Below are 144179 nucleotides of genomic sequence, written 5' to 3'. Positions count from 1 at the left end.
AATCTGGAAACCAGTTCTCTCGGATTCTTGCCTGTTACCACCATGTACAGTGTCTCACATTCCTCAAATTCTTTCGGGAACGATGGCCAATGATCCTCTGATTGCTGCTCTTATTCTATAATATTGAAGAGTTTTAATGGAACCTGTACCCAGTCTTTCAGAGAAGTCTGCATTTGTTACGAAGGAGCCCTCCGGGAAAAGGTCATGTAATGTCAGAGTGTCACTGGGATCCCACCCCCTCTGAATAGCCTTATCATATGTCAGAGGGAGTCCTGGGCAATTCCAGAGCGCGATTGCCCCAGCATAGCGCTTAGTGATGCCCAGCCTTTTAAGGATCCTGGCCCAGGCATTCAAAGTCGTGTGGATGGGATCGAACGTGCAGGCGTCCGTATGGTGATTGGCTAGAACTATTGTGCGTAGGCTAGCCGGGGATGCGCTAAACTCTTCCAAGCCCGTGTGTAGTGGTTGCTTGTGTGGGGAATACCAGTACCCAGCAAATTGTGCCTGCACAACTTCGTAGTACAACTCAAAGTCCGGGGTTTGGAGCCCCCCCTGTTCATATGGTCTGGTCATGGCTTCCCACCTCAACCGTGGTGTTCCAGTTCCCACGTAAACCCCACTGCCAGTGGCCACTGCCTATCGAAGAAGGGGCACCCCGGTCAAGCAGGTATATTTGTCAAGTAGTATAATAATTTGAGGACCACAATAATTTTTTAAGAGTGACAACCTACTGTAAAGCGAGATAGGAAGCCTAGCCCACAAATCCAATTAATCACCCAGTATTTGCATATATTTTCCATGGTTTTCATTTAATAATGAGTGGTGTTAGCATGTTACCATTTATTTTGTCTTGCACCCATCTAAGTCCAGCTAAATCCGGAGGGGGAGTGGTGGCTTCATTTAAAGGGAACAGCTCAGATTTGGCTTCATTGATATGGTATCCTGAATAGATAGCAAATTTGCAGACCTCGTCCAAGATCGAGGCACGGTTCGTAGCTGGGTTTCTTATATATAATAACGAATCATCAGCATACAATTATATAATGTGAGTTGGTACCGTCATGCGATGTATGTTTGAGGCGCATTATGATTGCCAGAGGCTCTATGGTTAGAGCGAACAGTAGCAGGGATAGCGGACAACCTTGTCCCGTGCCTCGTTCACGCAGAAACATAGGGGATAGCGTGTTCCCAGTGCGGACCTTAGCAGCTAGGGAGGACTATAACAAGTGAATACATTAAACAGATAATTCTCCCAGCCCCATACGCCTTAATACCGAGAACAGGCACTGCCATGAGACCGAATAGAAAGCTTTCTTGACGTCCAGTGAGGCCGTCACCGCTTTTGCATTTGGGTTGAGTTGTGAAATTATGCCAAACAGCCTACGTAAATTAAATGCAGTCGACCGCCGGGAATAAACCCTGACTGATCAGAATTCGCTAGCTTCGTCATGTGTGGTAGGAGTCTAGTGGGCAATAGTTTGGCAAATATCTTTGTGTCTGAGTTAATCAGCGACAATCCCCTTTATGAGCCCATATTAGAAGCAGTACTATTAGGTTTCAGTAGAACTGTAATCACTGCCTCCGAGAGGGATGGGGGAAGTCTGCCAGTTTGAAGTGACTCTTCCTATATTCGCAGTAGATTGGAGCTAGCGTGGAGCTCAGTTCTTTGTACAGTTCCATGCCTAGATCGTCGGGGCCAGGAGCCTTGCCAGATGGAAGTGATTTAATGGCTTCAATTATCTCGTCTGTGGTCAGTGGTTGTTAGTGGCCAGTCGGGCCTCAGCTGAGAGTGTTGAGAGTGGTATCCTGAATTCCAGTAATGTGTTGCCCCCGGTCTCACTTTTGAACGCGTTTGCCAATTGGCGTCCTGGTCTATCTGCCTCACTGTAACTTCTCGCCCATACAAGATAATAGAGCAGTTCAACCTCCCTGTCAGCAAGTTCCCCAAACTTCAAGAGGTTCGCTTTAATGCAACTGAGAAGGGCTCGATCTTGTGTGTTACCATATTCCACTTCCAGTTTTTTAAGGTCAGTTTCCACCCTTCCCATTTTACGTCTAGTTTCCTTTAATGCTCCAGTAGCAATGGAGATGACCTCCCCCCTAACCCACACTTTGAAAGCTCCCCAGAGCGTGCTGTTTTGCTGCACAATCCTGTCATTCCTTTGGAGAAATTCAACCGCCACAGTGTGCAACTTCTCAAGGAAAATTGGGTGTGCCAGGCATGTAGACGGCATACGCCAAAGTGGATGTGGGGTGGCATTCCCGCTCCATTTCAGTGTCAATATGATGGGGGAGTGATCTGAAATAGTGCAGGGAAGTATCTTACACCCTTCCACTTGTGACATGGTTGAGGTGGGAATAAGCCAGTAATCTATTCTCGAGTGTGCGTCATGAACTGTCGAGTAGTATGTGTATTCATGTGTGTTTGGGTTCAGCACTCTCCATGCATCTGCCAAGCCAAGGTGCCCGGTCACATTTAAAGGAATGGTGCGCTCAAAAATGTCATTGTCCTGAACGTTCGGGCATGTGGTTTTAAGCAAACTGTGATCGATTGTAAAAAGATTTCCTGTGCACCTTACCTTAGTTTTCCTCATTTTTACACATGCAAAATCAACGAGGGGGGCGTGGCCATCTTGTGCCAATCTTATCCGTGGATCGATCGCCCTAAGTTCAAGTGCTCCTGCGGCACTAAATCATATCACCCGCCTCTGAAGCTGACATCACTAGACGCGTACGGCCCATTTCACAGCGTAAATGCAAGTCTTGTGTCAACGTTCTCTGTGCGCCAGCTAATGACGTGTCTCCATGGAAATGGCAGGACGCCTCTTTCATCAATAAGTATAAACAGACCTCTTCTCATCAGACAACATCAGAGTTGCTTTTTCAATGATTTCACTGTCTTTTTTTATATAGCCTGTGACTCGTTTCTGCTCTGTTCAGCTAGCTTCGTTGCACGGAGCCCCTGCGAACAGATACTTATACTAGCATTACTATTGATTTCAATCATTACCTGCGTTTGATTTAAACATTTTGTCATATAAAGGCAACACTACAGCCCTACCAGTACGAGCTGGAGTATCGGAAAAAGACACACCTTTGCTATGCGTTACCGAGCCGCATGACTTCAAGGCAGCCTCCCTCACAAGGTCTGTGTTGAGGATTATGATGGTGCTTATGCACGAACGTCGTGCAACAGTTCGCCCAGGTGTGGTTATTGGCTTTGGTGTGCAAGCATTTATTGTTAGTTGTAGCACTACTGCACCAATTGTACAGATGAAACATCAAGTGGCTACTATTTTCAAGGGAGTGCGCCGTCCTGAAGAAGATGGGCATCAACTGTGATAAAGCTAGATGCTCTATACCATCGAAACTACTATTTACAATCAGTGTCAGGCCAATTGTGTGTATTCTGTTGTCTTGACACCTCAGTAGTTGTCGTACGGCACCCCATTGTTAGTTTTTGTATGTTTTTATCATTGTGTGATTGCACAACTTTGATTTTGCAGTCCACATTCCGCAGGCGACTGCCGGCTCCCCCTTTGAGTGATCTCCTTCACTCATTTGGGGTCCCAGGTATCTCAGCTGCGAATTAGCGGCACAGACCGGTTAGACAGTCTTTCTTTTGCCTCTTTTAAACAAGCATTTTATTATGATGCACTTTATCTTTGTAATATTAAGCTTATATTAAATACGAGCTCATGATGATTTAATATGTGTTTTAACATTGATATGATAATAAAATGAATATAGTTTTTCAAGAATGAATTTTGGTTCCTTTTTGGGTTGATTTGTGGTGTGGGTACTGGGTTTTCTTTTTCATTTTTTTGTCGGTTTTGCCTTGTTGATTAAGTGTTGTGCATTCCGTTGACATGACCACTGTTTGAATATTGCCAAACGTTATGGATTGCATGTGTGTTCACTTTTGTAATGTCTGTACACTTCAAAGCACAAGTTCATTGATCGATGAAGTAACTTTTGTGCGGGCAACTATGCCGTAGGATACAGGGTGCATTTTCAAGTAAGGTTTGTACACTTATCAGGTCCATTTATATATTTCTGTTCCACAGGTAGTACACGCTGGTGGCCTACCCTTCATTTACATTGTGACTTTATGGGGGGCTTGGATTCCGCGTTCGATCAGTAATACCCGCCTGTGACGTTGGAGCCATTCGTGTCAAATTCCCCAGTGACAGCGGACAATAGAGGAGACTTTCACACACTGTGCTGCAACCCGAAGTATACAATTTGTAGTATATTTGTGCCATCAACATCAGCAACAAAATAAAATACAAATGAGCTTTTATGAATAGTTGTTACATTTTTCAGTGTATCAAGGACACGCTCACTTGTCTATGATATGATATGATATGGCTTTTATAACGCGCCTATACACAAGAGTTTCAAGGTGAGACGAGGCAAGGGAGGGGGAACAGAAGGAAGACAGAGACAACATTGTTACTAGGCCCGTTTTGAGATTGTGCAAGTGCAGAGGGGGGAGGAGGGAAAAGTGCGGACTGAAAGGGGTAGGGGGCAGTACAGTACATAGGATAACAATAAAATAAATAAGACAATACATAAAATAAACAATAAATAAAGGAGAGACAATAAATAAAAGTGCGGCCAGGTGGTGGCAAGTCTATGAGGGACATGAAAGAATGGTTGGAGCCCTTTTACAGTCACCTACTCTGAAACAACCCATCCCCCCTCCATTATAACCCACTACAGTATTGGGTGGTTGGGAACGACCAAGGTGCCAAACACCATGTACACTTCAAAGGTAGCTTCTGCACAGGGGCCATTGTTCACATGGCCTCCCTAGACCCATTGTCTCCAGGCTCCCCTCTCGCAGACCCAACCCCTGCAATCCACATAAGTGTGTCTCCCATCAGCAGTATTCTGGGCTTCGTCTGCATGCCTCATGCCCATCCATCCCACCGCCAGTATCAATGGCAGTTTGCACCTGTGGCCCTGCACTCCCAAGGGGGCCAGCAGAGTTGGAACGGCCAAGGTGCCAAACACCATGTACACTTCAAAGGCATCTTCCGCACAGGGGCCATTGTTCACATGGCCCACCAGACCCAGTTTCTCCAGGCTCCCCTCTCACAGACCATGCCAGAAACATGTCACACATTCACATAGTCACCCACTTTTCTAATCCTTTATAAACCCCTTGATATTTTGCCAGAGAACATCTCAGAGCACTGGAAGGCAACTCTTTATCGTGCTATCTGTTCTCGTGCTACTGGCTCCTCTGGTTGCTGAATCTAATTGTTTGTTAGTCAAGATAAGGGCAGGTCACCCATTAACTTCTCTATATTCATCTATTTCTGATCTCAAAGTTTCTATCTTTATTGATCGGATGTACCCAGTAGTGTAATGTTCATTCATCTCAATGACTTTACCATTGTCTAATGTTTGAAGTGTTTTGATCTCGATATATAGCACGTTTAATCAATGTCCATTATAATAAAATGTCATCTTTCTTGCTTTCTTGCATCAATTTCATGCATACAGAACAATTTTTTGGAAATAATTTTTATATACAGATCTTTTAGATTTTTCAAGGATACCTGCTTGTATTGTGTTTGGTTGCCCTTCTAGGAGCCATGTCAAAGGTCAGGGCACAGTTCTGCATACATTCCCGAGGAATATTGATTTAATATGAAAATGGGTTTGATATTGTGGTCTTGAAGTTGACGAGATTGAAAGTAGAGCACAGGATGTCTTAAAGGACGTGAGGGGCAATCGATTCCGCATCTGCAGCCTGCACTTTACAGATGATATGGGGTACTGAAAAGGTAACTTCATGAACGGATTGGTGCTTTCGGTGTAAATGTGTCTTCCTAAAGTTTGCATATTTACCAGATTGTATTACATTTTCACCATACCACATTTTACTATACATCTGTCCCTGGTTTCTGGAGCCTCAAATGAAGTAATTATGACCATAGAAAACAATGCTATAGTGCCCTTCAAAAGAAGCATAATGTTTTCGTAATCGGTTGCTTGACATGTCCATTTCTTTAGTGGAGCATACTGACGGAAGCACAGACCCTCGCAAGTGACGAAACCACCGACACGTCCAGTATACCAATGGTGACCCTTACAGGCATGAAGAAGTTTATATTCACGCAGTTGGATCTTCCCACATATCTAATGCAAATCTAATTTTCCCTTTTACCACTTTATGACAATCAACTGAAAATGAAGGAGCAAGATTCTGCATCCATTTCTATTCCTGAGTCAACAACAACTTCAAACAGGTAATTTTATTTTACTTTTCATTTACGAGAATGTATTATGCTTGGAATTTCAAATAATATGAAAATGTTAATGTATTCTGTCGGTTGTTTACAATAGGTGGCATCTATGGGGTTTTCTTTATATCTACCATTGTCTGCATCCCATTATCTCTGTTCCATTTCGCTGTTTTCATCCGTAGTAAAACAAGTACTGTGTTACAGGGGGATGCTGGTACTTTGACTACAATTACATCGTCCTTTGCAGCTGGTCCAGAGTATGAGGTATGCGTACTTACAGTTCCCTTGAATGAAAGAAAGTAGATCCTACAGAGGATACTATTAGGCAGTGACATGAATATAAACGTGCAGTGTTTCAAACTTTTATGATTTCAGTTCTAACGTTACACGTCCTCCCTAATGCAGAATACATTGCACAATGTGTGATGGCAACCTTGCAATCAGTATGTTTTGCACAGTGACCTCTGATGAAGTATACTTGCCATCTTGGATGGCTATCAGGTGAAACTGGAAATGTATATTTTTACTAAATGACGTACACTGTTTGCGAGGCACTAACCTGAAAATCCAAGCCAGTTGTGTCCAGCTCCATAAGACATTTTCATGGTTCGCTCAACTCATACTGGGCAAAGTGCCATCTGGAAATCTACTATGTTCAGCAGCTTTACTTTTCAGTGGCTCGGCTTTCAGTAAAATGTCCAGTTTCTGTCAATTTGTGGGACTTCAGTTCCTTGCTAAAACCCAGTACTACAAATATCAAAGGGAATTCTTATTCCCCAGTCTTAGTCAAGCCTGGAAAATTGAACAGATGTCAATCGAAAGCACATTCTCTGGCCAACGGTTCAGGCTAGCTGGCGACGGACAGTGTGACAGCGCTGGATTTTCAGCAAAGTACTGTACATACCACTTTCAAGGCATGAAAAGTAAAAACAAATGTGATTTCGTAGATTGTGCAGGTGTCCAAATGTACATCTTCTGTGGCCATGGGGAAACATGGGTTCTTCAATCGAGGGGGAATGCAAATAGACCTCATAGCCACTGACAGACATGTTTCAATAGCCAAGGCCATGCAAGAGCAGTTTCTAAACATTCGTCATCAATTTGATGTATGGCACGTTGTCAAATCAGTCAATAAAAAATGTACAGCTGCTAGAAAAAAAAGAGTTCCGAAAATATTTTATCTGGAGCAGCAAATTGAAGACCTCTTACATTAGAATAAGCAAGAGGCCAGCTATAAAAGGAGATCACAGTGTGTGGCCAGGTAGTATAAGGAATAAAGTACCTCCTACAGTACGGCAAATGGATATTTGCACATCACCGTAGAGTTCCATGACCTTATAACTGGCTTTTGGCCTTGTTCCTCTATTTGGTCACGGAGCACCTAGATGACGTACAATATCCCTATCATGTATGGCAGGGGGTACTTTATTGCCTATATTATACCTGGGAATGCTTCCTCCAATTCCCAGAATACATCGTTTTCATTTATAGTTCATTTCTCTTTTCTACCATTGTACAGCTTTTTGGATGTTCACAATTTCCAGAATGCAACACTTTCACACCGGGCTCATTTCTCTTTTTCGTAACATGCTTTGGGATTTCAAACTACAGATCCTGACTTTTGTCTCCCACCCTATCCCTTGAGTGATCTACCATCTGTGCTCTGGTCCCGCCCTGTCCTCCGTGCTATAGCACCGCTTCATCAACCCCCCTGTACCACCCCTCTCTCCGCCTTAACCAACCGCGATTAGCCCGGTGGGCACTCATCTTCTGTCACTCTCACACCCGGAACGGCCCGGCTCTGTTGTATCAGTCTTGAACCAGACCTTATTGTGCCACCTCCTCCCTACATACAACTGCAATACCGGAGACCCGGTACTTTGTCTGACCCGTGTAATCTACAATTCTTATAGATATCTAAGCACCCCATGCGGAAGGTCATCTACGTCCATCTCCAGCACCTCCCACCTGGCTACAGTATCTACAACTTATGTACTGATACTTGACCTTAAACTCTACTATTGTATTATACTCTCTATACTTTTACTGTACACTTTCTTTATTTTACTCTTTAAACTGCTACACATGCCTTAACGCTACTATTGCTCAATAGCCGTACTTGACTATTCACGGCACGGGGCCCAATTTGAAGCCATTGCCTTACGACCTACTATGGTTAATTATGTTGACTAATGTCTAGGCACTCAATGAATTGTCCGGCCTAACTAGCTGCGCATGTCGAAATGTTAGTAGCATTGCATCTTAGCTAACCACGGTAGTTCAGGCCCCTGCCCTCATTACTTTTCATGCCTATCTAATTTTGCCAAACTGCTTACCTCCGTGCACAATATCCACTGAGGCTCATGCCATTACCTAGTATTGTGGCGCTCATGCCTCTATCCACCTCATTTCATCTCTGCCCAGCTGATCCTAGCTCAAATTGCACAGCCTCAACGGCCCACCCCAGGAGCTGAATGCTGAATGTTGAATGTTGATTGCTGCATCTTACCTCTGTCATTGCCACTGTTTCTGTTCATGTTATGCTTGATCGGGGTCAGCAAGCCTCTGTATTGCCTAGTATCACTCCCCAGTGATACCAAAAATAGTACCACTGAGCCTATTGTTATTGTATCACATGTACTGCCCTGCTAGTAACAGTAGCACCATGCACTCAGTGTATAACAGCCCTCCAGGTCTGCGGACCAGCATCACTCCCCCTACATCTGCACCGTTACCTATATACTCTATGACACTGTGTTCAGCATTATCCCGAATGGCCTATCTCTTCATTGTAACTCTCATGATGGCCACTCTTCTACCAGCATTCCTCGCCATCACTCCCACCAATTCTCTACCCTCCTCCCACCAGCCTGCATTACCTTGCCTGCCACCTTTCCACTTACCCCAGAGGAATGGATCCGTTGTTTCGCCTTGCCACCTACACCACTGGTCCCCTGCTCACTCACCCAGAGGAACGCAAAGACTAGGGGCCCGCTTCCATCAAAAGATTCCTACAACCAAGGCTGACACCTCCCAGGGTTCCACCAGTCCTACCTCTGGACAGACACTCATCACAGGACCCAGGCCTCCCACGCCTTCTAAAATCAGAAAGCCTAACACTACCCACCCCACTGGACATCAAAGGAGCCCTTATTAATGCAAGTTCACTATTTGCCCACTCAATCGATATTGCAGACTTCATCACTGCCAACCAACTAGACTTTGTGGCCATATCAGAAATGTGTCTTAACCCAGCTTCAGGACCTTCTCTAGCTGATAGAGTCTCCGGGAAAGGTGGCGGCATAGCTTTCAGAGCTAAAACCCATCTTGGCCTTAGAGAATTCTCTAGCACCCCTTTACCATCAACAGAGTTGCTCTCTGTCAAACTACCTCTCACACCTACCGCACCCTTCTCCCAGACCTCATCTAACGGTCACCTGGGCCCATCTCCTCCTTTGAGGAAGATATTTCTACTCTTCATACTCATAACACTAAACCTGGGTCTCAGATCATCCTGCTAGGGGACCTGGACGTAGGCCTCCATGACCCCAAAGATACGAACGCCACTTCCCTCAAGAACACCCTCTCACAACTTGGCTTCAAACTAAGTATCCTTGAACCCACCCATGACAAAGGCAGACCTTGGATTGGCTGGCGGACTTCAATTGCTCCATCACTATCCTCAATAATGAACCGTGTGCATGGTCCGACCATCACTGCATCACCTTCTCCATTCAGGAACAAATTTGCTCCAAGTCCGACACAACCACAGCTTCTCCTACCTTGTCCTGGAACCTGCGTAATTTAACTATAGATCATCTACTACCCATACTACAGCCGATCGCCACCCTACCACCAAATACTGACATGGACCCGGAATACCTTGTCGATAGATATAACACCACAATGGAGCAAGCAATTAACCAGATTTGCCCGTTAAAACTTAGAAAGGCCAAACCTGCTGGCCACCTAAACATATAGTTACCACCGACCTAAAATTTCTCTGCAATGAAAAAAGATCAGCTGAAACCATTTGGAGGAAATGCCCATCTCCACTAACAAAGAGAAATACATAACTGCGGCCACATCCTATAAAGCAGCCATTCTCAGAACCAAAAAAGAAATCTATAATGAAAGGATCCAAAATGCTAAATCAAGCACAAGGGAACTTTTCACTATTCTTAGGGAACTAGAGTCACCGTCTCCACACACTGAAGCGTGCCTGAAAGACGTGGATGGTGTGCCAGAAAGACCCATGAGATACAATTGCACTTCTACATGCGAAAATTGAAAATTGAAATAAAAAAAAAAATGACATGGAACCCTTGAGCATTGAAGGTCCACTGTGTGCACCCTTCCAGTTCTCCCCAGTTTCCATCAAAGAAGTTGAAAACATCATCCTTGGGATAAAACCCTCCATCTGTCAGGGTGACCAATGCCCTGCATTGGTCATCAAGGAAGGAGCAAGAGATTTAGCTCCTTTCATTACAACGCTGATAAACTCCTTTTTCAAAAATTGCTCAGTTCCTGATAACCTCAAAGAAGCGTGGGTCATGCGGCTTCTGAAAACGCCTAACTTGGACCCTAACATTCCTACCAATTATAGGCCTATGACAACGGTTCAGTTTCTCTTAAGAATTCCAGACCAGGGGGCGCTGTTGCGCACGTTCGGAAATGGCTGCCTGATCAGAACACTCCGGCCCGAGAATCATCCGTTGACTAAATTGATCCTGTTTCGTAGCTCACAACGGGGAGCTGAGCACACCGGAACGTGTGTCAAGGGTAGCTATCTACTCATAACAAAATTCAACTAAAAATCGCCTCCATGACTCATAAAGCACTAGACAATGATGCACCGAGCTACCTAATCGACAGAATATCCAGAACAATCTCCATCAGACCCTCGAACTGTCAACACTAACTGCCTGGTAGTACCCAGAATGAAATCCTCCAAGATTGGCGGCAACAGTTTTCCTGTGAAGGCCGCTAAACTTTGGAACTCCTTGCTCCATCAGCTGAGAGCCGACTTACCCTACTCTTTCTTCAGAAAGAACCTTATCACTCACCTCATTCTGACTGAGAACTAGTCTCCCTGAAACTGGCATGTCAACATAACTTGTTGATCGACTGAACATTTTACCTGCTGATTGATTGCAAATTTTGTACATACCCATAGACCAAGTTGCTTATTACTTCACATCTTTTTGTAACTTGATTTGTATAGTGTAGCGTGCTTTTTCTCCATGTGTAATGTGACGCATTTATCGCCTGTGCATTATGTAACCTTGTAAGCTTCGCATATCCTTTGTTGCGCCCGTATACTCTTGGGTCTGGTGCGCCTTATAAATGTAATAAACAAACAAACAAACAAACAAACAAACAGCATCTGCACTGAAAATCATGGAATGAGCGGGGCCCTGGTTGCAGAGATACACGGCTGTGGCGCGCGCCGAACCCGGGAACCAGAAGAATACTACTGGAAGCCGCTGACACTCTAGCCAAAGGGCCATAGAGAGCAAAGCCCGCGAAAAACGACCGGAGCTGCGGCGGAGCAACCCAACTTGAGCGGCCAGCTCCCCTGTCCCTCTCATACATACACCAGACCCAGCTACGGAGAAACGGTCTGACGTCGCAATCACCCGATGAGCGGCGGCTCCCACACCGCGCTGCTGGAAACCTGCGGCTAGAGGCGAGTCAGACCCTGCCCTCACGACACACAACTCAGGCAAGGCCGGCCCCTCGCGCGGACACCCCGCGCAGCTTCTAAAGCCGCCGCTTGACTGCTGGAGCAGTACAGCGAGCCGAGTGACGGCTAGACGGCCTGACTCCCTGTGGGAGTGCGACAAGGTAGCAGGGGGTGCAGAGATACCTACAAACTTTACGCAGAGGGCTGGCCTGTGAGGTGGACACATTGAGGGGACAAGGTGAGGCGGATATATCCCTGACTAACTCCTCCAGCGACCCCAGTGTATGGGTCATTGAGCCTTGGCTGCGATTTGGCTGCGTTTGAAGCTACACGTGTGGACCTCGAAGTACCGGGGCTGCCCGAACACCCGAAACCACAGGTCAGTGAACTGACGACTAAAGGGGCATGGGGAACATGAGGAAGCAAGACAAGATGGCCGATGGAGTAGGCGCTAAGAAGAAAGGGCCAATGGATTCATATACTAGCGGTCAGGCGGGGGGCAGCGAGATGGAACCGCCACCGACAACTAATCCTGTGACAAGTGTGGAGAACGGAGACATGGTTGAATACCTGACCAATATAGTCCAAAGTGGTTTTTTATCCCTGAATGTGAAACTGGACGACATCGTAACGACCATAGGGAAAACCAGAGTTGATAAACAAGACCTGAGACTAACGGAGGCAGAGTATAGACTTGGAACAAAGGAAGACACAGTCGCACGACATGACCAAGACATTGCCCAGCTCAGGGAGAACTTCAATAGGCTGCAGAACAAATGCGAGGATTTGGAATCACGCTCAAGAAGGAACAAGGTACGCATAGTTGGGGTTCCGGAGTCATTCGGCAAAGACAAAATGGAAACACGAGTTGAGGCACTCCTCCAAACCCTTTTTGGAGCAGACTCCCTCTGCGATCACTTCTTAGTTGAACGTGCACACCGCACACTGGCCCCGGTGCCGAAACCTGGAGCGCCGCCTCGCACGATAATTGCAAGAATGCTCAATTATAGGGACAGAGACACGATCCTTCGACTGGCACGGGAGCATGGGACACTACACTACGAGGAAAACCGTATACACATTTACCCGGATTTTGCCACTGGAGTTCAGGCGAGTCGTAGGTCATATGAGCCAGTTAAAAAACTTCTAAGAGCAAGACAAGTCCCATATGCACTAATATTCCCAGCCAAGTTACAAATCCAATACGGAGGAAGGGCACACTTCTTCGAGACGCCTGCTGCAGCCCAGGCCTATGTGGAAGCTACCATTCCGCTGCCTCCTAAAGGTCGCAGACCGGACCTGAACAGGAGACACCCACCTGCAGATGCGGACTGAAACCCAGCTACGTAACCCAACACATGCAAGTATCCTTCTGGTTTTGGAACTGCTTGGCCCCCATGACGGCTCCAAGTACTGAGAAGCGGGCCGTGAGCCGGTCGGGTAGCCTTGTGATGCAACGTAGTACCCTCAGGAATGTTCCTAACAGTTGTCAGGGTCCATCGTCAAGTTGGGGCAGATGAAGTGGGTGGAGGGAGGGGCGGGGAGCGTGGGGATGTTTTGTACAATTGCAACCACCCAGATGAGTTTAAGTCTCGGGGAATAGCAAGTATGTTTGAAAGTTGTGTGTTAACTGAAACATGGTTTCGCAGGCGCCAACGCCACTCAGATGTTAATAAATTGCATAATCAAGGTCGCTACAGTAAGCTACAATATGTTCGCTTGGAAAATGGGTGATGGGTTAAAAATAAGACTAATTTCATGGAATGTACGAGGCCTAAACAATCCAATGAAAGCCAGGAAGGTAGGCAACTATGTCACCAGGCATGGGCCACACATACTGATGGTGCAAGAAACGCACGCACAGAAATTTGTTAATGAGAACTTACTGGCTAAATGGGGTAAACTGCGATACTATACCAATTACTCCTCACAGTCCAGAGGCGTGTGCACCCTCATACACCACTCACTGGGCTTTCTTGCAAAGGGCCACTTAGCGGACCCAATGGGAAGATATGTGCTGGTCTGGGGGGAAATCGCGGGGAAACAAATAACCTTGGTGAATACCTATGACCCTGATTTTTACCTACAAGTGCTTGAGATCCTTGCTAATCATGATGCAACCACTGTTATATGGGGGGGAGACTTCAATGTTGCGATAGACCAGGCCCTGGATAGATCTTCCACCTCCCAGAGTAGCATTGACCTTGAAACAGATCCTCTCGCAATTGTCCCTGATTGATGCCTGGAGGGTACTCCATGCAACCAGGAAAGGATATACATTCTACTCCTCTGTGCATGACAGTGAGTCACGTATAGATTATTGGTTCGTGTCCTCAGACATGGCACCAGCGCTGCAAAATTGTGATATCTTGCCCCGTACGCTATCGGACCACTCCCCGGTTATACTGGAGATTATACTGAAAGAGGCCCCTAGACCGGCGCGAAGATGGAGGATGCCTAGAGGTATACTTAGGGACCCAAATGTTGTCGAAACCCTGCATTAGGAAATCGCTAATTTCTTTACAGACAATGTTGGGTCGGTAACCCAGATATCAACAGTATGGGAAGCCTTTAAAGTCTGGGCGAGAGGGGCCTTGATATCCCAAACCACTGGTCTATTGAAGGGCCTACGCACGGAACTGGAGGGGGTGGAGAGGAAATTGAACGAACTGGAAGAAACTTATAGCCACACACATAGTGGAGACACACTGGCCAAAATACATAAACTCCTTAGAGATTTCGACAAGTTAGCAATGCGAGAAATACAATACATGGCAGCCCCGACCCGGGTGTGCAGATATGGTGAGGGTAATAAAGCAGGGAAAATGTTGGCCAAGTTGGTCAAACAAGAGAAACAAGCAATCCCGATTGCCGCGATCCAAACGGCGCAGAATGAAATAATCACGAGTGAAAAAGGAATTAATGACGAATTCGTTAAATATTACAAAAATCTCTATACGAACAGAGATAGGAAATCCCCTTCTGAGATTAGGCACTACCTCGCGGCGCTAGACCTCCCCAAGCTCCCAGAGGAGAGCAAATTGATACTAGAGCAGCCCGTTACAGCAGAAGAGCTTACCGAGGCAATCAAGGAGCTCACATCTGGCAAAGCGCCGGGCTCAGATGGACTGAGCGCTGAATTTTATAAAGAGATTCGGGAGGAGCTGGTCCCGGTGATGTTGGAACTATGGGAGGAGGCCCTGGGTAAGCTAATACTGCCCCCCACAATGCGAGAGGCTTTAATTACGGTATTGCCTAAACCGAGACGCCCGCCACAAGATATGGCATCGTATAGACCCTTATCCCTGATAAATGTGGATGCTAAGATATTTGCAAAGGTGCTGGCGAACCGCATGCTACCCTTTACACCCACGCTGGTACATGCAGACCGAAGTGGGTTTATTCCCCTAAGGTCCACTGCCTTAAACCTGCGTAGGTTATTCGGCATAATGGCACAAATTAACCCAAACAAGCAAGATGTGGCGGTGTCTCTTGACGCTGAGAAAGCGTTTGACTCAGTCTCCTGGGAATATCTCTTCTTGGTGCTTGAGGCGTTCGGAGTGGGCCCCCACTTTATCAAGTATGTCAAACTGCTATATACTGCCCCTGGGGTGAAAGTATGCACAAATAGAACCATATCTGAGCTGTTCGAACTGGGCAGAGGAACCAGACAGGGGTGTCCCTTCTCCCCCATTCTTTTCACTTTAACAATAGAACCCATGGCAGCTGCAGTTCGGTTGAGACATAACAACAGGGGCATAACACTGAAAGGAGCCACCCAAATAATATCATTGTACACGGACGACACGCTGATTTATGTCCGCAAACCAGAAAATAAATATTGACCCCATCATGGCAGACATTAATGAATTTGCACAGTATTCCGGCTACACGATAAACAACTCCAAGTCAGAAATATTTCCGCTCACCACTTCCACGGAAAGCCCCGCTCTGACATGCGGCCTCAAGTGGGCGGACCGAAACATTAGATACTTGGGGGTGTTGGTTTCAGGTAATAAGCAAACCCTTTATACGGATAATCATGATCTGGCACTGCAAACAATCAATGCCAAACTACAGGTCTGGAGACACCTTCCAATTTCATTGCACGGCAGAATCGCAATCCTTAAAATGATAGTGCTCCCGAAACTGCTATACCTATTTGTAAATATACCCATATGGCCGGGAAAGGAATTCTTCTCCAGGCTTGGGTCCATGGTGGTGTCGTTTCTCTGGAACGGGGGGGGGGGGTGGCCAGGATCAGCTGGGAAAAGATGACAGAACCATATGAAACAGGGGGGATATCGGCGCCAGATTTTGAGCTCTACTGCATAGTGGCACAGTCTCAGTTCGCAAGGCACTGGTATGATGATGTAGATAATTCACCACACACCTGGATAGAGGAGTACACCACTGCACCCGCAGATATCAGATCAGTCATTTATGATACAAGACACAGAGATGCATGTGAATTTGACCCTGTGAGCTGCACCGTTAGGGGCTGGGGGGCGATATTTAAAAGACTGAATATAGAAGTGCCATATAACCCCGAGACTCCCCTTTGGTATTATCCAAACATTCCCCCTACATTTGACACCAGTATACAGGAGGCCTGGGACCCTGATAGAGAGATGAAAGTGGGAGATATGTATATAGAGGGGAAGTTCGCAACCCTTGATGTATTCACAAGAGGCATGGGAGGAGGCCCGCTCCGCATATTACAGTACTATAGAATGAGATCTGCATATCAAGCAAGCTGGCCATCATTCCATGATGAACCCACCTCTCACCCTTGCACACAACTGGTTACAACACAGGGCGGGCTGGGTATCTCCAAATTGTATAAGGTAATACAGATCCACACTCCCACGGCTAACTGGGTGAAAGAGAAATGGGAAACAGATATGGAAATGCAAATACTTGACGACAAATGGGGCAGATATTGCGCACTCACGAAAAAGGTATCCCTCAATGCGGGACTACGCCATATACAATTCAAGATTCTCAATAGTTTACACTACACGCCTGCTAAGGTTGCTAAATTCACACCAGACGATTCAGGCAATTGTCCCAAATGTGGGATTCCGCAAGCGGGATCCTATCACATGTATTGGAAATGCCCGGAAGTGGCGCTGTTTTGGGAGCAGGTGGCCGCCATGTTGACTGATGTCACACAGATTCCTCCGCATTTGTCTCCCCAAAAATATCTGTTCGGGGCCATTGGTAAATGCTCGGAGAAAGTCAGAAGACTGTTTAATGTATCTTGTATTATTGCTAAGAAATGTACATTGCAAGTATGGAAAAGCTCAAAGCCCCCTACCATGAACACTTTCTTGCAAGAACTAACATACATCAATGTGTGTGAGGAACAACATGTGCTCACCCAACCCAGCGCGAGCCGACCGAAGGACATCTGGGGCCCCTTTAGGACATATCTATGTGACATGCTTACGGACAGCGAAACAGATATGTGAACGATGAACTGCTTACCATGTGATGATGCTATTGCTGTAAATTGACCACGGAATGTATTAACTGAGTGCTGTTTTAACTGATGAGAACTTAATAAAAAGATGTTTTAAAAAAAAATAATTCCAGACCAGGCTGCCTATATCCAAATCCAAAAACACCTGGACGATAATGAGCTATTAGGCCTCTGACAGGCCAGCTTCAGACCAAGACACAGTACTGAGACGGCTCTTTTAGACTTAAAAATACAAATGGATGAAGTGAAACACAAAGGCAAACTGGCCATCCTCCTTCTGTTACATCTATCAGCAGCCTTCGACTTGGTCGACCATAAAATCCTGACTAAACACCCAAACACAGCAGCAGCCTTCTCATCGAATGCTGCCAGTTGGATTCAAGCCTTCCTCTCTAACAGAACCACTAGGGTATTTGCACCCTCAGCCTCCCCACCACCAGTTCCCATCCATTGCGGAGTGCCTCAAGGCTCTTGTGTCTCGCCTACGCTATACAATATATTCACGAAGCTCCTCTTTGACCGTTTTGACAATCTGGGTGTCACCTACACTAATTATGCAGATGACACCCAGATTCTCATCACACTCACTGGCTGCTATACTAAAGACACTAAAATGATTAACAACATCTATCTAGAGATCCAAGCCTGGAGGGTCACTCACAGTCTATGTTTAAATGATGACAAGACTGACGCCTGATCATTGGTTCCCAGGTTCGCCTAAACAAATTAGACAAATGTTACTCTGCATTTATCATTGAGGGGAACACCATAAAAGTTTCAATGGATGTCAAAACGCTGGGGATTTACCTAGACTCTACTCTATTGCTAAAGAAACAAGTTAAAACCACAGCCTCTTCCGCAGCCTACACTAAAAAACTCATAAATGCCTGCAAACCTTTCTTATCTACCAACAGTTGTATTACTCTAGCTAGAGCACTGATCCTCTCGAAGCTGGATTACTGTAATACCGTATTCCTTGGGTCTTCCTCGCAGAACCTAAACAAACTTCAAGTCCTTCAGAACAATGCCTTAAGATCGGCCCTAAATATCCCTCGCTCCAGTCACATCTCATCCTTCAGAAGAGAAGCACTCTGGCTACCCATATGCAACAGAATCACACTACGGTCGCTAGTCATCACTCACAAGTGTCTCTCTAATACGGCCCCGAAATACTTGACAGATAAATTCTCTAGACATCAGTCAAACAGACCCAGTAGATCTGACTACCTCAACCAACTCACTATCCCAAAATACAACCAGAAAACGGCAGGAGGATCCAGTTTCCCAGCGCTAGAGGCCTTGAAACACTTGTGTATAGGCGCGTTACAAATGCTATATCATAAATGCTAGAACTCCCGCCCCCCAGACATCAGAGCAGAACTATCTTTCTGGTCATTCAGAGCCACGACTACATCCTGGCTCCTTGCCCAAACGCCCATCTAACTTAGCTAACTCTCTTGTCACGCAACTTAAGGTATCTACCTGCAGATACTCACTGTACACTCTGTGCTGCGTTTCTACCATCAGATACTGTAACGAATGTGATACTATACTATCTTACTTTCTCCATGATCATGTTTTTCTGTAAAATACTTGGTGTTTTTGTTTGTAATGTGATCTGTAAATATAAATGTCGATTGAATCTGATACTTTGTTTAAAATTGTTGTTGTTGTTTGCAAGGTGATCTGTAACCCACAATGAGGTGTGCTATATAAGTAAATAAACTAAACTAAACTAGTGGAGGGGGGCCTTGAGTTCAGGACAGTAGCATGTTCTGTAGTGGAGGGGGGGCCTTGAATTCAGGACAGTGGCATGTGATGCAGTGGGGGCCCTTGAGTGCAGGACCATAGCCTGTATGTAGTGGAGGTGGACCCTTGATTTCAAGACAGTTGGATGTTGTGAAGTGGGATCCCTTGAGTTCAGGATAGTAGCATGTGATGTACTGGAGAGGGGGCTCTTGAGGGCAAGTCAGTAGAATGTTATGCAGTGGAGGGGGGCCTTCAGCTCAGGACAGTAGCATGTTATATAATGGAGGGGGGCCTTGAGTTCACGACAGTAGCATGCTATGTAGTGGAGAGAGGCCCTTGACTTCAGGAAAGTAGCATTTTGTGACACTGATGGGGGTCCTTGCATTTAGGACATTAGCATGTTACGTAGTGGTGGGAGGCCCTTGACTTCATGACAGTAGCATGTTATGTAGTGGCTGCGGAGCCTTGATTTCAGGACAGTTGCATTTTATGTAGTGCATGGGGGCCTCGAGCTCAGGACAGTAGCATGTTATGTATTGGAGGGGAGCCTTGAGTTCATGACAGTAGTATGTTATGTAGTGGAGGGGAGCCTTGAGTTCATGACAGTAGTATGTTATGTAGTGGAGGGGAGTCTTGAGTTCATGACAGCAGCATATTATACAGTCGAGGTGGCACTCGATTTCAGGACGGCATCATGTTATGTAGTGGCGGGGGTCCCTTGAGTTCAGGGCAGTAGCATGTTGTGAAGTTGAGGGGGGGGGGTCCTTGCCTTCAGGACAGTAGCAAGTTATGCAGTGGAGGGGGGCCTTCAGCTCAGGACAGTAGCATGTTATGGAGTGGAGGGTGTCCCTTGAGTTCATGGAAGTACCATGTTATATATTGGAGGGGGCCTTGAGCTCAGGACAGTAGTATATTATGTAGTGGAGGGGGACCTTGAACACAGGACATTAGCATGTCATGTAGTAGAGGGGGAGCTCTTGAGGTCAGGACCTTTGCATGTTATAAAGTGGAGGGGGGGCTCTTGAGGTCAGGACAATAGCACGTTATGTAGTGGACGGGGGCCTTGTTTTCAGGACTGTAGCAGGTTATGTAGTGACAAGGGGCCCTTGACTTCAGAACAGTAGTATGTTATGTAGTGGAGGCGGACCCTTGAGGTCAGGACAGTAGCATGTTATGTAGTGGAAGGGGGGCTCTTGACCTCAGGACAGTATCATGTTAGGTATTGGAGGAGGGGCTATTTAGCTCAGGATGGTAGCGTGTAATGCAGTGGAGGGGGCACTTGAGTTCAGGACAGTAGTGTTATTTAGTGGAGTGGGGCCATAGCATGTTATGTAGTGGAGGCGGGGCTTTGAGTTCAGGACAGTAGCATGTGATGTATTGAAGGGGGCCTTTGAGCTCAGGACAGTAGCATGTTATGTAGTGGAGGGGACCTTGAGCTCAGGACAGTAGTATAGTATGCAGTGGAGGGGGGCCCTTGAGGTCTGGACAGTAGTATATTATGTAGTGGAGGGGGGCCTTGAGCTCAGGACAGTAGTATATTATGTAGTGGAGGGGGGACCTTGAGCTCAGGACAGTAGTATATTATGTAGTGGAGGGGGGCCTTGAGCTCAGGACAGTAGTAGGTTATGTAGTGGAGGGGGCCTTGAGTTCATGACAGTAGCATGTTATGTATTGGAGGGGAGCCTTGAGTTCATGACAGTAGCATGTTATATAGTGGAGGGGGCCTTGAGCTCTGGACAGTAGTATATTACGTAGTGGAGGGGGGCCTTGATTTCAGGACAGTAGTATATTATGTAGTGGAGGGGGGCCTTGATTTCAGGACAGTAGTATATTATGTAGTGGAGGGGGGCCTTGATTTCAGGACAGTAGTATATTATGTAGTGGAGGGGGGCCTTGATTTCAGGACAGTAGTATATTATGTAGTGGAGGGGGGCCTTGATTTCAGGACAGTAGTATATTATGTAGTGGAGGGGGGCCTTGATTTCAGGACAGTAGTATGTTATGTAGTGGAGGGGGGCCTTGAGTTCATGACAGTAGCATGTTATGTATTGGAGGCGAGACCTTGGGTTTAGGACAGTAGCATGTTATGTAGTGGAGGGGGTGCTTGTGAGGTCAGGACAGTAGCATGTTATGTAGTGGAGGGGGGGGCTCGTGAGCTCAGGACAGTGGTATCTTATGTAGTGGAGGGGGGCTCTTGACCTCAGGACAGTAGCATGTTATGTAGTGGAGGGGCGGGGGGGGGTGTAAGCTCAGGGCAGTAGCATGTTATGTAGTGGAGGGGCGGGGGGATGTAAGCTCAGGGCAGTAGCATGTTATGTAGTGGAGAGAGGGCTCCTTAGGTCAGGACAGTAGCATGTTATGTAGTGTATGTTGGGCGCTTGCTTTCAGGACAGCAGCATGTTAAGTAGTGTAGGGGGGCTCTTGAGCTCAGGACAGTAGCGTGTTATGTAGTGGAAGGGGGCTCTTGAGCTCAGGATAGTAGCATGTTATGTAGTGGAGGGGAGCCTTGAGCTCAGGACAGTAGCATCTTATGTAGTGTGCGGGAGCCTTTGCTACATTACCCATGATAGATGGGCTTTCTTGGGCCAGCGCATGTCCATGCTTGCGCACGCTATTTAAGTCCCTCCTCTGGCCCTGCTGCCTGTTGGTGATTGTTGGCGTGGCAGGCATGGGCCGTGTGGACCCAGGCAGGCGGTGATGAGGAGCGTGGTGTCCGAGTCTATGGATCTGCTCTCAGGCGGGGAGGAGGAGCGTTCCGGAAAGCCTATGTCCCTAATTGAGGGAACAGAGCAGATCACAGCGATGTGGCCATCCTACGCGGGCGATATATTGCCTGGGAAAGCTCCGGCAAGTCCCCCCAGGCCTCAGTTAATTGAACGCTGGGAGTATGATAGTGTTTTTTGGGGTGTAAAAAGTCATTACCTTGTGCAGCAAGCGCAGTGTGTTTGTCTCCCACACGTTCTACTTACCAGCACACCTCGGGATTAAGTGTCTTCATGTGTGTTCCACCGCAGCACTTCTCAGGGACTTATGCAGGCCAAGCCACGGAAAGCGGAATCTTGGTGTTGTGAACATTGCAATCATTCTCTGCATTGTCATGTATTAAAGTGAGGGGCGCGTCCTGCTGTGTGTGGCTACTTGCTCTCGTCCATCCTTCAGGGAAGAAATGTGTTGCTGCATATCGCTCGTTCCCGAGCATTATATGAAAGCAACCTCCGCCAGGTGATACTGCAGGAGGCTTGTGAATGAGCACAGAGGTGCCATGTTGTTTGCAAGACACATGTATGCTGTTCTTGTGCTTATGGCATGTCCATGTTGTACGCTACTGCTGATAAGCCATTATGTGCTCAGGTGTGAAAGGTGTTGAGATACAGGTTTTGAGGGCAATATCCTAAACAAGAAGGGTGTTAGCCCATTTTCAGGAGCAGGGCGTGGCAAGGGGGTCCCTTGAGTTCAGGACAGTAGCATGTTATGTAGTGGAGGGGGTGCTTGTGAGGTCAGGACAGTAGCATGTTATGTAGTGGAGGGGGGGGCTCGTGAGCTCAGGACAGTGGTATCTTATGTAGTGGCAGGGGGGCTCTTGACCTCAGGACAGTAGCATGTTATGTAGTGGAGGGGCGGGGGGGGGTGTAAGCTCAGGGCAGTAGCATGTTATGTAGTGGAGGGGCGGGGGGGTGTAAGCTCAGGGCAGTAGCATGTTATGTAGTGGAGAGAGGGCTCCTTAGGTCAGGACAGTAGCATGTTATGTAGTGTATGTTGGGCGCTTGCTTTCAGGACAGCAGCATGTTAAGTAGTGTAGGGGGGCTCTTGAGCTCAGGACAGTAGCGTGTTATGTAGTGGAAGGGGAGCCTTGAGCTCAGGACAGTAGCATCTTATGTAGTGTGCGGGAGCCTTTGCTTTCAGGACAGTAGCATGTTATGTTTTGGAGGGGGGACCCCAGACGTGGACCCCTTGCTCACTGTGCTCAGAGAGGCGCAGCTCCACCTCACTGATGAGGCCCAACAAGGCTGAAACACGTGTCTGGGGTTGCTGTTGGTCCTCTTGTTCAGAGGAGGTTTGCCTGGCATTTCAGTGCTGACTGCCCTTGTGGGCGGGACAAAGACTGATATGCAAATGGCTTTCCTCCTTTGTGAAAAGTACAGTGAGCTAAAAGCGATGGCTGCGGACTCTCAGAGTGGGAAAAAAACACAGAACAGGTTATCATGCCATGTTGTTTCTAGAGAGGGGCGCCTGCTACCGTGTTTGTATATCTGCACTGTCCCGCCCTCTTCTGTTACAGGTTGCAGATCCATACTTTCTTAATATTGCTTTAGGAGGATAGGTACTGTATATGTGTCCCCTATTTGGTTGTGTTAGAAATGTAAATCATTTATGTGGTTTCATCTTGCGTTTGACTTAAAAGGCCTTTAATAAGTGTGTATGTATGTTTGATCTATTCACCTGACTGAGGGTAATTTATAGTGTCCTTGCTGTGTGTGCTCATCGTGGACCTTCCATCACCCTAACACCTCCTGAGAGCTGGTCTTGACCACCGCCAATGCTACCTTGATTGGTCTGGCTTGTCCAGAAGGTTACCCTGTTCCAAGAAACTAGGCTTGCCTTCTGAATCTCTGCCCACCAGGTCAGAGTTCAGAAATCCATTTTAACAAATTGGTGTACAGCGGTGGGATAGGATCGAAGGTGCCCGGTGTTGTGCACTGGTAAAGTTACCCAGATTACACTTACCCAGGACACCTAGTGACCTTAGTAGAAACGTAACTGTAAAGCTAACAACCTATCTTAGAACATGGAAGCAATAACTAACTTAACTTTGAATGCTTCCAAATCAGAGACACTGAGAATGTTGTGTACCGAGGGAGGCGTATCCACTCAAGGTACCAAAGGTTAAATAATCCAAAGGATCATGGATTGGCAAGAGGTGCAACTCAATGCAATGACCTCGGATGAGACTGCAGACGGTGGTGGGGCTGCTCTCACTGACAGCTCTAGCCGAGCTGTCGCTGCCCTCATCCATGGGGTCCATGAAGAAAGGGATGATGAAGAATCCCAGGGTTTGTCTGTTGGCTCTGGTGCTGAAGCCATGCTTGAATTCAAGAAACAAGAGCTGCTATTTAAGCAGAAGGAGCTTGAGTTTAACATGGCAAAGCAGAGAGTTGAGCAAGCAGAAAAACAAAAGGACAGGGATCACCAGTTGGAACTGGCCAAGATTCAGGCTGCAACTGGCTCCTCCAAGGGATCTGGACATGGATCTGGGACCTCCTCTCATCCACAGTTTCCTAAGATCTGCTCCGTATCTATGATGAACCGAATGATGTCATGGACTGTCCAACTGCATCTGAGTATGCATGTGAAGTACAAGAGGTTGTGGATGCTCACGAGATTGCATGGTTGCTCAGTCGACTGCCTCATTATGGAAATGTCAAAGGCTGACAGAACAGACTCAGCAAAGTTGAAGCAAACACTCATCTTAAGGTTTGGGAAGACTCCTGCCCAATACCTGAAAGAGATTCAGGGAGTACAGAAAGAACAAAGGTAACACTTGGGTGACCCTATGTTAATGATTCCTTGAAATCCTTGACAGGCTGGGTTGAAGGCTATAAGGTCACCACCTTTGAGGGTATTATATGTTTAGTCATGGGTTGAACATATTTTTGCATCTTGTTCCCCCTTAAGCATCATTTGGCTGATTCAAAGGATATCGATCCTAAGAAACTGGCAAGTGCAGCAGATTTGTGGGTGTCACACAGAGTGTCCCACAAGGACAAGGCTACTCCTGGTAAGCAGGAGGGGAAAAAGCACAAAGATAAAGAGGGTGGGGATCTGATAAAACTTCCTCCCAAAAGAGCCACAAAAAGAATAATAAGGATAAGCACCAAGAGAATGGTCAGGATAGTGGGAGTAATCCTCCCAGACAGAATTCTGGTTACAGTAAGCCCCCCTATGCCCCAGGATCCAGTGGATCTTGTGTGGCATGTGGAGCGAATTACCATGTGAAGGGGGCAACAGATGTAATATCAAAACCATTGGGGTACACTCTGTGAGTCTGGCCTTCCCCTCCTGTGAGAAGAAAGAGATCACAGGGGCATCCTTCTCCTCAGACTCCGAGGTAGTCCTAGTTTCCCTGGGTTCCTGGGAGCCTAAAGTCTCGGAGGTTTATGCTAGCATTCCTGAAAACACTAAGCACTACTTTAAGGACAATGTGCTAATCAATGAAGTAGATACTCCTGCCTTTAGGGATAGTGGGGCCAGCAGAAATGTGATGGATTCCACTTTGGTAAACCAGGAGGAGCTTGCCAGAACTCCCCTGATGCCCACCAAGTTATCTCATGGCCCCCCTTTCAAGTTCCCAGTAATGCCTGTAAACTTAACTATCAATGGTACAGTGGTCAGCATTCCTGTGAGTATCTAGAGGCAAGTCCCAGGAAAGGTCCTGCTGGAAAATGATCTGAGAGACGTAGGTCTTGTGGGTGACACAGCAGAGAGACCATGCACAAGGTCACAAACAAGTGCTGCCTTAGCCAAGACCAAGGCACAGCCCAAGCCAAAGGGGAAACAAAAAGCTAAATTAGTCAAAAAAGACAAGAGAGGGAAAGAAAACATTCCCCTAACTCACCTACCACTGAGGTGGAGGTAGGTGGCCAAACACCTAAACCTGACGAGGAAGAGGTGTTTCCTGAAATTCTCAACCCCCATGACCATCCTGAACTCCAAAGTGTGTTGGTTGAAGGTGGTCCTGATAGGGCTCAGTTTAGTAAGGGCCAATGTGAGTGCCCATCTTTGGAAGGCCTAAGGAGACAGGCCTGCTCCCAGCTTGAGGGTGAATCTCCTGGGAAGCATGGGATTTATTGGGAAGGTACAGTGAGCCCACAGAGTCTACAGAAGGAGACCATAGGAGGTTGGTGGTTCCCCTTCATGCAGGACCCTCTCTCTTGCAGCTGGCGCATGAAGTCCCCCTTGCTGGTCACCTTGGCATCAAGAGAACCAAGCAAAGGTTAGCCATGCTGGGGGTCCAGGTAGAAAGCCACTGCAGGAGTTGTGCCATCTGACAGTTATCTGGAAAAAGTCGCACAACAATCCAGGCTCCATTTGGTACTACTCCCAGTTGTGGGGGTACCATTTGAGAGGGTAGGGATTGACATTGTTGGTCCCCTAGACCCTCAGGCATCCTCAGGCAATAGGTTTATCCTGCTGCTGGTCGACCATGCTACCAGATATCATGAGGCCATCCCATTAAAGACAGTAACTGCCAAGTCAGTTGCTAAAGCTTTGATTGGCATATTTACTAGGATTGGCTTCCCTAAAGAATTTGTGTCTGATAGGGATCAGCAACTTTATGTCCAAGTACATGCAAGCCATATGGAAGGAGTGTGGGGTCACTTGTAGGTTTTCCTCAGTATATCATCCACAAACTAATGGCTTAGTTGAGAGGTTCAATAGAACCTCAAAAGCATGATTGGGGCTCTGTAGGAACCCCAAAGGAGAAAATGGGATCTCCATCTGCCACGCTTACTTTTTGCCTACACAGAGGTACCTCAAGAAGGGATTGGCTTCAGCCCATTTGAGCTTATTTTTGGTCACCCAGTTAGGGGACCCTTGGCTATAGTCAGGTAGGGGTGGGAGATGCCTAGTCCCCCTATCACTTCCAATGTAGTGGACTGTCTGCTAAGGAAGAGAATGGTTCTCCTGACGGGTCAGGCTAGTGATAAATTGAAGGCTGGTCAAGCTCTGGTGAAACAATGGTATGACCAGAAGGCTTCCCTTATCAACTTTACACAAGGTCAGCAAGTCCTGATCATGAACTCTATAAGGCCTACAGCTTTACAGTATGAATAGCCATGCCCTAACTCAGTAGTGTAGCCCCTGGGTGAGGTAAACTATTTAGTGGTCCTTGGAAGGGCTGGTCAGGCTCCAAACGTGTTCCATGTGAATAGACTGAAGGCTTTCATCTCCAGGGTTGAAATTGCTGCACTGCTCTTGGCATTAGATGTAGTGCAGGAAGGGTCACAACATCTTCCTGATCTGTCCCAGGGCAGTCCTTCAGACAGTTCCATTGAGGGTGTCAAAGTGGCCTCTCACCTGACTTCTGTTCAACAAGATGAGGTGAGAAGTTTTCTGAGGCAATTCTCCCCCTTGTTTTCCCTAGCTCCTGGTTTGACACCTTAGTGCAAACATGATATTGACACAGGAGATAGTGTACCTACCCAAAGTAGGGGGTACAGAATGTCAGATAAGGTGATAGAGGTCAACAAGATGCTGTATCGTGGGGTAATTGAGCCCTCCAGTCATTCTTGGTTCTGGTACCAAAGGCATGTATCTTTGAGCTGAGGTTCTGTGTAGACTACAGGGCTCTGAATGCTGTCACCCAGAGGGATGCTCACCCCTTGCCTAGAATGGATGAGCTGGTGGATACCTTGAGTGCCTCCAAGTACCTCAGCACATTTGCCTCTCTGTAGGGTATTGCCAAATAGCCCTAGCAGAACATGCCAAGGAGAAGACAGCATTCTCAACTCCAGAAGGCCTTTACCAGTTAAGCGTAATGCCATTTGGATTGAAGAATGCCTCTGCCACTTTTCAGAGGCTTGTGAATCATGTCCTAAATGGGATGGATGAATTCTACTTAGCATATCTGGATGATATAGCAGTTTTCAGTGCCACCTAGGAGGACAATGTGAAACACCTTGGGATTGTGTTGCAGGCTCTTCAGAAGGCCGACTTGACCATAAAGGCTGGCAAGTGCCAGATTGGTCAAGGATCAGGTGGTCTATCTTGGGCATGATGTAGGTGTAGGGAGGATTCTGCTTCTACCCAGTCTGACCATCCTAGCCTGACTTTTACCAGTGAAGCCCAGCCTTCTGCTGTACTCTGCTGGGCTTTTGCTCATTTTGTTATGGGGAAACTGACATGCCCTTCAGACTGTCAGTACTGGGAGACTTTGTTTCCCTTAGTCTTTCCCTTTGTTACCATTTCTTGGTAACTTTTTATTAGTGCACAAGGTACCTTCCAGTAAAGTGCGCTGGAGTCTCGTTTTCATTTTTAAGGCCCTATACACCCTCGAAGAATTTTTTGTGAATGTACAAGTTGCCGAGGACAGAGCTGGTGGCTGCTGTATATCAAATGCAATAAATAAATAAATAAATAAATAAATAAATAAATAAATACACGTTTACTTTTAAAGAATGTTTTACTCTTTTCGATGGTACAAAACGCTCTTACCGCGCCTGGCCCAGGACAGTGGCCGATGCCTAAAATGGCCCTGTCACAAAGTCCTTTGCTCTGTCCTTTGGTCATTTTGTCCCTTTGCCTTCCCCATTTCGAGCAGACACAGTAAATTCCCTTTTTTGGCCATGCAAGGTCCCGAGCACACCAAAGCTTTTACGGCCTTCTGCATGCCTTGTGTATGTATGCCCAGGATGTGGGCTGGACTGTCTAGTTCCAATACACACCCTGTGTGCCAGGATGTCTGGTGTGCTGGGATGACTGGGACCAATGTGGTCTGTGATTGGTCCACGTCTGGGATGTTTGATTGTGAGCAGATCTCCCATTGGATGCCCTTCGTTTTGGCGCAAAGCAAACTTTGGATACGAGAAAGCAACCTGCACACATTCCAGGTCGATCTTCTGAGTTCTCACCGAACTTAGCAAAGGAGCCAAGTATCCTGAACTGAAGAAGCAGAACCGTGGAGCCACTGGTGACCCGCTGGAAGGTTTGGCACCCTGACCCCGCTGTTGTCCCACCGGAGCCCCTGTTTCTCATCCGTCATAAAAGGCCTGCAAGGGCGCTTTGACCTGCTGGAGTAGTGGGACTAACTACTCTCGGCACCTCCTGCTTAACCTGCAACTGCACCCCTTCGGAAATGTTCCTGGACCGGCCAGTGAACTAATCAGTTCGTACGGGACCTTTGCTTTTGGAATCGCCGCCGTCTTCAGTTTCAACTTGAGGCTTTGGGAACCGTAAGCTCTTGGTAGAAGGCACTCTCCCACCATCCTTTGTACACCTAGCATTCCAAGGTCTGGAATTAGGAGAGTGTGCCCGAACCCAAGCCTACACGGTCCCTGTGTTGCCCAGCTGTGGTGATGAGCTTCGTGGGTGCCTTGCTGCTATGCCCCCTCTGCCCCAAGACAACCTGCAGTGGAACTGGCCTGATCCCTTCCCCAGAAGCGGAGAAAAGGCCACTGTCCCGCCACGGACTGAGGTCCCGGAACACAGCCCCTGAAAACCAGAGAGATGCGCAACTGCTGGATTTGAACCTGCAAGGGAACTGGACTTGACTGGCAGAGTTTGGTCCTGACTGCATCGAGTGTCGGTGAGTACTTGCAACACTTACTGGTGGCCCCTGGCGCATTCATAGACTTTTATGCACGAGTCTTCCCCAAGGGCCACTCACCTTTGTTAGGGTAACCTGTGCTACCATCCGATTCCCGATTCCTGAAAATCGCTCTGCTCTCTTGTGGAGACCCCCCTTGAATAGTGGAACCTTATTCTTTATCGCCTCACCCACCTTCCTGAGACACTACAGCCCCTTGAAGAGACTTGTTTTGTACTTAAATGCACGATTGAGTGCTGCCACGCTAAACGTATTTTTGAGAACAAGGCTCCACACTTCGTAGGGACTGGACTGCCTATTAGTTAGGATTGAGACTCCTGAAGAATCTCCTAAAGTATATTTGCACTGTCTGACCCTCTTCTGTTACAGGTTGCCGATCCATACTAGCTTCATATTGCTTTAGGACAACAGTTACTGTATATATGTTCCCTAGTATTTGGTTGTGTTAGAATTGTTAATAATTACTGTGGTTTCATCGTGTGTTTGACTTAAAAGGCCTATCATAAATGTATACTTTTTTATATATACACCTGACCGAGAGTAATTTGTGGTGTTGTTTACTGTCTATGCTCATTGTGGACTTTCGATCACCCTCACCCCTCATGAGACCTAGTCTTGACCCCCGCTAATGCTACCTTGATTGGTCTGGCTTGTCCAGAAGGTTACCCTGTTCCAAAAAAACTAGGCTATCCTTCTGAACCTCTGCCCATTAGGTCAGAAATCCATCTTAACAGCAATGTATGGGGGGGGCTTGAGTACAGGACAGTAGCATGTGATGTAGTGGGGTCCTTGCCTTTAGGACAGTAGCATGTTTTGTAGTGGAGGCGGGCTCTTGAATTCAGGCTATTAGCATGTTATGTAGTGGAGTGGGACTCTTCATTTCAGTACAGTAGCATGTTATGTAGTGGAGGGGGTGTTGGGGTGGTCAAGAGAGGTCGCAATCAGGGACGCACTTTGTGCGTGCCATATTTGTGACTGGGGGTGCGCTGAAGTTAGCACGATATTGCAATTTTATATGTATCCAGTGTAGTTAATGTGAATGTGTTACTTTAAGTGTTATTTAGTGTTCAAGTTGATACATTTTAGATTTGCACACGCATAGTAAGATAAATGTCTAGATATGGGGTGCTATGAAGTGCCTAGAAACTGGGCAATGAGGAATGTGATAATGCGCATGAGAAGAAGGGTACTTGTCACGGAAAACCCACTGTGAAGAAGACACAATAGTTATTAAACATGCATGCACACTGATATACAGACATGGGGAATTTATAAATCTACATGTAGTGGGTTCTTTTTATAAATTGGTTTAACTCTTTGGGCAGGGGTTATCGAGGTGAATGTTAAGTGACTGGGAAAACTGGTTTTGCAGGGTTAAAGGCCGAAGCAGAGGTAATGATTAACCATGATTTTCAGATAGCCAAACAAGCTGGCCCAAGGTTTCTGGCCTGGCAATATGATGAAAGGCAGTTGTAAGTGCATCAGAGCTCATTATTTATTGTTCAGAGGGATCCGGCCGTTTGCTTTTGACCAACACAAAAGGTGGGATGAAGTTGCGCTTGAGGTCAGAGTGACCGATACTTCATGGGCATCGATTTGTTCCTCGGGATGTGACCAGAGGCCATGCGTGTTGAATTGCCAGTCATTAAGATTATAGTTTTCCAGAGATGCCAGATAGTCGGGGTGGGTGAGATGGTTATTCCCATTTCAAAGGGAACCTGTTTACTCCTCCCCTCCTCGTGTTGTTTGAAGTATTTGTGCAAACCATGTGCAATTGTGTTGGGGTTATAAAGTCTCAGACCAGCTGTGACTTGAAATAAATTATGTTTGTATGTGAATGTGTAAGTATGTGATGATGTCATGACCTACCACGGACAAATCCTAAAAGAGGGTGTGTTTTACACCTGAGCAGAAGATGGTAGTTGAGATTATCATGACCAATAAGAATGGGGGAATTGGAGAAAGATTGGATTTCTTTTGTATGGGTCTTGACCAATCACACGTGGGGGGCGGTTTGTAATAAAATATATGGGAATGTTTTATCTGTTGCAAAAATGTATATAATGTGTCAACTTAGTGTGGTTCAGAGAGACTCAGGTTAGTTTGACTCTGCTGCATCATTTAGCACCTCCCCGGATGAGTGTACAATAAACTTGCTTTACGTCCTAACATGCACTTGCGTCTTTAGTGGTGGGCCTGCTTTGGGTTAAGTTAAGGCAGTGGTCTTCAAACTTTTTTGGAATGGGCCCCCCCTAAACAAAGTTTGGGCAGGCTGGGCCCCCCAAAAGTGCCAGATGGACAGTATGTAGAAATCGCTAAGAACTTTTGTGTGCCGTCACTGCACCCTACTCCCAGTACAGACCCTGGGCTCTCCCCACCCTACTCCCACCACTATCCCATGCTGCCGCCGATCCTGCTCCCACCACAGTCCCATAACACAAGCATACACACATCCATACACATTTAAATAAAAAATAAATCGCCATAAACGTACCTTCTGAAGGGGCCTGCGCATGGTTGCTAAAATGCCCCGTTCCAGGTTGCTCTGCCCGTATGTGCGAGGAGGCGCAGGAGCACCCCCTCGCACATACATACATGCAGTGCCCCAGCCAGCATTTCCAATGAGCTATGCAAGGTTGGCGAAGCAAAACACCCCCAGCGTTGCATGGCTCAGTGATCATGTGCGGCTGGGGAAATGAACTGTCAAAAGCAAACAGTGTTTCCCTTTGACAGTTCAGCTAGCCCAGGAGCACTCCCTCAGCTGGAAAAAGCAGCTGAGGGAGTGCTCAGTGTTTCACTGAGCTGGCTCCTCGGCTCCTCCGTAATGGGTGAGGTGGCCAGTGGGTGGACGCCCCCTCACCCATTATGGATGAGCCGGCAGGCTTGGACTGGCCTATAGGGCAATGGGGCGATGACCGTACCAAAAATGTAAAATGCTAGTGTGGGCCAGTCAAAATGGGCCACTTTTTTGGCCAATGTGGGCCAGTTTGAGGAGTTACTTCACTATGCTGCTAGTAGTTTTGACCATTGTTGCTGAATAAATATTCTTTAAATATCACAATTTGTTTACATTTGAACAAAAAACAACCCCTTGGGTACTATTCAAACAGTCTGTGACTAAAGGACTGAATATCCATTTGCAACTGCTGGCCATTTTTTCATTGGTGCCTAAGACCGTTTTATGGTCCAGTCTGACCATGTGAGCTGCCCCTTCCCATTTCCTCCAATCCAAAAAAATATGTTTTTTTTTTACATTTCATGCTGGGCATTTTTAGAAAGTTCTCCAGCATTAAAAAATAGTAATAATTCCCTATTCAACTTCTTTTACGGCCTTCTATAAATGTTAATGAAGTAGATGAAAAATAAATAACTGTAAGCATTTTGTAAACATATGTGCATTTTTATTTAAAAAATCTTGACATTTTGAAAATAATGCGCATGTTACGCAAGTCTGTACATTTTAAGGATTTAAAGAATGTGTGTCCTTTCTTCTAATAAAAGCAGAAAATGCCTTTAAAAACTTTTCTGGAGAATTCTGCCCGTTGCCTCAAAAGCAAAAGCCTGCAAAATGGAGCAAATTGCAGTGTACTGTTAGTTCTCCCTTTTTATACAGAAACTTCACTAATGCCTGATCTTATTCTGCAGGAAGTTCACACTGTCTCCCCCTCCTGTTCAGGCTTGTAATGGCTCCATTGAATACTAATTTAATATTGGTAATAATATTAATAATAATAAATATATGTAAATATATGAAAAAACTCAACCAATCTGCTATAAAGTGTACATTTTAGGACAGTCCTCTATCGCCTCATCATAGTAGGAAGCCTTCATTCAGTGGCCGTAGGAGGCGGCGCCCGGAGGATGGCACTACTCAGATGGCTCCACATGTTCCGCCAGATCCAGCGTTTCTGGGCTAAGCCGAAGGGGTGCTATTCACATGGCCAGCAAGTGTTGGAAGAGAAAAACATTGGTTTCCCCCAATTATATGTCCGTGCCCTTGCCCTCCATCAGCACCTATACCGTGGCAGTCGTACCGGGCACGCGCTAGCCAACACCCCCAGGTGCCTCCGAAAACACCAATATCAAACCCCTTACATGCTTATCGCCCAGCGTGTTCTGCCCTTATTGGGCGACAAATCCTGTAGGGCATGGCCCAGGGGGCAACAGTGAGGTGGGGGAAGGACAAAGCTGTACCCTTCCCCCAGTAAGAAAGCCCTTGGGGTACGACTCAACCGACACATGTAGGAGATTAAGGGCCACAGCCCTGAGACAGGCACACTGTCCATGCGGCGGAGAGAGGAGCCACCCTCAAATTCTTATACACCCAAGAGATAGAATACTATACAAAATACATTACACAATCTATAGGTCACAAAAACACCAACAGCGTACATAGAAAACATGGACAGAAGGAGGGCTCTCCATCCCTTCTAGAAGGAAGCGCGCCACACGGGCGCCGGTGGGCACCGCCCATCCAGGCTATGGCTTCAGAATCATTGCCCTTGATGGGGGAAACCCTGCCACCGACATAGCAAAGAAAGGACAGTGTCACACAGGGATGACGTTGATTTGGATTCACAATCTCGTGTAATTAGTAGAGGGAGAGCAGGCCCTGTGGTGCCATCAGTAATGAGGCCGCATGCATGGTGATGTCAATAAACAGAGGGCCCTGTAAGGTCACAACTGCCAAGGAGACCCACTCTCCAGTGAAGAAATCATTATGAAGACGATCGTGTCCTGGGATGTGAACGGCAGTGGGACGGGGAGTCCTGTGGCGTCATCACGGGGAGTCCTGTGGCGTCATCAGCAGTGGGACGGGAGTCCTGGGATTTTATCACCGGGAGATGGCGCAGCAGGTGGCGGGGAGTAGACATTTCACAGCATGCCACATTGTTCATTAGCTGCCCTGTCTTTCCTTGAGAGGTCATGTGAGGAGAGTTTTGAGACCTCAGCCTGGGTAGGATGCAGGAGGACGGCTGCAATCACCTTCATGCTCAGTTCTACAAGAAAGAAAGGGCAATGTTAGCACCTGCGTCTGGCGTCTCCTGCATAAACTCATAGGTCTCAAAGCGGTGCGTGACAGGTCCTAGCCACCACAAAGAGGGTTGTGTGGGGGGGGGGGGAGTGTGTGCAAGTTTAAGTCTTCAAAACCTGCTGGAGGGGGCACCCGTGCAACTATCCAAACCAGGTTCTGCCTGCTAGGTGGGTGTGTGGAGGCTGCAGCCCCCTACTCTGCTGCCAAGGGCAACTGTGATCCCAACCAGATTCGGCATGCCACCGCGGTGTGTGGTAGCGTCAGCCCCCAAACTCTGCTGCCACGGGCACCTGTGATCCCAACAAGATTCGGCATGCCACTGCGGTGTGTGGTAGCTGCAACCTCCTACTCTGCTGCGTTGGGCACCTGTGCAACTATTCAAACCAGATTCTGCATGCAACAGCGGTGTGTGGTAGCGTCAGCCCCCAAACTCTGCTGCCACAGGCACCTGTCCAGTGATCCCAACCAGATTCCTCATGCCACAGCGATGTGTGGTAGCTGCAACTCCCCTACACTGCTGCCACAGGCACCTGTGCAGTAATCCCAAACAGATTCTGCATGACACAGCAGTGTGTGGTAGCTGCAGCTACCCTACTCTGCTGCCACGGCACATGTGCAGTAATCCCAACCAGATTCCACATGTCACAGCAGTGTATGGTAGCTGCAGTGCCTCTACTCTGCTGCCACAGGCACCTGGCAATAATCCCAACCAGATTCCACATGACACAGCGGTGTATGGTAGCTGCAGTGCCCCTACTCTGCTGCCATGGGCACCTGGCAATAATCCCAACCAGATTCCGCATGCCACAGCTGTGTGTGGTAGCTGCAGCGCCCCTACTCTGCTGCCACGGGCACCTGGCAATAATCCCAACCAGATTCCGCATGCCACAGCTGTGTGTGGTAGCTGCAGCGCCCCTACTCTGCTGCCACGGGCACCTGGCAATAATCCCAACCAGATTCCGCATGCCACAGCGTTGTGTGGTAGAGTCCGCCCCCTACCTTACTGCCACGGAAACCTGTGCAGTGATCCCAACCAGATTCTGCACGCCACAGCGGTGTGGCAGCTGCAGTCCTCCTAATCTGCTGCAGGGAGCACACACGTAGTGATACCACTGAGGTTCACATGCCCCACGGGATGTGTGCGAGTGTGTGGCAGCTGCAGTTCTTATGCTCTGCGTCAGTGGGCACCCCTGTAGGGTTACCAACCAGGTTCTGCATTCCCAAGGGAAACTGAAACCTCTCCTACCCTGCTGCGCGGAACCACCCATGCCGTGATCCCATCAGTTTCTGCACGGCTAGGGGTGCCATTGACTCAAGTCCTGAGGCACACACTACTCCACTCCTGGTCTTTGCTTTTACTTCAATGTTATGCATTGCAAGCGACCCATCACTCCCGCTCCCAGCAGGCATGGGATGGAGAAGCTCAGCGCTGGCACTCAGGGGGCTTGCGGAAGCTGGGCTCCTCCTAGTCTGCTGGTGGCGACCTTGCCCTCCCCGCCCGGGCCTGTCGCAGCTGCTGGCACTTAACTGTGCAGTGGCACAGACACACCCTGTGGGGGCTGAAGCTGCAGCTGTTATATTTTCCAGGCCAGACACTTGCAAAGGGGGCAGACATTGGGCGAGGTGCATGCCCCACCCTGCCACTGATGGCAGTAATACTCAATACTCTTTCATTGTTCACAAGTGACATTTTGTGGGTGTTGAAATCAGCTAAACGCCCACTGCACTCTTTTCCTGGGGCAAAGCCCCCTCTGTAAGCAGCTCTGAAAGTAACAGGGACCCACAATACGTACCCGTGCACAGAAGAAGACGCCGCAGACCGCAACAGCCACGGCCGCCACAGCCACGGCCACAGAGATCAAGATGATACCCCAGTACTTCAGGCCGTACTCCTTCGGGGCCGCCACAGTCGAACCTGCGCGGGAAAAACAGAGGGAGGAGAGGCCATGAGAAAGCTGGGCCTGGGACTGCTCTGCCGACCCCCACGCCCCCACCATCAACCGACAGACTAAACACTAGCATTCTGGAAGACCGGAAATACAATTTTAAAAAACTGAAAATAAAAATGTTAAAGTTCACATTGAAAATATACAAAAAATAAATACTTTAGACATTTGTTAAAACATGAGAGATGAAATAAGTGCAGGATGAACCCTGAAAATATCCGCTGGGGCCGCCCCAGGAATAAAGGGAGGGGGTGCAATCCAGAAAGCGGGGATTGCAGATGTAACCGAAGCGCGCGCCTCTCGTCTACTCATTCTATCTACTCTATCAACCACCCCACTAGCTTTACAGAGCCCCCCTTCAATTAGGAATGATTTGCCCCCCGCCCTGACGTCTGTGCCATGTCCCCCTCTATGGTATAGCGCCTGGTCCCGAGCCGGGGCTTAGCGCGTGCCCAGTCTGTGGTCTGGGCGCTGCATACTCTAGTGACGTCAGGTGTGCGCCCTTTGCACCCACTGTAAATGACAAGCTATGTTATGTTAAAAGAACTTATAAGGCGCACGCTCAGCCTAAGGCATCATGGCGCCAGAGATTCAGAAGAAACAGAGTTTTTAGGAACGATGAGAGGAAGGAGAGATGCTGAGAAGTGGCGCACAGGGAGCGATGCCCACCCCAACTGAGAAGGCGCGGCCACCCCTACGGGATAGTCTGACCCCGGGAACGACGCAGACGCAGCAGAATATGCGGACAAAATGTGGTCTGCAAATATTCAGCGCCCCTTTTGTAAAAAGCACGCTGCACACTGCAGAGCGATTTAAAGAGAACACGCTTCTCGCCAGAAGCTGATGAAGCAGGGGAGAGATATGAGCACCAAGCGGGGGGGGTGAAGGACAGACCTGGCTGCAGCATTCTGGAGGAGCTGAAGACCGTGCAGACGATAACAAGGCTGACCGAGATAAAGCGCATTGCAGTAGTCGAGGGTACTGCGAACAGCAGCCCCAACAACAGGAGCCTGAGATTGGACGGGAAGAAAAGGGAGAACTTTCCGTAGCATTTTCAATTGGTCGTGTCCGGATTTGCAGACTGAGGCGACCTGATCACACATAGGTAAATAAGAGGAGATTTTTACAGCCAGATTTTTAACAGAGGAGGTTGGCAAAGGGAAAGGACCCAGAGAAGTAGGCCAGAAGTCGGCCATCCAGAAAGACAGAGAGCTGGAGGTGCCAACAACAAGAACCTCTGTTTTATCACCATTAAGCTTCAGCCAGTTCCCAGCCATCCAGGAATGCAAGTCTGCAAGGCAACCCCTAAGCCGAGCAGCAGTGTCAGGCCGAGTAAGATCAAAACGAACCATGATTTGCATGTCACCGGCATAGGAGTAATACCGGAAGCCATGGGACTGGAGAAGGCGAAGAAGTGGACCAGTATAGTTATTAAATAGGTTAGGAGAAAGAACAGAGCCCTGCGGAACAACGCAGGATAATGGAACAGGTTTAGAACAAAAAGGGGAGAGAAAAACAGACTGAGAACGGTCTGCCAAGAAGGCAGAGAACCAGGTCAGAACTTGGCCCAACTGACCCGCAGTCGATAGCCCGGGAGATCAGGGTGGCATGGTCGACAGCGTCGAAAGGAGCAGATATGTCTAACAATATCAGTGCTCTGACACCACCCTGATCAACCAGGCGGACAAGATCATCCATCACAGAAGTGAGGACTGATTCGTTACCTCTCTCTCAGGGCGGAACCCTGACCGAAAAGAATCAAAGCAACCAGAGGATTCAAGAAACAAAGAAAGCAAAGGGGAAACAAGAGACTCCAACAGCTTGATAAGAAAAGGGAGGCATGAAATTGGACGAAGGTTTGAGTTCACGGAGGGATTAAGAGAGGGCTTCTTGAGCAAGGGGATCACAAGCGCATGTTTCGAAGCACTGGGGATATATCCAGTAATATAGGAAGTATCAACTGCCGATGGGATTAATGAAACAATATCTCCCGAGATCTCTTTAAGAAGAGCAAGAGGGATAGGGTCAAGCGCTGACGCAGATTTAAGTAGAGGAATAGCCGTAAGAACATCCTGATCAGAGAAAATAGGGAAAAGAGACCAAGTTGAATTGGGCATAACCAGGAAAGCAGAGGGGGACGGAGTGACAGACTGCCCGACAGAGTTGCTGATGTTCTGATGGATGGTCCCGATCTTGTTGATAAAGAAACAGGAGGGAGAGTCACAGAGATATTGAGAAGGCACCGCCTGTGGTCCCGCCTTATCCGGGGAGGAGAGAGAGTGAACCAAGTCAAACTTGCTTTGGTTTGATTGATGGCTGCCTCCATGCTCTGATAGGATATGATAGGTTATTTATAACACGCTTAATACCCAGAGGTTTCTAAGCGCATACCCGGGGATCGAACCTGTGTTGCTCCGTGCCGTCTTGCTTCCAAGGCGAGCACGTTGCCCCTCCAGCTATCCTCCTCTGACTAAAAAAGGACGGCTTGGCAGAGATGATAGCCTTTTTGAAGGCCGCCGTAGTACAACGAAAGGACGTTTTATCAGCCAGTGAATAGCTGGCTCACCTCTTCCTCTGCAACTGCCTACAAAGAAGCTTACAGGCCCTACGTTCATCAGAGAACCAGGGCACGGAAGGGCGGTTGATCTTTTTGCAGAGCCTAAGGGGAGCCCAAGAGTCAGCTACCACACAAAAGGTAGCATCCAGAGTTAGCAAAGAGCATGGCGTATCTTGAGCACACGGAGAGATACGGGAGGCTACAAGGTCACAGCTGCGCTTAAGGGCAGCATGCTTGGCCCCGGGTAAAGTAGGGCCCAGTCGAGGAATGAGAAAAGGCACCAGAAAGTGGTCAGACTATAGTACAGGGACAGGAGGAAGAAGAGTAGTAGAGGCCTCCGAGGTAAAAAAAAAACCCAGGACGTTGCCCAGTCGATGAGTAGGGTCAGTGACCAAGTGAGGGAAACCACGGTCGGACATAAGAGCTAAGAAATGAGAAACCCGCCGGGCATTAGTTGCATTAAGTGGGAGATTAAAGTCACCCACGATCAAAAGATTGGGATATTTGAGTGGAAGCTCCAATGCAAAAGCAGGACATTCTGCGCAGAAGACACTGTCAACACCAGGGGGTCTGTAGACCACGAGGAGGGGCAGTGTCCAGATGGGAGATATGGGAAAGAAGTCACTCCGTCTTCAGGGAGCGATTAGGCACAACGCAAGGGGCGTTAAACATATCCTTGTGCATTATGGCCAAGTGCTGTACAGTGAGCAGGCTCTCGCCCCCAGTGGTGGTCCAGAGGGGGCAAAGTGCCCATTGAGGGGCACGAGTCAATACAATTTCACTACTTAGCGGCCAGCAGGGGGAGTGCCTCAGGTTCAGAAAGTGGCCCATAGGGGGTCCCCCCTGAACTCCACTCCACTTTTAAAAATGATCCTGATAAGAAAATCAAAAAGTTAAAAAAGAACTAAAAACAAAAATAAGAACCCCCCCAAAAAACGTATCATTAAAAGAATAAAAGGAATTAAAGCAACAGTGTTACTCCAAAAGGCAACCAACACGAACTATTCAATACAGCTGCGCGTGCTTGCGATTCTGGATGCCTACGGGTTCTTGTGTGTTTAGTGGCTCGGTTTGCCCTGTCCGTGCCTGTCGTGGGTGCATTTTCTCACCTTACTTCTGGACAGTTTTAGGAGTAATGTACCAGCTGCGAAGTACACTTGGAGAACTTGCTACCAGCTTTAAATGTTTTCATTTTAGTTTCAAAACTGAAGAACCACCATCTTATGCTGTGAATGTCCTTTTTCTGACGTCACTCGCATAAAAATACAAAGGGTCTATATTTCTGTACACGTGGCAACCCTACCCGGGTGCACGCAACATGCCTTCTCCATTGTGGGACACACGCGCACCTTGTACATTGTGTCATGTCATGTCTCACCCCGCCCATTTCAGGTGTGAGGGCAGCTGCACGCACACCAAAAGCACTCAGCAGGCCTTGGTAAGCGCATCACACTGGCTCGGCTCATGTTATCTATCTATTTATCTATCTATCTATCTATCTATCTATCTATCTATCTATCTATCTATCTTGGTTTTTATATAGCGCTGAATCGCCCAAGGGCCTCAGAGCGCTCACAGGGACAGAGACAAAACATGAACATGTACAGTGCACACTCTGTTTCACTAGCGCTGCATCGACACTATTTTATTACAAGAATGGACATTTATCAGCTCAAATCCAAAGTGCTTGAAAAAGGAACTACCATCACCCCTCCCCCCTCAGCCATTCATTGCTTGAGTCAGTGTCCATCCCGAGGCCTTGCAAGGGTTCACTTTGCAGGGGGTGCCCGGGTGAAAGGCTCATCAGCCTGGGGCAGGTGCCATGAAACTCACTCAGTGTGGTCAGAGTGGTGGGGGTACTGGTTACGCTGGTGAAGTTGGTCACTGGGGCTGTGGATGGAGAGATGGGTATGCTCTGTTATCAACACGGATCAACAAATACCCAAGTAACACCCGCTCCCCCACCCCATCCCATGACTGCCCACGTCACCCAAATGGTAGCCATTTGGGTATATTGGCACTTGCTTTCCTGCACTGTACCACTCTCCCCCAGTCTCTGATTAGCTGTGTGCCTGGCTCCAACACTCTGTGCCAGGCTCCCTCAGTCTATTCCTGGCTCCCTCACTCTGTGCCAGACTCCCTCACTCTGTGCCAGGCTCCCTCAGTCTATTCCTGGCTCCCTCACTCTGTGCCTGGTTCCCTCACTCTGTGCCAGGCTCCCTCAGTCTATTCCTGGCTTCCTCAGTCTATTCCTGGCTCCCTCACTCTGTGCCTGGTTCCCTCACTCTGTGCCAGGCTCCCTCAGTCTACTCCTGGCTCCCTCACTCTGTGCCAGGCTCCCTCAGTCTATTCCTGGATTCCTCACTCTGTGCCAGGCTCCCTCAGTCTACTCCTGGCTCCCTCACTTTGTGACAGGCTCCCTCAGTCTATTCCTGGCTCCCGCACTCTGTGCCAGACTCCCTCACTCTGTGCCAGGCTCCCTCAGTCTATTCCTGGCTCCCTCACTCTGTGCCAGGCTCCCTCAGTCTATTCCTGGCTCCCGCACTCTGTGCCAGGCTCTCCCAGTCCTCGCTTGGTTCCCTCACGCTGTGCCTGGTTCCCTCACGCTGTGCCTAGCTCCCTCAGTCTGTATCCGCCTCTGGCGCCCTGTGCCTGCTTCCTTGGTGTATGCTTGGCTCGGCTCCGCAGTCTGTAACCAGTGCCCCCTGCGTCTACAGCTGGCACCATCAACCTGTGCCCAGCGTCCTTAACCTGTGCGCATCACTATCCCTCTGTACCCAGGCCGCTCATTATGATTCCTCTGCCTATTCCCCACAGTCCGCTCAAGGTCCCCGGTACATGCCAGTGATGCCCAGTATGCATGGCTGTGCAGGGGGGCGGGCACCCACCTGTGGTGGCGTTGGTGATGTTTGTGCCATTGGTCGTTTGCGTCGCTGCATCTGTAAGAAAAACAGGGCCAGACTTAGAATCCGTGGGGATATTAATCAGCTGACCGGGGATAGGATGCCCCCCGCCCCCTCGCAATGATCTGTAGTGATTGGTCAGCCATTTGACCATCCCAATCCTCTGTCCTTGCTCTTTCCAGCCAGAGAGGGCGCTGGGGAGGGCGCCTGGCTCCTATCCCCACCCATGCAGGCTGCTTCAGGGCCCACGTGAGTTTACCTAGCCTTCGGGTGGGTGGGGGCCTTAGGCGCCTGCGGCCTGGCAGTGGGATGCCACATGAATTGATGACTATGAGGTGGGCCGGGGTGACGCCACACAGGCCAGTGACGTCATCAACGAGCGCCACAGTAGAGGACTGAAGAGGGGAGAGAATGTGACGTGGAGCACATGCACACACTCCCATACTTGCCAACATTGTGTGACCAAAAAGATGTAGGATTTTTCAAGTTTGAAAAAGAATAATTCCCATAACAATGACGTCACAGGAAAATACAAAACATACAAACAGCACAATATGGAAAGATGTTGAAATGTTAAAAATGTATAATTCTGAATGCTAACACCAAACTGTCTGCAGATGATGTGTGATGGTGGTACACTCTGCCACTTGCTTTCACTGCTGCTTCACCTAAGGGTTGTCCCGGCAACAGTGCAGGACAGAGTCACGTCGCTGTCAGGTCAGTGGATTGGTCTGAGTGCAATCCAAGTAATCACCTACCAGCCCACTGCACAGACAGACTCATTAATGTGTTGCATGCTCTGTCCTGGAGCCTGCCCTAGAATCACATAGATTACCTGCCACTGTAAAAAGCAGCAGGATCTGTCACTGGAATCTGTAGGTGGTAGGGCTGCTTCAAAAGCAGTAGCCTACTGCCTAAAGATGTAAGGTTGGCAAGTATGCACTCCCACACACACAATCCCCCCACACACACTTCCTCATGCACACACTCCCACACACACAACCCCCCACACACACACTCCCACGTGCACACACTCCCACACACACAACCCCCCACACACACACTCCCACGTGCACACACTCCCACACACACAACCCCCCACACACACACGCTTCCTCCTGCACACACTCCCACACACACAACCCCACACACACACACTCCCACGTGCACACACTCCCACACACACAACCCCCCACACACACACTCCCACGTGCACACACTCCCACACACACAACCCCCCACACACACACGCTTCCTCCTGCACACACTCCCACACACACAACCCCCCACACACACACGCTTCCTCCTGCACACACTCCCACGTGCACACACTCCCCCACACACTCCGGCTATTAGTCTGATAGTCTGAAAAGCAGCTGAGAGGCCTTGGCGGGGAAGGCAGTTTCTGCTCTTCTGTGCAGATGTGAGGTTCCACTTTCCCGGTCTGGGCCTCGCTTCTAGGTCTGTCCTCTCCCCTGACAGCCCGGGCACTTCTTCTCCCCCCTGCCTCCCTTTCTGCCCCTCCTCTTCCGGCGTCGTCTTTTGATGACCCTGTCATAGTGGCGCCTCCATGGCCCGCATCCTGTTGCCTCCTGCTCGAACGAGGCGCCTTTACAGGACTGCGTCCCTTCGCGGCGCTGCCTGGGCCTCGCTCCTTCAGGGACACTCTGTAGTGCGTGCCCACTGCCCAGCTGTGCTGCTGGAATCTTCACCAGCCTGTATGCCCCTACCAACCCCTAACCCGGACCCCCTAGCAGCAAGCGCCGGGCCAGTGGCAAGTAACATGCCCCCCCCCTAGCGTATCCTCCCAAGCCTTGCCTTAAAGACCCCAACCCCACCCACCTCCCACTCTCTTGATCCCACTGTGTCCAGCATGCCAAGGGCAGGGCCCTGCGTTCCTGCCTGCAGGGGAGGGGACGTGGAACACTGACACAACACGCCCCCCAAAAGAGGATGCCACAGATCACAGCAAAGAGCTCCTGGAGACTAGGCCCTGCAGGTAGCTCGCGCAACATCAAGCCCCCCACTGCACTGTTCCCTGCGCCCCACAATATACGAAGCCTACCACACCCCTCTGTGTCCTCTTCGCTCCAGAGAATTGGACCCACTTCGCAGAATCCTCTCCTACTCAGTTCCTCATCACGGCCTGCTCCATCCACTCCTGAAGCCATTCCATGATCCACCCTCCACACATTCCAGCAGCCCAGAATGCCAGCCATCATAGCGGCCAGAGGCCTAGGGAACAAGCAGCGCCAGGTGTCACCCAAGATGCCCTCACCACACTGGCCGCCCATCGCAAGCCAACCCCACGCAGTGCACAGGCACCAGCACGAGCTGCAATACTGCCTGACACCCACCCCAAGGCGCTATGTGCTCAGCTAGCCTCTGGGAGAGCTCACAGGCTGCCTCCCAGCACTCACCCTCCACAGACATCTTATCGAAGTGGGCGACGTCACACCACACACGCCCCCGGGCAGACTCAAGAGCGTCCAGCGACATGCAACCAGGCAAGGGGTAGACTCCAGGAAAGGCGCCGGGAAGCGCGCTTTCCTGGGTTCTAGGCGAGTGGCCCTGGACCTCCGGAATGGTGACGCTTCTGGGCCGTTGTATTGACACCTCCCATGTGGCACCCTGAGCTAAAAAGTGACGGTGCCCTGTCTCCATAGAAACCGAACCACCATTATTAGGAGAGAGGTGGTGGTTCCCATGGCCTTGAAGTCCTGGGTCCTGTACAGAGCAAAGGGGGCACAGTTTACATTTCAACACGTGCGAGTACTCACCTGGCACCTGTAAAGAGAGCACAAAGAGGAGCACCCCCACGCTCAGGGCGGTGGCCAACTGCGCCCCTTTCATGGTCCTCCAGAAGCAGCCGAAAGGCAGGGGTTGGAGATGTAAGTGCCCTGCAGTGATGGGCGTCCACCAGACGCAGAGGAAGTGGTCAGGAGGGCAGAGATAGAAGCCCGAGTGCTTGGGAAGTCTGTGTGCCAGCAGGGAGGGGTTCTTGATGGTCTTCAGCGGGTCGTGCCTCCAGCTCGGGTCCCACGGGGTATGCTGCCTGTGTGGTGAAGGGTCTCCTGCTCAGGTGGCACAGCCTATGGAGGGTCTCCTGCTCAGGTGGCACAGCCTATGAAGGGTCTCCTGCCCAGGTGGAAGAGGCAGTGAAGTGTCTCTTGGCACGGGCTGGGAAGTGTCTCCTGCTCAGGTGGCACAGCCTGTGAAGTATCTCCTACCACAGGCTGGGAAGTGTCTCCTGCTCAGGTGGCACAGGCTGGGAAGTGTCTCCTGCTCAGGTGGCACAGCCAGTGAAGTATCTCCTGCCACAGGCTGGGAAGTGTCTCCTGCTCAGGTGGCACAGCCTATGGAGGGTCTCCTGCTCAGGTGGAAGAGGCAGTGAAGTGTCTCTTGGCACGGGCTGGGAAGTGTCTCCTGCTCAGGTGGCACAGGCTGGGAAGTGTCTCCTGCTCAGGTGGCACAGCCAGTGAAGTATCTCCTGCCACAGGCTGGGAAGTGTCTCCTGCTCAGGTGCCAGAGACAGTGAAGCGGACAGGTGGCTGAGACCTTTTCTTCTGTGGTTCTCCCAGGTGTGTGCTGATGAGTGATGAGTCAGCCCTCGCCCACTGCTTCCTTACCTCCAATCACGACACAGGATGCGAGTGGTTTCTGTTTTTGTTTGCTTGGGAAGCAACTGAAATTCCAGAGACCTGCTTTGGGGACGTCATTAGGGAAATCACAGAAAGGTGCCACAGAAGGGAAGTAACGGGACTCACTTGCCACGCCCCTGCCTACTGGCACCGCACCCCACCCTGGTGGCAATCCGGACCGCGCCAACAGCCCTGCGGTTCAGGAAGGAACTCAAGACCTCGCTCTCAAGTCAATGCCTGGGTCCCTCAGGGCTTCCCACATTCCTACATCACATGCGAGCCGCGTTCTGTCACCCCCTGTCCTTACCTCATATGTTAATCTCAACATGTCCAGCCAAAGCCCAAACACACGTAGAGGAGGGGTGGACCCCTCAGTCCATGACTCGGTGTGCAGGGAATTGCGTCAGCACCCACAGTCATGCGTTTCTAGCCTTGGATTCCGGGATAGTGTTCCTTAACAAATGGCAATTTAGAGGAAGTAACATGGGGTATGGCCCCCAAATGTAGCATGAAGCAGTAGAGCTTCACCAGGTGCGTAGGCCAGGGCTGAGCAGCGACGGTAAAATTAGCCCACGGTCACAGGGTGGCGCCACTGTACGGCACCGGGAGTAGAAAACACTACACGAAGATGGTGGGCACAAGAGGACATGTTCATTGCATTCATCTCAGGCCACCTCAATCAGGCTCCAGAGACTGACCAGAGATGTATGGGGGTCCTCCATCCCCTACTCCGGACCCTCACTCCTTTGCGCATGGGGACAACTGAGGGGCAGGGCGAGGCAGCGACATTGAAATTCAAAGAAGGAATATGACGTGAGCAGCAGCACTGCCACATGCAGCAATGATACATTAGACCAGTCTTTCTTCTATGTTTATTGTGAGTGTGTGCTTGCAGGTTCCGGATGTTTCCTCACGCTGGATTCCTGGTGCCCGTCATTACTTGCAGAGGTTGCCGGCATTCACGCACATTAGTATTTACTATTACAGTATTTATTGAGCACGGCCTAGCTTCGAGAAGCAACGGAGCGCTTTACAGAGGTATACAACAACACAGATACATAACGGAGTGCTTTACAGAGGTATACAACAACACAGATACATAACGGAGTGCTTTACAGAGGTATACAACAACACAGATACATAACCACGCTTTACAGAGGTATACAACAATACAGATACACAACCACGCTTTACAGACGTATACAACAACACAGATACATAACCACGCTTTACAGAGGTATACAACAACACAGATACATAACCACGCTTTACAGACGTATACAACAATACAGATACATAACCACGCTTTACAGAGGTATACAACAATACAGATACATAACCACGCTTTACAGACGTATACAACAATACAGATACATAACCCCGCTTTACAGACGTATACAACAACACAGATACATAACCACGCTTTACAGAGGTATACAACAACACAGATACATAACCACGCTTTACAGAGGTATACAACAATACAGATACATAACAGGGTGCTTTACAGACGTATACAACAACACAGATACATAACCACGCTTTACAGAGGTATACAACAACACAGATACATAACAGGGTGCTTTACAGAGGTATACAACAACACAGATACATAACCACGCTTTACAGAGGTCTACAACAACACAGATACATAACCACGCTTTACAGACGTATACAACAGTATAGATACATAACCACGCTTTACATAGGTATACAACAATACAGATACATAACGGGGTGCTTTTCAGAGGTATACAACAGTACAGATATACAGCAGGGGTGGGATACAAAGGGGGAAGAGGAGAGGTAGAGCTGTACCGGGTGATATGATATGATATGGCATTTATAACGCGCCAATACACAAGTGTTTCTACAAGGGTGGCCGAGAGGAGAGGGGCGAGCAGCATCTAGGGAGTCAGGTGGTGCTAGGGGCGACGTGATAGCCTTGGTGTTGAGGCAGAGAGATTCCTTGAAGAGGTGGGTCTTGTCTTCTTTTCTGAATTGTAGGAGCGCTGGGACGAGTCTGATGCCGACAGGGAGGAGGTTCCATAGTCTTGGAGTGTAGGCAGAGAAGGCTTATTTTCTGGACCTTTCCTTTTTGCAGAGGCGGATTTGAAGTCTGCACTGTCCTGGCTTTTGGTGTTGGGCTGTCTGCCAGAGATGCTGAGTTTCTCAGCGAGGTAGCTGGGTGACTTTATGGCGACTGCCTTATAGATGCTGCAGCAAGACTTGAAGGTGATTTGTGTGTGCAGTGGGAGCCAGTGAAGGTCAATGAGGGCCGGAAGTGATGTGGTCGTATCTGCGTAGCCCCTTTCTGAGGCATGGGGCTGCATGTAGGACACTTCTATGGGGCACAAGGGAGAATGACAGGAGGCCTTCGAGGAAGCTATTGCCCCCATCCAGGTGGGATAGGACCAGCGCTTGAATGGTGGATCGAAAGCTGGCTGAGTTTTCTTACTTATGTGTGTCTTGAAGGAGAGGTGTTTGTCGATGCAGAATCCGAGGGACCTGGCGCCGGAGGTGAGCTCGGGTGTGAAGCCCTCAAGGTTCATGGTTGGTAGCCAGGTCTGTATGTCTGGGTGTTCCTTGTCCTTGGCGAGGAGTAGGAATTTGGTCTTGGAGGGTTTGAGCTTCAAGTGTGCACTGGACATCCAACAAGGGGCAGGTTTTGAGCCTATGGATGTCCTTGATGGAGTCGATCTTGAGGTTTAGCTGTGTGTCATCGGCGTATTGGTGGATGGGGATGCTGTGTGTGGCTAGGAGGGCTCCCAGCAACTCCATGTGTAGCACATTAGACCGTCAATCGTTTTTTTCCACTGGATATCGGTGGGGGTGACTATTCCTGTTTCTTGGAGTTTTATACTGTTGATAGAGTGACATTTAAATGTAGCCCTATTCTTTAGTTTTACTTAACAGCTCCCGAGGAAGAGATAGTGACCCAGAAAGGGGCTGAGCAACGATGAAATTATTAACAAAAAATACCAAACTCTGGATGTTTGAATTTCAATGAGGACAAAAGTCGCTAATGTTGATGAACAGAAAGTTAAATGTACTTTTGAAAATTAAAGCTCAGAAATGAGTGACATTTTATGTCTCCAACTATGTATTTTGTCCAGAAAGTTTACGATCTACGCCTGTCTAGAGGGTGAGCCGGGGGAAGTGGGGGGATCGCCGTGCCAGAGTCAACGCTAACCCTGGCAGAGCCATTGGATCACATCTTTGCCAGTTTCATGGAATGACCATTGGTTTCATGTCGGGGGTCTTCACCTTCACCAAACTTCTGCTTATTTCTGCACACATCAGCAATTTCAAACTGGATCTTATTCTGCCAGTTTAGGGAAGCGGAGCCGCGTCACTTGGTCGGATCAGGCGCACCCGGAAGTTCCCAAAGACATTAGGTCATTTCTGGGAATGTTGTCTTAGTGACTGGGCTCTATCCACTGTGCTGAGTGGCTGCTCCACTCCCAGGGCGGCCAATCCACCTGCAAACACCTGCTCTGATGTTTCTGGGAACTCCCTTTATAAACACGACGTCCTCTTGCTGAATGTTGGAAGATGTCTTTTCATCGTCATAGCTACATATTTTGGCGACTATGCATAATAAAGTCATGACATTTTTCCGTGAATCAACTCTCACCTTCAATTTCCCCATAAGTTAAGGAGTGGACTGGGAACCAAGAGAGGCCCAGGAGTGTCCCCATTTTACACCGTGCAAGCGAAAATAGCAACTTAAGTGTGTGTGCTGGATACAGCACTGTACACAAAATCAGAGATGTCTAAAAAAGAGGCTCATGATGCAGAGAACCTCGGGAAATCTCCAGCGGTCCCTGTATGCCAGTCCACCATAGGCCAGTCCACCATAGGCCAGTCCACCATGGGAAATCTCCAGCATTCCCTGTACGCCAGTCCACCTTGGGAAATCTCCAGCATTCCCTGTACGCCAGTCCACCACATTCCCTGCAGGCCAGTCCACCATGGGAAATCTCCAGCGGTCCCTGTATGCCAGTCCACCATAGGAAATCTCCAGCCTTCCCTGTAGGCCAGTCCACCATGGGAAATCTCCAGCCTTCCCTGTTTGCCAGTACACCATGGGAAATCTCCCATATTCCCTGTACACCACTCCACCACGCCCCCTGTAGGACAGTCCACCATGGGAAATCTCCAGACTTCCCCATCCATCCATCCATCCATCCATCCATCCATCCATCCATCCATCCATCCATCCATCCCTTTAATCATCCACGCATCCATCCATCTATCAATGTAGCCACCCATCCATCCCTTCATCCACCCATCCCTTCATCCATACATGCATCCATCCATTCATTCCTTAATGTACCCATCCCATCATCCATCCATCCCTCCACGCAGCCAAACAATCCATCCCTTTATCCATCCATGCATCCATCCATCTATCAATGCAGCCATCCATCCATCCCTTCATCCACCCATCCCTTCATCCATACATGCATCCATCCATTCATTCCTTAATGTACCATCCCATCATCCATCCATCCATCCATCCATCCATCCATCCATCCATCCATCCATCCATCCATCCATCCATCCATCCATCCATCCATGCAGCCATACATCCATCCCTTTATCCATCCATGCATCCATCCATCTATCAATGCAGCCATCCCTCCATGCAGCCATCATTCCATCCCTTAACCCACCCATGCAGTCATCCATCCATTCATGCATCCATCCATTCATCCCTTAATCCACCCATCCCTTCATCCATCCATCCCTTCACCTTGGGTCCTTCCTCTCCTCTATCTCTATGTCCACCTGTGGTGTTCACCAGGGGAACAAACTTTCTCCCTGGCTGTTCGACCAATACCTGGCACTTCTTGCCCAACGCATTGCCTCTCTCTGCCCCAACTTTCAGTGTCATGCGGACGACACTTAGCTCATTTTCAGGCTCCCTTCTGCCACCTCTTCTCCTTCTCTCATCTCTGACTGTCTATCCACTATCCAGGAGTGGTGTGCTGCCAACAATCTCTGCCTTAATGCCAGTAAGACTGAGATTCTCCTCATCAGCACACCTGCTCCCTCCTTTCCTGTCCTTCTCTGGCCGGCCTCTCTTGGCCCTCTTCCTTCTTCCACCTGTGAGGCTAAAAAACTTGGGGCCATCTTCAACTCCACACTTTCCTTCTCTCCTCACATCTCCGACCTCTCTAAGAAGTCACACTACCAGCTGCACCTCCTCAGAGGTTTTCTTCCTTTCCTCTCCTTCCCCCAGAAGCTCACTGTCTCCAGAGATCTGGTTCTCTCTAGGCTTGACTACTGCAACAGCCTCTTTTTTTATCTGCCTGCCTCTACTCTCCGCCCTCTGCAACTCATCTAGAACAGGACTGTGAGACTTGTCCTTAGCTTCAAGCACAGACCTCGTATCTCTCCAAGACTGAAATCTCTGTACTGGTTCCCAGTGGCTGCAAGGATTAAGTTAGAAAACCCTCTGCATTGTCCACAAGGCCTTCTGGGGCCTGAGACCTCAATACCTTCAACCCTCTCTTCCTAAATATCTTCCCTCTCAAGCTCTTTGCTCATCCGCCTCCAACTCCGTCAGGGTCAGCCGCTTCTCCAGGCAACGAGTTGGTGGTAGATCTCTTTCTTCAGTTGGGGTCTCCCTCTGGAACAGCCTCCCTGCCTCCCTGAAACTTGAGGAGAACCATCTCTGGTTCCGGAAGAACCTCAAGACCTTACTCTTTGCTTCTGCTTTCTCTCCTCCTCTCCCCTGCTGAACTCCTGACTGAAATTGCACTGGTCACCTGGCCACCCTCTGATCTCGGACCCAGGCCCCCCTCCCCCGCCAGCTGCACACCTGCACTGCCTCCTGGGCAACCCCTGCACCTGGGGGCTGTTTCTGTATCCCTACAGTCCCCACCTGCTCTTGACACTTGATGTCTGCACTTACTCATGCACTTGCCACCAGCTGGCCGCACTTTTACCTATTGTTTCATTTATTTTATTTCTTCTTTACTGTTGGTCCTATGTATTGCACAGCCCCCTCCCTCTACACCCTGCACTTGCCCTCTCCTCCTTCCCCTTGTGCGATCTGAATGACACCTGGCCTAGTAAGATCATTGTCTTTGTCTTCCCTCTGTCCCCCCTCCCTTGCCTCGTCGTGCCTTGAAACACTTGTATATAGGTGCGTTATAAATGCCATATCATATCATATCATTCACCCATCCCTTCATCCATCCACCCGAATATAAGCCCTCTTTAGCCTATCTGTCTATTCTTCCATCTGTCCTCCATGTGTCCACCCTTCTGTCCGGTAGTCCATCTATCCATCCGTCTGTCAGTCGTCCCTCCTTCCTCCATGTATCCATCGTCTCTCCTTCCTCCATCTGTCCATTCACCCACCCGTCTGTCCATCTATCGATTCGTCTGTCCATCAGCCCTCCTTCCTCCATTCATCCATCGGCCCTCCTTCCCCCGTCAGTTCATCCATCGATCCATCGATCCATCCATCGATCCATCCATCGCCCGCCTTTGCGCTTTCTGGCAGGAACCCATCTGCCTCACCTTTTCCCATCTGTCCTATGCGCCCGTTTCATCAGTTCCTCATTTTTGCTGACTAAGAGAAATTCTATTTGTGACAACATTTGGGGCAGTGTTTATTTTGTTGACGCTGAAGGGGTGGCGCCATGGATGGGGTCATGCAGAGACATGTCAAGAGGTGCATGAGACAGGCGAGGTCACCAGGCACGTTTCAGGGTTACCAGGGTGGCGTGAAGAGTTTGGACAATGAGTGAACAGGCCTGAAGGCTGTTACTGGCACTCAGAGTATTGCTTCTGGGGCACCGATCGGAAGGCAAGAGGAGCCTCCCCAGCTTCCGAGACACTTTCCTCCCTGGAGTCCCACTTCCCCTGAGGCCCCACTTCCCCTCGAGCCCCATTACCCCTGGAGCCCCACATCTCCCCACCTCCCCTGGAGCCCTGAAGCCCCTCTTCCCCTGAAGGCCAAATTCCCCTGGGGCCCCACTTCCCCTGGGACCCCACTTCCCCTGCACTCCCACTTCCTCTGGAGCCCTGAAACCCCACTTCTCCTGGACCCCCACTTCCCATGAAGTCCTTGAGCCCCACTTCGCTCCCACTTCCCCTGGGGCCCTGAAGCCCCTCAAGGCCAAATTCCCCTGTACTTCCACTTCCCCTGGGGCCCCACTTCCCCTGGTAGCCCACTTGCCCTGGACCCCCCACTTCCTCTGGAGCCATGAAGCCCCACTTCTCCTGGACCCCCACTTCCCATGAAGTCCTGGAGCCCCACTTCCCCTCAAGCCCAAATTACCGTTGACCCCCACTTTCCCTGGGGCCCCACTTCTCCTGGACCCACACTTCCTGTGAAGTCCAGGAGCCACACTTCCCCTGCGGCCCCACTTCCCCTGGCACCCCACTTCCCCTGAACCCCCACTTCCCCTGGACCCCCACTTCCTCTGGAGCCCTGAAATCCCACTTCTCCTGGACCCCCACTTCCCATGAAGTCCTGGTGCCCCACTTCCCCTCAAGCCCAAATTCCCCTTGACCCCCACTTTCCCTGGGACCCCACTTCCCCTGGACCCCCCACTTCCTCTGGAGCCATGAAACCCCACTTCTCCTGGACCCCCACTTCCCATGAAGTCCTGGAGCCCCACTTCCCCTCAAGCCCAAATTACTCTTGACCCCCACTTTCCCTGGGGCCCCACTTCTCCTGGACCCACACTTCCTGTGAAGTCCAGGAGCCACACTTCCCCTAGGGCCCCACTTCCCCTGGGACCCCACTTCCCCAGAACCCCCACTTCCCCTGGACCCCCACTTCCTCTGGAGCCCTGAAATCCCACTTCTCCTGGACCCCTCACTTCCCATGAAGTCCTGGTGCTCCACTTCCCCTCAAGCCCAAATTCCCCTTGACCCCCACTTTCCCTGGGACCCCACTTCCCCTGAACCCCCACTTCCCCTGGACCCCCACTTCCTGTGACGCCCAGGAGCCACACTTCCCCTGGGGCCCCACTTCCCCCCCCACTTCCCCTGGAACCCCACTTCCCCTGGAGCCCACCTATCTATACTATGCAGGCACCCCACCATCTTTCTCTCCAGGGGGCCACACAAAGAGTTACTGCTATAGATATCTGGGGGTCGTAATTGACCAGAAATTGTCCTGGAAAAAACAATGGGTCGAAACCAAAAGTAAATGCACGAAAATCACGACGGCGCTAAGTCATGTTATTGGTAACCAAGGCGGGTGCTCGCTGAGAACTATATTGATGCTATATTCCGTGTCTGTTATACGGTGCCCGAGATCTGGGGGGGGGGAGCGGAAAGCTTAAACCCGAGTTGAACAGATTTGAAGGGAACATTTTATAAATTCTATTCAGAATGCCGGAATCTCTTTCCTGGAAGTACTTACTATGAGAACGTAGCTTGGTGTGCATAGGTGATATCATGGACTATAAGGGCGCCATGTTATATGCCAAGCTATGTACCTTAGACCACGCTGCAACCCTTGCCGCACTAATGAGAGCCTCTGGCGACATGGATAATAGTCCTGTGCTTTGTGCTCTAGGAGACATTAGATCTGCTCATTCCAAGTGGGCCAAGGAGAGCGCCCGTGCTTGGATAGGCTACACCTCTGCTGGAACTAAGCGTCTCTTCATGAGACAGGCAAAGAAAGGGATATGGTACAATTGGCAGCTAAGGTCAACACCGGCATGATATGATATGATATGATAGGTTATTCATACCCAGAGGTTTCTAAGCGCGGACCCAGGGATTGAACCTGTGCTGCTCTGCGTTGTCTTGCTTCCAAGGCGAGCACGTTGCCCCTGAGCTATCCTCCCGAGACATGTTTATTCAACAGTGGTTGAGCCGTCCTGGATCACCCAAATATATTTCTGTGTTTCCAAATCATACAGCAATAAGACAATACCTACTATTCCAGTTTAATATGTCTGATACATTGGAAATAGTGGCAACAGACGGTGTAGATAATGTGGGACTGTTTCCCATGGAAACGGCTGAACACATCACATCTGCCATTGTGAGGGTCTCGATGCTCTAAGGCTCAAATACTTAATGGCGTACGATGTCTCCTGTGACCTTGAACATGTGATTCTATGACAAGACAGGAGGCTCATATTATGCATTACAATCTTTACTCTGAAACCACAGCAGCAAAGAAAAAAACTTTTACAAATAAAAAAGTTGAAAAGAACAGAACTAAATAGAGTTCAATGTCAATGAAAGGCAGCTCCCCAATCCATCATGGAGGACAGGTCGTGCCCTGCAGGAGACCAATGAGCAGGGACCCTTCCTTATATAAGTCCATTACTCTAATCCCAATTCCTCTTTCTTTGCTGCTAAAATCCACAGCTAAGTCACTCCTAGTTCTTGCCTTAGTGTTGAATTATGGAGTTTTGAGTGTTATTTTATTTTATGTTATATTGAAGAGTTTGGTGATTTATTACACTGTGCTGGAAAAAGGGTCATGTATTTTCATGTTCTATTGGTAATTGGCTGAGTGCCGTGTTCGCGTTGGAACGCTGACCTCCAGGTCACATTGATACTTTGTAGCGGCGCTCCGCTGTGAGCGTTCCGCTTCTGCAGTGTTTGTTGTTTTTTCTTCCTGCCCGGGGCGGCGTTCTCGCTGTGTTCACTATAGTTACACTTCGCCTGCGTCATAAAATCAGGCGGCGGCGACGCGTGAAATTCCTTTTCCCTCCAGGGAAGTTTGTTATTTTTAACGGCTGCCTCAGTCCCTGCAGCCAGCGCGCATTTTCCCAAAGGTGGTTGGGAACGCGTGAAATTCTTTTTTCCCTCGGGGGAAGTTTGTTTTCTTTTAGCGGCTGCAGGAACCAGCGCGCATTTCCCACAAGGGTGACACGCGCGGTCTGTTAAGAAGCTCAGCTTCTTACAGACGCGCGTCACGGCTGTAAAGACTGCAGCGCCTGCAGTGTCATTCACTTCACACGCGTCGCGTGTGTGTGTCTTTCTATTTATACGCTGCTCGCGTATGAAATTAGGTGCATACAGGCTATATATAGATTGGTGTCGGGTAGGCTTCTGTTTTGGCACACAAGAGATATAGCTCAAGGAGAAGGTTGCAGGTTTACCAGGCAGAGGGGCCTGGGTTCGCTGCCCGCCTTTGGCAGTATACACATGTGGATGTGTATGTATATATGTATTTACATGAATGTTTATATGTATTTATATATATATTTAAAATTTGATATTTTATTTTGTGTTTATATTGATATTTTCAACTTGTATTAACACTAGTTCGCCTACTGCAGAGCCTCATACGCTGCCAAGCGGCTGTTGTGGTTATTTACTTATTTATTAAGTTAGGTGATTTGCCTTCACTGTAGGTGCCATACCCTGTTCGGTTTCAGGTTCTGCCTGAATTCTATTGCGAGGTTAACCCCTCGTGTGCTGCTGGTTCCTACATCCTACTGGGGTGAGCAGATTAAGGTACACTTGCTCAAGGTATTCCTCCCTTAAACTTGACAGTTTCTTTGTTTGGGTGCTGTTGGTGGCAGATGTCATTATTCTCTCTGTAAAGGTGCAGCCACCTGCTCGGTGGCAAGGTTGCCTGTGTTTCTGCGAGGTGACCCCTCGTATACTGCTGGTTCCACACCCTGCTAGGGTGAGCAGTTTGAGGTACACTTGCTCAGTGTTTTCCTCCCTTAAAGTCGGCAACTTTGGTGATTACATTAATTGGTGTGTGCCATAACCTGCTCGGTTTCAGGTTCTGCCTGAGTTCTAAGGCGAGGTTACCCCCTTGTGTACTGCTGATTATCATGCCCTGCTCAGGCGAGCAGTTGGAGGTGCACTTGCTCAGTGTATTCCTCCCTTAAGGTTGGCAGCTTTGTATAGGTGCTGCATATGGCTGACGTCATTGATTGTTCTTGTAAGCGTGCCATAACCTGCTCGGTTTCAGGCTTTGCCTGGTTTCTACTGCAAGGTGCTCCCTCGTGTACTATTGGTTGCCACACCCTGCTGGGGTGAGCAGTTGAGGTGCACTTGCTCAGTGTACGCTTTTGCTAAACAATATGTTTAAGTGATGACTGGAACACATTTGCGTTTTCAGAATTGTCAGTAGCCCGGATAGCTCAGTAAGTATCAGCTTATATAAGGGCTGGGGGTTCGGACCCCTGTGAAGGCGTAACCCCTCTTCTTTGGATATTTTATATATATTTTATATATTTTATATTATTTATTTATTAAGTACTTTAAAAAAAAGAGTGTGTGGAGGTTGTTGTAAAACAGACCCATGTGGGGGTGGTACCTTCCTTTCTAGCCATTGGTGTTAACCTTCGTCTTTTAGTTAAAATTCTGTTGCCCTTTACCTTAGTTGGTTTCAGGGCAACTCAGTCCTTTCCTTAGGTTTTACTTTCCCCGATATCAATTGCTCAACCCAATACCGGTGCTGGTTAAGCTGCAGTATTTTCTCTCAACATGAGGAAGAAAAGATGATGCGTTATGCCTCTACTGAGGTATGCAGGGCTTGAGGCTCTCTTTAGTGGGTGGCGTGTTTCCCTTACTATTTGTCCCTTTGGACATTCATTATTCTATTGGACTATTGGTGGAGTCAGGGTCAGCTCGAGGGTAATTGTTCAGTTTTGTTGCATGGCAAGTTGAGCAACCATGTTCTACTTGGAGGAGGTGTTTGGAAACACTTGATGTTATCAGATAGACGAGTTGCCAAATAATAGCTTTATGGCACCTGCCCCATGGTTTTCCTCCCAAAGACTGGCCTGTGGTTCAGCTAACTGTCTAACAGTGTGTTGCTATTTCTCCTCTGCTCGAGGAGTTCAAGCAGGCTTCTATACCCTCAAGAGCGTTGCTTAACCTCTTTCGTTATATATATATAGACATATATATTTTTTCTACAGTGCAGCGAATAGATGCTGGTTTTCACTTCCATGCTGACCCTACTGATACAGGTTCCTCATTTGGAAAGGTCTAAATCACTCTTTTATCCTGCTGAGATCGATAAGTGAACACCTCACACCACACACCGTTCGTAGTAGTGATAAGCACCACTTATATACCTGAGGGTCGTAGTGCTGTATAAGTTCTGTTTTGCTATGGACTATGTGCTTAATTTTTTCCTTCCCCTGATTCCCTTAATGGCCAGTCAGCCTCACATGAATACAGAGACTCGGACCTCAGGGTTTGAGGGGACAGTGGTCCCAGATTTCTTTCACAACCTTTTATTTATGGGGCATTGATAATTATCCCAGAGTTCTTTTCCCTCTCATTCCCATTCTTGTCATCCCAGGGGGAGATTGCATCATGATATACACATCTTGGAGTAAGACCCGATGGTTTCTGTTTTCCTTTTTACAGGAGTTCTGGCTCGTGACCAGTGCAGACTCGCACTGAGCTTTTCCCTCCCGTCAGTTACTTTCCTTTGCGCTAATTCCTGGTATTTCAATAAGTTAAGTAGAGCCCGTCCACGGTCAGGGGATTGGTTAGAAGTGCAAGAGTGTATTTATTTCTCTTAAGGGTGTAAAGTGGGGCTTTAATATGATGCTCAGGGTAGCCTTCTTCTGGGTTGCAAGGTTTTCCCTTGGATAAGTGGGGGAGGGTTCTCCCCCTTTGGGAAGGCTCAATATCCCTTGGTGGGATAGAAGGGTCTGGGAGTTATACTAATCTCCCATCCAAGTTATTACGACCCTCTATCACGATGCGTTCCAGCGTCTCTACATTAACTATCAGAAGGTGTCTGCCAGTGCGATTCCCAGAGGGCTGTGATATATATTTAGTTAATGACTTGATTCTCCTAGTCACCTGCATGGCAGGTGGACCTTTGGGTTTTTCCACAAGAGTTTGTTTTTGCAATAAGGTGCCAGCTCAGGGTGCTGTGAGCTTTAAGGATCTTCAAATGGGCTGAAATAGAGGTTAGACCTCTTCTGGTGTGCAACTTCAGTTTGATTGTTTAGTGATCAGTTCTTTGCAGTTCAGAGTCTGGCTAAGACTTTGGAATTTAGGAGTCCTCCTTCGGTTAGTTTTTTGATCCTCTAGGGGATTTATCAACCAGGGAGGAGGGAACAAGGTTCAAGGACCGGGCATATCTACAAAGGGGTTTACATATCACTATAATGGTATCGATTGGTTGTAAGATACATTTTTCTCCTTGCCAAGTTTGGCCTCTTAAGGGTCAGGGTTTGTAAATATCTGCTTCTTGTCATGGTAGCAGAATCCTTCTTTAAGAGTTCGGGAGGTCTGAAGGTCTCTGTGTTGGCGGTTTGACAGGTTTAGCTTCTCAGGTGGGGCCCCTCTCTTCCATTCTGCTTCTGCCTCCAGAAGACATCCCTCCTTAGTATACACATATGTCTGAAGACAATTGTGGGTTAAGTCTATTGCTTTTCTGCTCCGCTCAGGATGGGTCGTCCTATTACAAATTAATAAAATGACTTTTTACTCCCATTTTACCTTTTATGAAGATTTGTCTTTCCCTCTTGGTTCCCAGTGTAGTTATGTGACGTGCCCTGTTTCTAATACGATATTTTCCTTTAACGCATGGGATGGAACCTACAAAACTTTCACCCCTATGGGGTACTTTTCTTTATCTCCAGGAGAGCTAGGTGCTTATTTTCTTTGATTTGCTGTATAGGTTCCCAAACAGGGTATGAATTTCAGCGTTTTAAATGATTGAAATGTTTGATTGGACAACAGAGGCGTTTATTTCAGATGGGTTTTTTCCTAACCTATTAGTATAGGAAAACTTTGTTCAATGTTTTCCCCCTCTTTTAGCCAGATGGTTTTGGTGGCCTGTAAGGAAAGCTGGAATTCGCACATCTTCCTGTTGTTTTTTCTTGCAGTGGATTTGTCTATGCCTTATAAAACAGTTATTCTGGCAGCCTAGTCTTGGGCAATTCTCTTGCGGTCAGCTGATTGATTTGATGAAAGCATTTAAAACATTTTCTTTCCTATTATTTTGATATTATTTTATGAGATTGTCTCTATTGTATTGATCATGTTGTACTAAAGGGATGCAAGGGCTTTGAACCTGCATAATATGAGCCTCCTGTCTTGCCATAGAATGACTAATCCTCCCCACTAACGTGAGATGGGGGTTTAGATTCTATTAAAGACAAGGAGGCGAGTATTATATTTTTTTCTTTGTTGCTGTGGTTTCAGAGTAAAGATTGTAATGTATAATAATCGCCTCCTTGTCTTTAATAGAATCTAAAATTGTGGGGAAATCCTTCTTTTTCACCACTTAGCAAGCCCCGCCCACCTGGTGCCTTCCTGCCTGCCGCTCTTTTTCACCACTTAGCAAGCCCCGCCCACCTGGGGCGTCCTGCCTGCCGCTCTTTTTCACCACTTAGCAAGCCACACCCACCTGGTGCCTTCCTGCTTGCCGCTCTGTTTCCCTACTTAAGGAGCCCTCCAGCTTCTTTTCCTTTGCAGATGGGGAGCAGGTGCAAGTGGATCTAGGTCACCTGGCCTAAGCCCCGCCCACCTGGTACCTTCCTGCTTCCCGCTCTTTTCACCACTTAGCAAGCCCCGCCCACCTGGGGCGTCCTGCCTGCCGCTCTTTTTCACCACTTAGCAAGCCACACCCACCTGGTGCCTTCCTGCTTGCCGCTCTGTTTCCCTACTTAAGGAGCCCTCCAGCTTCTTTTCCTTTGCAGATGGGGAGCAGGTGCAAGTGGATCTAGGTCACCTGGCCTAAGCCCCGCCCACCTGGTACCTTCCTGTCTGCTGCTCTTTTTCACCACTTAGCAAGCCCCACCCACCTGGTGCTTTCCTTCACCATCACTGTCTTGTGGCCAATGCTGGATTTGACTTTTATGAACTTCATTCACGGTGCGTCACTCTTTCTTAACTCTCATGCTGGACTTCCTTTGCATCTTGTACTCATGGTGGCCCTGAATCATTCTGTTCCCATCTTCATCTTGTATCCTGGCTTGCAACATTATGTGTTACTACTGACTTTTGCAATTTTATTCGCTCTCCACTCTGGTTTATCCACTCTTTTTGACTGCTTACTCTCTTTTCTCTTCTCCTTTCCCTTCTCCCTTTTCCTATCTCCTCCCCTTACTTTCTTCTATGCACTTACTCTATCAGAATTGTCCCTGGACCTAATATGATAGCAACCTCATCTGTTTCCACCACCTCCCCAGCACTATCTGAAATGTCGTCAGGCCTAGTATGATAGTCGCTTATTTTGTTCCTCCCCTCCCTTTCTGCACCCCTCTCCCTCACCTTTTGTTTTTCTCCGGCTCTACCAGAAATGTCGTCAGGCCTAGTACGGTAGTCGCCTGTCTGTTTCCATTTCCTTCCCACTCTCCCCCTCCCTTCCTTATCTATGTCTTAGCTCTTGCACTATCTGAAATGTCGTCAGGCCGAGTACGATAGTTAATTTCACATCCTTACTGTTCATGGCCTGTAAGAATGTCATTGTATTTTCCCTTGTTCCCTCTCTTGCCTTCAAGCGCTTTGAAACACATTGTGTATAGGCGCTATATAAATAAACAATCATATCATATCATACCATATCAAAGGGTGATGATGTTAATCTAATATTTCACATGATGAATTGTTATGAACTGTGTTTGTATATTCTCAAGCAGCTGTCCGATGGCATATTTTATTAACAGCCCCTTTCCGCTGTGTTGTTGTAATAGGGGGGCTGGTTTAACATTCATTGATTATTTCCTTTTTCAACTTGCATGTTTTATTGCTGTATGTGAAGCCTTTGTTAGCTGAATGCACATTAATGAATAAATAAATAACCAGTTAGCCTTCAGTGGGGGAAAGGCAGGGACACTTTCTATGCTGAGGTGATCTGAAGGCAAATAGGATCTTCAACTGCCGTCCGGGATCTCCTTTATTAACAACGCGCATGCGCGGCCCGGAACGAGGATCTCACATGCGCTCAATGTACTGCGCAACAGTAACCAGTGATCCATTCTCTGATCCCAAACGGATCTATTGTCGCTCTCTGGACATACACCACTGACTAGGATCCAGTCTGATAACGCAATACCATGTGATCAAAACTGGCCATCTCTCCAAGCCCCCAGTGTAGCCTGGCCATCTCTCCAAGCCCCCAGTGTAGCCTGGCCATCTCTCCAAGCCCCAGTGTAGCCTGGCCATCTCTCCAAACCCTCTATTGTCGCTCTCTGGACATACACCACTGACTGGGATCCAGTCTGATAACGCAATACCATGTGATCAAAACTGGCCATCTCTCCAAGCCCCCAGTGTAGCCTGGCCATCTCTCCAAGCCCCCAGTGTAGCCTGGCCATCTCTCCAAGCCCCAGTGTAGCCTGGCCATCTCTCCAAACCCCCAGTGTAGCCTGGCCATCTCTCCAAACCCCCAGTGTAGCCTGGCCATCTCTCCAAACACCCAGTGTAGCCTGGCCCTCACTCCAAGCCCCCAGTGTAGCCTGGCCATCTCTCCAAGCCCCCAGTGTAGCCTGGCCATCTCTCCAAACCTCCAGTGTAGCCTGGCCATCTCTCAAAACCCCCAGTGTAGCCTGGCCATCTCTCCAAACCCCCAGTATAGCCTGGCCCTCACTCCAAGCCCCCAGTGTAGCCTGGCCATCTCTCCAAGCCCCCAGTGTAGCCTGGCCATCTCTCCAAACCCCCAGTGTAGTCTGGCCATCTCTCCAAAGCCCCAGTGTAGCCTGGCTCTTGCTCCAAGCCCTAGTGTAACCTGGCCATCTCTCCAACCCCCCAGTGTAGCCTGGCCATCTCTCCAAGCCCTCAGTGTAGCCTGGCCATCTCTCCAAGCCCCCAGTGTAGCCTGGCCCTCGCTCCAAGCCCCAGTGTAGCCTGGCCATCTCTCCAAACTCCCAGTGTAGCCTGGCCATCTCTCCAAACCCCCAGTGTAGCCTGGCCATCTCTCCAAGCCCCCAGTGTACCCTGGCCATCTCTCCAAGCCCCCAGTGTAGCCCGGCCATCTCTCCAAGCCCCCAGTGTAGCCTGGCCATCTCTCCAAACCCCCAGTGTAGCCTGACCCTCGCTCCCAGCCCCAGTGTAGCCTGGCCATCTCTCCAAGCCCCCAGTGTAGCCTGGCCATCTCTCCAAGCCCCCAGTGTAGCCTGGCCCTTGCTCCAAGCCCCCAGTGTAGCCTTGCCATCTCGCCAAGCCCCCAGTGTAGCCTGGCCATCTCGCCAAGCCCCCAGTGTAGCCTGGCCATCTCGCCAAGCCCCCCAGTGTGGCCTGGCCATCTCACCAAGCCCCCCAGCGTAGCCTGGCCATCTCGCCAAGCCCCCACCGTAGCCTGGCCATCTCTTCAAGCCCCCCAGCATAGCCTAGCCATCCCTCCAAGCCCCTAGTGTAGCCTGGCCATCTCGCCAAGCCCCCAGCGTAGCCTGCCCATCTCTCCAAGCCCCTAGTTTTGCATGACCATCTCCCCAAGCCCCCAGTGTAGCCTGGTCATCTCTCCAATCCCCCAGTGTCACCTGGCCCTCGCTCCAAGCCCCAGTGTATCCTGGACATCTCACCAAGCCCCCCATTGTAGCCTGGCCATCTCGCCAAGCCTCCAGCATAGCCTGGCCATCTCTCCAACCCCCCAGTGTAGCCTGGCCATCTCTCTAAGCCCCCAGTGTAGCCTGGCCATCTCGCCAAGCCCCCCAGTGTAGCCTGGCCGTCTCACCAAGCCCCCCAGTGTAGCCTGGCCATCTCTCAGAGCCCCCAGTGTAGCCTGGCCATCTCTCAGAGCCCCCAGTGTAGCCTGGCCATCTCTCCAAGCCCCCAGTGTAGCCTGGCCATCTCTCCAAACCCCGAGTGTAGCCTGGCCCTCGTTCCAAGCCCCCAGTGTAGCCTGGCCATCTCTCCAAGCCCCCCAGTGTAGCCTGGCCATCTCACCAAGCCCCCCAGTGTAGCCTGGCCATTTCTCCAAGGCCCCCAGTGTAGCCTGGCCCTCGCTCCAAGCCCCCCAGTGTAGCCTGGCCATCTCACCAAGCCCCCCAGTGTAGCCTGGCCATCTCACCAAGCCCCCAGTGTAGCCTGGCAATCTCGCCAAGCCCCCCAGTGTAGCCTGGCCATCTCTCCAAGCCCCAGTGTAGGGGAGCGCCCCACCCCAATCCTCCATTGTAACCTGCACAGCCCTGACATCTTCAGCAGGGTCTTGCAGACCAGGTCGATGTTTGAGCTTTTAAAGTCTGTTTTCATTTGTTAACTTAAATGTTATAAGATACAATTTAACAAAATGCCCCCTTGCATTCTAGCAGAACATAAAGTCATCCGAGAAACAGATAAAACACACAACAAAACAAACAGGGTGGCAGGGGAGCATAATTCTAGTCACTGCTTGACACAGGCCTGCAACTTCTTGTGTGCCATATGACAAAAATGTTACAAAAAAGCCAATCGTTTTTGAATGTCTACAGCTGGACATTATGGAAATAAACTAAATAGTTTAATTATAAGGGGCTTTACTTTGTGATTCAGTTTGTCATCTTGGAAGAGGATATTCCACACTTAGGCTCTGGGGTGGTCTTTGAGGACAGCTGCAGTCACTCAAACATTCACACATAGTATGAAGACTAGTCACATGCAACTGTCACTCCAATGGTCCATTTCCTACTAATTTGTGTGTCTTCTCAGGAGTATGTATGAGCCCCCCGCCCACCCCTTTATGTGCAGACTGCCACATGGGAGTATCTAGAATGGCAGTACTGAGGGGAACAACTCTATAAATGTTCAGTATTTCTGGGTCTCTCACTTTCCAGCCGGCCATTCACATAGTCTCTGAATCTCTTTTCTGGAATACCCACTACAGCCAGAAGAAAACCTGGAGTAACCTATAAACCCGACTGCATCACAAGGAGTACCAGTAGCTTTGCAACTTTATAACCAATACATATTAATGTTACCCATCTAAATGGTATTCATTTTATTGGCTGTGTAAAGATGAAAGAAAGGGGTGGCCCTGTACCAGTTTGAACTTGTATGCGTGCATTATGTGCAAAGATCCCTGGAATCTATATATAGTGGACCCACTTAAATAGCAGAAGTAAGTGCTTTCTCTTCAGCTGCAGCACAAAGTTACTGCTGAAGACGAAAATCCTAAAACCAAACTAGCAAGGTGGAAAATCCAATATCCATCTTTTCACTTAATTGTGGGGTGCATTCAAAGGCCCAAACAGAAGTCCCTTTCATGTGAACAGCAGGATTTTAAACACTGAGACAAAAACGGCTTGCCCTGTGTTTCTTTTTCAAGTAAAATTGAAGAGCCATGTGGAAAAGGGGCCTATCTGTCATTACCAAAGGAAAAGCAGCATTTTAATTCACAAAAGAAGAAATGGAAGATCCCTTTCACATGGAAAACAGAATTTTTAAACAGTGACACAAAAGCGGCTTGCACCAGTGTGTTCAAGTAAAAGCAGTTTGTGAAAAAGTATCACTGATCACAGAAAAATGTCAGCCCAAGACAAACCTTTTTGCTGGCTGTGGGCAAACTTCACAGGGAAATCTACCATCGCCAGTTTAGATTTTACACCCCCCCAGCTAATTACTAACTGCAATAAAGTGTCCTGCTAAAGGAGTCGAAATTCAGGGTTCTGCAGACCCGCTGGCTCTTAAGGCATTGACTGCAGGAGAAGTCCACCTTGGCTGGAGCATTACCAATATGTGTGAACATTAAAAATGGGGGTAGCAACTTCAAAGAGCAAGTTTCCAACACAAAGAGACTGAAAAACTAACTCTGGGTACAGGCTGACCCAGTGAACACAAATGGCCGGATGGCCACATGAAGATTCACAATTAATTTAAAAGGACTATTATCATTTAGACCTTTTTCTAAGCAAGCATAAGGCGGATTGATTTCATCTATGTACCACTTGTTATGTAATTTCCAGGCGATTTTGGAGATATAAAATTCACCCACCTGCGACTCAGGGAATTGTAATGGCTATCTAAGATGTGTTTCTGGCTGATCTGAACATGTTCTAAATATTAGAGTTGGTGAGCAGGTGGAGAATAACATTAGGGATATGGGTAATGACTTACATATTCATAACTATGAATATAATAATAATTATGGAAACAGCTGAAATGTGCCACATGGCTGTGCTATATGGTACGGAATATGGTGATCAGCTTATCTAATTCCCCATGATTAGCTGAATCAGAAAATATGTATGTTATGGCAGTTGGTAGTAAAATTATGAAGTAGTGATACATAATTTGTGTTTGCCAAAAATTTGAAATGAGAACAAATGGCGATTACAAATGGGAATTGCCATATGTTGCTCCAGATCCCTAAACCAATCCTGACTTTTAGGCTGGGTTTGGGAGGATTGAGAAGGGTAACTGTCCAATCCTAGTTGCGGGAATTATTGCAAGGTACTTCCCCAAGATTGTAAAATTGGGGGTGTCATCGCTGCTATATAGGGGAACTGCACTTGGAGGAGGGGCACACAGACACAGGAACAAAGGACAGACAGAGAGACAGAGAGGGCTGCTGAAACCTACCATCTGACAGCTGTAAGGAAACACCAGAAGAGATTTCTGAGAGTGTATCTGGGTGGGGCTCTGTATTTCTAGGAAGGCCTCAAAGCTGACTGGGTCCTATGGTGGAGCGCGTGAGGCCATCTTTGAGAGTGGAGTGACCAGACCCCTGCCCTATCTTTCCACAGTGTCCTGAGATTCAGCTGCCTCTCCTGAACTTTAAACATAGGCTTTCTATGTAAGTAGAACTGAGTCCTGGGAAACCAAAAAGAGGCAGTCTGCTTGCCTTAAATCCTTTCCCTTTTTTAGTGGGCCGTGGGGGGATAAGGGGGGTGGGAACTGTGTAGATCCTTAGCCTATTTAACTAAGAATATTATTTTAATTAATTCCCTATTTGGCAGAACACTAGTAGTGAATTTTGTTAAAATTTGAAATGAACCAAGATCACTTCCCAGTGTGCTGTATAATGTAATTGGGTAATCCATTTTGTCCTACTGACCCCGCCTTCTTTCAGGAAGAGGGGTGTCTTTGTTCTTAAATCAGTCCAATATTTTTGTCCAACTTTCCCCTAACATAGGCCTTTCAGTGGAGGGGAGCCTGAAATCCAAAATTCCCCAAATCATTCACATATTTCTGTCTGGCTTCCCAACACAGACCTAAGTAAAGAGGCGTCTGAAAAACCAACCACTAAATTGCCCTGTGTTTATTTTAAACTAAAAGTGTGGACGAAATCATCATTTCCATATGTATTTGTACCAATTTTTTTTAAATCCTCCTAGCCTTTAAGCCCACAGGAAAATCAAAATCACACAACACTAGATGATAATTGCATTCACTATTGATTAGTGTAGTTATTTCTTGAATTGGAATTTGCAGAAAGTGCAGAATTCTGTGATTTATTTATGCCGCAAGAAGTTGATTGTGTTGTGCCACGAATAAAGTGGTGTTTGACATATTCATGCTAACTGCTATTACTTTCATCTAAGGGGATCTAAGGGGGAGGATATGCATCAGAAGTAGGGCTGAAGAAAATATGCAGTTAAACAGTTTGTTGCGTCACACCTTCAGTGGGGAAGGAAGGACATCCCTGTGTTGAGGGTGGCTTCTCAATAAACCGTTACCTAATATGACAACTTCATGGCCACTACAGTGTTCTCGAATGGCATTTTGCTTTCCTGTACATATTATAAATATAGGACTGCATGTACCAGAATGCAATATGACGTAATCCTAAAAGCCAGGACTGGTTTATTGCTTCATAACCGACATGTCACCACTTGAGATCTCTGCAAACTACCCCATTGCTTGCTCTAATTTCAGACTTAAATGCACCCCAGAACTGTTTAGTTTACCGTCATCTGCTTGCAGTTATTGTCTGACACATGGAAGTTCCAGGGCAGTCTGCATAATGTGCACAGCATAATACTATCCCTAGAAATTATGTGCATTTCTTTAGAGCAGTGGGGGGGAGGGGGTGGCGTTCTGTAGATGCCCCTGTGGTCTTCCTGTATAGCAGAGTGATGCATGCGCGAAGGAGTTCTTGCATCGGAGGTGCAGCTCCACTCTGCGCTTGCAAATGGTCACCTCAAGACCATGGCCCTGCAGTCAGCGACAAGAGCTACTGCCCAGTGCCCACTGCCCAGGCTCCATTGCCCTCAGTGGATGCGCAGCCATCGGCCGGACCCCTTTATCCAATGGTGGAAAGTGAGCTGCAGACAGAGCTCTGACCGGGGTCTGGGAGTCCCCTGTACCCGACGAGATTGCCTCTGGCTCTACAGTGCGTTTCTTTGGCTGCACGCTGTACTCAATAAAACACACGAGCAACAGCATCTCACCCCCTCCTGTGCTCTCATCCCCTCCCCAGCAGGTAATGGGGCAGGTTGCAGCAAGGGGAAAAGAGGCCAGGCCACGCCCCCCAGGACGCAGACAGTATGGGCCATTGGCCCTGATCACTTACGCTCAGCAGAGTTGGACTCAGACAAGAAATAGGCCCGGCCACCCACAAAAAGTGGCCCACCCCACGCCTCAAAAAAGTGGCCCACCCCTCGCCTCACGACCCTTGACCTCTGATGACATCACCGGAAGTGATGCCATTTGACACCACCCCCAAAGTGACAGGCCGGGAAGTGATGAAACACGACCATTCACCCCTTGACAAAACAGGAAGTGGCATCAAATGGCATTGTTCTTAAGTACACTGCGAAAAATATACTTATGATTTCACTAATGTGATATAAATTTCATACAAGAATGGAATGTATCATTAATATCTGTGTGTATAGATCCATATTTTCAAATTACTGTGAATCCAAGAAGACATCCAAGGCCAAATGATATGTTATTGTATAGCACTTACTTTTAAGCTCTTTTTTATAGAACAAATATGCATACAAAATCACCCAACCTGTGTTGGTACTCATTTATCGACCTAAGATGGATGAAAGGCTTTTTGAAAAAATGAAAAATGAAAAATAAAAGGCTGAGGGGCCAATCGGACCCCGACGCTCAGGGTCGACAAGCCCTCTAGACTGTGCATAATACTCGAGTACAAATTGGACAACAATTGAAAACAAGTATGAATTAAGCAGTATACTGGGAAGCTATTGCTTGTTTGTTGACTTTGGAGAAAGATCAACATACCTGTGGTTCTGTTTATTGGCGTGGTTCCATTACCAGTAATTGGTGTGGTGGCATTCGCAGTTCTGTTCATTGGAGTGGTTGCGTTAATACCAGTCATTGGAGTGGTGGCATTCGCAGTTCTGTTCATTGGAGTGGTTGCGTTAATACCAGTCATTGGAGTGGTGGCATTCACAGTTCTGTTCATTGGAGTGGTTGCGTTAATACCAGTCATTGGTGTGGTGGCATTTACAGTTCCGTTCATTGGAGTGGTTGCGTTAATACCAGTCATTGGAGTGGTGGCATTCACAGTTCTGTTCATTGGAGTGGTTGCGTTAATACCAGTCATTGGTGTGGTGGCATTTACAGTTCCGTTCATTGGAGTGGTTGCGTTAATACCAGTCATTGGAGTGGTGGCATTCACAGTTCCGTTCACTGGAGTGGTTGCGTTAATACCAGTCATTGGTGTGGTGGCATTTACAGTTCCGTTCATTGGAGTGGTTGCGTTAATACCAGTTATTGGTGTGGTGACATTCATAGTTCCGTTCATTGGAGTGGTTGCGTTAATACCAGTCATTGGTGTGGTGGCATTCGCAGTTCCGTTCATTGGAGTGGTTGCGTTAATACCAGTCATTGGTGTGGTGACATTCATAGTTCCGTTCATTGGAGTGGTTGCGTTAATACCAGTCATTGGTGTGGTGGCATTTACAGTTCCGTTCATTGGAGTGGTTGCGTTAATACCAGTCATTGGAGTGGTGGCATTCACAGTTCTGTTCACTGGAGTGGTTGCGTTAATACCAGTCATTGGTGTGGTGGCGTTCACAGTTCCGTTCACTGGAGTGGTTGCGTTAATACCAGTCATTGGTGTGGTGGCATTCACAGTTCCGTTCATTGGAGTGGTTGCGTTAATACCAGTCATTGGTGTGGTGGCATTCACAGTTCCGTTCATTGGAGTGGTTGCGTTAATACCAGTCATTGGTGTGGTGGCATTTACAGTTCCGTTCATTGGAGTGGTTGCATTAATACCAGTCATTGGTGTGGTGGCGTTCACAGTTCCGTTCATTGGAGTGGTTGCATTAATACCAGTCATTGGTGTGGTGGCGTTCATAGTTGTGTTCACTGGCGTGGTTGCATTAATACCAGTCATTGGTGTGGTAGCTTTCATAGTTGTGTTCACTGGTGTTGTATTAATACCAGTCATGGGCGTTGTCGTGTTCATGGTTCTATTCATTGCTGTGGTTGCGTTGGTCGTGCCAGGCATTGGTGTGGTCGTGTTCATAGTGCCATTCATTGGCTGCGTGGTTGCGTTGGTCATGCCTGCCAAAAGAAAGGCAGAAAGATGAGTATCATGGTTTAATTGGATTTTTATTTGATTGACTTATATCTCACAAGAACCAGGCAGCATACACTGCATCACTGCACACATTTTATAATCAAGTCATCAATTCAGGGGGAGACAAACAGAAATACTTAAAGCGGTGGGTTTCAGGAGTTTTTCGAAAAGGGATCAGATAATCAATTTTCCTCAAACTAAGGGTAAGAGAGTTCCAAGAACAGGGCCCAGACAGTGCACCACCTGTGCCTAAATACATTGGAAGATGTAGGACCAGACAGCAAACTGTGAGGCGCAGCGGTGCCTGATAAGGTCGAACCGGTTCCCGCCATTCCTTGAACACAGATGAAAATACTATACATGAAATCCTCTGTTTGGCTGCAAATAATGGAGGGACTCTGAAGGTGGGAAATGGGGAAAAGGTCTGACACTTGATGGGTGAGTCCCACTGACGCTAAAGGGGAGAGAGTTTCCACTGTGGGGTGCCGGCTAGGGTGGCATTGGCACAGTCCAGTGTGGCATTGACTAATGCACCAACCACAGCTGGGCGATCCACAGTAGGGAGCAAAGGCAGAGCAAAGCGCAGTAGCCGAAGCTTTTGAAAAGCAGGCTTAACTATCACGCCAATCTGGCCATCAGAACCCAGATCGGGCTCTCAGTAACCGCCGAGACTGTTTCACTTGTTTATTTATTTATTTGTTATTGCGTCACATGGTTTAACATTTAAATCTTAAGACACAAACAGATGATAATATCAAATAACTAATACAGAAGAGAATACACCACCATAAAATGGTCATAAATTCCTATATCAAAATCAATACAGATAAAAAGTTTAAAATACACTTAAAAACATTAAAAGGTTATCAAGTTAGTCTGAAAAAAGGAATTGATACAAAGCAATCACAATTGTCGTGCCAATATGATCAGAAAAAAAGAGATCATTTCAAATCCAGGATAGATCTATGAACGCGGCTGAAGTGAAGGTTTGGCAAAGTGCTGCGTTCCGCGGGCAAGCGCTGAAGTGATTCACTTTGACTCAAGACCCCAGACTCCTTCCACATGAAGCGATTTGCATCTGTGGGCAAAACATTCCAATGAAACCGCAGAATTGCCCAGGCGAATCTCCATGCAGGACATCATACTGAGCTGGCGATCCCAATTTGCCATGGCCTTTTGCAAGGTCTGTCACCTTTTATAATGACCTCAGTTATCACATGTATGGCACTAGTCCTGATTCCAGAGGTGTTTTCTTTACTCTCACCCAGATCTTCAAACATCTCATCCAAAGTAGAGCCCATTTTTTCCAGTTGCGTCACACAAACCTTTGCTACAGGATTAGCACATTTTGGACAAACTCCTATTGAAATCCCTATGTTGGGAGTAAGGGGGACGGTGGTCACTTTATGTGTGAAGAATTTGGACGTTCAAACCGCGTGGGAGGGGATGACAACCACGAGGGACCACTAAGCAAATATTTAGGCCTAAATGATATGATAGAGAACCCACAATTTCACCTGTTGGGACGTTCCTTCAGAATGAAGCTAAACCAGCCCTGAGCCTGCTGAGATATTCCTGCAACTTTGGACTACCTGGATGGAAGGATGATATAGTCTCCAGTGTCAAAGGCTGGTGAAAGACCCAGCATGAGCAACGCAGTGCAAGGTCCTTCGTCACCATGATTCAATACATCATCCCATGCAGGCAGCGGGACAGTCCTGTTCCAGGAGGTGAAGGGCGCCCGACTGGAAGGAGGATAGGAGTTCATGTGGTTCCTCATGCTCTTGGAGATGATGGCACCACAACTGGAAGGAGAATAGGAGTTCATATGGTTCCTCATGCTCTTGGAGATGATGGGCGCCCCGACTGGAAGGAGGATAGGAATGGATATGCTTCCTCATGCTCTTGGAGATAATGGGCGCCCGACTGGAAGGAGGACAGGAGTTCATAAGTTCCTCATGCTCTTGGAGATGATGGGCGCCCGACTGGAAGGAGGACAGGAGTTCATACGTTCCTCATGCTCTTGGAGATGATGGGCGCCCCGACTGGAAGGAGGATAGGAGTTGATATGCTTCCTCATGCTCTTGGAGATAATGGGCGCCCGACTGGAAGGAGGACAGGAGTTCATACGTTCCTCATGCTCTTGGAGATGATGGGCGCCCCGACTGGAAGGAGGACAGGAGTTCATATGTTCCTCATGCTCTTGGAGATGATGGGGGCCACGACTGGAGGGAGGACAGGAGTTGATATGCTTCCTCATGCTCTTGGAGATGATGGGGGCCATGACTGGAGGGAGGACAGGAGTTCATATGTTCCTCATGCTCTTGGAGATGATGGGGGCCACGACCTGAAGGAGGATAGGAGTTCATATGGTTCCTCATGCTCTTGGAGATGATGGGGGCCACGACTGGAAGGAGGACAGGAGCTGATATGCTTCCTCATGCTCTTGGAGATGATGGGGGCCATGACTGGAGGGAGGACAGGAGTTCATATGTTCCTCATGCTCTTGCAGTTGTGACGTAATCACTTTTTCCAGGATTGTTGCTCGCTGAGGTAATCCAGCTAACTGGTGATCATTTAGTAGTAGACCTGGATAAAGCAATGATTTCTCTAAAAGGGGAGTAGCAGTAGAGGATTTCAAGACCCCAGGAACAACTTCCTACTCTGTACCAAGATTGACAAATGCAGTACAAAGTCAACTAAATGATGAGCTTGTCTCCGAGCAACATGTGCTGTTGGGAGGAAGAGTTAAGATTGGTCGCTTTTAGAGCCGAAAGGACTGATAAACTCATGTCTGGAGAGGTTGGTCAAAAACCAAACATAGCTTCAGTAGGTTCTGGCCATTGTCTTCCAATCCAAGGGCCATAACTTCTAAAAGCTTGGGGTGTTGCTCGTAGAAGTAATTTCCTGAAGACAAAACAGAAGCCAAACCCGCACAGGAGAGAATTACCCAACACAATTCTGCATTGTGCCGTAGCAGTGATCTTACTTGATCTCTCTTCTGCCTTTGACATGGTCAACCATGCCATCCTGCTCAACCGTCTCTGTGATAACCTGGGTATAACTGGTCAGGCCCTAGCGTGGCTGACTTCTTTCCTCTATGATCGCCCCTCCTAGGTCCAACTTGGGTCCTTCCTCTCCTCTATCTCTATCGCTACCTGTGGTGTCCCTGCCCCCCAGGGGTCTAACCTCTCTCCCTGGCTGTTCAACAAATATCTGGCACTCCTTACCCACCGCATTGCCGTTCTCCGCCCCCACTTTCAGTGCTATGCAGATGACACTCAGCTCATTTTCAGGCTCCCTTCGGCCACCTCTTCTCCGTCTCTCATCTCTGACTGTTTGCTATCCAGGAGTGGTGTGCTGCCAATGATTGTTGCCTTAATTCCAGTAAGACCGAGATTCTCCTCATTGGCACTCCGGCTCCCTCCTTTCCGGTCACCCTCTGGCCGGCCTCTCTTGGCCCTCTTCCTGCTCCCACCTGTGAGGCTAAAAACCTCAGGGTCATCTTCAACTCCACACTATCCTTCTCTCCTCACATCTCTGACATCTCTAAGAAGTCATACTACCAGCTGCACCTCTTCAGAGGTATTCTTCCTTTCCTCGCCTTCCCCCAGAAGCTCACTGTCTCCAGAGATCTGGTTCTCTCTAGGCTGGACTATTGCAACAGCCTCTTTCTAAATCTGCCTGCTTCTACTCTCCGCCCTTTGCAACTCATCCAGAACAGGACAGCGAGACTTGTCCTTGGCCTCAAGCCCAGGGATCGTATCTCTCCAGGACTGAAATCTCTGCAATGGCTCCCAGTGGCTGCAAGGATTAAGTTCAAAACCCTCTGCATTGTCCTTAAGGCCTTCTGGGGCCTGGGGCCTCAATACCTTCAACTCTTCATAAATATCTTCCTTCTCAAGCTCTTCGCTCATGTGACTTCAACTCCCTCTGGGTCAGTCGCTTCTCCGAGCAACAAGTTGGTGGTAGATCTCTTTCTTCTGCTAGGGCCTCCCTCTGGAACAGCATCCCTGCTTCCCTGAAACTTGAGGAGAACCACCTCTGGTTCCAGAAGCACATCAAAACCTTCCTCTTTGCTTCTGCTTTCTCTCCTTCTCTCCCCTGCTGAATTCCTGGCTGAAACTGTACTGGTTACCTGACCACCCCCTGATCTCAGGCCCAAGACCCCTCCCCCACCAGTTACACACATGCACTGCCTCCATGGCACCCTGCACTTGGGGACTGTTTTTCTGTATCCCTACAGTCCCCCTTCAGCACTTGACACCCAATGTCTGCACTTACCCTGCACTTGCCACCAGCTGGCCCTACTTCTCCTATTGTTTTATTTATTCTATTACGCCCTGTACTGCACTGTCCCCTCCCCCTTCCCCTGCACTTGCGCAATCTCAATGTCACCTGGCCTAGTAGGATTGCTGTCTCTGTCTTCCCTCTGTTCCCCCTCCCTTGCCTGTCGCGCCTTGAAACACTTGTGTATAGGCACGCTATAAATGCCATATCATATCCTTTCCAGAGGTCTACCCTGGCAATAGACTGTGAGGATATTAGACACAGGGTGTCTTTATTTACAGTCGCAACTCAAGGGATTAGGGTGAGGGGGCAAATACCAACATAATGTAGCGGAAGGCCTTGCCACGGTGCTTGGTGCTGGGGCCACACCCAAGGCATGTGCCGATATACCCCTGTCCAGCAGCCTATTGGGTTGTGCATAGGTACTTGTTAAGCGTGCCTATTTCACCCACAGAGGCATCTTGGCACTGTAAGTCATGGATGCTGTGTGGGTGGAGCTAACACGGGAACAGCTGTCTGTGTCCCCCCCTCCAAAGGCTGGAGGCAGGTCAGAGAAGGGGGTTTGCAGGTCGGAGAAGGGGCTTTGGTCGGTGAGAAGGGGCTTTGGCCGGTTCTGGAACGGCCGGAGGCAGGCCAGAGCAGGGGCTTTGGTCGGTTCTGGAGCAGCCGGAGGCAGGTAGAGCAGGGGCTTTGGCCGGTTCTGGAGCAGCCGGAGGCAGGTCAGAGAAGGGGCTTTGGTCGTTTCTGGAGCGGCCGGAGGCAATTAAGAGCAGGGGCTTTGGCCTGTTCTGGAGCAGCCGGAGGCAGGTCAGAGAAGGGGCTTTGGCGGGTTCAGGAGCCGCTGGAGGCAGGTCAGAGAAGGGGCTTTGGTCGGTTCTGGATCCGCCGGAGGCAGGTAAGAGCAGGGGCTTTGGCTGGTTCTGGAGCGGCCAGAGGCAGGCCAGATAAGGGTCATTGGCCGGTTCTGGAGCGGCTGGAGGCAGGCCAGAACACGGGCTTTGGCCGGTTCTGGAGCAGCCGGAGGCAGGTCAAAGAAGGGGCTTGGGCCAGTTCTGGAACGCCCGGAAGCAGGCCAGAGCAGGGGCTTTGGCCGGTTCTGGAGCGGCTGGTGGCCGGTCAGAGAAGGGGCTTTGGTTGGTTCTGGATCGGCCGGAGGCAGGTAAGAGAAGGGGCTTTGGCCAGTTCTGGAGTGACTGGAGGCAGGCCCGAGCAGGAGCTTTGGCCGGTTCTGGAGCAGCCAGAGGCAGGTCAGAGAAGGGGCTTTGGCCTGTTCTGGAGTGGCGAGAGGCAGGCCAGAGCAGGGGCTTTGGCCGGTTCTGGAGCGGCCGGAGGCAGGTCAGAGAAGGGGCTTTGACCGGTTCTGGAGCGGCTGGAGGCAGGTCAGAGAAGGGGCTTTGGCTGGCCTGGAGGCAGGGGTTTGTAGAGTTAATCTAGTCCAAACATGCCACCTTCAATGGGGGAGCTGGAATATGCCTAGCTCCTCCCACCCGTGGAACCCCTCCCACCCCGGTGTGAAGGCATTCTGATAGTTTTTTCACGTGGCTATCTCTTTATAATCACACTCATGGGCTGCCATGCCCTTTAATCTAATGTACATGTCGATGAGGCCCACACATGGCAGCCCTCCCATCCCCTCCCAGCTGCCCTCAATACCACTCACACAGGAACAATGCCCACACATGGTAGCCCTCCCATGTCCCCTTCGGGGGGAGGGGCTTCTGCTCTTGTGGGGGTCGCGATGACGTTGAGTCCTGGAAGGCAGAGTAGCGTGGACTGGATCTGTTATTTCGGGCAGTTTGTTTTGGGAGCCTGAGCCCCCTCCTGCCCCAGAAGGCATTGCACATTCTGCCAAACACCCTGCATGCTGTTTCCTCAGAGCACCCTGCTTACCGGTGGTGGCCAAGCAGGACAGGGCAGGGCTTTATTTAGCTTCCTCCAGGACTGCTCCCCCCGCGGGACAAGGGTCCCGATGAGCAAACCTAAGAGAGGGGCCTTTGGGGCCGGTGGACCCTAGAGCCCACTGTGCAAGGCCTTCCTGCTGAGACCAGAGCCTGGCTGACTAGACCCAGCGCCCTTTTTACTCAGAGGTCTCTGATTGGCCAGGCTCAGTGCCCTACTTCCTCAGAGGTCCCTGATTGGCCAGGCCCAGCGCCAAGTTTCCTTAGAGCACCGTAATTGGCTAGGGCCTGGCCAGTACCTTTCTTTGGAGAACCCTGGGCTGGGGCCCAACATCTGCCTTTCACTTCAGAACACTCAAAGCTGAGTCCAGCTCTCTTTTCCCTTGTAGCACCCCTAGGCTCAGGTCCAGCACCCTCCTTTCACTCGAGCACCCCTATGGGCAGGCCCAGCACCCTCCTTTCACTCGAGCACCTCTGCAGTCAGACCCAGCACCCTGCTTTCCTTGGAGCACCTCTGTGGTCAGGCCCAGTACCCCCTGGGATCAGGCTCAGCACCCCCCTTTCCCTGGTGCACCCCCTGGGGTCAGGCCTAGCACCCTCCTTTCCTTGGAGCACCCCCCTGGGGTCAGGCCCAGCACCCTGCTTTCCTTGGAGTGCCCTCTGGGGTCAGGCCCAGCACCCTGCTTTCCTTGTTAGCACCCCATGGGGGCAGGCCCATCACCCTGCTGTCCTTTGATCACCCCCTGGGGTCAGGCTTAGCACCCTGCTTTCCTAGGAACACCCCCTGGGGTCCGGCCCAGCACCCTGCTTTCCTTGGAGCACCCCATGGGGGCAGGCCCAGCTCCCTGCTTTCCTTTGAGCACCCCCTGGGGTCAGGCCCAGCACCCTCCTTTCCCAGGAGCCCCCCTGGGGTCTGGCCCAGCACCCTGCTTTCCCAGGAGCACCCCCTTGTTTCGGGCCGAGCACCCTGCTTTCCTAGGAGCACCCCCTGGGGTCAGGCCCAGCACCCTGCTTTCTTGGAGCACCCCCTGGGGTCAGGCCCAGCACCCTGCTTTCCTAGGAGCACCCCCTGGGGTCAGGCCCAGCACCCTGCTTTCCTTACAGCACCTGCAGGGGTCAGGGCCAGCCCCCTGCTTTCCTTGGAGCGCCCTCTGGGGTCAGGCCCAGCACTCTGCTTTCCTTGGAGCACCCCATGGGGGCAGGCCCAGCAACCTGATGTCCTTTGAGCACCCCCTAGGGTCAGGCCCAGCACCCTGCTTTCCTATGAGCACCCCCTGGGGTCAGGCCCAGCACCCTGCTTTCCTAGGAGCACCCCCTGGGGTCAGGCCCAGCACCCTGCTTTCCTTACAGCACCTGCAGGGGTCAGGGCCAGCCCCCTGCTTTCCTTGGAGCGCCCTCTGGGGTCAGGCCCAGCACTCTGCTTTCCTTGGAGCACCCCATGGGGGCAGGCCCAGCAACCTGATGTCCTTTGAGCACCCCCTGGGGTCAGGCCCAGCACCCTGCTTTCCTTGGAGCACCCCCTGGGGTCAGGCCCGGCACCCTGCTTTCCTAGGAGCACCCCCTGGGGTCAGGCCCAGCACCATGCTTTCCTTTGAGCACCCCCTGGGGTCAGGACCAGCACCCGGCTTTCCTAGGAGCACCCCCTGGGGTCAGGCCTGCTTCCTTGGAGCACCCCCCTGGGGTCAAGCCCAGCACCCTGCTTTCCTTGGAGTGCCCTCTGGGGTCAGGCCCAGCACCCTGCTTTCCTTGGAGTACCCCATGGGGGCAGGCCCAGCACCTTGCTGTCCTTTGAGCACCCCCTGGAGTCAGGCCCAGCACCATGCTTTCCTAGGAGCACCCCATGGGGGCAGGCCCAGCACCCTGCTTTCCTAGGAGCACCCCCTGGGGTCAGGCCCAGCACCCTACTGTTCTTTGAGCACCCCCTGGAGTCAGGCCCAGCACCCTGCTTTCCTAGGAGCACCCCATGGGGTCAGGCCCAGCACCCTGCTTTCCTAGGAGCACCCCCTGGGGTCAGGCCCAGCAGCCTGCTTTCCTTGGAGCACCCCAAGGGAGCAGGCCCAGCACCATGCTTTCCTTTGAGCACCCCCTGGGGTCAGGACCAGCACCCGGCTTTCCTAGGAGCACCCCCTGGGGTCAGGCCTGCTTCCTTGGAGCATCCCCCTGGGGTCAGGCGCAGCACCCTGCTTTACTTGGAGCATCCCCCTGAGGTCAGGCCCAGCACCCTGCTTTCCTTGGAGTACCCCATGGGGGCAGGCCCAGCACCCTGCTGTCCTTTGAGCACCCCCTGGAGTCAGGCCCAGCACCCTGCTTTCCTAGGAGCACCCCCTGGGGTCAGGCCCAGCACCCTGCTTTCCTAGGAGCACCCTCTGGGGTCAGGCCCAGCACTCTGCTTTCCTTGGAGCACCCCATGGGGGCAGGCCCAGCAACCTGATGTCCTTTGAGCACCCCCTGGGGTCAGGCCCAGCACCCTGCTTTCCTTGGAGCACCCCCTGGGGTCAGGCCCAGCACCCTGCTTTCCTAGGAGCACCCCCTGGGGTCAGGCCCAGCACCATGCTTTCCTTTGAGCACCCCCTGGGGTCAGGACCAGCACCCGGCTTTCCTAGGAGCACCCCCTGGGGTCAGGCCTGCTTCCTTGGAGCATCCCCCTGGGGTCAGGCCCAGCACCCTGCTTTCCTTGGAGTGCCCTCTGGGGTCAGGCCCAGCACCCTGCTTTCCTTGGAGCACCCCATGGGGGCAGGCCCAGCACCCTACTGTTCTTTGAGCACCCCCTGGAGTCAGGCCCAGCACCCTGCTTTCCTTGGAGTACCCCATGGGGTCAGGCCCAGCACCCTGCTTTCCTAGGAGCACCCCCTGGGGTCAGGCCCAGCACCCTGCTTTCCTTGGAGCACCCCAAGGGAGCAGGCCCAGCACCATGCTTTCCTTTGAGCACCCCCTGGGGTCAGGACCAGCACCTGGCTTTCCTAGGAGCACCCCCTGGGGTCAGGCCTGCTTCCTTGGAGCATCCCCCTGGGGTCAGGCCCAGCACCCTGCTTTCCTTGGAGTACCCCATGGGGGCAGGCCCAGCACCCTGCTGTCCTTTGAGCACCCCCTGGAGTCAGGCCCAGCACCCTGCTTTCATAAGAGCACCCCCTGGGGTCAGGCCCAGCACCCTGCTTTCCTTGGAGCACCCCTCTGGGCCGGTCCTCCTCGGGATCCTGGGCCCTGTCCTCAGTAGGGTGTGCACGGGGCACGCGTGGCACACGCAGGGCCTGCTTGCCCTACTTGTAGATGGCAGTATCACCCAGTTGCGAAAGAAAAAATAGGAGAGCTCCAGCGTTCTCATGCCTGGGGGATGATTCAGGACCAGGGAGGGGCAGCCTATCAGTATCTAGGGTGGGGCACGGACACCTTTCAGAAGCAGGTAAAATAGCTCAGTGGGTTAAAGAACCTGCTCCAGACATCTGTGTCTAGCCTCAGAACTATGGATCATATCCCTGAAAGCTAGCTCAAGCTGTTAATGCGTGTACTGTAGAACTCTTTGCGTAACCTGCAGATCACAGATTTGAATCCCAGCAGGTTGGACCCAACATTTCATCCTCTCTAGACCAATGAAAACACTGACCATCATGTCCAGGATAGACTATGCAAACAGCCTATACCTCAGAATGCCGGAGTGCCCACTCAGGCAACTTCAACGGATACAGAACGTAGCCAGACTTCTGCTCAAACTCTCACGAAGGGACCACATCACTCCAGCGCTAAAGATACTACTTTGGCTGCCAGTCAAAAAACGAATCCCATTCAAAACAATGTGCATCACACACAGAGCAATCCACGTCCTGGGAGCAGAATTCCTACAAAAGAAAATCAACAATTACCAGCTTCCCAGAACACTCCGATCCACCTGGTACCTAAACCGTACACAAGTAAAAGACTTGGTGGATCAGCATTCTCTTGGCTAGCCGCAAAAATGTGGAACTCCCGAGAGAAATACGAAACATGAAGTATCCTCTCAAATTCAGAAAACCTCTAAACGGGATGAAAACGACTGAACAACATCCATGCAACATAAAACGAACACACAACAGAAAATGAGTGGGGAAGTAGGCCCGACCGGAGTGGAGAAGAGAGGCATCTGACTGGGAAGGGTGGTTGCAGACCTGAAGTGTACCCATCCTAATGGAGGGCCAAAGGTGGAGACAGGGGAGGGGGATGTGTCCCACTTAATCGGACCACCAAGGGTGTGAAACTCATCCCACATAAAGGAATAGTGCTGGACGCAGAAACCAGGCAGGCCACGGACTGACCACAAGGAACACACTACCCCGGGAGGAACTTGTGGGGCCGGTTATTGCTACACTCTGGAATGAACGTATGGAGACCGGATATGAATCGCATTTAGCGAGAACAGCGAGGGTAGGACATGTAGTGTCTCCATCAAACCATACCAAAAACTCATCCTTCTGCATACACTCTGAAGCAAACACAATCATGCCTCTACAGCACCACAAACCGCACATACTTCACAACACCACAACAATGAAACAAACCACACAAAATCTCACACAAAACCACATGGTGGCCACCAACCAAAAAACACGCCTACGGTCAGTGACCGGTGTATCCAAACTGAAGCTGCTAAGAGCACGTCACAGCTCTCTCGCTCCTTTCTCCCGCTCAATCCTACTGACTTACCCCCCTCTCCCCTTGCTTTACAGATCCGCCAGAGCGCCAAGAAACCACACAGGTGGCGACAGTGCACGGTATAAGAACCTTTAACATAACATAACATAGTCTGTGTACATGAAAAGATGCCATGTGTGGCTCTGTGGATAGAAGCTCCATGGCAACCATGCCTGTGTAAAGAGGGCCGCGCTGTCGTGGCCGCGCCTCGTGCTGCCTGTGTGAGCTTGGGCGGGAAGTGCTGTCTTCACATTTCTTTTCCACAGATGGGACGTGGGGGCATGGGGGCTCTTTTGTGGATTTCTTTGCATTGTATAGATATTTCCTATAGGCTCCTGGCAAAAGCTACCTGGGGATTCCATAGGCTTTCTGGCAGAGCTGTCTCTGGTGCCCAGCACATCACGCCAGTCACTGGCACCACAGGCCAGGGCTTTTGTGGCTAATAGGAGAACCGAGGTTTAGAGAGAACTTAATTGGACTGAAGGGTCCCTGGACATGCAGAGCACGTGGCCAGTGAATGCTTTCTCTGCATAACTGAAGACCACCCCCTCACAATCAGGGGAGGAATGCGGCCGAAATAAGTCAGAACTGTGCTCCTGTAAAAACTGTCTTGTTGGATCCCTACTCCGTGTAGAACCCAGGACCAAACACCCCACCAAGTTGGGGGAGCTCTGGCCCCTGAATATTGTGCTTCAATGCGTGCAACTGAGTAAATATATGCAATTTGGTCACAGACTCTCTTTGCTCAACAGTCCACAGTTAAACAATGTAATAGTTCAAGGCTGTATATATGTCTCATGCTTTGAACACATTTCACTATTAGGGTGACTATTCTGATAAGGGGGAAATGAGCATCATACCAAGTGTGCATTTCATGCTGGGATGCAATACAGATCTGAATTACCATCACAGACATGTTTGATTAATTGATGGTCATTCTTATGTTCCCAAAATGCACTTTGTTTCTATGCAAAGCAGCCAATATTCAGGGCACGCACATTATTCGTCCCTCATTCCTGCACACACCACTGACAATGTCCCCCCTCCCCGCGTGTGCTCGTGTAGGTTGGGGGGAGTCCTCCTGGTAAATTGTGTCCATTTCCAGCACTGCTTATAATGGGCCAATGCGTGCCCCCTCTCGGCACTCTCAGCTGAGAGGCCCAGGAGTGAACGGGCACATGCTCTGAGCTGCCCTCTTCCCTTGCAGTGAGCAAGGCCACGTTTGTGCTTGCCCGTTAACTATTCTCGTACCCGATCTGCCACCCAGGGGTGTCATCTGGGGTCTGCCATCAGCTGGCATCAAATTACCTTTGCGTGAAGATTCTTTTAAAAAGGAGGTGCCATGATTGGTTTGGGGACCCTCAAACAGCTAGCCGCCAAGGCGCAAAATGGAGAAAGATAAAAGAGATGTGTCCAGCCGTAAGAACCTGGAATGTTAGAAACAGGGTGTGTTCTGCCCGCATTTCACGTTGGACTGTGGCTGTGTGCACTGAATGCGAGGAGTTTGAGTCTGGGGGAAGACATGGGGATAGACCCCTGCGAGAAAGCACAGGGGATTCTGGCCCCTGCCCAGATAGCCTGATAGACACCTGCCAAACGCTGCCCGATTCCCAACAAAGCCTTCAGCTGACCACTGAGCACAGCACCTGAGCAAGTTAGAGTGGGTATTTAGATGGCGCTCAGCCTGCGGCTTCTTATCCAAGCAGCTGTTCCTCTGAACCAAGGGTTCCTGCCTCCCATAACCCTTAGCTTATGGTAATGAGTGGAGTCTACAGACTGCCCCATTCCCACAAATGGCGCTTGCCAGATCCTTGGGCCTCGCCTCAGAGAGAGAGAGAGAGAAAGAGAGAGGGAGAGAGAGAGGAAGAAAGAGAGGGAGAGGAAGGGAGAGAGAGGGTGAGAAAGGGAGAGGGAGAGAGTGAGAAAGAGAGAGAGAGAAAGAGAGAGAGAGAGAGAGAGAGAAAGAGGGACAGAGAGAGAGGGAGAGAGAGCAAGAGAGGGAGAGGGAGAGAGAGAGTGAGAAAGGGAGAGAGAGAGTGAGAAAGAGAGAGAGAGGGAGAGAGAGAGAGAGGGACAGAGAGAGAGAAAGAGAGAGAGGAAGAAAGAAAGAGTGAGAAAGAAAGAGTGAGAAAGGGAGAGGGAGAGAGAGTGTGAGAAAGAGAGAGAGAGAGAGAGAGAGAGAGAGAGAGAGGGACAGAGAGAGAGAGAGGGAGAGAGAGAGGGAGAGAGGGAGAGGGAGAGAGAGTGAAAAAGAGAGAGAGAGAGAGAGGAAGAAAGAAGGAGAGAGAAAGAAAGAGTGAGAAAGGGAGAGAGAGAGTGAGAAAGAGAGAGAGGGACAGAGAGAGAGAGAGAGGAAGGAGGGAGAGAGAGTGAGAAAGAGAGAGGGAGAGAGAGAGGAAGAAAGAGAGGGAGAGAGAGAGTGAGAAAGGGAGAGGGAGAGAGAGTGAGAAAGGGAGACGGGGAGAGAGAGAGAGAGAGAGAGAGGGATTGTGAGAAAGAGAGAGAGAGAGAGGAAGAAAGAAGGAGAGAGAAAGAAAGAGTGAGAAAGGGAGAGAGAGAGTGAGAACGAAAGAGAGGGACAGAGAGAGAGAGAGAGGGAGAGAGAGGAAGAAAGAGAGGGAGAGGGAGAGAGAGAGTGAGGAAGGGAGAGGGAGAGAGAGAGTGAGAAAGAGAGAGAGAGAGAGGGACAGAGAGGGAGAGAGAGAGAGAGGAAGAAAGAAAGAGTGAGAAAGAAAGAGTGAGAAAGGGAGAGAGAGAGAGTGTGAGAAAGAGAGAGAGAGAGAGAGAGGAAGAAGAAAGAAGGAGAGAGAAAGAAAGAGTGAGAAAGGGAGAGAGAGAGTGAGAAAGAGAGAGAGGGATAGAGAGAGAGAGAGGGGAAGAAAGAAGGAGAGAGAATGAGAAAGGGAGAGGGAGAGAGAGAGTGAGAAAGAGAGACAGAGAGAGAGGGGAAGAAAGAAGGAGAGAGAAAGAGAGAGTGAGAAAGGGAGAGGGACAGAGAGAGAGAGAGAGAGAGAGAGGGACAGAGAGAGAGAGAGGAAGAAAGAAGGAGAGAGAAAGAGAGAGTGAGAAAGGGAGAGAGAGAGTGGGAAATAGAAAGAGTGAGAAAGAGAGAGAGAGAGAGAGGGACAGAGAGAGAGAGAGGGAGAGGGAGAGAGCGTGAGAGTGAGAGAGAGGGAGAGACAGAGAGAGAGAGAGAGGAAGAAAGAAGGAGAGAGAAAGAGAGAGTGAGAAAGGGAGATCGAGAGAGAGTGAGAGAGAGAGAAAGAGAGAGGGACAGAGAGAGAAAGAGAGAGAGAGAGAGGAAGAAAGAAGGAGAGAGAAATAAAGAGTGAGAAAGCGAGAGGGAGAGAGAGAGAGTGAGAAAGAGAGAGAGGGAAAGAGAGAGAGAGAGCGAGAGAGAGAGAGAGAGAGAAAGAAAGAGTGAGAAAGGGAGAGGGAGAGAGAGAGTGAGAAAGAGAGAGAGAGAAAGAGAGAGGGACAGAGAGAGAGAGAGAGAGAGAGAGAGAGAGAGAGAGAGGGAGGGAGAAGAATCTGACAGTGGCAATGAGAGACAGTGAAGTGGCTCCTGTCTGAAAGACGCTGGTGATACAAGCAGTGCGAGGATGCTGGGTTTTCACCACTTTTCCAGGTGTTTCTCTGACCTCTGGCCTTGTGATGCTATACTATGTTCGGCTATATCTACATTCAGGCCTTTTTCTTCTAAGCACCCTGTGTCGAGAACAAGTAAAAAAAGCAAATAAGACTGCCCTCTCACCCCCCGTTCTACAATTCAGTAAGGACTTGGAGACCCTGCTCGTCAAAGAACATCTCACCAATCACTGATTGCTCCACTCAACCCTTTTCCCCCCTCTTGAGTTCCCCTTCCCTGATTTTCCATTGCATGCCAGCTCGTCTGCTACCGCTGCATCCTACTTGTAACTGCTTCGTGCACCCCGTCGATGCAGCGTGCTGTTGCTTCTCAGCTAGGTTTGTTACCAATGCATCCTACTTGTAACTTCTGAGTGCGCCCTGTCTATGCAGCACGCTGTTGCTTCCCAGCTAAGTTTGCTATAGCTGCATCCTACTTCTAACTGCTGCATGCACCCTGTCTATGCAGCACGCTGTTGCTTCCCAGCTAAGTTTGCTACCCCTGCATCCTACTTGTAACTGCTGGCTGTGCCCTGTCTATGCAGCGCGCTGTTGCTTCTCAGCTCGGCTTGCTACCCCTGCATCCTACATATAACTGCTGGCTGGGCCCCGTCTATGCAGCACGCTGTTACTTCTCAGCTAGGTTTGCTACTCCTGCATCCTACTTGTAATTGCTGGGTGCGCCCCACCGATACAGCGCACTGTTGCTTCTCAGCTAAGTTTGCTACCCCTGCATCCTACTTGTAACTGTTGAGTGCGTCCCGTCTATGCAGCACGCTGTTGCTTCTCAGCTAGGTTTGCTACTCCTGCCTCCTACTTGTAACTGCTGACTCTGCCCCGTCTTTGCAGCACGCTGTTGCTTCACAGCTCGGCTTGCTACCCCTGCATCTTACTTGTAACGGCTGAGGGTGTCCCGTCTATGCAGCGCGCTGTTGCTTCTTAGCTAGGTTTGCTACTCATGCATCCTACTTTTAACTGCTGGCTGCGCCCCGACTATCCAGTGCGCTGTTGCTTCTCAGCTAGATTTGATATCCCGGCATCCTACTTGTAACGGCTGGCTGAGCCCTGTCTATGCAGCACACTGTTGCTTCTCAGCTAGGTTTGCTACTCCTGCATCCTACTTGTAACGGCTGGCTGTGCCCTGTCTATGCAGCACGCTGTTGCTTCTCAGCTAGGTTTGCTACTCCTGCATCCTACTTGTAACTGGTGGCTGCACCCTGTCTATGCAGCATGCTGTTGCTTCTCAGCTAGGTTTGCTACTCCCGCAACCTACTTGTAACTGCTCAGTGCGTCCCGTCTATGCAGCGCGCTGTTGCTTCTCAGCTAGGTTTGTTACCTAGCATCCTACTTGTAACTGTTGAGTGCGCCCCGTCTATGCAGTGCGCTGTTGCTTCTCAGCTAGGTTTGTACCCCGGCATCCTACTTGTAACTGCTGGCTGCGCCCGTCTATGCAGTGTGCTGGTTCTTCTCAGCTAGGTTTGGTACTCCTGCATCCTACTTGTAACTGCTGGCTGTGCCCCGTCTATGCAGCGTGCTGTATCTTCTCAGCTAGGTTTGGTACTCCTGCATCCTACTTGTAACTGCTGGCTGTGCCCCGTCTATGCAGCGTGCTGTATCTTCTCAGCTAGGTTTGGTACTCCTGCATCCTACTTGTAACTGCTGGCTGTGCCCCGTCTATGCAGCGTGCTGTATCTTCTCAGCTAGGTTTGGTACTCCTGCATCCTACTTGTAACTGCTGGCTGTGCCCCGTCTATGCAGCGTGCTGTATCTTCTCAGCTAGGTTTGGTACTCCTGCATCCTACTTGTAACTGCTGGCTGTGCCCCGTCTATGCAGCGTGCTGTATCTTCTCAGCTAGGTTTGGTACTCCTGCATCCTACTTGTAATTGCTGGGTGCGCCCCTTCTATACAGCGCGCTGTTGCTTCTCAGCTAGGTTTGCTACCGCTGCATCCTACTTGTAACTGCTGGCTGTGCTCCATCTTTGCAGCACGCTGTTGCTTTTCAGTTAGGTTTGCTACCTTATATAAGATATACAAACTTCTAGAGCCTGTATGATATGATGTGATATGATGTGGCATTTATAACGCGCCTGTACATAATTGTTTCTTGGCGTGACAAGACAGGGAAGTGGATGCAGAAGGAGGACAAAACAACGATCTTACTAGGCCTTGTGTCATTCAGAGTAGAGGGAAGGGATGGGTTTTGGAATTTGTTGCTCTGTACCCCCCTTTTCTGAAGATTATGTTCCATTGGAAACCGCAGTGGTCCCGGTTTTTTGTAGTAGGTCTTCATAGCTGGCAGGCAGGAATGCACAATCTCGCACAGAAGAAATACTGTATTTTACAACTTAAGATAGTGATAGTTTGTGATAAATTAATTATAATTTGTGTTTATTCCACCAGTAACACTTAAACCTCCTTCTCCTCCAACTGCTACTGCCTTGACAGCCACTTTCAAGAGTTAGTCCTACCTTTATGTTAGTTGCCCTGTCCTGGTTTGTTATGTTTTCAAATCTGGTCACCCTAGCTATACACAACCAATAACAGTAATGATAAACCTTACTAACCCATCCCACGCTCTTCCCTTTTCAGATCCGCCAGAGCACAAGAGGACCACTGCGGTGGTGATAGTGCGCGGAGTAAATATCCTGCAATATAACATCATAATTACTTATTTGGAAGGGTTTTTCCCGCGCCAGTTTAGGAATACCACCTTATTCCGCTAGGTGGCAGCATTGCCACTCCAAGGATCTCCAGGAACCATCTTTTTTCCTTGGACGACTTCAGGGCCCACATGCACTGCACTGACAAGCACCCCCCTGAGGGATCCCCAACTATGGTCCTACTCTTAAGAACCCCTCCAAGACTCATGCTCCCCCCCCTCGCGAACCAGATCCCGTGACGGCCGGTCTTTGCATTGCCCTTGGCCGCCAGGAGCTCGAATGATTTAAATCCGAAACCAGAAGTCTGGAAACGAAATGGAAAAGCTCCCCACCCGAGGACAGGGGGACCCCCTAACATCAATCTGCCCCCCCCCTCCATGCCCAGCAGACCTTTCACCCCAGGCCCAGGGAAGGGCAGGCCCGAAGCTTTGGCTACACAGACGCCCCCCAGGGTCACTGCTGCAATACTGGCAAAGAGCCGAAAGTAAAAGCTGTGAAAATACGCGCCTTCCCTCTCTGCAAAGGGCCCCTACCACAGCCGGCTCTTCTTACCCCCTCAAGGTCCTGCGCCTTACCCGCTCCACACCACACCACCAGCCTGTTGAGCCCACGGCACTTGGGGTTCAGATCTCGTCTCAAGACTCCCTCTCATCTGCCAATTAAAAATGGCCAAGACGAGTGGGCCTATTTTCTTAAAAACGCGACACCTGTTTTTATTTCTAAAGGTATGCAATCCAGTAGTGGGTATCAGGGGAGCCGACTTTTGAATTTCCCGGGGGGCGGGGGGGGGGGGGCAAATACAGGAAGTGACATCACTGGCAGTTATAGGACCGCAAATTTGCATGTAGTCGCCAACTTGGTGCAACGGCGCAGGGGGTGGGGGGGGGGTGGAGGTGCGCGCAACATTGGCTAGCATGCACTGCATATACTAAAGTCAAGTAAGAAGGAGATTTAAGCCTTCGAGTTGCATTCCAGTAGGCCATCACTGCCCCTACTCCACCCCTCTATAATCATCCAGGTTGTAGTAGCCCTCAAAAGGCAGAGCAACACAACTAGGATGGGGGAATGAAATGCCGTCCCGTCCTGTGAGTGTGTCAAACCTCAGAGCAAAGACTGTGCGGGTGCCTCCTACCTTGGAGCACAATCTCACTAATTTGGTGCAAATCTCGCAAGTGGGAGCATGGGAATCCCCTGCGTGTGTGGGGGCTGCAGACCTCGGATCACATGCTCGCTTCTTCAGTGTGAAGCTCTGGCCAAGGCTCTTTGGGCAAGCATTCAGGATGGGTCTCACACCTATAAACCGTGTGACATATTGAGTGGGCACCTCACTCCTTGGAGCATAGTATCAGCCGTTGCTGGTAATCTCACAACTGAACGTACAGTTTCACTCTGGTTCATCTCAGTGACCCCATGTATATTAATGGAGTCAGTCTCCCATATGGGAAGACAATTATATTTCTGTTAAAACACTCTGAATTCTCACTCCAGTTTTCTCGATCTGTAGATCCATACCATATTCATTCAATGTGTGTGCAGGGGTGATAACTTGTGTCTGAGAGAGCTCATTCTTTCATTCAGGAGAGATAAAGGGGTAACAATCCCCTGTATGTGGGTTCAGGCCATTTTGCCCCATGGCCCCTCCAGAGGGTGTGACAGGCTCGAGCCTTCTATCCCTTGCCCCATCACAGCTCCCAACATCCTGAGCGGCAGTTTATGGACAGCAGGCAGCTCCGGACATGCCTGTTGCCGATTGAATGTAGACAGATCTACTATTTAGACACTTGGAGAGCGCCATGAACCCACATTGGTGGTGAAGAAGCACTCAACATACAGAACACAATGGAATAGTGTTGCAGTCCTGCTGAGAAATGACAATTCTGAGCATGTGAGCAGTAGGCTGGATCAGTGCTGCCCCATAAAAGGTGTAGAAGCCTCTGTGAGAAGTGGCAGTACTGGCCCAACGGTGAGAAGTGTAGTATTTTAACATTAACTATGCATAAGAACTTTGGGTTATTGAATAGTGCTGCTACATTCTGAGTAATTCCATCCCTTAAAATATATGAGCTCTTGTATAACCCTGACAGCGTTGAGTTATTCTGATGATGACAGACTGGCTCAATAGTTCTGGTTCTGTATCATTAAATGTACTTCAGATCTTTAGAGCATCGGAAGGATAGCTCAGGGGCAACGTGCTCGTCTTGGAAGCAAGACGACACAGAGCAACACAGGTTTGATCCCTCGGTCCGCGCAACACAGGTTCGCTCCCTCGGTCTGCGCAACACAGGTTCGCTCCCTCAGTCCGCGCTTAGAAACCTCTGGGTTGTACACGCATTATAAATAACCAATTAAAATAAAAATAAATACATCTGTTGAGAAGTGCTGGGGCCTTGTCAATAAGAGTGTAGCAGCTCAACTGAGAGGTACTGATGTTGTACCATCAAATGTATAGCAGCCCTACTAAGATGAACTAGCATTGCCTCAACAAAAGCATAGTATTATCGCTGAGAAGATTCAACAATTATAGAAGCCCTGTTACAGCAATACTATCCCATCAAGAGTATAGCGAGCTAACTGAGAGGTACCAGCATTGCCCCATTTCAAATATGGCAGCTCTACTAGAAAGTGCTGGCTTATACGCCCTCGCTCCCCGCCCATAGCATCCACCCTCACCACGTGCACACTCAGAGACATGCAAACAGTCTTATTTGCCCTCTCCCTGCCCCTGCTCTCTACCCCCTCCCTCGCTTTGCATCTGTACCTCCATTTCTAAAAATCCTGGGTTGGGTGTACCTCTACATCTGTTCACCCCTCTTGCCAAGAGGGGTGCACAGATGTACAAATACACCCAACCCAAAACGATTTTTAGAAATTGAGGGACAGACTTGTTTTGCATCTCTGCCTCCATTTCTAAAAATCGTTTTGGGTTGGGTGTACCTCTACAACTGTGCACCCCGGTGCACAGATATAGAAGTATACCCAACCCAAAACGATTTTTAGAAATTGAGGGACAGATGCAAAGCAAGAGCCTCTTGCTTTGCATTTGTCCCACAATTTCTAAACATCATTTTCCACCGGCTTTTACCCAGGCCGCCAGAGAGAGACACAGTATGGATGGAACAAAGGGCCATCCATACTGCGTCTCTTCTCTCTGGCCTGGGGGGGGGGGCTCAGCCCCGACTTCAGCCCCCCGTTCTCGACGCCCCTGGTGGGTATCTAGTCCAGATCTGGTCTGTTCGACCGGTCTCAACGGTTGCGAGTATGAGGCTATACAAGCCCGTAGGAGGGCCAGGATCCCTCGAGACATCACCCACTGAGCAGATCACTGCAGCACTGAGCCAGTCTCCGCTCACACGTGAGATCACGCATGAGGTTAAACACCTTTGCCAATGCTGGATGTGGGTAGCATACAGATTGAGACGCCAAGATTGCACCCGTTCTTCCTTTCTGTAGTTCTCTCTTTCACTTGCTCTTCTTTAATTTAGTTCTCTCCTTGGCTCCTTCTCACATTCATTGGTTGTCTATTTCTTTTGCCCATTCTTTCTTCTTTTACTTCTCTCTTTGGCTCCTTATTTTTTTCTTTAGTTCTCTCTTCCACCCGTTCTCTCCCCTTTCTTACTTTCCTCTTTCTTTCTTTCTTTCTTTCTTTCTTTCTTTCTTTCTTTCTTTCTTTCTTTCTTTCTTTCTTTCTTTCTTTCTTTCTTTCTTTCTTTCTTTCTTCCTTCCTAGAAGTTGAAGGACTCTCGGATGGATATCTCGGATGGATACCGTAGAAGATGAAAGACTCTCAGATGGATACAGTAGAAGGTGAAAGACTCTTGGATGGATACACTCTCAGATGGATTCAGTAGAAGATGAAGGACTCTCGGATGGATATCTCGGATGGAACACAGTAGAAGAAGAAGGAATTTCGGATGGATACAGTAGAAGGTGAAAGACTCTTGGATGGATACACTCTCGGATGGATTCAGTAGAAGGTGAAGGACTCTCAGACGGATACAGTAGAAGGTGAAGGACTCTCGGATGGATATCTCGGATTGATACAGTAGAAGATGAAGAACTCTCGGATGGATATTTCGGATGGATACGGTAGAAGAAGAAGATCTCTGGGATGGATACAGTAGAAGATGAAAGACTCTCGGATGGATACACTCTCGGTTGGACACACTCTCGGATGGATACAGTAGAAGGTGAAGGACTCTCGGATGGATATCTCGGATGGCCACAGTAGAAGATGAAGGCCTCTCTGATGGATACAGTAGAAGGTGAAGGACTCTCGGATGGATATCTCGGATGGATACAGTAGAAGATGAAGGACTCTCGGATGGATACAGTAGAAGGTGAAGGACTCTTGGATGGATACAGTATACGATGAAGGACTCTCGGATGGATACAGTAGAAGGTGAAGGACTCTTGGATGGATAGAGTATACGATGAAGGACTCTCGGATGGATACAGTAGAAGGTGAAGGACTCTTGGATGGATACAGTATACGATGAAGGACTCTCGGATGGATACAGTAGAAGGTGAAGGACTCTGGGATTGGATACAGTAGAAGATGAAGGACTCTCGGATGGATGCAGTAGAAGGTGAAGGACTCTCGGATGGACACAGTAGAAGGTGAAGGACTCTTGGATGGATACAGTATACGATGAAGGACTCTCAGATGGATGCAGAATAAGATGAAGGACTCTCGGATGGATACAGTATACGATGAAGGACTCTCGGATGGATACAGTAGAAGGTGAAGGACTCTTGGATGGATACAGTATACGATGAAGGACTCTCGGATGGATACAGTAGAAGGTGAAGGACTCTTGGATGGATACAGTATACGATGAAGGACTCTCGGATGGATACAGTAGAAGGTGAAGGACTCTTGGATGGATACAGTATACGATGAAGGACTCTCGGATGGATACAGTAGAAGGTCAAGGACTCTGGGATTGGATACAGTAGAAGATGAAGGACTCTCGGATGGATGCAGTAGAAGGTGAAGGATTCTCGGATGGACACAGTAGAAGGTGAAGGACTCTTGGATGGATACAGTATACGATGAAGGACTCTCGGATGGATACAGTAGAAGATGAAGGACTCTCGGATGGATACAGTATACGATGAAGGACTCTCGGATGGATACAGTAGAAGGTGAAGGACTCTGGGATTGGATACAGTAGAAGATGAAGGACTCTCGCATGGATGCAGTAGAAGATGAAGGACTCTTGGATGGATACAGTAGAAGGTGAAGGACTCTCGGATGCATATCTCGGATGGATACAGTGTAATATGAAGGACTCTCAGATGGATACAGTAGAAGGTGAAGGACTCTTGGATGGATACAGTAGAAGATGAAGGACTCTCGGATGGATACAGTAGAAGGTGAAGGACTCTCGGATGGATACAGTAGAGGATGAAGGACTCTTGGATGGATATCTCGGATGGATTCAGTAGAAGATGAAGGACTCTCGGATGGATACAGTAGAAGGTGAAGGAAGGACTCTCGGATGGATATCTCGGATGGATACAGTAGAAGATGAAGGGCTCTTGGATGGATACAGTAGAAGATGAAGGACTCTCAGATGGATACAGTAGAAGGTGAAGGACTTTCGGATGGATATTTCAGATGGATACAGTAGAAGATGAAAGACTCTCGGATGGATACAGTAGAAGGTGAAGGACTCTTGGATGGATATCTCGGATGGATACAGTAGAAGATGAAGGACTCTCGGATGAATACTGTAGAAGGTGAAGGAAGGACTCTCGGATGGATATCTCGGATGGATACAGTAGAAGATGAAGGGCTCTTGGATGGATACAGTAGAAGATGAAGGACTCTCAGATGGATACAGTAGAAGGTGAAGGACTTTCGGATGGATATTTCAGATGGATACAGTAGAAGATGAAAGACTCTCGGATGGCTACAGTAGAAGGTGAAGGACTCTCGGATGGATACAATAGAGGATGAAGGACTCTTGGATGGATATCTCGGATGGATACAGTAGAAGATTAAGGACTCTCGGATGGATACAGTAGAAGGTGAAGCTCTCTCGGATGGATATCTCGGATGGATACAGTAGAAGATGAAGGACTCTCGGATGGATACTGTAGAACATGGGTGCACAACATACGGCCTGCGGGCCAGTTGCGGCCCGCCATGCTCTTTTGTCGGCCCGCGAGGCACAAAGACTTTCCTAATGGAGGGCGGCCCGCGGCCGCCCTCCATTAGGAAAGTCTTTGTTGTCTTCCGGGCCGGACAAAACACTGGCCCTCATTGGCTCAGCACACACACGCACCACGTCGCTCCTACGAGCCACGTAATGCGTGTGTGCTGCACCAATGGAGGGCCAGCACTACGGCTGGCGTGGTCCATAAGGCTTGATGCCGGAAGGCATTTCAGCCTTGGACCACGCCAGCCGTAGTACGAGTCCAGCGTTCCAGCTTACCTGCCGCTTACCTGCCTGCCTTCCAGCACGTCTCCGGTAAGTGGTCTGTTTGTGTTTGTGTGTCGGGTCTGTTTTGCTTTGTTTGTGTGTGTATGTTGCGAGGGGGGGTCGGATGTGTGTCGGATGTGTGTCGGATGTTTGGATTTTAATGTTTTTTGTGTGTATGTTGAGATGCGGGGGTGGGGGGTGTCGGATGTGTGTCGGATGTTTGGATTTTAATGTTTTTTGTGTGTATGTTGGGGTGGGGGGGTGTTGGATGTGTGTCGGATGTTTGGATTTGAATGTATTTTGTGTGTATGTTGAGATGCGGGGGTGGGGGGGTGTCGGATGTGTGTCGGATCTGTATGAATGTTTGGATTGTAATATTTTTTGTGTGTATGTTGAGATGCGGGGGTGGTGGGGTGTCAGATGTGTATGAATGTTTGGATCTGAATGTATTTTGTGTGTATGTTGAGATCTGGGGGTGGGGGGGTGTTGGATGTGTGTCGGATGTTTGGATTTGAATGTATTTTGTGTGTATGTTGAGATGCGGGGGTGGGGAGGTGTTGGATGTGTGTGGGATGTTTGGATTTTAATGTTTTTTGTGTGTATGTTGGGGTGGGGGGGTGTTGGATGTGTGTCGGATGTTTGGATCTGAATGTATTTTGTGTGTATGTTGAGATGTGGGGGTGGGGGGGTGTTGGATGTGTGTCGGATGTTTGGATTTGAATGTATTTTGTGTGTATGTTGAGATGCGGGGGTGGGGGGTGTTGGATGTGTGTGGGGGGTGGGGGTTTGGGTCTGTATGTTTGCATGTTTGAGAGTGTGCTGAGTTGGGGGGTGGGGGTTCGGGTCTGATTGGGTGCTTGTGTGTGTGTTCCTATTTGGGGGGTGGGGGATTGGAGTTGGGGGGTGGGGGGTTCGGGTCTGTATGGGTGCATGTTTGTGTGTGTGCTGAGTTGGGGGTGGGCGGTTCGGGTCTGTGTGTGTGCTGAGTTGGGGGGTGGGGGTTTGGGTCTGTATGTTTGCATGTTTGAGAGTGTGCTGAGTTGGGGGGTGGGGGTTCGGGTCTGGTTGGGTGCTTGTGTGTGCTGATTTGGGGGGTGGGGGTTTGGAGTTGGGGGGCGTGGGGGGTTCGGGTCTGTATGGGTGCATGTTTGTGTGTGTGTGCTGAGTTGGGGGGTGGGGGTTCGGGTCTGGTTGGGTGCTTGTGCGTGCTGATTTGGGGGTGGGGGTTTGGAGTTGGGGGGGTGGGGGTTCGCGTCTGTATGGGTGCATGTTTGTGTGTGTGCTGAATTGGGGGTGGGGGGTTCGGGTCTGTGTGTGTGCTGATTTGGGGTGGGGGGTCGGGTCTGTATGGGTTCATGTTTGTGTGTGTGCCGATTTGGGGGGTGGGGGTTTGGAGTTGGGGGGGTGGGGGGTTCGGGTCTGTATGGGTGCATGTTTGTGTGTGTGCTGAGTTGGGGTGGGGGGTTTGGGTCTGATTGGGTGCTTGTGCATGTGTGTGCTGATTTGGGGGGTGGGGGTTTGGAGTTGTGGGGGTTCGGGTCTGTATGGGTGCATGTTTGTGTGTGTGCTGAGTTGGGGGTTCGGGTCTGTGTGTGTGCTGATTTGGGGTGGGGGGTCGGGTCTGTATGGGTGCATGTTTGTGTGTGTGCTGAGTTGGGGGGTGGGGGTTTGGGTCTGTATGTTTGCATGTTTGAGAGTGTGCTGAGTTGGGGGTGGGGGTTCGGGTCTGGTTGGGTGCTTGTGTGTGCGTGCTGATTTGGGGGTGGGGGTTTGGAGTTGGGGGGGTGGGGGGTTGGGGTCTGTATGGGTGCATGTTTGAGAGTGTGCTGAGTTGGGGGGTGGGGGTTCGGGTCTGGTTGGGTGCTTGTGTGTGTGTGTGCTGATTTGGGGGGTGGGGGTTTGGAGTTGGGGGGGTGGGGGGTTCGGGTCTGTATGGGCGCATGTTTGTGTATGTGCTGAGTTGGGGGGTGAGGTCGGGTCTGTATGGGTGCATGTTTGTGTGTGTGCTGAGTTGGGGGGTGGGGGTTTGGGTCTGTATGTTTGCATGTTTGAGAGTGTGCTGAGTTGGGGGTGGGGGGTTCGGGTCTGTGTGTGTGCTGATTTGGGGTGGGGAGTCGGGTCTGTATGGGTGCATGTTTGTGTGTGTGCTGAGTTGGGGGGTGGGGGTTTGGGTCTGTATGTTTGCATGTTTGAGAGTGTGCTGAGTTGGGGGGTGGGGGTTCGGGTCTGGTTGGGTGCTTGTGTGTGTGTGCTGATTTGGGGGGTGGGGTTTTGGAGTTGGGGGGGTTGGGGGGTTCGGGTCTGTATGGGTGCATGTTTGTGTGTGTGCTGAGTTGGGGGTGGGGGGTTCGGGTCTGTGTGTGTGCTGATTTGGGGTGGGGGGTTGGGTCTGTCTGGGTGCATGTTTGTGTGTGTGCTGAGTTGGGGGGTGGGGGTTTGGGTCTGTATGTTTGCATGTTTGAGAGTGTGCTGAGTTGGGGGGTGGGGGTTTGGGTCTGGTTGGGTGCTTGTGTGTGTGTGTGCTGATTTGGGGGTGGGGGTTTGGAGTTGGGGGGTGGGGGGTTCGGGTCTGTATGGGTGCATGTTTGTGTGTGTGCTGAGTTGGGGGTGGGGGTTTGGGTCTGTATGTTTGCATGTTTGAGAGTGTGCTGAGTTGGGGGGTGGGGGTTCGGGTCTGGTTGGGTGCTTGTGTGTGTGCTGATTTGGGGGGTGAGGGTTTGGAGTTGGGGGGTGGGGGGTTCGGGTCTGTATGGGTGCATGTTTGTGTGTGTGCTGAGTTGGGGGGTGGGGGTTTGGGTCTGTATGTTTGCATGTTTGAGAGTGTGCTGAGTTGGGGGGTGGGGGTTCGGGTCTGGTTGGGTGCTTGTGTGTGTGTGCTGATTTGGGGGGTGGGGGTTTGGAGTTGGGGGGCGTGGGGGGTTTGGGTCTGTATGTGTGCATGTTTGTGTGTGTGCTGAGTTGGGGGGTGAGGTGGGCCAGGGTGAATAACATCAGAGACAACTGGCAGCCTTGCCTGGTGCCCTGTAGGATCACACAGGCAAGTGAAATGTGTTTGCCAGTGCGAACCCTGGCCACTGGCCTGATGTATAGCAACTGCACCCAGTGTGTAAATCCCGGGCCAAACCCAAATCGGCATCACCATGTAGCTCTGTTCCCATTTAGTGATGCTCTTTGGCATTCGCTGCAGTCCCCTAAAGATCATACTCCTAGGTCCAGAATTTTCCCTGGACATGGTATGATAGTAACAAATGTTTGCCCCCCACCCCCACTTACTATCCCCTCTCCCTCTCCAGCACTATCTGAAATGTCGTCAGGCCTAGTACGATAAAAGCTTGTTTTGTTCCTCTCCCTCCTTTATCCTCCCCTTGTGTAATTCTCCGGCTCTATCATAGCATATCATTAGAGATGTTGGGCCAGAGTGTCAAGGGTCAGCAGTGGGTGTGGTTTATTTGTACATTCCTAAAGCTTTCAAAATCAGCTGCAGCCTTTTCTAGTATGGTCCTGGATGATGTCTGCTCCTGTAATCTTGCAACTAAACCTCGATCAAGCGTTTGAGACCCATTGAGTGTGGGTAATTGTTACCTTTCTACAACCCCATCAAGCATTGTTCAGGGGGATAGAAGCACAAGCAGAAACTATTTCTCTGGCGCTCCTGCCAGTTTTGCCTTGCCCAGGAAGAAACTGAGATCAGTTTCTTTGTATGTTCACTAAAGTAATTGGTCATCCTGTGATAATTCCTTTCAAAAGCTCATAATTTGGCAACAGCTTGTGCTTTGAAATGTTATTTTTTTTTAAAAAGTATGTCCTCAATTTCCACCTTAATCTCAAACATAGCAGGTTGATATGCTATGCAGCCCGCTATTCCTCAAAGTATCCATCAATAAGTGCATGAAAAGGTATGCTGGCAAGGCTATGTTCTTTATCTGATCTTGTTCTTTTGTCGCTTCTAGGATTCTCCAAAAAGTATATAATTTGTATATACTCTAGACTTGGACCGTCGTAGTGGGAGCATAACAGTGGATTTCGGATCTTTATCCAAAGATGTCCCTGCCAATGTTTAGTGCAGTAAAAAAAAGAAAGATTGACCAGGAGCACCGTCAATTTAAGGATGAGTGGACTGAAAAGTTTTTTTTCGTCGAGTCCAAACCTGATGTGTACTCGTGTCTCATTTGTCTCGAACGCATAGCAGTCCCCAAGGAGTATAATATCCGCCGCCATTGTGAATCAAAACATTCACAATTTAAGGATTTGCAGGGGGAAGCGAGAATTAAGAAAGCTGGGGAGCTAAAAACACAGCTGGCAAAGCAACAGGGTGTTTTTGCCCAGAAAAAAAAAGAATCTGAATGTGCCACCTTTGCGAGTTATAAGGTTGCTCGGCGTATTGCAAGGTCATCACGTCCTTTCACAGATGGGGATTTCGTTAAAGACTGCCTGATGGAGATTTGCGAGGCAGCGTGTAAAGAAAAAAAAGATGTTTTTACAAATGTTCCCCTTTCACGTATGAGTATCCAGCGGCGTATTGTAGATATGGCTGACAATTGTTACAGCCAACTGAAAATGCAGTGTAAGGATGTCAAGTTCTTTTCAGCTGCCCTTGATGAGAGCACAGATGCAAGTGACACAGCCCAACTCTTAATTTTCATTCGGGGGGTCGATAATCAATGCAAAGTATTTCAGGAACTGGCTTCCCTGGTATCTTTGCATGGCAGGACTACTGGTGCTGACATTTTTAATGCCTTTCAAAAAGTCATTGATGATTTAAATTTGCCATGGGATGCATTGGTAGGCGTGACGACTGATGGGGCGCCAGCCATGGTTGGGGAGCAAAATGGGTTTATTGGCTGCTTGAAAAGGCACTTAGGCGAGAAGGCTGTCCATTTAAAAAATTATCACTGCATAATCCACCAGGAGGCATTATGTGCAAAACATTTGAAATTCACTCAAGTGATGGACTTTGTTGTGAAAACGGTTAATTTTGTCTGTGCACGCTCTTTAAATCACCGATTGTTTCAGGCGTTTCTAGAAGAGGTAAAGGCGGATTATGGTGATGTCCTATATCACACCGATGTTCGATGGCTTAGTCGTGGCAATGTGCTGAAGCGATTCTTTGCTTTACGGCACGAAATAAAAGCATTCCTTGATGAAAAGGGAATGGACACTTCTGTCATGCTAGATATTGACTGGGTAGCCGACTTTGCTTTTCTGACTGACCTGACAGGCCATTTCAATGATTTAAATTTACAGTTGCTAGGAAGCCAAAATCTCATATCGGATCTGTTTGAGGCAGTTTGTGCCTTAGAAATAAAGTTAAGGCTTCTGACAGCCCAACTGGAGAAAGGGATGCTGGCACACTACCCCGCATGTGCAGAGGTTTTCCCCCATGACAAGTATGGAGGGTGGTATCGGCATGTGAAGGTCCTGAAGGAACTGCAAAATGTTTTTGAGAATCGTTTCTTACAATTCAAATCCCAGCGAGCCTCTTTTAAACTTTTTGCAGACCCTTTCTCAGCTGATGTTGACAGTGTGCAACCTGAACTGCAACTGGAACTGATTGAACTTCAGTGCTGTAGTGCCCTCAAAAATAAGCACAGAGAGATGCCTTTATTAGTCTTCTATCAGTCTCTGGACACTGCGCAATTCCCCAATCTTTCACGGGAAGCATTAAAGATGGTTTCTATGTTTGGCAGTACTTACATTTGTGAGCAAGTTTTTTCACAAATGAAACTACATAAATCCAGCCTAAGGACAAGACTAACTGACCAACATCTCCATGCTATCCTGAGAGTAGGAACAACCTCACTGGAGCCCGAGATCCAGAAACTGACAGCTGAGAAACGCTGCAATGTTTCTCACTGATCAACTATGTCTGGTTCACTGTTTCATCCTGTATGATTTGGGGAAATGTATAGTACAACATGTAAGTTTTAAATACAAATAAAACGGTACACCTCCAAAAAGATGTTTTTTCCAACTGCCATAGTGTTTGGTTGGGGGTAAGGGGGCCCTGGGGCATAGTGTTTGCTTGGGGGTGAGGGGGCCATGGGGCATAGTGTTTGCTTGAGTGTGAGGGGGCCATGGGGCATAGTGTTTGGTTGGGGGTGAGGGACATGGGGCATAGTGTTTGGTTGGGGGTGAGGGACATGGGGCATAGTGTTTGGTTGGGGGTGAGGGGGCCATGGGGCATAGTGTTTGGTTGGGGGTGAGGGACATGGGGCATAGTGTTTGGTTGGGGGTGAGGGACATGGGGCATAGTGTTTGGTTGGGGGTGAGGGACATGGGGCATAGTGTTTGGTTGGGGGTGAGGCGGCCATGGGGCATAATGTTTGGTTGGATGTGAGGGGGCCATGGGGCATAATGTTTGGTTGGATATGAGGGGGCCATGGGGCATAATGTTTGGTTGGGGGTGAGGGGGCCATGGGGCATAATGTTTCGTTGGATGTGAGGGGGCCATTGGGCATAATGTTTGGTTGGATGTGAGGGGGCCATGGGGCATAGTGTTTGGTTGGGGGTGAGGGACATGGGGCATAGTGTTTGGTTGGGGGTGAGGGTGCCATGGGGCATAGTGTTTGGTTGGATGTGAGGGGGCCATGGGGCATAGTGTTTGGTTGGGGGTGAGGGACATGGGGCATAGTGTTTGGTTGGGGGTGAGGGTGCCATGGGGCATAGTGTTTGGTTGGGGGTGAGGGGGCCATGGGGCATAATGTTTGGTTGGATGTGAGGGGGCCATGGGGCAATGGGGCATAGTGTTTGGTTGGGGGTGAGGGACATGGGACATAGTGTTTGGTTGGGGGTGAGGGACATGGGGCATAGTGTTTGGTTGGGGGTGAGGGGGCCATGGGGCATACTGTTTGGTTGGGGGTGAGGGGGGCAAGGGGCATAATGTTTTGTTAGATGTGAGGGGGCCATGGGGCATAATGTTTGGTTGGATGTGAGGGGGCCATGGGGCATAGTGTTTGGTTGGGGGTGAGGGACATGGGGCATAGTGTTTGGTTGGGGGTGAGGGTGCCATGGGGCATAGTGTTTGGTTGGATGTGAGGGGGCCATGGGGCATAGTGTTTGGTTGGGGGTGAGGGACATGGGGCATAGTGTTTGGTTAGGGGTGAGGGTGCCATGGGGCATAGTGTTTGGTTGGGGGTGAGGGGGCCATGGGGCATAATGTTTGGTTGGATGTGAGGGGGCCATGGGGCATAGTGTTTGGTTGGGGGTGAGGGACATGGGGCATAGTGTTTGGTTGGGGGTGAGGGACATGGGGCATAGTGTTTGGTTGGGGGTGAGGGGGCCATGGGGCATAATGTTTGGTTGGGGGTGAGGGGGGCAAGGGGCATAATGTTTGGTTGGGGGTGAGGGGGGCAAGGGCCATAGTGTTTGGTTGGGGGTGAGGGGGCAAGGGGCATAGTGTTTGGTTGGGGGTGAGGGGGCCATGGGGCATAGTGTTTGGTTGGGGGTGAGGGACATGGGGTATAATTTTTGGTTGGGGGTGAGGGGGCCATGGGGCATAGTGTTTGGTTGGGGGTGAGGGACATGGGGCATAGTGTTTGGTTGGGGGTGAGGGTGCCATGGGGCATAATGTTTGGTTGGGGGTGAGGGAGCCATGGGGCATAATGTTTGGTTGGGGTGAGGGGGCCAAGGGGCATAGTGTTTGGTTGGGGGTGAGGGACATGGGGCATAGTGTTTGGTTGGGGGTGAGGGTGCCATGGGGCATAATGTTTGGTTGGGGGTGAGGGAGCCATGGGGCATAATGTTTGGTTGGGGTGAGGGGGCCATGGGGCATAGTGTTTGGTTGGGGGTGAGGGGGCCATGGGGCATAGTGTTGCACTCCAAGAGTGAACCCAATAATAAAGCTAAACCAGGCACAGTTGGGAGATGTTCATCTTTGGCTTTTTGAGGAAACCTGACTCAAGGAAGGCCATACTCCTCTTGGGCAACCCAAATAGCAAACTGTAGCAGTCCAAAATAACGGCATGTCCAATCTAGGGTCAATAAAATATATATAAGTTAAATAAACATGCGAGATACAATAACTAAATAGAAATAAATTATAACAATGGAAAATGTGTAGTACAAAATGTAAGTTTGAAATGCAAATAAAAATCGTTACCCCTCAAAAACATTCTTTTTCCATGTGTTTAGTAGAAATTGGGGGTTTAAAAAGCCTCCTGCCACGCCCACCGCCCCGCCCACATTTACTTTTCGGCCCACTATAGCCCTCATGTAAGGTACTTTCGGCCCTCTGTCAAAATCAGTTGTGCACCCCTGCTGTAGAAGGTGAAGGAAGGACTCTCGGATGGATATCTCGGATGGATACAGTAGAAGATGAAGGGCTCTTGGATGGATACAGTAGAAGATGAAGGACTCTCGGTTGGATACAGTAGAAGGTGAAGGACCTTTGGATGGATATTTAGGATGGATACAGTAGAAGATGAATGACTCTCAGATGGATACAGTAAAAGGTAAAGGACTCTCGGATGGATAAAGTAGAAGGTGAAGGACTCTCAGATGGATACAGTAGAAGGTGGAGGACTCTCGGATGGATACAGTACAAGGTGAAGGGCTCTCGGATGGATAAGGTAGAAGGTGAAGGACTCTCGGATGGACACAGTAGAAGGTGAAGGACTCTTGGATGGATACATTCTCGGATGGATACAGTAGAAGATGAAGGACTCTTGGATGGATACAGTAGAAGGTGAAGGACTCTCGGATGCATATCTCGGATGGATACAGTGTAATATGAAGGACTCTCAGATGGATACAGTAGAAGGTGAAGGACTCTTGGATGGATACAGTATACGATGAAGGACTCTCGGATGGATACAGTAGAAGGTGAAGGACTCTTGGATGATACCTCAGATGGATGCAGAATAAGATGAAGGACTCTCGGATGGATACAGTATACGATGAAGGACTCTCGGATGGATACAGTAGAAGGTGAAGGACTCTTGGATGGATACAGTATACGATGAAGGACTCTCGGATGGATACAGTAGAAGGTGAAGGACTCTTGGATGGATATAGTATACGATGAAGGACTCTCGGATGGATACAGTAGAAGGTGAAGGACTCTTGGATGGATACAGTATACGATGAAGGACTCTCGGATGGATACAGTAGAAGGTGAAGGACTCTGGGATTGGATACAGTAGAAGATGAAGGACTCTCGGATGGATGCAGTAGAAGGTGAAGGACTCTCGGATGGACACAGTAGAAGGTGAAGGACTCTTGGATGGATACAGTATACGATGAAGGACTCTCGGATGGATACAGTAGAAGATGAAGGACTCTCGGATGGATACAGTATACGATGAAGGACTCTCGGATGGATACAGTAGAAGGTGAAGGACTCTGGGATTGGATACAGTAGAAGATGAAGGACTCTCGCATGGATGCAGTAGAAGATGAAGGACTCTTGGATGGATACAGTAGAAGGTGAAGGACTCTCGGATGCATATCTCGGATGGATACAGTGTAATATGAAGGACTCTCAGATGGATACAGTAGAAGGTGAAGGACTCTTGGATGGATACAGTATACGATGAAGGACTCTCGGATGGATACAGTAGAAGGTGAAGGACTCTTGGATGATACCTCAGATGGATGCAGAATAAGATGAAGGACTCTCGGATGGATACAGTATACGATGAAGGACTCTCGGATGGATACAGTAGAAGGTGAAGGACTCTTGGATGGATACAGTATACGATGAAGGACTCTCGGATGGATACAGTAGAAGGTGAAGGACTCTTGGATGGATACAGTATACGATGAAGGACTCTCGGATGGATACAGTAGAAGGTGAAGGACTCTGGGATTGGATACAGTAGAAGATGAAGGACTCTCGGATGGACACAGTAGAAGGTGAAGGACTCTCGGATGGACACAGTAGAAGGTGAAGGACTCTCAGATGGATACAGTAGAAGGTGGAGGACTCTCGGATGGATACAGTACAAGGTGAAGGGCTCTCGGATGGATAAGGTAGAAGGTGAAGGACTCTCGGATGGACACAGTAGAAGGTGAAGGACTCTTGGATGGATACATTCTCGGATGGATACAGTAGAAGATGAAGGACTCTTGGATGGATACAGTAGAAGGTGAAGGACTCTCGGATGCATATCTCGGATGGATACAGTGTAATATGAAGGACTCTCAGATGGATACAGTAGAAGGTGAAGGACTCTTGGATGGATACAGTATACGATGAAGGACTCTCGGATGGATACAGTAGAAGGTGAAGGACTCTGGGATTGGATACAGTAGAAGATGAAGGACTCTCGGATGGATGCAGTAGAAGGTGAAGGACTCTCGGATGGACACAGTAGAAGGTGAAGGACTCTTGGATGGATACAGTATACGATGAAGGACTCTCGGATGGATACAGTAGAAGATGAAGGACTCTCGGATGGATACAGTATACGATGAAGGACTCTCGGATGGATACAGTAGAAGGTGAAGGACTCTGGGATTGGATACAGTAGAAGATGAAGGACTCTCGCATGGATGCAGTAGAAGATGAAGGACTCTTGGATGGATACAGTAGAAGGTGAAGGACTCTTGGATGGATACAGTATACGATGAAGGACTCTCGGATGGATACAGTAGAAGGTGAAGGACTCTGGGATTGGATACAGTAGAAGATGAAGGACTCTCGCATGGATGCAGTAGAAGATGAAGGACTCTTGGATGGATACAGTAGAAGGTGAAGGACTCTCGGATGGATACAGTAGAAGGTGAAGGACTCTGGGATTGGATACAGTAGAAGATGAAGGACTCTCGCATGGATGCAGTAGAAGATGAAGGACTCTTGGATGGATACAGTAGAAGGTGAAGGACTCTCGGATGCATATCTCGGATGGATACAGTGTAATATGAAGGACTCTCAGATGGATACAGTAGAAGGTGAAGGACTCTTGGATGGATACAGTATACGATGAAGGACTCTCGGATGGATACAGTAGAAGGTGAAGGACTCTTGGATGATACCTCAGATGGATGCAGAATAAGATGAAGGACTCTCGGATGGATACAGTATACGATGAAGGACTCTCGGATGGATACAGTAGAAGGTGAAGGACTCTTGGATGGATACAGTATACGATGAAGGACTCTCGGATGGATACAGTAGAAGGTGAAGGACTCTTGGATGGATACAGTATACGATGAAGGACTCTCGGATGGATACAGTAGAAGGTGAAGGACTCTGGGATTGGATACAGTAGAAGATGAAGGACTCTCGGATGGACACAGTAGAAGGTGAAGGACTCTCGGATGGACACAGTAGAAGGTGAAGGACTCTCAGATGGATACAGTAGAAGGTGGAGGACTCTCGGATGGATACAGTACAAGGTGAAGGGCTCTCGGATGGATAAGGTAGAAGGTGAAGGACTCTCGGATGGACACAGTAGAAGGTGAAGGACTCTTGGATGGATACATTCTCGGATGGATACAGTAGAAGATGAAGGACTCTTGGATGGATACAGTAGAAGGTGAAGGACTCTCGGATGCATATCTCGGATGGATACAGTGTAATATGAAGGACTCTCAGATGGATACAGTAGAAGGTGAAGGACTCTTGGATGGATACAGTATACGATGAAGGACTCTCGGATGGATACAGTAGAAGGTGAAGGACTCTGGGATTGGATACAGTAGAAGATGAAGGACTCTCGGATGGATGCAGTAGAAGGTGAAGGACTCTCGGATGGACACAGTAGAAGGTGAAGGACTCTTGGATGGATACAGTATACGATGAAGGACTCTCGGATGGATACAGTAGAAGATGAAGGACTCTCGGATGGATACAGTATACGATGAAGGACTCTCGGATGGATACAGTAGAAGGTGAAGGACTCTGGGATTGGATACAGTAGAAGATGAAGGACTCTCGCATGGATGCAGTAGAAGATGAAGGACTCTTGGATGGATACAGTAGAAGGTGAAGGACTCTTGGATGGATACAGTATACGATGAAGGACTCTCGGATGGATACAGTAGAAGGTGAAGGACTCTTGGATGGATACAGTATACGATGAAGGACTCTCGGATGGATACAGTAGAAGGTGAAGGACTCTGGGATTGGATACAGTAGAAGATGAAGGACTCTCGGATGGATGCAGTAGAAGGTGAAGGACTCTCGGATGGACACAGTAGAAGGTGAAGGACTCTTGGATGGATACAGTATACGATGAAGGACTCTCGGATGGATACAGTAGAAGGTGAAGGACTCTTGGATGGATACAGTATACGATGAAGGACTCTCGGATGGATACAGTAGAAGGTGAAGGACTCTGGGATTGGATACAGTAGAAGATGAAGGACTCTCGGATGGATGCAGTAGAAGGTGAAGGACTCTCGGATGGACACAGTAGAAGGTGAAGGACTCTTGGATGGATACAGTATACGATGAAGGACTCTCGGATGGATACAGTAGAAGATGAAGGACTCTCGGATGGATACAGTATACGATGAAGGACTCTCGGATGGATACAGTAGAAGGTGAAGGACTCTGGGATTGGATACAGTAGAAGATGAAGGACTCTCGCATGGATGCAGTAGAAGATGAAGGACTCTTGGATGGATACAGTAGAAGGTGAAGGACTCTTGGATGGATATAGTATACGATGAAGGACTCTCGGATGGATACAGTAGAAGGTGAAGGACTCTTGGATGGATACAGTATACGATGAAGGACTCTCGGATGGATACAGTAGAAGGTGAAGGACTCTGGGATTGGATACAGTAGAAGATGAAGGACTCTCGGATGGATGCAGTAGAAGGTGAAGGACTCTCGGATGGACACAGTAGAAGGTGAAGGACTCTTGGATGGATACAGTATACGATGAAGGACTCTCGGATGGATACAGTAGAAGATGAAGGACTCTCGGATGGATACAGTATACGATGAAGGACTCTCGGATGGATACAGTAGAAGGTGAAGGACTCTGGGATTGGATACAGTAGAAGATGAAGGACTCTCGCATGGATGCAGTAGAAGATGAAGGACTCTTGGATGGATACAGTAGAAGGTGAAGGACTCTCGGATGCATATCTCGGATGGATACAGTGTAATATGAAGGACTCTCAGATGGATACAGTAGAAGGTGAAGGACTCTTGGATGGATACAGTATACGATGAAGGACTCTCGGATGGATACAGTAGAAGGTGAAGGACTCTTGGATGATACCTCAGATGGATGCAGAATAAGATGAAGGACTCTCGGATGGATACAGTATACGATGAAGGACTCTCGGATGGATACAGTAGAAGGTGAAGGACTCTTGGATGGATACAGTATACGATGAAGGACTCTCGGATGGATACAGTAGAAGGTGAAGGACTCTTGGATGGATACAGTATACGATGAAGGACTCTCGGATGGATACAGTAGAAGGTGAAGGACTCTGGGATTGGATACAGTAGAAGATGAAGGACTCTCGGATGGACACAGTAGAAGGTGAAGGACTCTCGGATGGACACAGTAGAAGGTGAAGCACTCTCAGATGGATGTTGCCACCCTCTTCTGCCCCTGCTGAAGAGCGCCATGAGCCAGCACCCCTCCCATCATCCCTTCCTCAGTAGACCATTTTTCTTGGGCTTTCCTAACTTTATTAGTTTGTCCTATAGTGTGCAAAGTCTCTGACTTAACCCTTCCATTTAAAGACATTTTCCTCATAGGAAGGCCTCAACATACATTATCAGCATCATACCTCACATCATATGAGAACACGCACTGCCTTCATCCTACAGAAGTCATCCCCATATCCCATGACCTCACTGTAGCTCGAAAGGAGGGGCGGTCGGCTTTGCAGGCCAAGGTCCCTGGCTATGGAATGGGCTCTCTAGAACAGTGTAGAACAGTGTAGTGGGTGAGTGCGTTTTATGCCTGTGCAGTTGTGTGTGTGCCTCTATGCATCTGCTCCCCCCAACTCTGATTCCATGAACAGTGCCCCTCCAGTACAGCACAGTGGGCCACCAGTGTATTCCAGCACTGTCAGTGCACCGCCAGTATATTCCAGCACTGCAACTGTGCCGCCAGTGTATTCCAGCACTGTCAGTGCACCGCCAGTGTATTCCAGCACTGCAACTGTGCCGCCAGTGTATTCCAGCACTGCCAGTGGGCCGCCAGTGTATTCCAGCACTGCCACTGTGCTGCCAGTGTATTCCCGCACTGCCGGTGGGCCACCAGTGTATTCCAGCACTGCCAGTGCACCACGAGCGTATTCCAGCCCTGACGATGGGCCACAAGTGTATTCCAGCAATGCCGGTGGGCCGCCAGTGTATTCCAGCACTGCCGGTGGGCCGTCAGTGTAGTCCAGCCCTGCTGGTGGGCTGCCAGTGTATTCCAGCACTGCTGGTGGGCTGCCAGTGTATTCCAGCACTGCCGGTGGGCCACCAATGTATTCGATCCCTGCTGGTGGGCCGCAAGTGTATTCCAGCACTGCCCCCTTGTGACTGTCTTTTTTTAATATAATGGTTTTGTAGCATTGTATTCCAGCACTGCCGGTGGGCTGCCAGTGTATTACAGCCCTGCCAGTGAGCCGCCAGTGTATTCCAGCACTGCCGGTGGGCTGCCAGTGTATTCCAGCCCTGCAGGTGGGCTACCAGTGTATTCCAGCACTGCCAGTAGGCCACCAGTGTATTCGAGCCCTGACGGTGGGCCACCAGTGTATTCCAGCACTGCCGACGGGCTGCCAGTGTATTCCAGCCCTACCAGTGGGCCGCCAGTGTATTCCAGCACTGCCAGTGGGCCGCCATTGTATTCCAGCACTGCGAGTGCACCGCTAGTGTATTCCAGCACTGCCGGTGGGCTGCAAGCATATTCCAGCCCTGACGGTAGGCCAACAGTGTATTTCAGCCCTGCCGGTGGAACGCCAGTGTATTCCAGCACTTCCAGTGCACCGCTAGTGTATTCCAGCACTGCCGGTGGACTGCAAGTATATTCCAGCCCTGACGGTAGGCCAACAGTGTATTCCAGCACTGCCGGTGGAACGCCAGTGTATTCCAGCACTGCTGATGGGCTGAAAGTGTATTCCAGCACTGCCAGTGAGCCACCAGTGTATTCCAGCTCTGCCAGTGTGCCGCCAGTGTATTCCAGCCAGTCTGTAGACCAGAGTTGCCTTTGTGCCTCAGAGTTGCCACCTCCCGGGGTCTCAGCAGAGCATATATGCCACTTGCTAGTTCCATACTATGCAGCATGTGTCTAGGAGCTGCCAGCCCCCTGTGTATAGACCGGATATGGGCACCGGAACTGCAGGCCCCATGAGCAGGCGGGGAAGGGTCAGGGCAGTACAGGTGCTGTGGCCCGTTCAGAAGCCCTCTTGAATTTGTTCACTCTTGTTCCAGGCCACCTTTCCAGAATCTGTCAACGGGCTCCCAAGACACCACAGCCAGTGTGCACCTGCCCTACCCGAAGGGCACACCGTGTAGATCTCAGAACGGGTAACAGTGCTATTCAAAAGCTCCAAATGTTTAAGTACTTGTACATTTACAAGAGGAAAGAATATTTTAATAGATTTGATTAAAGGTATAAGAAAACACTTTGCCCTGGCCTGGTGACATGTTAAAGTGAGTCATAGAAGCAAGGAGTAGATCTGGTCATGGGAGGATTTGGGCCAGAACAAGACAGAGCTGCGTTCCTGCAAAAAACTGTCTTGGCCTAGCACCGTTCCGTGCATAAAGGGGGTTGAGGGGGAGTTTCCCCAGTACATTTTGTCAATTTCGAGCACTGGGTCTGGTTATGTGTCAGGGTTCAAGACAGGGACGTCATTTCACCAAAATGCCAGGGGTAGCAGAAGTAACATCACACGACCCTTGACCTCTGATGACATCACAGAAAGTGATGTCATTTAACCCCACACCGAAGTGAAATCACGGGAAGCAATGGAATACAACATTTCACCCATAGACAAAACAGGAAGTGGCACCACATAGCATTGTTCCTCAGTACGAAAAATACGGTTACGCTATCACTATATTGTGATACACCTTTCATCCAAGAATGGATCGCCATATGTATCATTAAGATCAGTGTGTGTAGGCCCATATTACCAAATGACTGTGAATGCAAGCAGACGTCCAAGGCCAAATGATAATGATGTGTTATAAAGCACTTACAAACAAATATACATACAATATCACCCACCCTGGGTTGGTACTCGTTTATCGACCTCAGAAGGATGAAAGGCTGAGTTGAGGTGTTTAAGAACAGACTAAATCAGTGACTCACCCCCTGAAGTGTGTCTGAAATAAACCTTTAATGAGTCTAGCAATTATTGCATAGAATTCCAGAAAGACAAATTATTTGGTATTCCTGTTCTTTCTTATTTAGGGTCAGTGCTGAAAGTGTTAGACTTGTGGAACCCTTGTTCTTTTGAAAGCCAGCCACTCAGGAAGCAAAGAGCCACATGGCGCTGGCCACAGCCCAGGAGCTAGCAATGAAACAATTTAAAAAACGTTTTCTAAAAAAGATCTTTTTTAGGGGTAGCAAGGGAGATCAAAGGGGTAGCAAGGGAGACCTCAGGGGTAGCAGTTGCGACCCCTGGCGACACCTAAATCACGTCCCTGGTTCAAGAATCTGCACCAGTGCTCTGATCGTTCTCCCATTGGGAGGTCGACTCACCCATTGTTGCTGTAGTGGCGTTCGCCACCGTCGTGGCATTGTTGGCCGCTGTTGTGCTTTGGCTGGTGACACCTGAAGATGACATGGAAACAAGAAGCCTTGTCAGTATTCCAACGAGAGACAATCTGTAACCAGTAACACAAGTAACACACAATGTGACGGCAAAATGTGCTCTGCATGTGCTTCCTGCACTCACACGCGTGACCACCTGTGCTTCCCCTACCCACACTCATGACTGCCTGTGCTTCCCTACCCACATGCATGACTGTCTGTGCTTGTATTTGTATTTGTTTATTTGTATTGCGCACCTTGCTGTGAGGCATCTGGGCGCATAATTTGAAGCAAGTGGTTACAAAGGTTACATGAGTTAACACAAAATAGCTTTCCACATGGAAAGGGTACATCTTGGTAGTTCAGAGTGCAATACTTGAGATACAGGCATGATCTAAAAACAACATACTAAGGGCAAAGAAACAGGCTGACGACAAGGAAGTCGTACCGTTGCAAGAAAACAACAGATTAAAAAGCAAAAAAACAGGATATCGACAAGGAATTAGTAAAGATTACAAGAGCAAACCCTAGGCGATTAGTAAACACCGGCATAAGCCGAGAGAAAAAATGTGTCTGGCTGCAGTATTATGACGGGTAGGAGAGGAAGTGCCAGTCCCACCTTCCCTTGGAGTGCCAAGAGGTTAGGATGATGAAGACAAGGCATCAAGTTCGTGGAGCCAAAGTTTGTTTTTGTTTTTAAAGGAGTGGACGGAGGGTTCTGTTCTGAGGGTGACGTGTTCCAGAGTTTAGCAGCAAGGACTGGAAAACCTGAGCCCCCGGCTGTCTGCAGCTTGTAACTAGGTATGGTTAGTGTGTGTATTTGGGCCGACCTCAGGGGTCTAGTAGCGGTGTGCCACATAAAGCGATTGATCAAGTAGGCAGGTGCCAGGTTATTCTGGGGCTTGTGTGTTAGAGCAAGGGCTTTGAGAGATATGCGACGTGTGACAGGGAGCCAGTGTAGATTACGTCATGTGTCGGAAATGTGTGATCTCCTCAGGACGTTAAGGGCAGCCCTGATGGCATTGTTCTGGGTGACTTGTAACTTACCCAAATATTTTTGGCCAGTCCCTAAGTAGAGGGCATTACAGTAATCAATTTTGGACATGATAAGAGTTCTCGCGAGGATGATACAATTGTTGGTTGTCAGGAACGGTCTGCAGGCTGTGATGAGTTTGCAGGTGTAAGCCGAAGCCGATACAACCGCATTCGTTTGTCTGTTGGGGGACAGTGTCGAGTCTAAGTAGATGCCAAGCGTTTTAGTAACGTTGGACACTTTGATAATGTTCCCATCAATGGTAAAGGATTTGTATTCGGGTCCATTTTGGTGAGTTTGGAGGGGGAGCCTAGGATGAGTAGCTCTGTTTTTTCATCATTAAGGCAAAGCCCAAGATGTGCCATCCAAGCCTGGATGACTGTGTAGACTGCATTGAGTGCTTTAGAATCGGTTATGTAGTCGCCTGTGATAGGGATGAGGATCTGGGTGTCATCCGCATAGTTGGTGTAGGAGACACCCAGATAGTCAAGTATATCAAAGAGTTGTTTGGTAAACACGTGGTATAGTGTGGGAGAAACACAGGAACCTTGTGGGACTACACACGGGACGTGAGCTGGTTCAGCTGAGGCAAAGGGAGAAAAAACCCTCATGGTTCTATTAGACAAGAAGGAACTAATCCAAGATGTGGCTGCGTCAGAGAAGTCGGCCACTATTTTAAGGGGGTGACAAAGGATTTGATGGTCAACTAAATCAAATGCAGCTGAGAGGTCAAGGAGGAGCAGGAGTGCCTGCTTGCCCTTGTCTTTCGGATCCTCAATTTGTGTTTTTAAATCAATCAGGGCTGTCTCCGTCCCGTGTCTATATTGGAAACATGACTGTCTAAGACCTAATAGATTATTTGTTTCAAGGTAATCCTGGATTTGAAGATAAGCCACCCGGTCCAGGATTTTCAGTAAGTAAGGCACTGTGGTGATGGGCCTGTAATTAGAAGGGTTACTAGGGTTGAGTGTAGGTTTTTTAATTAGGGGGATGACCCATGCATCCTTAAGGTTATCTGGGACAATACCAGATTTCGAATGAGGCATTTATGAAGGTGGTGATGAACGGCGCAAGGTTGTGTGCAGCCTCCTTGATGATAGGGGCAGGGCAAGAATCCCCTTGGCAGTTAGATGGCTTGAGTTTCTTAATAATATTTTCAACTTCCTCGATGGAGAGAGGTGCGAAGCTGAATGGTTTGAGGGAGTGTTTGGGCGTGGGGATGTTGTACGACGGTGGGTTGCCTGCAGAATCCGAAAGGTGGTTTCTTTTAGCATAGATTTTGGCTTGAAGCTTAGCAATTTTATCTAATAATGCCTTTTGGATGTTGGAGCACCAGGCAGTATCAGGGGTGCATGTGTCAGGAGGGGCTACTGGAGTCTCTAATTCCTTGAGGATCTTAAAGGGTTCCTTTGTGTTTGATTGAGCTAGCAAAATCTGTTTGTTGTACACATCTTATTTAGCATCTAGAATGGCTTGTTTGTAGGTAGAGGAGGCAATGGTTAGGCTATTTTTATTAACTAGCGATGGTATGCTTTTCCACTGAGCCTCAGATTTTCTTTTCTCCTTGCGTATGTCTTTGAGCTGTGAGGTGAATCAAGTATTGGGGTGGAGGCGAGGTTTTTGTTTGCGCAGCTTAAGTGGCGCAATGGTATTGATGGCTTTTAATATGACCTGATTATATGTGTCTACTTGGACTGTGGGATCGGTGCAAGTGGTTGAGGCCCTATTGAGCAGTGGGAGGATAAGTGGGAAAAGTTTCTGTACTGTGATATCATTCTTGTTGCGAGTGTGTGTCGGTGGGACAAGGTTCGGTTGGCTGTTTGTGGGTAGGAGTTGATGGAGAAAACAATTTTATGATGATCAGACCAAAAACAGTTGGTCACAGAGATCAGGTTCAGCAAGCAATTTAGGTCAGCGACCCAGTCAAGGGTGCGGCCCTTAATGTGGGTAGGCTCTTTGATATGTTGGGTGAGGCCGAAGTCGGTTAATGTGCTTGCTAAATCAGAGGCCTTAGTGTCGTCGGCATCCTGGTAACCTACATTGAAGTCTCCAAGTGGTAGGATTTGAGAGTTGGGCTTGGTACCAGTGGCTAAGATGGATGAGATGTCTTCAGCGAACGAGGAGATAGGACCTGGGGGCCTGTAGATAAGATGCACTGAGGCAGTGTGATTAGGTGAGATAGGTAATTTAATGGACAGTAGTTCAGCGGAAGGTAACCGTGGGCTGGTGATAGATCTAAGTTCAATGAGCTTTTGAAAATGAAGGCTAATCCTCCACTCTTAGTTTGATTGGTGGCCCTATCACACCTGATAATAGAATAGTTATCAGGGATAGCCAAGGACAGGGCAGGGCCTGCTGCTGCATGCAGCCAAGTTTCAGTAACGGCTAGGAAGTCTACATTTTCGTTTGTGATGAAGTCCGCGATATCTAGGGAATGAGCAGGGAAGGAGCGAGCATTGATGAGCGCGCCTTTGACCTTGAAGTCTTTGGCAGTGCTGGGAGCCAGAGGGGCTGATGCATTTTTGTTGAGGGTTAGCAAAGTGACCCTAGTGTTGTTTGGCACTAATGATTTGATATTAGGGGAGTGGTCCTGATGGTAGGACAGATGGTGATATCTGTTAGCTAGTCTTTGGTTTCTGGCTTGGGTGGCACATGCTTCCCCTACCCACATGCGTTATCAAGCAACTAGCAAGCACACAGGCACCCTTAGCTCTCCTTTCAAATGGCATTGGCCAGGATTAAGGCTTTACCCCAGCAGAGGTGCTGGGCTATCCAATAAACAACCCATTCAATGCAAAATAGTGAAAAGAGAAAGCCTGTAAAGTCCAGATGACTATAAGAAGAGTGACATGTATTACTCCGATACCACTGAGCATGTTGGGGTGCAAATTGTACCAATAGGGAGCAATCTGCACGGAATAGAGCAACACAAGCCAAACTGGCAGATAGGCAGAGGGGGAGCAGAGTAACACAAGCCAAAAAGGCAGATAGGTTGAGAGGGAGCAGAGTAACACAAGCCTAACAGGCATAAAGGTTGAGAGGGAGCAGAGTAAACAAGCCAAACAGGCATATATGCTGAGAGGGAGCAGAGTAACACAAGCCAAAAAGGCAGATAGGCTGAGAAAGAGCAGAGTAACACAAGCCAAACAGGCATATAGGCTGAGGGGAGCAGAGCAACACAAGCCAAACAGGCAGATAAGTTGAGAGGGAGGAGAGTAACACAAGCCAAACAGGCAGATAGGCTGAGAGGGAGCAGGGTAAGCCAAACTACACAGGCATACAGGCTGAGAGGGAGAAGGGTAAAACAAGCCAAACAGGGATATAAGCTGAGAGGAAGCAGAGTAATACAAGCCAAAAAAAGACAGATAGGCTGAGAGAGGGCTGAGTAACACAAGCCAAACAGGCCCATAGGCTGAGAAGGAGCAAAGTAACACAAGCCAAACAGGCATATAGGCTGAGAGGGAGCAGAGTAACACAAGCCAAACAGGCATATAGGCTGAGAGGGAGCAGAGTAACACAAGCCAAACAGGCATATAGGCTGAGAAGGAGCAGAGTAACACAAGCCAAACAGGCATATAGGCTGAGGGGGAGCAGAGTAACACAAGTTAAACAGGCAGATAGGCTGAGAGGGAGCAGGGTAAGACAAACTACACAGGCATACAGGCTGAGAGGGAGAAGGGTAAAACAAGCCAAACAGGGATATAAGCTGAGAGGAAGCAGAGTAATACAAGCCAAAAAAAGACAGATAGGCTGAGAGAGGGCTGAGTAACACAAGCCAAACAGGCCCATAGGCTGAGAAGGAGCAAAGTAACACAAGCCAAACAGGCATATAGGCTGAGAAGGAGCAGAGTAACACAAGCCAAACAGGCATATAGGCTGAGAGGGAGCAGAGTAACAAGAGCCAAACAGGCATATAGGCTGAGAGGGAGCAGAGTAACACAAGCCAAACACCATTATATAGGCTGAGAGGGAACAGAGTAACACAAGCCAAATAGGTAGATAGTCTGAGAGGGAGCAGAGTAACACAAGCCAAACAGGCATATAGGCTGAGAGGGAGCAGAGTAACACAAGCCCAACAGGCAGATAGGTTGAGAGGGAGCAGAGTAATGCAAGCCAAACAGGTCCGTAGGTTGAGAGGGAGCAGAGTAACACAAGCCTAACAGGCATATAGGCTGAGAAGGATCAGAGTAAGACAAGCCAAACAGGCATATAGGCTGAGAGGGAGCAGAGTAAACAAGCCAAACAGGCATATATGCTGAGAGGGAGCAGAGTAACACAAGCCAAACAGGCACAAAGGCTGAGAATGAGTATTCTATGGGGCATAGAGTAGCAGAATCAAAATACAGGCACATCCAGGGCAAAGGAGCTTGAAGTAAGGCAGGCCACCCAGGCAGAGCTGCAGAAGGAAAATGCCTGCAGAGCCTCTAGTAACTACAGCATGCAGCCACTGGGCGTAGGGGCTCCAGCCTGCAGCCACTGGGCATAGGGGCTCCAGCCTGCAGGCACTGGGTGAAGGAGCTCCAGCCTGCAGGCACTGGGCGTAGGGGCTCCAGCCTGCAGGCACTGGGCGTAGGGACTCCAGCCAGTAGGCACTGGGCGTAGGGGCTCCAGCCTGCAGGCACTGGGCGTAGGGACTCCAGCCTGCAGGCACTGGGTGTAGGGGCTCCAGCCTGCAGGCACTGGGCGTAGGGACTCCAGCCAGTAGGCACTGGGCGTAGGGGCTCCAGCCTGCAGGCACTGGGCGTAGGGGCTCCAGCCTGCAGGCACTGGGCGTAGGGACTCCAGCCAGTGGGCACTGGGCATAGGGGCTCCAGCCTGCAGGCACTGGGTGCAGGGGCTCCAGCCTGCAGGCACTGGGCGCAGGGGCTCCAGCCAGTAGGCACTGGGCATAGGGGCTCCAGCCTGCAGGTACTGGGCATAGGGGCTCCAGCCTGCAGGCACTGGATGCAGGGGCTCCAGCCTGCAGGCACTGGGCGTAGGGGCTCGAGCCTGCAGGCACTGGGCGTAGGGGCTCGAGCCTGCAGGCACTGGGCGTAGGGGCTCCAGCCTGCGGGCACTGGGCGTAGGGGTTCGAGCCTGCAGGCACTCGGCGTAGGGACTCCAGCCAATAGGCACTGGGCGTAGGGGCTCCAGCCTGCAGGCACTGGGCGCAGGGGCTCCAGCCTGCAGGCACTGGGCGCAGGGGCTCCAGCCTGCAGGCACTGGGCATAGTGGCTCCAGCTTGCAGGCACTGGGCGCAGGGGCTCCAGCCTGCAGGCACTGGGTATAGAGGCTCCAGCCTGCAGGCACATGGCGTAGGGGTAGATTACATGCTGGCACTGGGGGCAGGGGTAGATTACATGCTGGCACTGGGGGCAGGGGTAGATTAAATGCTGGCGCTGAAGCAATGCAAGACCCAAAGACGTTTGGTTTTAGGGGGCTCTAAATATGGAGATTGCAGTAGCACAAATCTTAAATGTGCATGGGTGTCCCTGCACCTTTCATGGGATGGGGCACTCCCGACTCTTGCTTTTCATTGGATTCTCGACTCTGTCTCTGACCTGAAATCCCAAAGGTCATGACTGAGGCCCCCTGTTTCATGGTATTTATTTTTCTACCTTTGCCACCTGTATTTATGAACATTTATTTCTTGTCCTATAAAAAGATAATTTGCAACCAGCATTTTTATGCATTTATTCTAATAAAAAATGCATTTATGAAAGCACACATGCAGTCATATAGGAAATAAATAATTATTAAATATTTTCCATAAAGGCTAGTGACTGCTTTGAGATATGTGCTTTCAGCAATTTGAAGAGTTCTATTTTATACAACTTTTACACTCCCCATGCTACCAAGCTGCGACGCAATTGGCTTGCGATGTATGAGTGACATCAAAGAAAACCAGACAGAAAAACCTGTTTTTTCCATTTTTATAAATAAATACAGACAGGAAGCTGAAAGATTTCCGTCTGTATTCACGTCTAAAAATCAGTAAAAAAGAAAAACTGGAAGCCTTAGTTATAACCCACTCAATCTTCAGTCCTTGCCAAACACACCCTGCCTTGGCTAGGGTGGGCCGTGCACCCACATAAGACAACCACCGCACCCACAGGGCCCCGCCTGCATGAGCTCTGTGCCTGTGCAGCCAGGAGGCCGGGGCATACAATGGGGAAGTCCCAGCCAGCTATTGGTTAGGTACTCTTAGACACTGGCGGCCTGTTAGGGCATGCAATGGGGAAGTCCCGGCCAGCTATTGGTTAGGTACTCTTAGACACTGGCGGCCTGTTAGGGTATGCAATGGGGAAGTCCCGGCCAGCTATTGGTTAGGTACTCTTAGACACTGGCGGCCTGTTAGGGTATGCAATGGGGAAGTCCCGGCCAGCTATTGGTTAGGTACTCTTAGACACTGGCGGCCTGTTAGGGTATGCAATGGGGAAGTCCCGGCCAGCTATTGGCTAGCTACTCTTAGACACTGGCGGCCTTTTAGGGCATGCAATGGGGAAGTCCCGGCAGCTATTGGTTAGGTACTCTTAGACACTGGCGGCCTGTTAGGGTATGCAATGGGGAAGTCCAAGCCAGCTATTGGTTAGGTACTCTTAGACACTGGCGGCCTGTTGGGGTATGCAATAGGGAAGTCCCAGCTAGCTATTGGTTAGGTACTCTTAGACACTGGCGGCCTGTTGGGGTATGCAATGGGGAAGTCCCAGCCAGCTATAGGTTAGGTACTCTTAGACACTGGCGGCCTGTTGGGGTATGCAATGGGGAAGTCCCAGCCAGCTATTGGTTAGGTACTCTTAGACACTGGCGGCCTGTTAGGGTATGCAATGGGGAAGTCCCAGCCAGCTATTGGTTGGCTACTCTTAGACACTGGCGGCCTGTTAGGGTATGCAATGGGGAAGTCCCAGCCAGCTATTGGTTAGGTACTCTTAGACACTGGCGGCCTGTTAGGGTATGCAATGGGGAAGTCCCAGCGAGCTATTGGCTGGCTACTCCTAGACACTGGCGGCCTGTTAGGGTATGCAATGGGGATGTCCCGGCCAGCTATTGGTTAGGTACTCTTAGATACTGGCGGCCTGTTGGGGTATGCAATGGGGATGTCCCGGCCAGCTATTGGTTAGGTACTCTTAGAGACTGGCGGCCTGTTAGGGTATGCAATGGGGAAGTCCCGGACAGCTATTGGTTAGGTACTCTTAGACACTGGCGGCCTGTTAGGGCATGCAATGGGGAAGTCCCGGCCAGCTATTGGTTAGGTACTCTTAGACACTGGCGGCCTGTTAGGGCATGCAATGAGGTAGTCCCGGCCAGCTATTGGTTAGGTACTCTTAGACACTGGCGGCCTGTTAGGGTATGCAATGAGGAAGTCCCAGCCAGCTATTGGTTAGGTACTCTTAGACACTGGCGGCCTGTTAGGGTATGCAATGGGGAAGTCCCAGCCAGCTATTGGTTAGGTACTCTTAGACACTGGCGGCCTGTTAGGGCATGCAATGGGGAAGTCCCAGCCAGCTATTGGTTGGCTACTCTAAGACACTGGCGGCCTGCTAGGGCATGCAATGGGGAAGTCCCGCCCAGCTATTGGTTAGGTACTCTTAGACACTGGCGGCCTGTTAGGGTATGCAATGAGGAAGTCCCAGCCAGCTATTGGTTAGGTACTCTTAGACACTGGCGGCCTGTTAGGGAATGCAATGGGGAAGTCCCGGCCAGCTATTGGATGGCTACTCTTAGACACTGGTGGCCTGTTAGGGCATGCAATGGGGAAGTCCCAGCCAGCTATTGGTTAGGTACTCTTAGACACTGGCGGCCTGTTAGGGCATGCAATGGGGAAGTCCCAGCCAGCTATTGGTTAGGTACTCTTAGACACTGGCGGCCTGTTGGGGTATGCAATGGGGAAGTCCCAGCCAGCTATTGGTTAGGTAATCTTAGACACTGGCGGCCTGTTGGGGTATGCAATAGGGAAGTCCCAGCTAGCTATTGGTTAGGTACTCTTAGACACTGGCGGCCTGTTGGGGTATGCAATGAGGCAGTCCCGGCCAGCTATTGGTTAGGTACTCTTAGACACTGGCGGCCTGTTGGGGTATGCAATGGGGAAGTCCCAGCCAACTATTGGTTGGCTACTCTTAGACACTGGCGGCCTGTTAGGGTATGCAATGGGGATGTCCCAGCCAGCTATTGGTTAGGTACTCTTAGACACTGGCGGCCTGTTGGGGTATGCAATGGGGATGTCCCGGACAGCTATTGGTTAGGTACTCTTAGACACTGGCGGCCTGTTAGGGTATGCAATGGGGAAGTCCCGGACAGCTATTGGTTAGCTACTCTTAGACACTGGCGGCCTGTTAGGGCATGCAATGGGGAAGTCCCGGCCAGCTATTGGTTAGGTACTCTTAGACACTGGCGGCCTGTTAGGGTATGCAATGAGGAAGTCCCGGACAGCTATTGGTTAGGTACTCTTAGACACTGGCGGCCTGTTAGGGTATGCAATGGGGAAGTCCCAGCCAGCTATTGGTTAGGTACTCTTAGACACTGGCGGCATGTTAGGGCATGCAATGGGGAAGTCCCAGCCGGCTATTGGTTAGGTACTCTTAGACGCTGGTGGCCTGTTAGGGTATGCAATGGGGAAGTCCCAGCCAGCTATTGGTTGGCTACTCTAAGACACTGGCGGCCTGTTAGGGCATGCAATGGGGAAGTCCCAGCCAGCTATTGGTTAGGTACTCTTAGACATTGGCTGCCTGTTAGGGTATGCAATGGGGAAGTTCCGGCCAACTATTGGTTAGGTACTCTTAGACACTGGCGGCCTGTTGGGGTATGCAATGGGGAAGTCCCGGCCAGCTATTGGTTAGGTACTCTTAGACACGGTTACACGCATGGGAAGTCCCTCTTTTATGTCCATCAATTCCAGGGCAAATATAGGTACACAGTGCAGTGGATTGTGCCCATTGCTCCTGTGGCACCACACTGGCATGCGTCCGCAGCGGGACGAGCAGAACACGCCACCCTGGCATGCTGGGGCAACAACCTGGCAAGCGGAGAAACATCTAGGAAATAGATTCACGCCCTGGCATAATGTGTCTCCCTTGGAACATAGGGTTTGTTGGGCACAGAGGTTTCTGATGGGTATAGTGCAGCTAATGGGCACACATGTTTTTGGTGGGGACACTGCTTTGTAATGGGCACAGGGATTTCTGAGGGACACAGCCGTTTGTGAAGGGCACACAGGTTTCTGATGGACACAGAGGTGTTTGTTGGGCACAGAGGTTTTTGATGGACAAGGAGGTTTCTGTTGGGCACAGAGTTTTATGTTGGGCACAGAGGTTTTTGATGGGCACAGAGGTTTCTGATGGGCACAGGTTTCTTTGGTCCTGCAGAGGAATATCGCTCCTAGATTCTGTGCTGACACACTTTAGTATGATTTCGTAAGTTCTTCAAAATGTTCTCGTAATTCTGTGGCTGGAACCATGCAGTGTAAAATGCACTGCGTGACCATACATGACAAATGAACCTCTTCAGCTCCCCGAGGTCAGTCATTGGAGTACAGAGTTGAAATGACGCATACTTCCTGGTTACACTGGGCTCCAAGCATAGCCCTGCCTGGGAGCAGAAGCTTTCTGACTTTCACACCCCACAGATGCCCCAGCCATGGATCCCCTCCACCTCTGGGGGATTGGGGCTACCAGGTGTGTGTAGGGTTGAGAAAAGCCTTGCCCAGACACCAGGTTTTTCCAGTCGGCACATACTGGCTTCCTCCCTAACCTCGCGTGTTACCCTCCCACAGGGACGTCATTTCACTAAAATGCCAGGGGTAGTGGAAGTGACATCACACGACCCTTGACCCCCGATGACATCACAGGAAGTGATGTCATTCGACCCCGCCCTGAAATGATATTGCGGGAAGTAATGGAACACAACATTTCACCCGTTGACAAAACAGGAAGTGGCATCACATAGCATTGTACACGACGAAAAATATGGTCACGATATCACTATAATGTGATGTACATTTCATACAAGAATGGATCGCCATATGTATCGTTAAGATCAGTGTGTATAGGCCCATATTACTAAATTACTGTGAATGCAAGCAGACATCCATGACCAAATGATAATGATGTGTTATTATATAGCACTTACGCTTAAGCGCTTTATATAGAAAAAATATACACCCAATATCACCCAACCTGTGTTGGTACTCATTTATCGACCTCAGAAAGATGAAAGACTGAGTTGAGGCGTTTAAGAACAGACTAAATCAGTGACCTACCACATGAAGGAAGTGTTCCTGAAATAAACCTTTAATGAGTCTACAATTATTGTATAGAATTCCAGAAAGACACATTATTTGGCATTCCTATTCTTTCTTTTTTAGGGTCACTGCTGAAAGTGTTAGACTTGTGGCACTCCTGTTCTTATTTTTCTTCTTTTTTTTAAGGGGCCTGAACAAGAAAGCCAGCCACACCAGAAGTAAAGAGCCACATGGTGCTGGCCACAGCCCAGGAGCTTGCATTACTAAAATAAAAAAAAAAAGTTTTTATTTTCTTTTTTTTAAGACAGCGGTCGCAAGGGAGGCCACAGAGGTCGCAAGGGAGACCTCAGAGGTCGCAGATGCGAACTCCGGCGACCCCTAAATGACGTCCCTGCCCTCCCTTCCTGTAATCTCAGAATCTCCATTATTCAGAATTTCGATGTCGCAAGGCTGTGCTAATTAAAATGCAATTATTCAGGGCGGTTCCTTGGAGCTGGCCCAGAAGATGAAGACGTCACTTGACCGTATGTCCGATAAGGCGTTCAGGTGGGATTCCCGCCCACTGCCAGTAATCACGCTCCTTTCTTCAGGGGGGGCAGTATCGGTTCCGCCCTTGTTCTCCCTGCGGGGTATGTTTAATTTCTTACATTACATTGTGTTTTAATATACACAAACACGTAATATGTATTCTATTGAATTTATAAAGCGCCTTTCGCCAAAGGTGTTGAACAATGAAAGAATCCAGAAACAGTACAAACAAAATGAAACAGACGAGTAAGAGGCTAGAGACCCAAGAAGGTAGAGTTTAAGATTAGGCTGGAAAATACGACTAGATGAGGAGGAAGGAAGTGAAAGAGGAAGAGCGTTCCAGTGTTTAGGAACCAAAAGAGAGAAAGAGCGGAAACGAGACGACGCACCGGGGGAGGGGGGCTGAGGAACAGTCAAAGGAAATAGATTCTAAGAACGCGGGGGGAATGAGGGGTCATTGAATGAGAGTAGAGAGGAGAGGTAAGCAGGAGCCAGACCATGGGTGCATTTGAAGACAGTCGAGAGAAAGTGATACAAAGACGGGATTCAATATGAAGTCGTGAAATTGAAAGTAGGGAGGATGTAATAGAGGCCTGGGGGGGTGGGGAGAAAAAAGGAGACGAACAGAGGAATTATAGATAGAGCGAAGCGGGAAAAGGTGACAGGCAGGGAGACCGAGCAATAGTCGTACGGGAAAAGACAAGAGAATAGAGAAGAAGTTTAGTGGCGTGAACGGAAAGAGAAGTGCGAGCGGGGTGAAAGGCAACCAGATCCTAATGGCGGAAGCGAGCGATAGAAGAAACATGAAGGGAGAAAGAAAAGGAAGAGTCAAAGATAACGGCCAAATTGCACGCTAAGAGTGAAAAGAAAAAAGTGGAATGAGGAAAGGAAAGAGAGGAGGGATGGATTGCAAGAGAAAGTAAAAGAGAGAAAGAACAGGACCTCTGTTTTTGAGGGATTGAGATATAGAAAATGGGAAGACATTCAGTTCTGAACAGCCAAGAGACAGTTTGAGACAGTGTAGTGCAGAGCAGAATCAAAGGAGGAGAAAGAGAGCAAGTGCTGGGCGTCATCAGCGTGAAGGCGAAAGGAAAGCTGAAAAGAGGAGAGGAGGGCAGAGAGAGGAGCAGTGTACAGAGAGAAAAGAAGAGGGAGTGAAGAAGATGAGTGTCCAGCCCAAGTGACAGATTACATTTGTTGCAAGTGATGTGCCATGTGCAATGTGTCGTGGAATATAGAATGTAGAAGATGGAACATGAGATAAACAAGGACTCTGCGTAAAGGAGGCCTGTCAGGATATCGGGATCTGAACAGAAGGTTCTGCGGGTGCTGCGTCGCCATCAGGAACACCTGAGTTTCATTGACTCCTGTCGGGTCTTCCTTCCTCTTAAAGGAAGGATTCATGCCTGTGTCCACTTTCCTGGACGGGGACCCCACCAGGCCCCACAGACACGACTGGACGGAAACCCCATCAAGCCCCTGAGGCATGACTGGCAAGGAACCCCATCAACCCCTTGAGGCATGACTGGCAAGGAACCCCATCAAGCCCCTGAGGCATGACTGGCAAGGAACCCCACCAAGCCCCTGATACATGACTGGGCAGGAACCTCCTCAGGCCCCTGAGGCTTGACTGGATGGGGATCTCCTCAACCCCCCCGAGGCTTGACTGGATGGGGATGTCATCAGGCCTCTGAGGCTTGACTGGATGGGAACCCCTTCAAGCCTCTGAAGTTTGACTGGATGGGAACCCCCTCAGACCTCTAAGGCTTGACCGGATGGGAACCCCACCAGGCCCCACAGACACGACTGGACGGAAACCCTATCAAGCCCCTGAGGCATGACTGGCAAGGAACCCCATCAAGCCCTTGAGGCATGACTGGCAAGGAACCCCATCAAGCCCCTGAGGCATGACTGGGCAGGAACTCCACCAAGCCCCTGATACATGACTGGGCAGGAACCTCATCAGGCCCCTGAGGCTTGACTGGATGGGGATCTCCTCAACCCCCGAGGCTTGACTGGATGGGGATGTCATCAGGCCTCTGAGGCTTGACTGGATGGGAACCCCTTCAAGCCTCTGAGGCTTGACTGGATGGGAACCCCCTCGGGCCTTTGAGACTTGACTGGATGAGAACCCCCTCAGGCCTCTGAAGTTTGACTGGATGTGAACCCCCTCAGACCTCTAAGGCTTGACTGGATGGGAACCCCACCAGGCCTCTGAGGCTTTACTGGATGGGAACCCCACCAGGCCTCTGAGGCTTTACTGGATGGGAACCCTGAGGCTTGACTGGATGGGAACCCCACCAGGCCTCTGAGGCTTGACTGGATGAGAACCCCCTCAGGTCTCTGAGGCTTTACTGGATGGGAACCCCACCAGGGCTCTGGGGGCTTGACTGGATGGGGAACCCCACCAGTCCTCTGAGGCTTGACTGGATGGGAACCCTCTCAGGCCTCTGAGGCTTGACTGGATGGGAACCTCACCAGGCATCTGAGGCTTGACTGGATGGGAAACCCCTCAGGCCTCTGAGGCTTGACTGGATGGGAACCCCCTCAGACCTCTAAGGCTTGACTGGATGGGAACCCCACCAGGCCTCTGAGGCTTTACTGGATGGGAACCCTGAGGCTTGACTGGATGGGAACCCCCTCGGGCCTCTGAGGCTTGACTGGATGGGAAACCCCTCAGGCCTCTGAGGCTTGACTGGATGGGAACCCCACCAGGCCTCTGAGGCTTGACTGGATGGGAACCCCACCAGGCCTCTGAGGCTTGACTGGATGGGAACCCCCTCGGGCCTCTGAGGCTTGACTGAGCTAGCCGCCAGCAGACGGAGAATGAGCACGAGGCTGTGTATTATATTTGGGAAATGTCTTCCACAATAAGACCTCGGGCCGGGCTTTCGGTTATCTCAGGGCCAGTGACAGCCCGAGAGACTCAGGGTTATGCCCTTGTAATGTCTGGAGTAGGCTATTCCTCTATGCGGCCTGCATATATATAGGCCCATAATACCACAGACATGCCACGCAGAACCAGCGCGTTAGCGCCCTTAAAGCTCTATAGGTGTCTCCTATAATGTCTGGGGAAAGGGCTACATCTAGGCGGAGTGCCATGGCCTGCAGGCCACGGAATGCCTGGCCCCCCGTGACCGAGGGAGGTCTTTCCAGTTGGAATTGCCCCGTGCATTCCGTGCTCCCCATGGAGAGCAGACAGCGCGTCCCATTGGCCCTCAGAGTGGAGCTCCCCCTCTGGAAGTAGCCTGTGGATTTGAAGACTCCTGCTGGGAGACAGTCTGATCTGCTGTGCTTCTGTGTTGCACCGGTTTCTTCAGGGACACCTGGAATGGAGTGTTACCCGTGGGGTGCTTCTACTTTCTGATTATAGGGCAGACACCTTGTTATGAAGGAACGACGTGGCCCCTAGTCTCCAATTACTGATGGAGGAGTTCACCTCTGTGCACACACAGCTTTACGTTCCACGTGCAATTCAGATGGCGTTACTTGTCACACTGCACACAGGGTGCACTGCGCACATAGCGGCAACCCCGAGAACAAGGAGCTGCAACGGAGATAGTCCAACCAACAATCCTACCCAATCAGAGAAACACTTCCAAATCCAGCATCACATCCAGAGACCTACCTTGCAAGTGCAGGCAAAGGAGGAGGAGAAGGACACTCCAGAGCGGGGAGGCAGGCAGGCTCATGCTCGGCTTCCTGTCTGAGGGAGATCTCAAACCCCTTGCAAAGTGACTTCCCGGGAGGTCTCGAGGCAGTGGACCTCTACGTCTCGTAGTGCCCCGGGAACCGCAGGCGTCTCGGGGTGTCTGGCGCAGGACCGGGAGCAACCTCTGTGCCACAGTCGTCTCCTGAGAGCTGAGCCACACGGCACGCGAGATGTGGTGGCTGCAGGGCTGAGGGGGTGCTCCTGTGCAAGCAGCAGCTGGGTTTTAACAGCTCTCTTCTTTCCGACGCCCCGCCCAGTCTTGCCCAATCCCATTTGCAGCGGTTTCGGGAGTGGCTCTTAAGTGGACACTCGTGGAAAATTGAACAAAAGAATGTTACGTATAGGTGGGACCGTGAGTCACAAGGAAGTGAGCAGAGAATTGAGAAAAGGTGTTTCGATGAGGCATACCTCTGCAGACTCCACCTTCTGCCCATCTCTGACCTCTTTCCTCAGACTTCACCCAGACAGCCATCATCAATTCATCCACCGTGGCTTCCTAACTTAGACACAGCCACCTGCCTACCTTCACCTGTCTGTCAGTACGCTGCCAATCACCCAACCACCACTCAGGCGCCCAACCATCAATCATGCGCCCAACCACCACTCATGCGTCCAACCACCACTCAGGCGCCCAACCATCACTCATGCGTCCAACCACCACTCAGGCGCCCAACCATCACTCATGCGTCCAACCACCACTCAGGCGCCCAACCATCACTCATGCGTCCAACCACCACTCAGGCGCCCAACCATCACTCATGCGTCCAACCATCACTCAGGTGCCCAACCATCACTCATGCGTCCAACCATCACTCATGCGTCCAACCACCACTCAGGCGCCCAACCATCACTCATGCGTCCAACCATCACTCATGCGTCCAACCACCACTCAGGCGCCCAACCATCACTCATGCGCCCAACCATCACTCAGGTGCCCAACCATCACTCATGCGTCCAACCATCACTCAAGACACACGACCATCACTCATGCGTCCAACCATCACTCAAGACACACGACCATCACTCATGCACACAACCATCACTCAGACACCGAACCATCACTCAGACACCCAACCATCACTCATGCGCCCAACCACCACTCAAGACACACGACCATTACTCATGCACCGAACCATCACGCAGACACCGAACCATCACTCAGACACCCAACCATCACTCATGCGTCCAACCATCACTCATGCACCCAACCATCACTCATGCGTCCAACCAACACTCAGGCACCCAACCATCAGTCATGCACCCAACCATCACTCATGCGTCCAACCACCACTCAGGCGCCCAACCATCACTCATGCGTCCAACCACCACTCAGGCGCCCAACCATCACTCATGCGCCCAACCATCACTCATGCGTCCAACCATCACTCAAGACACACGACCATCACTCATGCGTCCAACCATCACTCAAGACACACGACCATCACTCATGCACACAACCATCACTCAGACACCGAACCATCACTCAGACACCCAACCATCACTCATGCACCCAACCACCACTCAAGACACACGACCATTACTCATGCACCCAACCATCACGCAGACACCGAACCATCACTCAGACACCCAACCATCACTCATGCGTCCAACCATCACTCATGCACCCAACCATCACTCATGCGTCCAACCAACACTCAGGCACCCAACCATCAGTCATGCACCCAACCATCACTCATGCGTCCAACCACCACTCAGGCACCCAACCATCACTCATGCGTCCAACCACCACTCAGGCTCCCAACCATCACTCATGCGCCCAACCATCACTCATGCGTCCAACCATCACTCAAGACACACGACCATCACTCATGCGTCCAACCATCACTCAAGACACACGACCATCACTCATGCGTCCAACCATCACTCAAGACACACGACCATCACTCATGCACACAACCATCACTCAGACACCGAACCATCACTCAGACACCCAACCATCACTCATGCGCCCAACCACCACTCATGCACCCAACCATCACTCATGCATCCAACCAACACTCAGGCACCCAACCATCAGTCATGCACCCAACCATCACTCATGCGCCCAACCATCACTCATGCGTCCAACCACCACTCAGCGTCCAACCACCACTCATGCGTCCAACCATCACTCAAGACACACGACCATCACTCATGCACACAACCAGCACTCAGACACCGAACCATCACTCAGACACCCAACCATCACTCATGCGCCCAACCACCACTCAAGACACACGACCATTACTCATGCACCCAACCATCACGCAGACACCGAACCATCACTCAGACACCCAACCATCACTCATGCGCCCAACCACCACTCATGCACCCAACCATCACTCATGCATCCAACCAACACTCAGGCACCCAACCATCAGTCATGCACCCAACCATCACTCATGCGCCCAACCATCACTCATGCGTCCAACCACCACTCAGCATCCAACCACCACTCATGCGTCCAACCATCACTCAAGACACACGACCATCACTCATGCACACAACCATCACTCAGACACCGAACCATCACTCAGACACCCAACCATCACTCATGCGCCCAACCACCACTCAAGACACACGACCATTACTCATGCACCCAACCATCACGCAGACACCGAACCATCACTCAGACACCCAACCATCACTCATGCGCCCAACCACCACTCATGCACCCAACCATCACTCATGCATCCAACCAACACTCAGGCACCCAACCATCAGTCATGCACCCAACCATCACTCATGCGCCCAACCATCACTCATGCGTCCAACCACCACTCAGCGTCCAACCACCACTCATGCGTCCCACCATCACTCAAGACACACGACCATCACTCATGCGTCCAACCATCACTCAAGACACACGACCATCACTCATGCGTCCAACCATCACTCATGCGCCCAACCACCACTCAAGACACACGACCATCACTCATGCGCCCAACCATCACTCATGCGTCCAACCATCACTCATGCGTCCAACCATCACTCATGCGTCCAACCATCACTCAAGACACACGACCATCACTCATGCGTCCAACCATCACTCATGCGTCCAACCATCACTCAAGACACACGACCATCACTCATGCGTCCAACCATCACTCATGCGTCCAACCATCACTCAAGACACATGACCATCACTCATGCACCCAACCATCACTCATGCGCCCAACCACCACTCAAGACACACGACCATCACTCATGCGCCCAACCATCACTCATGCGTCCAACCATCACTCATGCGTCCAACCATCACTCATGCGTCCAACCATCACTCAAGACACACGACCATCACTCATGCGTCCAACCATCACTCATGCGTCCAACCATCACTCAGGTGCCCAACCATCACTCATGCGTCCAACCATCACTCATGCGTCCAACCACCACTCAGGTGCCCAACCATCACTCATGCGTCCAACCATCACTCATGCGTCCAACCATCACTCAGGTGGCCAACCATCACTCATGCGTCCAACCACCACTCAGGCGCCCAACCATCACTCATGCACACAACCATCACTCAGGTGCCCAACCACCACTCAGGCGCCCAACCATCACTCATGCGTCCAACCACCACTCAGGCGCCCAACCATCACTCATGCGTCCAACCACCACTCAGGCGCCCAACCATCACTCATGCGTCCAACCATCACTCATGCGTCCAACCACCACTCAGGCGCCCAACCATCACTCATGCGCCCAACCATCACTCAGGTGCCCAACCATCACTCATGCGTCCAACCATCACTCAAGACACACGACCATCACTCATGCGTCCAACCATCACTCAAGACACACGACCATCACTCATGCACACAACCATCACTCAGACACCGAACCATCACTCAGACACCCAACCATCACTCATGCGCCCAACCACCACTCAAGACACACAACCATTACTCATGCACCCAACCATCACGCAGACACCGAACCATCACTCAGACACCCAACCATCACTCATGCGTCCAACCATCACTCATGCACCCAACCATCACTCATGCGTCCAACCAACACTCAGGCACCCAACCATCAGTCATGCACCCAACCATCACTCATGCGTCCAACCACCACTCAGGCGCCCAACCATCACTCATGCGTCCAACCACCACTCAGGCGCCCAACCATCACTCATGCGCCCAACCATCACTCATGCGTCCAACCATCACTCAAGACACACGACCATCACTCATGCGTCCAACCATCACTCAAGACACACGACCATCACTCATGCGTCCAACCATCACTCAAGACACACGACCATCACTCATGCACACAACCATCACTCAGACACCGAACCATCACTCAGACACCCAACCATCACTCATGCGCCCAACCACCACTCAAGACACACGACCATTACTCATGCACCCAACCATCACGCAGACACCGAACCATCACTCAGACACCCAACCATCACTCATGCGCCCAACCACCACTCATGCACCCAACCATCACTCATGCATCCAACCAACACTCAGGAACCCAACCATCAGTCATGCACCCAACCATCACTCATGCGCCCAACCATCACTCATGCGTCCAACCACCACTCAGCGTCCAACCACCACTCATGCGTCCAACCATCACTCAAGACACACGACCATCACTCATGCGTCCAACCATCACTCAAGACACATGACCATCACTCATGCGCCCAACCATCACTCATGCGCCCAACCACCACTCAAGACACACGACCATCACTCATGCGCCCAACCATCACTCATGCGTCCAACCATCACTCATGCATCCAACCATCACTCATGCGTCCAACCATCACTCAAGACACACGACCATCACTCATGCGTCCAACCATCACTCATGCGTCCAACCATCACTCAAGACACACGACCATCACTCATGCGTCCAACCATCACTCATGCGTCCAACCATCACTCAAGACACATGACCATCACTCATGCACCCAACCATCACTCATGCGCCCAACCACCACTCAAGACACACGACCATCACTCATGCGCCCAACCATCACTCATGCGTCCAACCATCACTCATGCGTCCAACCATCACTCATGCGTCCAACCATCACTCAAGACACACGACCATCACTCATGCGTCCAACCATCACTCATGCGTCCAACCATCACTCAGGTGCCCAACCATCACTCATGCGTCCAACCATCACTCATGCGTCCAACCACCACTCAGGTGCCCAACCATCACTCATGCGTCCAACCATCACTCATGCGTCCAACCATCACTCAGGTGCCCAACCATCACTCATGCGTCCAACCACCACTCAGGCGCCCAACCATCACTCATGCACACAACCATCACTCAGGTGCCCAACCACCACTCAGGCGCCCAACCATCACTCATGCGTCCAACCACCACTCAGGCGCCCAACCATCACTCATGCGTCCAACCACCACTCAGGCGCCCAACCATCACTCATGCGTCCAACCATCCCTCAGGTGCCCAACCATCACTCATGCGTCCAACCATCACTCATGCGTCCAACCACCACTCAGGCGCCCAACCATCACTCATGCGTCCAACCATCACTCATGCGTCCAACCACCACTCAGGCGCCCAACCATCACTCATGCGCCCAACCATCACTCAGGTGCCCAACCATCACTCATGCGTCCAACCATCACTCAAGACACACGACCATCACTCATGCGTCCAACCATCACTCAAGACACACGACCATCACTCATGCACACAACCATCACTCAGACACCGAACCATCACTCAGACACCCAACCATCACTCATGCGCCCAACCACCACTCAAGACACACGACCATTACTCATGCACCCAACCATCACGCAGACACCGAACCATCACTCAGACACCCAACCATCACTCATGCGTCCAACCATCACTCATGCACCCAACCATCACTCATGCGTCCAACCAACACTCAGGCACCCAACCATCAGTCATGCACCCAACCATCACTCATGCGTCCAACCACCACTCAGGCGCCCAACCATCACTCATGCGTCCAACCACCACTCAGGCGCCCAACCATCACTCATGCGCCCAACCATCACTCATGCGTCCAACCATCACTCAAGACACACGACCATCACTCATGCGTCCAACCATCATTCAAGACACACGACCATCACTCATGCACACAACCATCACTCAGACACCGAACCATCACTCAGACACCCAACCATCACTCATGCGCCCAACCACCACTCAAGACACACGACCATTACTCATGCACCCAACCATCACTCAGACACCGAACCATCACTCAGACACCCAACCATCACTCATGCGTCCAACCATCACTCATGCACCCAACCATCACTCATGCGTCCAACCAACACTCAGGCACCCAACCATCAGTCATGCACCCAACCATCACTCATGCGTCCAACCACCACTCAGGCGCCCAACCATCACTCATGCGTCCAACCACCACTCAGGCGCCCAACCATCACTCATGCGACCAACCATCACTCATGCGTCCAACCACCACTCAGGCGCCCAACCATCACTCATGCGCCCAACCATCACTCAAGACACACGACCATTACTCATGCACCCAACCATCACTCAGACACCCAACCATCACTCAGACACCCAATCATCACTCATGCATCCAACCATCACTCATGCACCCAACCATCACTCAAGACACACGACCATCAAACTTGCACCCAACCATCACTCAGACACCCAACCATCACTCATGCATCCAACCACCACTCATGCGCCCAACCATCACTCATGCACCCAACCATCACTCATGCATCCAACCACCACTCAGGCACCCAACCATCACCCATGCACCCAACCATCACTCATGCACCCAACCATCACTCAGACACCCAACCACCGCTCATGCGCCCAACCATCACTCATGCACCCAACCATCACTCATGCACCCAACCATCACTCATGCATCCAACCATCACTCAAGACACATGACCATCATTCATGCACCCAACCATTACTCAGACACCCAGCCATCACTCATGCACCCAACCATCACTCACACATCCAACCATCACTCATGCACCCAACCATCACTCAAGACACACAACCATCACTCATGCACCCAACCATCACTCATGCACCCAACCATCACTCAGACATCCAACCACCACTCAGGCACCCAACCATCACTCATGCATCCAACCATCACTCATGCATCCAACCATCACTCAAGACACACAACCATCACTCATGCACCCAACCATCACTCAAGACACACGACCATCACTCATGCACCCAACCATCACTCATGCATCCAACCATCACTCAAGACACACGACCATCACTCAGACACCCAACCATCACTCAGACACCCAACCATCACTCATGCACCCAACCATCACTCAAGACACACGACCATCACTCACGCATCCAACCATCACTCAGACACCCAACCATCACTCAGGAACCCAACCATCACTCAGACACCCAATCATCACTCATGCACCCAACCATCACTCATGCACCCAACCATCACTCAAGACACACGACCATCACTTATGCACCCAACCACCACTCAGATACCCAACCATCACTCGTGTACCCAACCACCACTCAGACATCCAACCTCCACTCAAGACACACGACCATTGTCATGCCTGCATCATATGGATTGCTTCATACTCCAACCCGCTCCCGCTTACCGGCGTCTGTGGCCTTCAGAACGGCTAGACCGTTCTACACGTTGTCTGGAAGGCGCCGTTAAAATCAGCGGTTGCTATCATACTGTTTACCAATTTTCACTTCCTGGTTACTAGCCCAGGTCACATGACCAATGCTTCGTCATCACGTTGGTCAGGCGTTTTGTCAGCTGACTATTTAGCTGTGCGAGTTCCGAGCACAGACGCTTCTGATTGCGTTTACGTACTCTAAAGTTCCGGAGACTTCCCCTGCTGTTATGAGCAGACGCTCCTGCTGTTCCTTCGTCATCAGGGTGATTGTTTCCAGCAAATCTTCCATCTCGCCCTGATATTCCGCTCTGTTCCGTACAGAGTTTCTATCGGGTTGCCTGCGCGGCCCAATCTAACTTTTCGCTCCCCGCGGAGCTTCCATTCCTGCCTTGGTTCCACCCACGGACTCTCGTCAACCTTCCGCTCCCTGCGGATCCTCCAGTCTGCCGTGTTCTACACGGACTCTCAACAATCTCCCGCTCCCGGCGGAGCCTCCAGTCTACCGCATTCCACATCAGACTCACACTTACCTCCCGCTCCCCGCGGAGCCTCCAGTCTGCCGTTTCATCTACGCGGTTTCTATTAATCCTTCCTCTCCGAGTCTCATGGATTCTCACTGGGCCTCTCCCACGATTTTAACTTCATAGGATTCTTCAGTTTGGATCAAGGACACAATTGCTCCAAGTGCACTGAACTTTGGACGCTTTCCGGGGTGCACCAACTCGGATCTAGTGCGACCCTCGTTTCGTACGGGTTAGTCTCCTCACTTACCCTTCCTGTCGTTGTTTTCCTGGATTCCCTTCTCATCTCTGGACTCCCGCAAACTTCCTTGGACTTCATCAAACTTCCCCGAGACTTCCAGTTGGCTCATTGCAGGTTAGTGCATAATAGTTAGGTTTTATTCATTACCTCTCTTTCAAAATACCATTCTGATAGTTTTCTTGTCTCATCTGCAGCCTGGTGCTACTTGGTTCACTCTCGCCCTTCCCTCTAATAACTCTCTCTGACTGCTGACTAAATCCAGTCAAAGAGTGGCATTAGTTAGAAGGTTTTTATTGACTGCACTACGTTCCACTTCGCTCTCCACCCAGTTGGGAAAAGACGCCAAGTGTATCCTTTGCTACAAGTTTGTATCCTTTTCGAAGAATCCAATACCTTGTAAAGTATATCCTGTGAATCTGAAATCTGTGTCATAAATCTGTGTCTTAACAGAATCAGAAGCCAAATATGGAGGGTACTGATCCTCTCTCTGTCCTCACCCAGTTGGTGGCGGACTAAAGACACGAGATGATCACAGCGCAGGATGTCATGCGCCATCGTATGGATGTGATGCAAGACGCCATACAGGCCTCCTCTCAAGGAAGAACTGCCCCGGAACCTGTTGCGTCCGGTTCTGGTCTATCCACACACCAGAAAGAATCTGTTCAGGTGCTCATGCCAACCCAGTTCCCTCTGGCTCCACCCGAGAGGTTTCTGGGAGATCCTAAGACATATCGCACCTTTGTGAACCAGTGCCGTCTTCATTTTTTGTGTAGGCCCAGTTCTTTACCTGACTTAACAACCAAGGCGGCATTTGTGTTATCCCATTTAGGGGGCACTGCTGCAGCCTGGGCTAACCCTCTGTTGGAGACTAATAGTCAGTTCTTATACGACTGCGATGGTCTTTTGTCAGCTATGAGCAAGGTTTTCGATATGAGGTATGCGACCCAAGCCACGGATCTGGAGCTATTGAACCTACAGCAAGGTAGCCAACCTTTAGTGGCTTACCTTGCACGTTTCAATCAACTAACTGCTGAAACACAATGGCCCGAAGATAAGAAGATGGCAGTCTTTTACAAGGGCCTGTCTGAGGAGTTAAAAGACGCACTGTCAACCGTCCCTGTTGTGCCTTCGGGTTTCATGGATCTGCTTGATCTCGTCCTCCAGATAGATGCCAGGAGATCTGCAAGGAAGGGCGAGAAAAGACCCTTCATGGCTTCTTCTAGCTTTCCTAAAGCACCTCAGAACACCTCAAGTCAACCCGAACCCATGCAAATAGGGGCTATTCGGGGTAGGCTGTCGGCTGCTGAGCGAGAAAACCGACGCAAAAACAATCTCTGCATGTATTGCGGATCAGCAGACCATTTATTGGTATCCTGCCCTAAGAAACCTTCCAAAAAGGCGGGAAACGCCAAAGCTCGGCAGTAGCAGGGGTCCCTCTGTCGAGCCCCAAGAAGGATTCCGTATTATCTTTTGCTTCGCCTATTGCTGTATCTGCGTCTTTGTTTTTCAACGACTTTGCCATTCAGACTAAGGCTATGATAGACTCCGGTGCAACCAACAATTACATAGACAGCAGCTTCGCTTAGCATTCAGCGTTTCCTACTGTAACTAAGACAGTACCAGAATCAGTTAAGACGGTGGACGGCTCCACACTCTCTTCAGGCTTGGTAACAGAGGAAACTGTACCCATCACAGTCTCTTTGCCGGATGGCCATACTGAAAACATGGTCTTTGACGTTATTGCAGCACCTCAATACCCATTGATGCTGGATCTGTCTTGGCTCAAATTGCACAACCCTGCGATAGATTGGGTTACTGGTCACATCCAGTACCCGTCTGATTATTGCAATAAACAATGCTTTTCGGATTCAGGAGGGGTTCATGATACTCCTGTTCTGGCATTTCTAGAAGGCGTTTCCGGGATGTGCGCTCTGAAGTCCTCCACATCCGCTATACCTCAGGTCTACCACCAGTTTGCTGATGTGTTTGACAAAGGCATGGCGGAGACTTTACCTCTGCACCGTCCATATGACTGCCCAATTGAACTAATTGCTGGGGCAAAAACACCGTCAGGTCGAGTCTATTAGCTTACTCAAAAGGAAGACGCGGTTCTGAAGGAGTACATTGATAAGGCTCTCCGGGCGGGCTTTATTCGTCCTTCGCAATCCCCAGCGGCTTCTCTGCTGTTTTTTGTCCCCAAAAAAGAAGGGGATCTGAGACCCTGCATCGACTACCGGGCTCTCAATGCCATAACGATAAAAAATCAGTATCCTCTCCCGTTGATTAATGTCCTGCTCGACCAATTGGGTTCCTCTGTCATTTTCACTAAGTTGGATTTGAGAGGTGCGTACAACCTTGTGCGGATCAGGCCCGGTGATGAGTGGAAGACTGCCTTTAAAACCCGACATGGTCTATACGAATACCTCGTCATGCCTTTTGGCCTATGCAATGCCCCCGCCACCTTTCAATTCTTTATGAATGACATCTTTAGCGACTATCTCGACCAATTCCTAGTGATATACCTTGATGACATCCTAATCTATTCAGCCTCCCTGGAGGAACACATTGTACACGTGTCTAAGGTACTCCAGAGATTGCGGGAAAACCATCTTTTTGTGAAATTAGAGAAATGCGTTTTCCATTCTCGGGACGTAGAATTTTTGGGGTACGATATCACCAGTCATGGAGTCAAGATGAGTCACTCCAAGGCGATCCTGGATTGGTCGGTGCCCGCCTCTGTCAAGTCTCTGCAATCGTTTCTAGGATTTGCAAACTTTTACAGGCGTTTCATTCACTCTTTTTCTCGAGTGGTGGCACCTCTCACAGCCCTAACCAGTCCTAAAACTCCATTCCACTGGTCCCAAGAAGCCCAGATGGCCTTCGATCTTCTCAGGGAGGCTTTCACTTCGGCTCCTGTCCTTCGGCACCAAGATCCGGAAGTGCCATACATCCTAGAACAGTGGTATTCAAACTGTGGGTCGCGACCCCCTAGGGGTCCGCGGGTGCATCCCAGGGGGGCCCTGAGAGCTCAGCATGAAAAAAGAATTTTTTTTAAATTTTTTTAATTTTTTTTTTTTTTTTTTTTTTTTAGATTGGAAGAAATGGGCAGGGGTGGCCCACATGGGCGGGCTGAAGCATGAAACTGTCTCAGGCAACAATGAAAAAGTGGCCCACAGTTGTAAATGGATATTCATTCCTTTAGTCACAGACTGGGCCTCATTACTACTATGGCGGACCAGTAACAACGGTGCTGGTAAGCTACCGGCACCGTTGCTACCGTTCCGCCATAGTAAGAGTTGTGCTCGTGGGTGCTTGACAGCCCCCGCCAGGTCTGACCTCAGCTCGTCGGATGCACCAGCACCGTTATTAACGGTGCCGGTGCATCCGAGCTCCCCCTTCCCATTTGAGCCATATGGGGCTCAAATGGGAATGGGGATCTACCGGCACCTTCGAAAGGGCAATTATCATGTCCGCCTAACTCGGCATGACCTAGTAATTGCCCATTCGCGGGTGCCAGTCCCGGATGCAACTCCAGTGGCAGCCGTGCCGGTTTTACCGGCACAGCTACCGCCAGAGTAGTTATGAAGCCCACTGTTTCAATAGTACCCAAAGGGGTGCTTTGTGTTAAAATGTAAGTAAATTGTGATATATTCAGCAACAATGGTCAACATTACTAACTGCATAGTGGCCCCTCACCCATTATGGAGGAGCTAAGGAGCCAGCCCAGTGAAACAGTGAGCACTCCCTCAGCTGCTTTATCCAGCTAATGGAGTGCTCCTGGGCTGGCTGAACTGTCAAAGGGAAACACTGTTTCCCTTTGACAGTTCAGTTTAGTTCCCCAGCCGCACATGCTCACTGAGCCATGCAAGTGCTGGGGCGTTTTGCTTCGCAAGCATTGCATAGCTCATTGGAAATGCTGGCTAGGGCACTGCATGTCTGTATGTCCGAGGGGGAGCTCCTGCGCCTCCTCGCACATACGGACAGAGCAGCTGGAGCAGCACCCACACACAGGCCAATGCAGAAGGTACGTTTATGTTCATTGTTTTTATTTAAACATGTGTATGGATGCGTTATGAGTGAGTGTATGGTGATGGATGCTCATGTGAATGATAGAGTGATTGCTGTATGAATGTGCAGCGCCTTGCATATACACATAATCATGTTCATTGTGTTAGGACCAGTGGGGCCCAGGGGACAGGGATGGTATCTTTTTACCGGACATCTATCATTCAAAACCCTCTGCAACAAGTCTTGTCCACAAGGCTTTCTGGGGCCTCGGTCCAAAATACCTTCAGCTATTCCTCCGCAAATACCTCCCCTCTCGAGCTCTTCACTCCTCTACCTCCAACTCCCTCAGGGTCAGTCGTTTATCAAAGAAACGAGCTGGGGGTAGATCTCCGTCTTCGGCTGGGGCCTCCCTCTGGAACAGCGCCCTGCCACTCTAAAACTTGAGGAGAACCATCTTTCTTCCTGCACTTATCAGACCTACCCTGTCTGCTGCCTTAAACGTAGCACTTGCAAATTGCTGGCTGCACTACCACTGTTTGTTGCCTTTATTATTTTTTATTGTTATTTATCTGTTTCTCCTCTGCTTCGCACTTTCCACTTCTCCCCCCTTCCATGCACTTTTCCCCTCACACTTGCGCGTTCTCAATGTCACTGGGCCTAGTAAGATCGCTGTTTTATTCTCCTCTGTTCCCCTCCCTTGCCTTGTCACGCTCTGAAACACTTGTGTACGAGCGCGATAGAAATAAAATATCAATGCCTGCCCCCTGGACTCCCAGCAACAATTGCAAACTGTTTGGCTATTTACCCATTTTTTGTTAAAAGTATGCTCTACAATGCAACATTTTAACCTATTATTTAAAAAAAAATTCACAGGGGGAAACCCCCCCGAACCTCCCCTTAATGCCCCTCCACTTAAAAAAGATTCACCAGCCGCCACTGGCCCTCAGACTGTGTCGGGAACGGGATGGGGGAACCGAGGGACTATGGTGGGAGCACAATGGGCGGGAACCATGGGATAGTGATGGGAGCAGAGTGGGGAGAGCCCTGGGTGTGTGATGGGGTGGGGAGAGACCAGCGACTGGGTAGGAGTGGGATGAGGGAGCCCAGCGACTTTGATGGGAGCAGGTGACGGCGCGCAATATATACTGTCCATTTGGCATTTCTGGGGGGTCCCGACCTGCCAAAATTTTGCTCAGGGGGGCCCTGGCCAAAAAGTTTGAAGACCACTGTCCTAGAAGCCGATGCTTCAAGCCTAGCCACGGGTGCAATCCTGTCCCAAGTTTGTAAAGACAAAGGGATGGAACACCCCGTGGCGTTCTTTTCACGCAAGCTGGCCCCATAAGAAAGAAATTACACGGTGACCGAGAAAGAACTGTTGGCCATTAAAGACGCATTTCTCGCATGGCGCCATCACCTACTTGGTGCTAAACACCCAGTGACTGTTTACTCTGATCACCGTAATCTGCAGGCCATCAAAACCATGAAATGCCTTACCGCACGCCAGGCTCGGTGGCACTCGTTTTTTGCTCAGTTCGATTTCCGCATCACCTACAGGCCTGCTAGGGAGCATACCCAAGCAGATGCCTTATCTCGCCTGTACTCTGGAACTGAGAGCACCTCCAAGACTAAACCACCTTTATTGGCAGAACATGTGGTCTGTGGTTGTTCTGTTCAGCCATCATATAAAAAAGAAATCCAAGAATGGGTGTCAAACAATCCTCAGTTGGTGAAGTATGGGGAAACAGGGTAGGAGTGCATATATATATATTTATTATGGTGTTACAACTAGTAAAATTAAGTATTATTATTAAATATGAAGGGGACATGAAATGTACGTCTTCTCTCCTTCTCTCCTCTTCCAACTGACATCCGAGCCAACGTTCCAGGCCTCTTCACCTCGCTTTCTTCCACGTGCGTCCCCTCGTGCAGATGCACGAGCTATGTACAGTGTACTAGGACACTACACATCTCCCTTCTTTATAGGACAATAGTTTGAACGTTTTATTCTACATAGTCATACAGGTAACTTGGTGGTCTGTATTTTCTTCCCGTCCTGGACCTTATCCTGTCACTTCCTTCAGGGTAGTTATCTGAGTCTGTTGCCAAGGAAGAAACTCTCCAAGACATTCTGCACAACCTATCATTCTCTCCCCGCACATCCACATCATCTTTGTCATTAGTTTGACACTTTCTCCTTCTCTCCTTGCTCACTTCAACCACTTCATCGGTACTCTCCACCCATTGATCTCTCATATCCATCACTCTCTCATTGTTCCATACTCTACCATCTTGAGTTTTAACAGCATGAGAGTATATCTCTACCACTCTCACTGGCTTGGACCATTGGCATCCACCTTGTCTCAGGTTTACAGGAAGTTTTATCCTCACCCAACTACCCACTTGGAACTCAGGTCTTTTCCGGAAGCGCTTCTTATCGTGCAGCATTTTATTGTTCATTTGTCTCTGCAGAATACTCTCTTTCGCTTCCTCTATACTAATCTCGTTTCTCACCAGATCACTCATCCACCCTGGAAATATTTTTGTATTAGCTTTCCTGCCCCTACTCAACTCAAAGGGTGTAACTCCTGTGGAGCTGTGAGGAGTGAATCTGTGAGCTAACATGGTTTCTTTAACTACTCCCTTCCATTCCTTTCCGTTAGCCCATGCTAATTTAATGGCATCCTTTATTATTCTGTTGAACCTCTCCACAATACTGTTGGTTTGTGGGTGGTAAATGGCACACAATGTATGATCGATAGCTTTATCTCTCAGATATGTTTCCATTTCTTTGGATTTAAATTGGGGACCATTGTCTGTGAGGACTACTTTAGGATACCCCTCTCTTTCACACACTTCTTCCATGAAATCTATAACATTCCGTGTGGTGACTTGGGGTAGAAAATTAATTTCAGCCCACCTTGTTAACATGTCAATTATCACCAAACAGAAAGTCGCACAGCCATCACTCCAGACTGGACCTATCACATCCATAGCTATTTTATTCCACGGACTCTCAGGGATATCCCTCAACACCATCGGATAATCAGCACCCCTGCATACTTTATCACTTTTGGAGCAAAGGATACATTTCCTGACTTGATCCTCGATCTGCCGATCACAACCGGGCCACCAATAGGTACTTCTAATTCTTCTTTTAGTCTTTACAATGCCTTGATGACCCTCATGGGCCATTACTATAATCTTCTCTCTTAGGCTGGCAGGAGGTATTATCTTGTCTCCTTTCATCAGATATTCACTTTGCAGATACAACTCTTCTCGTACATCCCAGAATGCTTTGACCTCTGTGCAAAGTATCTCATTCTTCCTCCACCTTCCTTCTTTGACTTTCTTCACAACTTCTAGTAAGGCGTCATCCTTCTCCATTCTATCACTCCAATCTTGTTCGGATATAGCTTGACTTGATATTTCGCAAACAGCTTCTTGTTCTCCAGCATCCTCTTCCATATCATTTAGACTAGTCAAACAAGATAAGCAATCCGCTGTAATGTTTCTTGATCTTGGAATGTGTGTAATTTGGAAATTAAACTCCTGTAGTCTCGTGAGCCATCTTCTGATTCTGCTGGATACTTTGTCAAGGCCCTTGGTACTGAAAATGTCTACTAACGGTTTGTGATCTGTATGAATGGTAAATTGTACTCCCCAGACAAAGGATCGGAACTTTTCGGTAGCCCACTTAATTGCCAAAGCCTCCTTCTCAATTGTAGCATAATTCTTTTCTGCTCCTTTTAGCAGCCTGGACGCAAAAGCGATTACTAGTTCTTGTCCATTATGATATTGCGATAAAGATGCACCTAGTCCCACATCGCTTGCATCTGTGGTTATTACAGTCTTCCTGCCTCTAACATAGCTTTGAAGTGCTGGGGCTTGAGCTAAGGCTTTTTTTATGAAATGAAATTCCTTCTCGCTCTTCTCATTCCACACAAATTTCTTGTTCATTTTCATTAGGCTTCTCATCTCCACTGTGTGGTCTGAAAAGTTCTCTATAAACTTAGCATAATATTCTGCCATCCCAAGAAAGGTTCTGAGTTGATCTTTGTTCTCTGGTATATTCATGGATTTGATTGATTCTGCCAAGTCTTTCTTGGGTTTGATGCCATCGCCAGATATTACGTGTCCTAAATATTCGATTTCCTTTCTGTCTATTTTCGATTTGGCCTTACTCAACACCATTCCTGCCTGGTGTAATCTCTGCAGAACTCTATTCAGCCTCACATCATGTTCGTGTTGATCGTTTGCATAAACCAAAACGTCATCTTGGAAAAACACTACTCCTTCCATGTCACCAAGTATTTTCTGCATGACTCTTTGAAAAACTGAGGCCGCTGATATTAGCCCAAACGGCATCCTACGAAATTGATAGAGTCCTTCTGGCGTGATAAAAGCTGTAAAATTTTTTGAGTCTTCATGCAGTTTGATTTGGTGGTATGCTGCCGTGAGATCTAAAGTAGAGAATACTTTTGCAGGCCCTAGAGTAGATATTAGTTCTTGTATGTTGGGCAATGGGTGTCTGTCGGGAATCACACATTTGTTCAACTCCCTCATGTCGACACATACTCTTATTTTTCCCGTAGTTTTCCTTACTATGACCAATGGCGATACCCATTCTGCCGCATCAACCTTCTCAATAATGCCCTGCCTCTCCAATTTGGTTAGTTCCTCTTTGACTTCCCTCTTGAGAGCTAAAGGTACATTCCTGAGTTTCTGGGCTACAGGTTTTGAACCTGTCTTTAGTAATATACGATGCGAAAAACCTTTTAAGCATCCGATTACTTCATCTCTGAATATTTCATTCTTTATTTTCTGAATGTCTTCAATGTACGACCCATCAATTTGGTAGACCATTTCATCAGCATTGGGATCTAATCGCACCTTGAGTAGTTTTTGGTGAGTCCAACTGAGTAGAGCAGTCTCTCCTCTCTTAGACACATAAATGCGACCACTCGCTTGCCTGCCTTTAAATTCTAAACTGGCAACAAACCAACCAATCAATTCAATCCTGATCCCACCATAAGCTTTAGGCTTGATGTCTACTTCATGTAGGTATTCTGGTCCGCATTTCCTCCACATTTCCTCTGGTATCAGTGTATATTTTGCCCCTGAGTCAACCATCATATTGACTGAAAACCCATTCACAGCAATTTTAGTTCTGGGACTCTCAACATGTGTGTCTCCGTCATCAACCATGAACACACATTCCTCTTCTTCGTCATCATCTCCAATCCAGTTGGACGCATGTTCTTCGCCTGGATTGCTTCTACAGCATTTTGCTATATGTCCTTTACCCCCACATCTCCTGCAGATCATTTTGAAAGCGGGACACTCTTTATTGTCGGCCCAGTGACTTGGGCTGCCACATCGGTAACACCCTCTTTGTCTGGTTCTCCCTCTGCCATCTTGGGGAAATTGGCCTTTGTTTTGACGTTCTCCTCCTAATACAGGCATCCTGTTCATGTTGAATCTGTTTCCTCTACTGGCTTCTACCTTGTCAGGTCTCCTTGTTGAGAATTGATTCTTGTATGTATCTCCACTTCGCGAAGTCCTTCGCCGCAAATTGCTGTTGCTGGGCAAAGACCCGTCTTTTCGTAATATCATTTTCTTTTTTCTGCCGCCTCTTACTATTCCTATCTCGTCATCTTGATCAGATTGCACAACACTAATCGATGAGTTGACTGATATGTCCTTCACTCTGTTTTCCAAAGTTGAAACACACGTCTCCGTGTGCTCCACTTCTTTGGCCAATCTTAACACTACATCAAGTGTAGGGTCATCTTCAGACCATAGTCTCTCCCTAACCTTGCTGCTCCTGCATTCCAGCATAAATTGGTCCCTGATCCTCTCATCTAGTTGCTGGTTGAACTTGCAATTTCGAGCCATTTTCCTTAGCGCAGTAACATACTGTTCTACGGATTCTTCTTTCTCTTGAACTCGTTTACCGAATTTGTATCTTTCTAGGATAGTGCTCATTTTTTTGTCATAGTGCTTATTAAGTTTGGCGATGGCAATCTCGTACATGTTCATGTCCCCTATCTCATCTCCTATAAGTTCAGGCAAATCTTCAAATTTCTCTTGG

General features: G+C 49.6%; 1 protein-coding gene across 2 annotated transcripts; it reads right to left on the bottom strand.

Annotated features, from left to right (window-relative positions):
• Positions 1-32883: 32883 nt before the first annotated feature.
• Positions 32884-125871, bottom strand: LOC138522079 (uncharacterized). 2 transcript variants are annotated; one of them, XM_069635318.1, is made up of 6 exons: positions 125571-125871; positions 110115-110186; positions 68630-69922; positions 41931-41981; positions 36333-36454; positions 32884-34504 (listed from the first exon to the last, which is right to left on the bottom strand). In XM_069635318.1, exons 1-6 carry the CDS (start codon positions 125632-125634, stop codon positions 34499-34501), a joined length of 1608 nt encoding a protein of 535 aa, XP_069491419.1. In that variant the 5' UTR covers positions 125635-125871; the 3' UTR covers positions 32884-34498. The 2 variants fall into 2 exon arrangements, with proteins under 2 accessions (XP_069491419.1, XP_069491420.1); XM_069635319.1 differs by lacking the exon at positions 41931-41981.
• Between the last annotated feature and the right edge of the window lie 18308 nt (positions 125872-144179).

Source organism: Ambystoma mexicanum, chromosome 13 (assembly GCF_040938575.1).
Source record: "Ambystoma mexicanum isolate Mex_15411 chromosome 13, UKY_AmexF1_1, whole genome shotgun sequence".
In the NCBI taxonomy this organism is placed as follows: domain Eukaryota; kingdom Metazoa; phylum Chordata; class Amphibia; order Caudata; family Ambystomatidae; genus Ambystoma; species Ambystoma mexicanum.
Note: the sequence above shows the minus strand (reverse complement) of the source record. Positions and strands in the feature narration are given on the sequence as shown.

Excerpts from the sequence above, each read along its gene's own strand:
- LOC138522079 (XM_069635318.1), bottom strand. The coding sequence starts at position 125,634 with ATGAGCCTGCCTGCCTCCCCGCTCTGGAGTGTCCTTCTCCTCCTCCTT. Across the intron at positions 69,923-110,114 it reads CGCCACTACAGCAACAATGG|GCATGACCAACGCAACCACG; the intron begins GTGAGTCGACCT and ends TTCTTTTGGCAG. Across the intron at positions 36,455-41,930 it reads CATCACCAACGCCACCACAG|GTTCGACTGTGGCGGCCCCG; the intron begins GTGGGTGCCCGC and ends TTTCCCGCGCAG.